Source organism: Parasteatoda tepidariorum, chromosome 1 (genome assembly GCF_982258835.1).
Source record: "Parasteatoda tepidariorum strain Cologne lab strain chromosome 1, Ptep-v5.0, whole genome shotgun sequence".
NCBI classification, from domain to species: Eukaryota; Metazoa; Arthropoda; class Arachnida; order Araneae; family Theridiidae; genus Parasteatoda; species Parasteatoda tepidariorum.
In genome coordinates, this window is record NC_141755.1 from 53,376,655 (window position 1) to 53,503,404 (window position 126,750).

The 126,750-nt window shown below is 28.9% G+C and overlaps 1 protein-coding gene across 1 annotated transcript; it reads left to right on the top strand.

Annotated features, from left to right (window-relative positions):
- The first annotated feature begins 15,671 nt into the window (after positions 1-15,671).
- On the top strand, positions 15,672-91,156 carry LOC107446198 (uncharacterized). The gene is made up of 2 exons (XM_016060784.4): positions 15,672-16,544; positions 89,482-91,156. Exons 1-2 carry the CDS (start codon positions 16,157-16,159, stop codon positions 91,011-91,013), a joined length of 1,920 nt encoding a protein of 639 aa, XP_015916270.3. The 5' UTR covers positions 15,672-16,156; the 3' UTR covers positions 91,014-91,156.
- The last annotated feature ends 35,594 nt before the right edge of the window (positions 91,157-126,750 follow it).

Below are 126,750 nucleotides of genomic sequence, written 5' to 3' on the forward strand. Positions count from 1 at the left end.
TTTTGTCACTTATAATCGATTTAGTGTCTGTATAATTGTTTTTGGTTTCGTTTAAATAAATAACTAATTTTAAGTTTTTAAAACTTTTTTTAAATAATTGCCATAAAAGTGAGATATTTTACAATATTTTTAATGTATGAAATAAAATATTTGTTTCACAAAATTATTTTTCTAAAAAATAAAACATCTCGCTCTTACGTCTATGTTTTTGGATTTTGGTGTCAAGTTATGTAAAAAACCTTTGAAAATTTATGGATATATGAATCGAAACATCTTTTTAAACACATAGTACAGGGGTGGCGAACCTTCATGCACCAACGTGCCATTTTTTCTAAAATATATTGTAATGAGGTCATAGACGTGCCGACAAATAGTTTTTACTTCGTGATTATTGGGTAAATAATAATACTAAATACTATCAACTCAAAACTCTTTATTTACTACGAAAAAATGCAATTCTCAACTTTTGCAATGTCTCAGTTATACGCGTAATTCAACTTAAAGTAACATCAGTGTGACTTTTGTTGTTGCAGATTAGATGACAAATAACTTATATTAGGGTTACAAGATGTTAGTTTAAGCAGAACTGTAAATTTTTTTTTTTTTTTTGCTAGCTATTTATTGTTCGCTTGTTTTTTTATGGTTATTAATTGCTTTTTTGGCATTAATTGTTCTTTTTTTGTGAATTGTTAATATGCTTCATAGATAAACTTAGTGATCGGTGGCGCATCCAAAATATTGTGTCGCGTGCCATAAGTGGCACGCGTGCCACTGGTTCGCCATCCCTGACATAGTAAGTAAAATATTCTTCTTACGCTATATTTTTTTAAATAAATATTTTAAATAGAGAATAAAATATGCTTCTTACGCTCTACTTTATTTTAATATGTATTTTAAATGAAGAGTAAAATATGCTTTTAACGCTATATTTAAATAAATATTTCAAACGAAGAATAAAATATGTTTCTTACGCTTTACTTTATTTAAATATATATTTTAAATGGGGAGTAAAATATGCTTCTAACGCTATATTTAAATAAATATCTTAAATAGAGAGTAAAATGTGCTTCTTACGATGCATTTTTTTAAATAAATATTTTAACTGTGGAGTAAAATATGCTTCGTACAATAAATTTTTTTGAAAATAAATATTTAATTTTTTTTTAAAATTGCGCTTACAAATATAATTAAGAATAAAGTTTACATTTAAAAAAATGTTTTAGAAATATACTGTATCGGAGAAAAATATTCATAAAATTAAAATAAAATAAAAGGAAATTGACAAGGTTTATACAACTACAAGTATACCGATTTTTTTGCTGGTACTGTATTCGTGACGATATATTTATTGAACAAAATATACATTGTAAAAAGTCAGTTTTTGAGAACTGTTGCATGTTATGATAATGAAATCGAAATAATACAGGTATTAGCGAAATAAATTATTTTTATACATTTCAAATTTTCCATACATCTCTTATCATGCGTAATAAATCTGTACAATCATCCATTTCGAGAAGAAAAAATAACCTTTTTAACTTATAACCCCTTTTATTTAATAATGTGACGAAAAATATTTTAAAATAATTCTTTATAATTCAAGAATAACTATTGTAACGAAGGTGGTCGTGATCGCTTTAACTTAGAGTAAAAAGATTACGTACAACATTGAATAAAAAATATGATTTATCAACATAGTTCTAAAAATAACACAATATCTGTCATTAATAGATAAAAGTTTATAAAATTGGTTTTTAAAATTTTAGATGACATATTTTAAATTTATTGTATTGTTTTACTTGCAGGAAGAAAGAGATGTAAAAGTGGCTATGTTAATGAGATGTAAAAGTAAGTAAAAGAGATGTAAAAGTAAGTAAAAGAGATGTAAAAGTAGTACAATTTTAATTGAATTCGCTTTTTTTACAATGCATAAAAGTATTACAGAAATGTATAAATATACAAAAAAAAAATACAAAAAATGTAAAAATGGCATTAAGGATAAAAGTTCATTTCTTACTATCTGGTAAAAGAAAGCTATGATATCCTTTGGTTTTATTTTATAGCAGTCGTCAAACAGCTGATCAAAGTTTTGGGTTTGCGACTGCTAGTAGTAAACTCCAAAGCCTTCAAATTCTGAACACAATCCTGAATCAAGTTTTGGTCTTCGTGGAGGAATTTTTGCGAGAAATAACCCACATTTTCAGTACATGGAGAGGAAAACCATGCAAAACTCCCATGGCTAGACTGACGACAAAGGGACTCTAACCAATGATCCGTTTACCACTGAGGGTATTTTAAATTAGCACTGTAGTCGGTGCGAGTCGGGTGCGGTATTCGTAGAGACCAGCCATCACAGGGATTCGAAATCGGTTCACCTCCTTGGAAGGCGAACGCTCTATCTCTTGAGCCATCACTGCTCATGTCCTTTGATCTATATTTTTTTTTATATCCGTCGTTGAACAGCCGACCCAATTTTTGGTTTATGGCTACTAATGTTCAACTCCGTAACCTTGTAATTTTGAACCAATCCAGAAGACAAGGAAACTCCTGGATCAGTACCCGCAAAGGTATTGATTTGTTATGGGAACATGGAGGACTTTGCCATCGACAGATTTAACGCACATCAGTCACCATTTACTACATCTACCGCGGTGGGGATCGATCCACGTACTCTTGGACATGGGTCCAGTGCCCTACCAACCAGGCTATCCCGGCCTTAATGTCATTTGATTTGTAAGATTCCAGAATCTTGGAAAAACGAACAAGAAATGAAGGCAGTCATTCTGGGTCATTCTCTTAGGTGTTATAAAAAACAAGGCATAAAACCCAAAACAAATTTTTATCTCAAGAACTAAAATTAAATTAATAATATTAATATATCTTGGTAAGTTACGATATAGGAGAGATGATGGTGTAACACTGTATATAATGATGAAATCATCATAAATGTTGTTTGTGACCTTAAAATATCATACGTTTCTGAATGTAAAAATCACACATTTTTCAAAAGATTTTTTTTACATTACTTCTAAATGGTTGGGGTAAAGGTTTGACAACAACAATATAACATTACGGTAACTCAAAATTCTACACTCTTAATCTTAAATGGGCAAGTTTGGAGTTTCATTAAGTTTTTTGAAGTGGTTAAGGAACAAATCCCTTTTCTTTCTTTCTTTCAAACATTCAAAAGTTCAAATTTATTTGTGTACCAGGTATGATGTAAAATCAATTTAGCAGAAATATTCAAATTTAAAAGAATTTTAATATTTCTAAATACAAAAATGAAAATATTATTATAGGTATCATTATATGTACGTTAAACATATTATTTTATTTTATTTTAAATATCATAAATATTATAAAAACTATAATAAAATTTTAAATTAAATATTTGAGTTTTATCTCATTTACTCACTTGTTGTAAAATTCATAATTTAAAAGTGTTTAATTTATCGCATATAAATGTCAAACACCATAAAATTAGAATACAATTTACTTAAAACTTCATTTGTAAAATCGTCTGGCTCGAAAACTGTTTTTTTCTTTTTTACTTTAAAGTGCGGTTTCTTAAAAATAAAAGAAATTAGACATATTTGAAAAGTAAGAAATCATATTTTAAATATAATAAACTAGATTTAAAATTTCAAGAGTCTTCAACCTGCAAACTATTTCAGCAGAATATTTTGTTATCTGGAAAGTGTCTTGATTTGTCTTTGATTAAGCAACAGGGGGAAAAAAATAAACGTTACCGAAAATAAGTTCTGGATAAAATCGTTTGCTCATGAAAAGTGTATTTTTTTTCCCAATAGAATTTTATTCTTCTTTCAGAAATTAAAACTGTAACATTTTGATATCTTAAAAATTTTTAATAACACTTGTTAAATTTATAGTTATCTTATGTAAGTACTATAAAAAAAAAGTAAGGTAATCAATTTTTACTATCTATTTACAAACTATTGTTGTAAAGTAGATTAAAACCTAGGTGCGCATTGTCGCATTTTATATAAAAGAATCAAAGTCCGAAAGAACTTTATTTTTTATCGGCAGACGATTTTTTTAAATTACCAATCTTTAGTTCGTAAAATATTCTACACTGATATAGTTTGTAATCCGAGATTAAAAATCTAATTTCCTACTAATAAATGAACGTACAATTTTTTGATAAGCCAAGTTACTTTTTTCTATTAACGATGGAATATAATTCTGTCTTTCGCACACACATTTTATCTTTATTTGATTTGAGAAAGTGGCGTGGGAAAAAACTAAGAAGCATGCAGTCCGATACATTACATCGACTACTGAAAGTGAAATTCTCCACGAACCGAGGAAAGTTTCTTATCTCGCGAATTTTGCTATTGAAACATCACTTACAAACGCCAGTGTCGCGGAAAAAATAAACAAAACGAGAAATTGAAATTATTTGCTGGGATGTTAAGAAATAAATGATAAAAAAAAAAAAAAAAAAAAAAAAAAATTACCTGAAGCGTTACCGCAAGAAGTCTGTAAATGTATTTTACAATTCCATTTCTTTTTTCCCCTCTTTTTTTTCTTCCTTTCAACCATTTTGTTCTTCTATCTTTTTCACGCATTAACGCGTTTTTCGCCTTTGAAGCTCTTAGTACTATTTTTTTATTAAAATTTTCTACTCGATGGAAAAGAAGTTATTAATTGTTTTCATAATTATTATTATTTTTATTATTAGATGAATGCCCGTTCATGGTTGGGGGTAAGAAAAAGTGATAAATAATGTATAAACACTGTATAATCATGCAAAAAACTCAAATACATATTATCACAATTAAAAAATTTAAAATGAATTTTTTTTAATTACTATACATCAATAAATAAATAAAAACAGATAAATATTTAATTAACACAAAACTCGATTTTAGAAAATCATCTCATTAGAGAAATTCATAAAATAAAAAAATAAATTCGAAAGATGTACTAATTCGGCGTTAAAATGATGCCATTGATCGCTTCCGATATTTGATAAGTAGTATTTGTTACAATCAAACAATTTTGCCAACGCATTGACATTTTAGTAAGTTAGATAATTATAAATTTTCTTTAAAATTTCAATTACCGTTTATTTTACATTAAGAAACATGTAATAAAAACGTAACTTCAAACAAAACAAACCACATGGTTTCAGATAGTTTTCAAATAGCTCATAAAAGTTGATCCTAAATTCCATTCACGTTGATTTTACTTGTGCTTACACGACATGAAAAATCAAAGATAAATAATTTTTAAAGAACATACTATAAACTAATTCGAGAAACTCGTTTTTGTTTAAATTGTCAATTAGCAAAACATTATCTATGTTATGCTTTAAATAATTGAAAGAAAGAACACTGCAGCTTAAAAAAACAACAAACCTTTATGTTAATTCCATTTTGTCTCCTGAATATTAAAAAAATTTAACTTTATAATTATATTAATTAGTTCACTTATATTCAGAACGACTGATAAATATTTAAAAGTGAAACAAATGAACCTACTAATTAAGAAAATGATTTATTTTATTTAAACAGAGATATCAGTTAGCAAACATCTTTAAAAAAAATTGAGAAAAGGAAATCGACTGCAGTTTAAAATTCAACAATTCTACATGTGAATTCCATGAAAAAAATTTGCCTTTCAGATTTTAGTTTTCTGTATATTAAAAACTAAAATATAACTTTATATTTATATGAATTAGATGACTTATTTAGAACGACAGATAAATATTTAGTTGCGAAACTAATGAGCCTACTAAACACTAAAAGTGTTATAGTTTTATTTAAACAGAGCTGTCAGTAAGGGAACATCATCTTAAAATAATTGAAAAAAATGAGAATCGTTTGCAGTTTAAAATTAAAGAAATCTATATGTGAATTCCATGCGAAAAATTTGCCATTTAGATTTTAGTTTTCAGTATATTAAAAACTAAAATATAACTTTATATTTATATGAATTAGATGACTTATTTAGAACGACAGATGTATATTTAGTTGCGAAACTAATGAGCCTACTAAACACTAAACGTGTTTAGTTTTATTTAAACAGAGCTGTCAGTTCGCAAACATGATCTTAAAATACTAATTGAAAAAAAATGAGAATCGTTTGCAGTTTAAAATTAAAGAAATCTATTTGTGAACTCCATGCGAAAAATTTGCCATTTAGATTTTAGTTTTCAGTATATTAAAAACTAAAATATAACTTTATATTTATATGAATTATATGAATTAGATTTAGAACGACAGATATATATTTAGTTGCGAAACTAATGAGCCTACTAAACACTAAACGTGTTTAGTTTTATTTAAACAGAGCTGTCAGTTTGCAAACATGATCTTAAAATAATTGAAAAAAATGAGAATCGTTTGCAGTTTAAAATTAAAGAAATCTATATGTGAATTCCACGCGAAAAATTTGTCTTTTAGATTTTAGTTTTCCGTATATTAAAAACTAAAGTATAACTTTATATGATTTAAGTATTTCTGTGACGTAAGTGACATATTCAGAACGATTGATAAATATTTGGCAGGAAAACTAATGAACCTACCAGACAGTTTAATTAAAAGTATATTTAGTAAAAGCAATTTCAATAATGCAGTTAATATGAATCTACCAATTAAGGATGCTTTTCGAAGGTTTTGTCATCACATGAAATTTCGCTTTTTTGAAAATAATGAAGACTAGAATTGCATAAATTTTTTGCCAATGTCATTCCAGAATTTGATAGCATTTAAATGAAGCCCACTACTCTTTTTGGAGCAATTATTCATGACTATTGGCTCAAGTTTAGCCTATCTTTAGTCACTGCCCTTAATAGTTAATTTGAAAATAGCCCAAATCGTCAATATACTTCAAAGCCACAGTTTTGTTAAAATTAAAAACGTTTGCGATCCAATTTTTTAATATTTAAAAAGTTACTCGAACACTGTATTATCTGGACTTATTAAGCAGTTTCAAAAAGTAAGAATTATTTATTTATTTCGATCATTTTCAAATTGAAAAATTGGCGATTTTTAAAAAAAATATCTTTATTTTTTTAACTATTTAAGTTTTTTGTCAGTTGTAAAGCACAGATGATATGAATAGTTAGGATGATGCATACATTTTAAAATTATAGCACAAGTGTAAGGCCCTTAAACTGTGTTTTTTTTAAAAACTTTCTTGGTTAAAGAGTTTCAAAAAGCTCTTAATATAGCGGTACTTTTCGGTTAGCCGGGGGAAGAGTCGTCAAAAAATGTAAACCTCTGCCAACTATTATTATCATTATTGTATTCTTTTATTTATTACTGATTATTATTTTATTTATTTTATAAATATTATTGAATAAAAAAAAAGAAAAATTGAATTAAAAAAAAAAGAAATAGTTGAATTTCCTTGAGCGCGGCTGAACCGAAAAGTGCCAAAAATACTTGTCCACAAACTCTTAAAAAATTTTAAACAATCAATAATTTTTTCATACTTATCAAACATGGAAATGAAAAAGTTAACTAAGGCTATAATCAATATAAATCGTTAAAACGCATATTATTAAGGTATTTTATTCACACAAAAAATCAAAATCAGTGGGTATAAATAGTTAAAAAAATATTAATGATGCATATGTCTGCTTAAAATCGAACAAATTTTTAAAGATTAACAACTTTTAACTATTCCACAGCAGTAAAGAAACATAGAATTTAAAGCAAACTAAAACTACAATCAACGGATCCCGTGAAAACCTCTAGCATTTAGTATAAACATATATTTTTTTTCAAACAAACAAATACAACTTTATTGAGAACAAAAACACATAAATACAAAAAATATATATTCGTCGTCAAGAGGAAAATCCTGTCCAGGCGACAAAGAAAAGTAATACAATAAATTTAAAATAGAAATTTAAAAAAAAAAAAAAAAAAAAAAAAAAAAAGAAAAAGAAAGAAAAAAAAAGGGGGTATTACAATCATAAATTATTTTGCTCATCATAAGACGTCATATATTGTTGAACACTGTAATAATAGAAAACAAAAAAAAAATGCATGAAACTATATATATAAAAAAAAAAATAAATAAATAAATAAAAAAAAATAACAAAGGTAACATAAGAAATTCATTTGGATTGGCACAAGACTGGTATAAAAAATCAAATGCTTCCTTTAAAGTGAAAAATAGAGATCTAAATCAAATCAATGTTCATCACAAATTGAAATAAAGCACGCTTAAAAGAAGAATATATTTTGATGTTTTGCAACTGAAATGGTAATTTATTATATAATTTAGGTGCTAAGTAAAAAAACTGTTTTCGTGAAATTTCTTTTGTAAAGAGGGGAATCTCATACATTTCAGTTGGTCTCCTTTCAGACACATTAGTTTTTAATTTGCATATTAATTTATTGTTGTGTAAATAGAGTAAAATACGAAAAAATACATTATGGCGAAATGGTAATAGGTTAATTCTTGTATATATATTGGTAGTAGTTACACTTGAATTATTTATATTTAGAGAATTATTAATCTTGAAGCATTTATTCTGAACTGAGATTAAGGGAAGTAAATTAGTTTTATATTCACCGCCATATATTATGGCACCATAATTAATTAAAGAATAAAACCAGGAGTAATAGAGTGCTTTCACAAAATTAAAATGAATTTTATTCTTAAGGTGATAAAATTTAACTAAAACGAAACGCAATTTTTTAACTAAATTGTTAATATGTGTTTTCCATTTTAAATTAGAATCGATATATAGTCCTAAATATTTGATATTATTTACAGATTGTAGAATATAGCATTGACAATTTTCATTAGTACTTTTGCAGGAGAGAGAGTGAAATTTTAAATTTAAGTTAAATTCTGATTTTCTTAAACTGAAATAAATATATTTAGTTTTATTTAGATTTAAATTTAAGTCATTTATTGTAAACCATTTTGAAAAATTATGCGTAAATCAGATTCAATTTGAAAAATTAGTTGATTTAAATCAGTGCAAGAATACAAAATTACGGAATCATCAGCATACGTTATTAACTTACCAAAAAGTTTGAGTTGACAAAAGTCATTGATGAATATAATAAACAATAAGGGTCCTAGAATAGATCCTTGAGGAACACCACGGTTTGAAAAAATATAATTACTAAAATTACTTCGGATTTTAACTCTATGTTCTCTGTTTGAAAGATATGAAACAAACCAATTTAACATAATTCCTCTGAAACGAGCAAATTCTAATTTTTTAATTAAAAGATTGTGATTGACATTATCGAAAGCTTTTGATATATCAAGAAATATAGCTACTGTTATCTTATTTTCAGCAATACTATTATGAATAAATTTTGAAAATTCAAAAAGAGCTTTTTCTGTACTTTTGCCTTTAATAAATCCATGTTGATTAACAGAGAAAAAATTTGTATGTTTTAAATAATTGTACATTTTATCAGCTAGAGCTTTTTCAATGATTTTGGAAAAAACAGGTAATATTGAAATTGGTCTATAGTTTGATAGGCAATTTTTATCGCCGGTTTTAAAAATAGGAGTTATGGTTGCTCTTTTTAAAGAAGTTGGAAATATGGATGACTTGATTGAGGTATTGATGAAATTAGTTATAAAATTTATATTATTGAGAGCAAATAGTTTAATTAATTTTACATTAATACCGGTTATGTGGTATTTAACTTAAATCAAAAATTTAATTCTTAATATTTTTAAAAAAATGAATTTTTACGGCATACGTTTATTACGATTTCACACATTTTAAATTAAACCGGGGAACAATTTTATTTCTATTGCAAGAGATTTTTTAAACAGATCTTATATATTTTCCGCATCGCTGATTTCAATTCTGCAATCAGTATTTCCCTTCAAGTTACAACTTTTCTTTTAAATGACATTTTAAACATTTGCAAGTTTAAAAACTTGATCTATAACTGGGGGTCACGTAAATGTCGCGGCAAACTTTTGGGAGAATTACGTCATCAGGATTAAAATTGCATTGGAACCGATGCAAGGAAGCGATTTTCCAATCCAGCGGCCTTTAACAACCCGCTCTCCTGTTTTTCGAACATTTTGTTAAATTTTTTAAAAAAAAATTACTGTTTTTTTTAGTTCAAGTAGCAAATTTTGAAAGAAATAAAAACTTGTATTATAATTGGAACCAACTGCAGCCGAGAGAAAAATTTTCAAGAAAGAGAGGTTAGCGTTAAAAGCAGTTGGATTGTAAAATAGCTGCCTGGAAATTATGTCATACGCCACTAGGGGCATTACCCTAGCATTAACTTTTTCTTGTATATTTTTGGACAGATTGAAATAGGGAAGCTCCCCTTAGCCGCGTATGATGATACTTCCGATCATAGGTTCCTATGCTATTTTAATCCTGCTGATTTGTCCTAACTCCCCTATAAGTTAGTCGCAACGTTTACGTGATCATCTGTTATGCATAACGTCTTTAAACTTGTTCATTTTGTCAAAAAAAGACTAAAAATGCCGTTAAAAAATCTATTTAGAAGCAAAACTAATTTCAGATTTAAAATCCCCCTATCCGTATTAGGCAAGATCAAGTATTCCAATAAATGCAACAACAAAAAATTTGTTCCCCAGTTCTATTGCGAATTTTTTACTTATTTTACAACATTAAACAAACATAGAATTCAAAATAAATTAACACTACCATCAACATAAATACATCATGAATGAACAAACAATTGCAGAAACTATTCCTAATTGGTCTTGAAAGGCGTAGTTTATTGAATATTTGTATTCCCATAAAACATACTAGTTGCTTCGATTATTATTCATTTCACGTAAATAAAAATCATTTAACGCCAACACCTTTCTTGATTCTCCTCAGCTAAGCTACCTTAAGCAGAATATTCGCAGCTAAGGTCCTCTTAAATGGTTGCTCCTGTTAAGACAGTAATTGATGGTTCTTCAGTGTAATAGTTCCTCTGTTATAAGAAGAAGAAAAAAAATGAAAAGATTAACGACCCTCGAGACAGCGGGAGAAATGTGAAGTTCTTACCTAAAGAAGTCTTAGTAACGCTTATAATGTGTGTTAAGATATTTGGAACACCTTTTATTAATGTAGATTTTATTTATTTAGTTAGATCTAAAATTTATATACCAGCTTAAAAAACATCTTGGAATTTAAGAATACGAAGATTTGTTCTAACCACCTTGTACAGAGTAATTAAAAATTAGAAACTATCATAAAATTACTTTCAGTTTCTTTTATCCATTTTGTGGGTAATCACTGTTTCAAAATAAGAACTTTAATCATTTTTGTTGACGAAATAATATATCTGCAACGACCAAAACATAATAAAGTAGAAAAAAAATTATTTGGGCCCAAATCCCTTTGATCTGTTTTAAAAAACAAAAGGGCTGCTAATGAATGAAACATTTAATTTTAAAAAACGCAAATTTTTTTCTCTCGGCTATCTCTAGGCTCGCACCGACCACAGTGCTAACTTAAAGTATCCTCAGGGGTAAACGGATCATGGGTTAGAGTGTGCTTGCCGTCAGGCTAACCGTGAGAGGTTTTTGTGATTTTCCTCTCCATGTAGGGCAAATAAGGGTTAGTTCCATCAAAAAATTCTCCGCGAAGGTGAATTTCTCCAGATATTTCATCCAGATAAAACCTTGTCTTCTGAATTTGGAACAAAATACAAGGCTAACGGAGTTGAGCATAGGTAATCCTAAACTCGTAAATTGGGTCAGCTGTTCAACAACGGTTATAAAATAAAATAAAAACAGTAAGTCGGATGGTCAATATACCAAAAAAAAAAATTTTTTTTTAATGCATCAAAGAAAATAGGGGTCATTTCAATTAATACAGTAGTATCCTTCATGGGATGAGATTTCATTGATTTAAGGAGGTAGCGTCTGCTCGTTCTTGATTTTTACTAGAGATCCCTTTGACCCTTCAGAAAATGAACTTAGGGTAGGCTTTCTCGAACTTTTTGAGAAGTTAAATTTAGTTAGTTGAAAAATTGACGCTTTGACTAAAAAATTTAGAAATTAAACTTACACTAAAAATGATTCCAATAAAGATGTTTGAAGTCCAATAAAGATGTTAGAAGAAGCGCAGAAACATCATTCACAGGACTTTGGACTTAACTGTGCATTAGCGGCAGAAAAAAACTTCGTAAAAAAAGAAAGCACTTTCGGCTATTCTTTCCATTTGTTTCGACTTTTTTTGACTTCTCAATCAGGTACATATGAAAAGAACTCAAAGAAGTAAAAAATGAAGTTGAAAGTGACCTGCATTTCGCCAATGATAACACTTTTCAAAAAGCGCGCTAAGAATTAGGAAAAGAAAAACAATGTAGGTATCTTTTAAAAAAAAGTGATTCACTGGTTCTTTGTGCGACACTTTTTTATAAAAAAATAATCAAGCAGTTATTTCTTTCGCTTAAATAGTTTGTGCTTATAAAAATAGCTAGTATGTATATTAGGTTTATCATCATTTTATTTTAATATCTAAATTCAAATCGGCGGCTCTAGACTAACTTTTATCATGTTTTAAATTCTAAAGTGAAAGCTAATATTTAAAAAAATTGAACTCATTGAACATTTTTCCGATCAATAGTAGACCAGATGGACGGCGGCAGAGATCTACAATACACCAGAATACACGGTTAACAATCAAATTACTTAAATAACTCAAGATGCCGGTACTTTTTACTGTAAAATCCTTTTTTCCATAACATGTAATGGAGCAAAAAAATCTGCTTGATTTATACATTAATATTTATCGTAAAATCACTGAATCACTCGAATTAAATAAATATTACTGAAAAAATTACGGTATAATATTATACGATGAAAATAGATTTTACGGATGATGCACCCAAAGTGTCGGTACTTCATACAGTAATTAAATTTTTTAGAGTGTAGTGCAACGGAAATGATGATCATAAGAACAAATGAGTGTAAGAACAGAACTAGACACCCATATTAGGCAAGCATATCATATAATAATAATTAAATGAAACACATACGAATAATTAGGAAAAATATTTATACTATTATATGACGTAGCTTATTATGTTAACAAACAACTTTGTTTGATTTTTATTCTTCATAATACTTGTTTTTTTAATCAATATCTATAAATTTAACTCATTATTTATGCACTGTAAGAAATTCCGGCTCAAATTACGATATAAAGTACCGCCACTTTTGGGTACATCATCCGTAAAATCCATTTTATCGTAAAATTCACTTTTACCATAAAATATTATACCGTAGTTTTTACAGTAATATTTATTTAATTAGAGTAATTCAATGATTTTACGTTTATTATTACTGTAAAAATTACTGTATCGGAGATTTTTTGTTTCGTAACATGTTTCGGTAAAAATGGATTTAACGGTAAAATGCACGGGCACCATGAGATCCGGTACTTTTTACCGTAATTTGATCTAAAATTTTTTACAGAGTACGTAATTTTTACATGTACCTCTTCTGAGAATTTTCTACTCTTTTACGCACTTTTTTAAGCATTTATAATTTTTAAGCAAAGGAAATTGTAAGGAACTGCAGAAAAACTTTTATCGAGATATATAAAATCTGCCATAAGAAAGTTACTTTGCTTTAAAAACTTCAGTTTTTGAATTAACATGATTAAAAATTTATCTATATTACTGTAATTATTATTGTAAAAAATACGAGAATAATTACAGTAATATTACATTAACATAGATAAAGTGTATAGTATTTACAGAATATAGTATTTATATAAGATTTATTGTTCTGTAACAGGTTTTGACAAAAATGGATTTTATGGTAAAAAATACCGACACCCTGAGAGCTGGTACTTTTTTATCGGAATTTTTTACAGTGACATTTTTGACTATATGACATTTTTCAAGTTAGTTGTTATTTTCAAGTAAATTTCCCCGAGGAATATCCTCTAGTAAAATATTTATAAAATTCGCTTTAAAATGAAAATATTAGTGTTTTAAAATAAAAATTTGAGTGTATTATTCTGCTTTTTTTTTAAAGTAATATTTGTATTTTAAAACTTCATCTCGGCTGTTAATAATCGTTTCAAAATTGTTATAATTAATTTTAAGTCTGCTTATTAGTTTGGCAGTCGATAAGTGTGAAATTTTCTCTTTATTAAGCATAGCTTCACTCCACGTCAAGCTATACAAATATAATTCTACATATTTTCCATTTAAATTAGATTTATATTTTTTAACTTGAATATTTTACTGAAAGAGCTTAATTAAACACTCTTTTCTCCGTGTACAATTTTTCTACTCAGATTAAAAGTTTTATTTCAACAATAAAACATGTTATGAAAACATTAAGTTATGAAAAAATAGTACTTATTGTCTTGAAAGAAGATTTGATTTTGTTTCTTTTGAAACAAATTGGCTTTAAAAATAATATCATGCTGACTTATTTACATTAAAGGGCTTCGAGTAGTAAAAATATGAAGTAATAAAATCGTATGAATATCGTTCTTTTATAATCTGAAATTTACATAGTTTGTATACGCTTGCTAAAAACAACAATAGATGTTGAAAGACCTAATAATTATCAAAATTGAAATTTGTCTATGTTAGTACGAATTAATTAGATTGAGTATTAAGAATTTATATTTAATTATTAGAATTGTTAAATTTAATTATTTTCTCAAATTCTTTTTTAATTTTATTTAAATTAGTAAAGCACCACAATGTCATTTTAATTTAAATTGCAAACATAATTTTCTTTTATTGAAAAGAAATAAAATAATACAATGCCATTTTATTTCATCTTTGTTTTTTTTTCTTTCTTTTTTTAGCTCTTTGTTTTTAAAATGCTGTAATACAATTGGAAAGACCACTTCTTAATCTTAACTAAATTTTCAACAATGAAAAAGGAAGAAAAAAAAAACAAATACAAAATGAGATATATAAATATATCAAATAATAATAAACAAAATATAAATAAACTTGGAAACTTTTATTTCATTTGTGGGAATTAGTTGAATTAGATTTATAAAAACTAGATCGGTAATAAAAATTCTTTTTTAATTATTACATTAGGAATAATTAATTTTTTTGGAATAATTAAATTAAATTAAATCAAATAAGCCTCAAAATTTAGTATTAGTGTTCTTAATTTTTGATTTTTTTTTTACTTAAATCACATGACTAGTCTTAAATTTACTTTTTGCAAATTGAATTGTATGTAGTTTTAAATAACTAAATATAAAAGTATCAATCATTGATAAAAATTCATTATTTTACATTAAAATTTTCTTTTATTAAATAAAACGAAAACTATCTGTGGAAAACTATCTACAAACTTGGTTGGCTGTAAATATTAAAGTCACCACTAAGTTTGTAATAAAAAAACTTAGTAGGCAGTAAATCAACATATAAGTATCAATCAGAATTCATTATTTTACATTAAAATTTATTTATATTATTAAAAAAAAATCGAAAACTAACTGTAATATACAAACTTGGTTAACAGTAAATATATTTTTAATAAATATAATTATTGAGCCAAATAACAAAAACAAATCCTTTTTAAAAAAAATCATAAACATTAAATAAAGAATAATAAACTCGTTTATAAATTCAGTTGCTTTATTTGGCGCAGTTTCACATGCTTGGTTGGCAGTTTTATCGCTCTTGGCCTTGATGTTGGCACGATAAGGAAAAGCAACCCTTTCCGCGCACTCATTCAAGCACGAAAAGTTCTCTATCCATCATTCAATCTGTGATGGTGCGCGTCCACAGGTGTATTCATGGGAAAATAAACACCTTATCACCTCTTCTTCACATGTGATTCTTTGATTTTGAATTTAAAATAGGAATCGAAAGTTATTTGGTGCTTTTTTTTGTTCAACAAATATCAACTTTTTTATCCGAATCTAAAACATTGTGGATTTTTTTTAATGGATAATCAAATCAACATTGTGATTTTTTCTTACAATCAAATGGATATTTTGTGATAAGTGAAAGAAGAGAGTTGAATGCATATTTTATTATAAAGTTTTACGAAATAATATATATTTATTGTACAGTATTAATATACAAAAATTTTCACTTTTGGAAACGTTAGGAATTAACTGTTACGAATTATTAAATATATATATTTATAGAAAAGGAACCTATTTCTGTGATTATTTCCAAACCATGGCTCTTTCAATCGGTTTGTGAAGGAAACTTTAGTAATGTACAACGGCGTGAGTTACCATAACAACGACGAAGGCTGGGGTATGGTGTATCCCCATTATTATAAGTATGATTCGTATACGGATGAAAATCCCATGAAATCTGCATGGGCTCCATCTGAGGGTGGTGGAGGAGGCGGAGGAACTAGTGATGATAGTCTACCGCCGGCTATGGATGCTGACGAAGATCCAGAATCACCCATGCCGGTCCAGGCCTCGAAAAGTGGCGGTCGGGCATCGGGCGGTGGGAAGGCGGCTACGAATGCAGCGTTGGAACAGAGGATTCGTCGGCCCATGAATGCCTTTATGGTATGGGCGAAGAGCGAACGAAAACGACTCGCTGATGAAAACCCCGATATGCACAACGCTGATCTCAGTAAACTTCTTGGTAAGTATTTAAATTTTTATAAAATTAATTTAGATGTTTATTATTTTTCTTTTTTAAAATCGTTTTAACTAGTGGCAATGATAAGGATAATGCTATGTTTAAAACAAGATCGGTGAATTCGGTAGTTGAAATCAGCCCTCTTTAACACTAGAAAGACTAAAATACCCATATTGCCCAAAAGCAGTCAAAATGACTGCATTGTGAAGGAATAACTAATGTATAAAGAAATTTGTTTAAAATTAATTTTTAATATTTTTTTTAATATTATTTTCAATTATATAACAAGTTATTAGTAAATATCGACAATTATAAAAATTATAAAAGCCACGAAATTCTAAGAAATTGTGTCATAATATACATCATTGTTTTTCTAATTGAAATTAAAAAGCAGTCAAAATGACTTCCATGGGCAATCTAGTGTTAAGAGTTTGACTTTACTCTTAAAATTTTCGCCGATTCTTAGGAAAGTAGTTATGTTATTACTTTGTAAATGTTGATTTATAAAATGCACATTTCTGTTTTTTTATTATATTTGTACGACGATAATTAAAGATATTTTCGTAATTAATGGCAGCCAGCAGAAAAAAACTAAAAGATAAAACTCAACTTTTTTAAGTAACGGGTACTTTTTACATCATTTCAATGAACTGTATTTACCTCCTTATTAACATTTAATGCTAAACAATTTATAAGCTCTTATTAAGCGTTATTTACTTGATCGTCCAATTTATTTCTTCTTTGTTTTCATTCAATGAAAAAAAAAATTATCGCTTAAATTGAAAGGAGGCATACATTTTGAGCTTTTAATTTGCTGAATTTTTGGAGATATCTTAAAATATAAGCTTAAATTCGATACACAACGGTAATTGATATTGATTTTTTAATTATTTACTTATTGATAGATGTCGGAAAATGAGATATTTTATTATATGTATGAGGCAGTAGTAATAAGTCGCTTGTTTTCCTCAGATGATGTTTTTCTAGGACTAATCGTTCGGGAGGGTGACTTCAAATATGCTAATTCTTAGGTGCGGACGATATTTTATGTTACGAAATCAGACACGAAAACGCACTTTCTCTGAATAAGCGCACCTTTTTATTGACTGTTTCTTATTTCTGACACCCAAAATATAGGGGTAGCCGCAATCTGTGAAATATGGTCCTAATATTTTAGTTAGAGAAGAGGTCACACAGGGGCCCCCATCAGGGGGGAAGGTGGGCGCACGATTTGCCCACTTAAAACTTGGGGGGGGGGGAATTTTTACACTAAATAAAACGAATAGTTTGGGGGGGGATTAAGAGGGGCCACTGGGTCACAAGTTTTGACCCCTTAATGTTAATTTTACCTTTTTACGTATTTCACCTTCCTATATCGAAAATTTTTAAACGAATTGAAAAAATTTTGTACGCAATTATAAAATTCGTTTATCCAATGATAATTCCATGCAAAAATTAAATTTTAGTAAACATTTATTATTTTTTATTTTATTTAATAATAGTCGAAAAAAATTTGAATTGAACGGTATACAAATTTTTACATTCTTGTAAAGGATCTACATGGCAAAATACAAAATTTGAGTGAAATCGATTGAAAGTTCCTGGAACTATTCAAACAGTTTCGCTCAAATTTGTATTTTGCCTTGTGAAATCGGATATTTTAAAATGATACAAAAAATTGTATACCTTACAATTCAAAATTTTTTCTACTATTGTTAATTAAAGTAATAAAAAATAATGAAGTCTTACTAAAATTACTGTTGAACAATCTCATAAAATCACTGACGCATTTTTGTTCATTATATCGGCTAATTTATAGACATTGTAAGATTTTGATTAGAAATCAATATTAATGATTTTTTCCCAAAAAAAGCGCTGAATTAAATCATAAGTGGAAACGAATTTTTTGAAATCCCATAATTGAATTGCAATATTTATTTGGTCATTACACGCCGTTGAAAACTATTTAATTAGTTAACTATTATTATTTAATTTACTTTTAATCCAAGGGTAATATTCGCAGATTTTGCTCTTATTCTCTAGATGTAAACTTGATAACTATTTACTATGCGTATATACCTAGAATTTAGGTAAAAGATAAAATTAGCAGTTGTCATTTTGAACTTTGATGAATAAAATAAATATTAATAAAAAAAAAAAAATATTCAGATTTTTAGTAAAAAGTTCCATTTTCGTTAAATTATCAAAAATCTTCTTATAATTTTATGAATTTAGAAGACCCGTTTTTGTAATTTTGTTTTAAAAAAAAGAGAGAGAGAGAGAGAGGAAGAAAAGTAGTCTGTCCAAACATTTTGTAAAAAATTCTGTTCTAATTAATTTGTGAAAATAATTTCATTATTATGAAAAAACGCGAAAAACATGTTTATCAAGAAGTTTTGATTTAAAAATTATGAATTAAAGACGTCATTGACTCCGTAATTCATAAAAATATTTTTGTGAACGGTTCATTTTCATAATAAAAAATGCTGGAAACTTTATTGGAAAATGAAAATAAATCAAAGACTGAAGATCTTTTAAAAATACACTTTTATTGGGTATTCTCCAAAATATCTTGATTTTTCAAGCCCTTATATACACGGTGAGAAAAAAAATATATGGTGAAGCTACCAGATTATGATCAAATTCATTGTGTTTCTGGTTCTATGGGATCATAAAAAATCTTTGGTAATGATTTTAGGAAAACTATTAATAAAATATGGCTTATAATGTTTGATAAAATTTGGTAAATGTGGTAAAATTTAGTAATTTTAACATGGTACCTTAGAACATGGCGTAAAAACTATATGAACTAAAAAAACTGAATAAAAATTGAATAGTTTAAATACCGTATATTTTGGTCCTATTAATCAGAATTATATTTTTTTCCTACTAGAAATGACAAATAGACAAATTAGTTTCCCTTTTTTCATTTTACATAGTTACGAAGTGATACTCATTATATATTAAAAAAGAATTATTATCTTTCTAAAATTATTTGTCACATAATGTTAAAGTATAAGAAATTTTTCTACATAATGATGTCATTTCGTAATTTTTCCGTTCGGGGAAACGGTTTACCAGAAATTCTGACTTCCAAATGAAAAATAAATTTAACGGAATAAATGATTTTTAAACCATGCTCAAAGGTATCATGATAAAATTACTAAATTTTATCAACTATTTTGAACGAGATTGATTATTTTACCAAAATCTTTACCAAAGCTTTTCGGTAAAAATTACCGAGATTTTTAGTGTTCGTAGTTGGAGACCTAAAAATACGGTAAATTTTACCATATTCTGGTAGTTTTTGCCAAACTTTTTTTTCTCAGTGTAGGCATGTAGGGTGTGATTTCTGTATGATTGTAGAATTGGACTACTATACGATAAAGATATTATTTATTAATTAATTTATTTATTAATTATAATTTTAATTAATTTTAATTAATTTTTAATTAATTTTTGGACTGTATTTTTTTTGACTTGCTGTCAGTTTAGCTCTAGTGAATATTTATCCCTTGTAAGAGTTTGACATGCGTACTTAAAAACGGGAAAAGATGACATCATTAATTTGAACGAAGGAGTTTATGTATGATATTTATAGGTAACATCATACACAAACTTCTTCATTTGTTTTCTTTTAACCCGAATCGTCATTATATCCTAAGTTTCAAAAATTTTATCAAACGATTCAATAAAGGACAATTTTTTTTGGTACCGTTTTATACAATTAAACTTTTCTCTTTTAAAAACGATCGATAAACTCTCGTTTTTGTAACAAATAATTCTACATGCATAGTTTGTAAATGGTTTAAAAATAAAAGGCTTAACTTATTTCTTACATAAATTAGAGAAACCTAATTCTCCTATATTAGGTGACAGCAGCCATATTCTATTATTTAAAACTTAATAAAGAAACTTGCATTCATTTATAAAAACATTAAAAAACCGTGAATGAAAAAATATGTTCCAAATTCAATTTCCAGTTCTGAAATCAAAAATCTAAAGTCCGTTAAATTTCTTTTTTCCACTTATTTTGTCAAAGCCTGTTAATTGAATGAATTATGCTATGTTACCTTTATTTACATGGTCACATCGCGCTATCATGCTTGCCTAAAGGAAATATTAAATTTTTTTTAAACAAAGATTTAGAATCAGAACTATGGTTCTTTTAACCCGAATCGTCACTATTAGAGCCCGGATTTTGATGACCTAAAAAATCTCAACTAATGCCCTTAAAAAGTGCTAAAAATGCCCTTAAAAAGGACAAAAAAATGCCCTTAAAAATCCAAAAATTGCGCAAAAAATGCCCTAAATAAAGTAAAAATATTGAATTAAAAAATGTTTTGCTCTTTAAAACTATTATGAGTCATTTAAAAAATATAAAGCAATGCAATACTTGTTCTGCGTTCATTGAAGTTTGAAAAATTTGTTTTATATCCTAAAATAACAAAAAAAAAGGAAAATATATTGACACCAAAATATTTTTATTTTGTACAGAAACTTTAATGGATATAACAACTTCCATCTCATAATATTACTAAATATCAGAATTACATTGGATTATTAAGTGTTTTTTGATAATTTGAAATGTAAACGAGAGTCTCTTGTCTGAAAGTAAATTTTCATTCCTGCAGAAGCTTCTTTCAAAGTCTACTGATGTTATAGGTGCGTACTTAAAAAGGACGGTCTCACTTACTGACAATTCTTCTTCAATTTGAAAAGATTTTGCTTCACCTGTTAATATTCTATAGATTTTCTTCATTGTTTGGAAGCCAGTGTAATAATGAAAATTGATAAAAAAATAATAAAAACTGGAAAAAATTAACAAAAAACTTTAAAAAATGCATTAAAATGCAAAATATGCCCCAAAATTTAAAGAAAGATGCCCTATAAATTTTAAAAAATGCTCCAAAAGACAAAAAATGCAAAAAAATGCAAATGTCATCAAAATCCGGGCCTTAGTCATTATCATACAGTACGGTCATTTTATTAGAAGATTTTTCTACGTACTTTAGAATAAAAAACATTTAAATTAATTAACTTTTTATATTATTTTTCCAAACCACATTAAATCTATTGCTTTTAAAGAATATGTCTTGATTTAAATTCAATTAAAATGGTCTTCATAACTAAAACATTCGTTTTGAGATGTTTATGATTTAATTTTTTTCTCACAAGCTTACATCTTAAATCAAATCTTCATCACAATTTAAATCAACTTCCCGATTCATATCTTCCTCCAGATTTAAACTCTCATAATAAATTCTGTTTTTATCATAATTTAAATGTTCACAATGATGCACAATTTCTTTCATTATGATTTAAATCTTCATCATAATTTCAATTTTTATCACGACGAAAACTATTTTAACTCGATTGAAATAATTAGTAAAAAAAATATCTGGTATTATCAAGTTGCCCTCATTTCCTCTCTCGTATCTAGAGTTATTATTTGGGTTTCCGAACACGAGGCAAAGATTTCAACTTCTGAATTAAAAGCAGCGCGTTAAATTGACCTGAAAATCCACGAGGGCTTACCAGCTTTGAAAAGAAAACTGTCTTAACCATCGTTTTGTTAGCTCACATTTTCTCTCTCTCTCTCTTTGCTACAAGTTGCACTTGACCCGTGAAATATCTACTCATCCGAATTAATAGAGAACCTTTTTTTTCTTCTTTTTACTTTTAATTTTTCCAATTTACAACGGTATTGGAAGTTGTTTTTATTGGGTTAGGTAACACCCAGTTGGACTCAGCCTCAGGACAGATAGTTTCAAGCAGTTTTCAGGATCGGGATTCTGATATAGTTTTAATATCAGCTTTTTTTCAAGCTTCATATACATTCAGCTTATTTATTATGTGCATTAAATGTATACTTTGATAAGTACTACACAGAAAAAATAATTCCGGTAAATTTACCGATAATTATATATACGTTGATAAGTACTACACAGAGAAAAATTTCCGGTAAATTTACCGATAATTAAATGTATACGTTGATAAGTACTACACAGAGAAAAAATTCCGGTAAATTTACCGATAATTATATATACGTTGATAAGTACTACAAAGAAAAAAATTCCGGAAATTTACTGATAATTAAATGTATACGTTGATAAGTACTACACAGAAAAAAATTCCGGTAAATTTACCGATAATTAAATGTATACGTTGATAAGTACTACACACTGAAAAAATTCCGGTAAATTTACCAATAATTATATATACGTTGATAAGTACTACACAGAAAAAAAATTCCGGTAAATTAAATTGTATGGTAATGGATTGTGTGGACGAATTTCTTATACTTTAACATTATGTGACTAATAATTTTAAAAAGATAATAATTATTTATAATATTTTCTGAGAGTTTGTACTTTATGGAATGTTTTCTTATACTTTAATACTAGGTAACTTAAAATAGTAAAAAGATAATAATTCTTTTCGATATTCGAAAGTAGATAATGTTGAACTAACGATAAATTGAAATATTGATAGTTTGTCAAATTCGATTTTATTTTAAAGGGTTATTATTTTTATCAACAACCTTGAACAAAGGTGTGTTTTGACGTTGCATCGTTATCACTTTACCCAATTGCTAAGATAATTGAACCACTTTAGCAGTTAATAAAAGCAATAAATATTGTTATCAAGTAGCACTTCAATGGACTTCAATCTGTAAATGTAACTTTGCAAAATGAAATAAAGAAGCTAATTTGTCATTTTCTATTCGATGAACTTGATTAAAATTCTAGTCGCCGAATATTGAAATTAATCTCTCTATGAAACCAACTGTCTAATTTTTTTTTCATCGAGTTCTCATACATCTATAACATAATTTCGTTTCTCTAGCAATTTATGTAAGCAACGAACAATAATTAAAAATTCGTATTGCTGTGTTTTTTTTCGTAAAATTCATTAAAAATTTAAAAATTTTATTTTTTTATTCTTTCAAAGTAAAATACATTAAACTTATGACAGATTCTTTTTACGTATGACGTTTTTAAGATTTATAAAATTATTTTTTTATAAAATAAAACCTCATTTCACTTATAATTTTTATAAATAGTGAGCAACATTAAAAAAAATTGTGATTTCAAATAAATAAAATAAATGATTTAATACATTCAGATATAAGATATTCATTCTACTTTTCATATTTTCGAATTCACTTTTAAAATAATGTATAGAAACGTTTTTTACATAACATAATACGTCTAGATAAGTTAAAATCCGCTCAGCGAAAATCGAAAATTTCTCAGAATAATTTAATCAAAATTTTGTCATGATATTGGTACTTTGGTACGGTTTCAAATTCGCTGTATCCATAATACGCTGGGGAAAAAAAGGTTTCTTAAAATTGAGCAAAAATGTGTCGAACAAATAATAGTCGAATTTGAAAAACCCCTGGATTCAAAATTGTAACAGCATATATTAATTTTTGATTTTTGAACAAAATTCATAATTTTAAAAGTGACGTAGAGTGGAAAATGTGTGACAGATTTTCGTTGGCTGCCAGCAGGATTCGAACCAAGGAACTCTTGGTTCATAGTAGGATGCTCTATACGAAGAAACGAACGAAGGATGCTATAGGATGCTATAACGAAGAATTACGAAACTTTTAATAGCGGCTATGGCACATAATGACATATTCCATTCATTTAAAAGATTATAAGATATAGTGAAATAAGCAAAAAGTGAAATTAAAATTACCGATCTTCTGACTAAGCTATTGAGACTATATGTCCAAAATTGTAACTCTTTCTACATGGAAATTGGTAATTATTATTTCATTATGTTTCATTACGGCGGCTACTAATATAAAGCTTCCGAACTCTCCCTGAACTGGTATGTTATTCCTCTGTACTGGTGTAATGCCGTTAGAGCATCCTACGATGAACTTGAGTCCTTGATTCGAATCCTGCCATCATCCAAAGAACGTTTCCACTTCTCAAAATTCATAGTTTCTATGCCTTTTACAAATAAATTATTTTATGTTGTTTCAATTTTGAATACATGAGTTTTTTAATTTCAACTATTATTTGTTGCTAGCTGTTTTGACACTTTTTTGCGCAACTTTGAGAAACGCTTTTTTACACTGGGAGGTGTTGAACTGTACCATAGTATCATGCAATCAAATTTATGAAGAAAGATGACATGGTTCTACTTAGCACTTTATGAAGGTTCTGCCAATCTGTATCAGTTTGCTTAAAAATTTGTAACTATGTGCAAAGCGTCACTATCAAAAACTATAAATAATTTTAATTCGTAATACTAATTTTTTATTTATTTTCACGTTTTGAAAGTCAAATATTTTCCCGATCCGGGATATATTTTAGTAAATTTAATATTATTTAATTATAAAAAATGGTGAATTAAATATTCATTATAAAAATAGTGGATTGTATATTAATTATAAAAAAATAGTGAATAAAACGTTATCAAAAATAGTGAATTAAATACTATTAAAAATGATGAAATTAGCGAAATAAATAATAATAAATTTTTGTACTTAAATATTTTTTATGTTTGAAAATTTTTTACTGACTTCTAAGCTTCATATACATATAACAACTATTTTGAAAAATTGGCTATAATATCTTAAAAGAAGTAGCTGATTTATTTACTTATTTGTTTTTTTTTGAGAAAAAGCATTCAGCAAACAATTTTAAAAATCAGTTTTAAAAAATAAAATAATTTTTGCAAAAGTATGAAAAATTGTAGTTGTTTTTTTTTTTTTAAATGGAAAACGACATTCATTGTTCTTTTTTTAATTCAAGTAGTTAAAAAAAAAAAAAAAAAAAAAACTCGGTTTGCTAGGAGAAAGTCAATTAATTTAACGATATAACTCTGGGTATTGGTAGCAAAATATCTGTAGTATGCTGAGAAACCCATAATACCACTGCTTCTCAGGCAACGTATTGTAAAAAATAACACTTTTTTATATTCTATTTTCTTTATATGTACTCTAAAATGACCTTTTTCCCATAATGCCAAGAACTACTACTTTAAATATGCAAAAAGTAAAGTATGCAATAAAAAAACATGTCTCTAGATGTGAAAATATCATTCAACCGTTCTAAATTTTTATTAAACATGAAAAAGAAGAAACTGGGAATATTTTAGCAAATTCCATAAGTTTAACCAACACCTATACTTAAATATAAAATTTCACAGCAAGTTTAATTTTATTTTGATACGAAATTTTTTTCCCCCGAAACAGCTAAGCAAAAAAAAAAAAAAAAAAGAAAAACCTAGCACATCTTTAACGGGCTTTTTATTTCAAGCATTAATGTATAATTATAGCAACACTATCTCACACAAAAATGTTCCAGACAAAAAATAATAATAAAGAACTTCCGCACCTGTTGCCACCCGGAGAAATACAAATGTCGACGCCGAATAGATATTTCAGTAATTTCCTAACACTTGTACTACCTGGCATTCCAAAAAAATAAAATCTTCTCACCCCACCCACTATTAGAGCAAATTTCCCTTTGTATTGTCATCTCTAAATAGGAAATACAAAAGAAAAAATGCAGAGGGTGGTTTCAACCTCGATACTTGCCAGATTTTTTTTTCTGTCCACCCTCTAACCACGATGTTTTGAGTACCGGACCGTCTATCCAGCTGTAGCTATGAATGAATTCGTAGTTTTGTCAACTGGAGCACACTTTCCTGTTAGATCCGTCATATGCTAACAAAAAATTGTGCGTTATTCTTTCTACCTGCAGGATGTGAAAATGCTGTTAAATCAGCTGTTGCGTCATCTATATATTCATTTTATTTTCGTTTTACAGTTTTACGTTATACTTAGTTTATACCAAGTAACGTTACACCAAGTTTTTTTTTTAATCGAAATTTCACAATATTTCAATATTTGTTTTTGCGCTTGTTTTTTGTCAAGTTGATTTTTTCCAATAATCATATAACCTACTCCAGTTTTGGAAACTATAGAACTATATTATATCCTGCGTAATAATTGATAAAATAAAAATATAAACATTTGAATTTATGTATGTATTATATCAAATATGTATTATATCAGGGTCATTTTAGAAGAAGTATGGGTTCGTTGTTGGATCCTTTACAAAATTTTATATGGTAGAAATAAACCCTTCACAAAATGTTTTAACAAAATACCATTTTAAGAAACCACGTTAAACCATTTTAAGATTTTAACAACAACAACAAAATATCCTTTATACATTGAGAAAAACGTATGGTCAAAACTATCAGAATATGGTTAAATTTACCGTGATTCTGGCTCTAGAGAAACACCAAAAAACTCCGTAATTTTTACCCAAGCACTTCGGTAATGATTTTGATTAAATTAACTATAAAATGTAGGTTAAAATTTAGTAAATGTTGCAAATTTGGTAATTTCATCATGATTTCTTTAAGCATACTTTTTGGTTTTGTATTTTTTACTAAATATTTGGTAAGAAGAACTAAAGTTTTGAAAATCAGAATTTCCGATAAACCGTTACCATATAAACGGAAACATTTCCAAATGAATTGGTTTATGAATATCATATATTTTGATTTTTATAATCAGAATTATATTTAAAAAAAAATTTTTTTTTATCTGAAATATTATCATACAATACGGCGATTGTTCTAAAAAAATTTTTTTCGTGCTTTACCAAGCATTAAAGCAAATTTTGAAATTAGGAGTGCATCTTGGTTGTATAAATAAGTTATTTTTTAATATTTTCTACATAGATTGAATTATTTTTCTTCTATATCATGCATTATTTTTTTTCTATTGCCCTTTCTGTTGCTCTGAGTTTATTTTTGTACTATGATTGTCAGTCAATCATACGCATAACTAATTGATTTGAATCATAATTCTGGCAATTATTCGAATAACTATGGCACTGATTGGAATTTGATGATTTAAATTCAGTTGAATTCGTTATATTGATCAGTCAATTCAAATGAATTGATTTGTATAACCTATTTTAATAAATTACGTGAAAAAATAGGGGTCTTCTCCCCCTGATCGCAATCACTAGTCATGTACGAATTAATGCTTTTTTTAAATTAAATCAAAGAATTGAGTAATAAATAAATAAAAAGCAACGGTAAGTAATCCTTAATCATGTAATTAAAATTGAGTATAAACAACCATTAAAATCACACAATATAAATTTTACCATTTGTGATTTTAAACGTTTTTATTTAATTTCAATAAATAATTAATTAGTTTAAAATTGCGAATACGTCTATCAGCTTATTAAAAATTACACAACTCTTTTATAAATACTACATTCCCAAGGCTGAAAAAAATCAAACTGAAAAAAATCAAACTGAAATTAATTCGCTTTTTAAGCAAATATTTCCGTTGCCACTCATTTAAACTTCGGTGCTCTGAACTATATTCCCATATGCCTCATTTCTATGTGGTTAAAATTCAGCGGCAGACGGAATTTTATTTTGTCTCTGTGTATGAAATCGTCACAACATAATGCGTCTCGTCTCCCCGCGATTCAGGCTTATCTGTTTAGTTAGTTTCAAATACAAAGATGTAAAAAGTTGCTGATGAGAGAACTTTCGTTTACATTGCTTATTTAACAAGTTCGTGGTTTTTCGAGCTCAGCAAGTTTCAATTATTATCGATCAGTTTTCTTGCTTTTATGAATATATGCTACTTCATTTGTGAGATTAAAATTACAATGAAAGTTTAAACATGTAAATCAAGAAATTCAATTTAGATTAAATGCTAAGCAAAAGAATATTGAATTTAAGAGTTCATAAATTTATTTCTATTATTTTTTGTTACTTGACTTCTGCAAAATAAGTACTTATTTTATAATTGTGCTGTGCACACTGTGGAAAATAATTTTTTATTCTTTTACTCATTTAAATTGTTAAAGGAATTTTTAAGTCGTTTTTGTTACAACGGGATTTTATGTTAGTTTTCTTAACTTAAAATATTGTTTTCGTTAATTAATCACAATATTCAAATTTGCATATGTAATAGTGAAATCCGATCATTAGATCATAAGTTATTAAGGGTACATTGTTTCTTTATTTTCAATCCAGAGCGTAGATTTCCACCGTAGGAGTGCCCTCGGGCACTCGAGGCGCTACACTGTTCCGAATCAAATGTACAGGAATTCCGGATCAAAAAGTACCGGTACTCCGGGTGCCAGTACTTTTTACTGCAAAATCCATTTTTATCAGAACATATGTTACGGAATAAAAAATCTGACATGGCGTAGTTTTTACAGTGATAATGGCAGTAAAATACCAGAATCTATCTAATTAAATAAATATTACTGTAAAAATTATGGTAAAAATGGATTTTACGGTAAAATGGATTTAATGGATGATACACCTTAAGTGACGATACTCCATATCGTAATTTGATCCGGAATATTTTACGGTGTGCAGCTTTCTAGAAGAGACAATTAGAATTTGTAAAAACTTTAAAAATTGAGTACTCTTTGAAATTAATACTTTTTTTTAAAAAAATTTCTATCGAAAAATAAATTACAATTTCCAACTCTCATTTGTGACATTGTATTAAAGTAGAAATTGATATAGCAATTTAATAAGTAAAAGGTAATTAACACATTTAACTTTGAAAAAAAGACACTCTTGCTTTGCTTGATATCCCACATAAAACCATTTTAACACGCAGAAAACTGAGGTGATCTTTTTTTGTTTCAAAAAATATAAACTGGCATTTTTTAATTTACAACAAATTAATTGAATTTTTTGCTGATGTCTTGTGAAGCTTTTAAATTATAAGGTTTAATAAGCCTTGACATCGTTAAAAATCAATATTGGACAACTTTTTTTGAAATTGTTTACCTTAAAATTGGAAGGAAAACTCAGAGCTCCGAAAATAGTATAATCAAAGCTAGCAAAATATGGTAAAATTTTCCTTGTTTCTGGCTATAAGGAAACAGCAAAAAACTTGGTAATTTTTACCGAAGTGCTTTGGCAATGATTTTTGTAAAATTAACTATAAAATATAGTTTCATAATATGTGATAAAATTTGGTAAATGGTGTGAAATTTGAAAATTTTATCGTGATACCTTAGAGAATTGCATAAAAATAACTTATGTGGTCGAATTTACTTTTCAGTTTTGTATTTTTTACTAAATGTGTAGTAAGAAGAATTATTATTTTGTACTCCAATAACAATGTTTTAATCGGCTATATTAGTTCAGTTCAAATTCTTGATAAATTGTATTGAATTTATCTATTCGGTTTATGATTACTTTTGAACTTAAAATGTTTATTTTTAGGTACATTATAAATTTTATAAATAAATTGATAGACATAATGCTTATTATACGGAGCTTTAATTTCTCTAGATCCATTTCTATTAAACAAAGAATACTTTTTATTTTACAAATTTTACAAAAAGCATTTGACAATGGCGACTACAAATCGCGTTAGAACACGTTTGACTAATAAAAATTTATTAGAATATATGTCATAAAAAGTTAAAAATTTTTCACTTTAAAAACCAAAAACACCATAACACTTATTGTCTCAAGAGTTTTTCAAAATTTCCTTTTAAATTCTGAAGGCCAAACTTCTTATATTGATTTGATTTTTGAAGTTCATACACAGTATATGAGAATCGAAATAATGTAATTCAGGTTACTATGCCATAATTTTTTATGTACTCTCAATAATTTTTTATATTCAGTGTTGAAAATCCATTGTTAAAATGTCGAAATATATATTTTTAAATATTGGGTATTTAAATATCCGCATATAACAATTGTATTAATAATTACCTTTAATAAAAAAGAGTAAAATCTTAATGCAAAATTATTTCTATTGTCTTATTGTTCTTCATAATAAATTACGCATTTTTATCTATAACTTAAATACAAAAATCTCAAATATTTAACAAACAAATGATATACTAATCCTTAAAATTACATTTTGGTCATAGCGGTTCATGACTTTAATACCAAAAAAAAAAAAATATATCATTCTAATGCTAGAAATGTATAAAGCTCGTGACTATTGTATAGCAGTTCATGACTTAATTACGAAAAAATATTATGTTGCTAAAAATATTCATTATCAAAACGAACGCAATTTGAATTCATTATGAAACGTAACTGAATTCTAGCTAAAACTTGCAAAATTCGTTGAATAAATATATAAATTATTGTTTTTTTTTTTTATCCGAAAGATGGTAGTGTAATGTTGAAAAAAAGATTACAGTACAATTCTAGATCATTAGGTGCTTTTTTCGAATTATTTTTCCTAAAATTCCCAGAAAAAGTATTATTCGGAAAAAATGAGATTATTGTTAAATACGAACTATTTCGGTTGAAATTTTATTACGACTAATAAAAATCACTGTAAACAAAGTTCTGTGACGTATAAATGAAATTAACTTATTTTTAATAATGCCAGGCTTGAACTATGAGCATAAATCTAAAAAGAAATGTAGAAATGTCAATTACAAACATGGTACGGTATTTCGAATTGAAATTCATGAAATCAACCTCTTGATTAAATTAAAATAAATGACACTTCACCTGCTTTATGACACTTCACCTGCTTTAAAGTGATAAAACTAACTCCTACAGCATAAACCACAGTGACCTAACCGATGTGTGACTTTGTGACTGATTGATCTAAATCAGTGTTTCCCAAACTTATGACTTCAGAGTACCCTTTCTAAATTTTTCGTAATGCTATGTACCACTAGTAAAAAAATGAATGTATTTTTCCAATTTTTTTAAATTTTTTCGTTCAAAGTTTTGTTAATAAGTTTATTTGCATCAGTGAGAAAGATGATATTGTTTTTGCTGTGATAACAGTTCATCATAATTCGGTTCTCTTGTGGTCAATTTTAATCTGAGATGTGATTCCATGTTCAATAATCTATTTCTTTTTTTTCAACTTAATGTCCAGGAATGCTGAAAAAGCGACTTCACATAAATATGAAGTTGGAAAAGGCAAAATATATTTCACAACTTTTTCTGTTATGACTGGATACATGTTTTGCATTTGCAGCCAAAATGATGTTAAAGTACACTCCTCATGTTTATTTTTCAAAAATCCCTCTGAAGTCAATTCCAATCATTGCTCTTCTTCTATTAATTCCAATAATTGCTCTCCCGCATGCGACAATCCTTCTGGCATGGATGTTGTATTAATATTAAACTGATATCTTATCCATTCAATTTTTTTTTTTAAATCGGGGAATTGCACAGAAGTTAAAAATCACAACTGGCTGTTGACACCACTAATTATTAACTGTTAACTCTGTCAAAAATAACCAATAGAAAAATAGGCAATCGTAAATTTTCATGGTTAGCTTTGTTTTTAAATAAAATTTTTTGAAATTTTCGTTTGTTGCAAGACATTTCGCATAAGAACGCGTACCCCTGCTAAACTGTTCCCGTACCCCTGGGGGTACGCGTACCACATTTTGGGAAACACTGATCTAAATGTTTGAGATCAGAGCCAAGCTTAAGCTACACCGCCTCGCTTATTTACAACCCAGCAACCTTTAACGACTCTCACTTTTTTTTCTTTTTTTTTTTGAAATTTTCTTTTAGTTGCTGCAGTTTATTGCAAATTTTTATTTCTTTTAAAATTTGTTTGTAAGCTAAAAAAAATCAGAAGTTTTTTTTTACTTTTTTTATTTTATTTGAGAAAATGCCAAACAGAAGAGCGTGTAGCACTTAAACATCACTGGATTGGAAAATCGCTACTGGCCCTAAATAGTTTAAATACTATGTTACTCAGTTAGTTATTGGCTTTAAAAAAGAATTATATCGATATTTACTGACGATATATCACTTTTTTGAAAATACAACACAACCCAGTACTAGTTATTGCAATGTTTATTCGTATTAGAAATACCATATGGCACCATTACCAACTTAAAAACCCTGAGATAAAAGTTCCCCTTAGTTAAATTGCTATTATAGAATTATAAATGGTTAAGTTTTTGTTAGTCTAGTTCTACAAGAACTTTCAAAATTTTTATTCTTCATCTTTAAGCTTTACTCCTACATATTATCCGTTGCATCAAATCAAAATTTTAAATACCCTAGAATGTCTTCCAAGTTGCGTATTAAGCCATTCATAAATTCGAAGGCCGTACCTAAAAAGCGGCATGCAAAAAAACATTTTTCCCATCCAAATCTGAGAGAAGACAGAGACCTTCACGAGTGAGTGGACAAGTCCCCATTTCTCGCTGCCATCGCCAAATGAAATGTGTGGTCTTATGTTGGCCGCCAAGGTTCTACCTGTTGTCTATGCTATATACTAGGCCCCATCTGCATTTTTTTGTTGGTCCTGTCGCTAAATGACTTTCACTGTTTTAGTAAAGACCGTGGCCTCATTCTCACACTGGACACAGTTTTCCGCTTAGAATCTATTCAAATAAAAAGTTCCTCTACGCTCTTGAGTGGTCATCGAAAAAACACAAAGAATAAATAAATGAATAAATTAAAAATTAATTTGCTTTATTAACTATTTTTTGTAAATGTGTTTAATAATAATGTTAAAATACGTAAAAGTGGCACTGATTAGTTTTTTTTTTAAATCGATCTCTTGCACGATGTCTTGTTTAATCGGTCAAATAATTGGGTATAATTAATATTAGTTATAGCAGTATTTTGAATTTTTTCAGAATTTTTTTTTAAACGTTGCTGAATTTGAGAATTTTAATTTCTGCATTAAAATTTTACCCCTTAATTTCCTAGATTTATTTACGTAGATTACCTAGATTAGTTATTTTATTTCCATAAATCAATATTCTCTTAGGTAAATTAAAAAAGGAAAATTTTATTTCAAAGAACTGCTACACTATAAAAACTTCTCGATAAAATTGCTGGATAAAGTACCGGCACATTGGAAGCATCATCCGTAAAACCTAATTACCGTAAAATCCATTTTAACAGTAAATTTTATACCGTATTTTTTTGTTCCTTAACACATTCCGATAAAAATGGATTTTACCGTAATTTGACCCGAAATTTTTTACAGTGAGTTTGTGTCACGGACATACATATAAATTTTATTCCAGATTGTTTATTTTAAATTATAAAGCAAGGCTATATTAAATTGAAAAATGATCTATTACTGTTAATTAATGTAATCCATTATCTAAAAAAAGAATGAAAACTATGGAAAAATCTAATGAAATATAAATATACTGGTTTTAAAGCATTTCTTTTAAATATAAATATTTCAAGTATTTTTTATTGATTATGTCATTTTTCTTGTGAAATAAATTTATGTAATTTCAATATTCTTTATTTATTTATGTGAATTCATATTATTTTTAAGTTAAGAAAGATTAATTTGAATATTTTAAATTAACAATAACACTATTTCTTTGAATAAAATAATTTAAATCTTATAAACTAGTCGAAAAAGGATTTCACTATGGCGAATTATACGAAAGCAATTTTTTTAATTAATTCTTAATTCTACTACGGATAATTATCTAAACCTACGGAGAATTCTACAAACTTCCAGAGAATCACCTGTTAATCTGCAGACAATTACATAAACGCATTATACTACGGAAAATTATAGGTAAAAAATATTCTTAATTATCCTATTATAGGGAATTATATGATCCTACGGAGAATTCTACAAACTTCCAGAGAATTACCTGTTACTCTGCGCATTATTAATACCTGAACGCAATTACCTCATTCTACAACGGCAAATTATTAAAATGCAATTTTCATAATAATTTTATTACAAAGAATTGTATGATCCTACGGAGAATTCTACGAACTTATGGAGAATCACCTATTAAGCTGCGAAGAATTATCTGAACGCAATTGACTTATTCTACTGCGAAGAATTACAGGAACACAATTAAATTTTTTTAGTAACAACTTAACCTTTCGGAATATTTTTGTTTTATTTTATTCAGTGAAATATGTTGTATTAAACCTAATTATCAAATTTTATATTTTAAGCTTGTAAGTATTTTTAAATCTTTATCAAAATTCATAATTTAAGTTGTAGGAATACTTTATAGCCTAAATATTTCGAATTTTGTAACTAAGTTCAATGGAGAACATTCTTCAAAGAATAAAATGCAACAAAACTACACAATAATAATAATAATTCCTTACACAATAAATAAAGAAATTGCAGTTATACGTAAGTTAACATTTAGAAAATAAAGTACCTTGTCTGTCTGAAATGGACCTATAACTGCAAATAAACACTAAATTTTTTTAAAAATTTTAAACGGTAATTAATTTGACTTTAAAAAAATATTGTTTCTTTCGCGTATTACTTAAGTTTAATTCAAAAATCAATTTTTTTCCCCGAAATTTTTTAGACTGAAAAACAATTTACCAGACATTAAATTCTATATTTTTCGAAGAAGTCTGGAGTTAAACGAAATTTAAAAGTTTACCTTGATCGGAGGAGAAATGTCAGAGAGAATAGATTTTATGTCTCTATTGTTTTCGTATCATTACTCATACTGTTCGCTAACTTATGCATCGGCGAACTTTCACCTTAAGAAAAACGATGCGACCAAGTGTTATTTATACACTTACATTTACTGTGAGTCAAAATATCAATTTTAAAATATGGTCTGCCATTGCTTATCTGTACTTTTCATCTATCTGAAGAATTAATTATTTTTCTGACACCTTTAACAAACAGATTTCAATTTATGCAATTAAATTTTGAAACTGTATTAAGCAAGAAATAACACACATGTTGTATTCGAGGTGAGCCCCTTTTAACTGAAGAAGTAAAAAACAGATTTGTTAGGGATGATGTTACATTTTTTGAAGAGTTTGGTGAAAAAGGGCATGCTAAATTAATACTATATAAAATTGTTCTTTTTATAATGCTGATGCTGTATTATTTGTCGAGTTTGGCGAAGGAAACATTAAATCGTACGTGCTAAAAAAATCACCGATTTGATTAGTGGGAGTGCTATATTATTTTAAGATCTTGGCAAAGTAAACATGCCAAATGACGTGCTGTAAAAAAATCACCGATTCGATTGTGGAGGTGCTATATTATTTGAAAGTTAGGTGAAGGCAACGTTAATTGCGTGCTCAAAAAACCGCTAATTTGAAAGTGTGGGTGTTATATTTGTTAAAGAGTTTGGTGAACATGTTGAAACATGTTGAAAAACATGCTCAAAAGCAACAAAAACCATTTTCCAAGTTTTTCAAGGTGTTATGGCTGCGTGCAAGTATATAACTAATTTATTCTGACGTCTGCCTAAGAAGGAAATATTTTCTTTTATTAATGAATTTCTACACACTCTAAAGCTGAATTTTTAAAATCTAATAATACGTTTTAAACATATTTTTCCTCTGGGTTCTTTATTTATAAAAAAAAAGCTCTTGTGGCTTATTTTTAAAATCCAAGATAAATATCCAAAGTAATTCTTAAAATTAAAATTATTGCCCGAATTCCAAATTTTTGTTATATTTTTATTATATCAGGAAATTAATGAAAGCAGTTGGTTCTTTGGTAATTGATGAATTAAATTTTTTAAAAAAACAGACTTTCCGTGAAATTAAAAATGAAGCATAAAAAGAAATAAATCACTATGTAAAGTTAGAAAGTATTTAAGTGAAAACTTCATCTTGAATCTGATCCGGTCTATTCTGTTGATTTGACAGAAAACTCTTAACTTACTTAAAGAAAACTCTGTATAATCTACATGCATTACTATGTATTACGCATATTTAGTTTTATTATACCATGCATTTCATTTTTAAAAAATATTTTAGATCCTTGTACGTATTTTGTTCCAAGAACTATTATAAAACCATGTACTTGTTGCAAGAACTATTTAAGAACAGCCAAAATGTATACCGGAACCAGGTATTTTTATTTCAAGAATTATTCCAGAACTAAATAGTATATTCTAAATTATATTTTAGAACCGAGTTCAATATTCCAAGAATTGTTTTAGAACTGCATACTATACTACAATACTTATTTTGCAACTATGTACTTATACTTATATAACTATTATATATCAAGTTAATGAAATCTGCAAGAACAAAAACTAGTAAAACGTTGTATCTATTTTGGTTTTGTGCATATTCTAATAAACTATGCTTATTAAAATATGTAATAATTCATGTATGATTTTTGATATTAATACTTGATTTTAATTTAGATACTTAAGGATTAAATATTTGTTTAATATTTTCATTTTCATCAAGAAGGAAAGGAAACTGAACTTGTTAAAAATGTTTTCATAATCAGTTGTTCACAATTGTCAGCTATCAATATTTTAATCTGTACTTGACATTATTTTTTTTTCTTATCGCTCAACACAGAGAGTGTGCAAGCAATATACACCTAGGTTCATCAAGGTTAGAACTCTATCACACAATCAAAACAAAAGCGGAAAATCAGGTAACTTTATCAGTTGTATACATTGAGAGTAATTATGACTACAAATAAGAAAAACTACCGATTGTCGCTCGGTTAATTAAAAATTATCTCTTTTTATACATCTGGCATTCATAATTGAGGTATTACGGTTAAGAAATTTTCAGTTTTATTTTAATCGATTTAAATATAACACTGCTCTAGTGCGACGTAAATTAGCAAAATATAACACTGAAAAATGTAACTAAAGCAACTTATTTTCATAATTTTTTTTTCTGTTGGTACTAAACATTTATAGATGTTCATTTTAAAGCCTCTCTAGTATACAACTAAATTTTAAATTATGTAATTCATACGGCATTTGAAAATGAAGAAAACTGGTAATAATAGTGTTTAGAGTATATTGCTATAATGTGTTAATTAGTTGGTCAAGTTAGTCTTTTTTATCAACTTTTTTTAGACTTTGACATACCGAACAGATTGTAAAACTAGTCTGAAACAAATTTAATAGGCTGTTTCTTAGCAAATGGCACTGTAAAGCTTGCTCTTTGTTGTGAAATCAAACAAGCATACATAAAAATTACGATAAAAAATTAATTTATACACGTAAAATATTTGATTGCGACATTTCAATGTGGCTTGTTTCTATGAATTTAAAACTAATAAAGAGATTTATGCTGGTGAATTAAAATTATTGTTGCTTGATTTGCTTAAAAACTCAACAGGTTTAAATCCACCTTAGGATTCAAAGTATTCCCAGCTGATTTCTGTGAAGTTGTGAGGTCAAAAATAATTTCGCTTTAAATTGGAGTCGAAAAGATTTATCCCAAATGCGACTTAGATTATTTGAAAATTGGAGTCCTATGGATTAAAGGAAGAAAATAAGTCTTAATTATTTAAACAATTATTTATAATTTTATGAACAAAAATATTACCACATAAATGTTATGACTATTATTTAAAGCTATAATATATCATAGCTCAAAATTAATTTATTACATTTTTAATTAATTTATCTACAAAATTAATTAACCTAAATCAAAATTGACTAGCTCAGTACAGAATTAATTATGATATTACATAAAATGTAAATCGAATAGTTTAAGTTCTAATCGTACCCAAAACGGAAATATTATTTAAAATCTTTATTTACTTGTAAGTGTAAGTATACTAACAATAAAACTTCAATGAATTGAAACTAGATTTCATGGTGTTTTTCGAAGTAGTTGGAGTCAAAAATTTCAATTAATAACTCCACAGCTCTGTTTTACGACTGACAAAATTAAAAATTAATAGCGTTTAATTATAAGTTTAATAAAAGTGCTATTATTACTGGAAATTAATCATGAAATGCACCAAAATGAAACTGGCAACGTTCGCCAATAATCTAGATATTAAACTGCAAGCAACGAAATAACTAAAATATCGTATAAATAACTAAAATATAGTTCTAAATATCAACGAATAAGTTTGGGTTATTACTTATATTATACTAATTTTCTGTATTGTTTCGAATATTTTTTTTCTGAAATATTAAATTATCAATGTTTTGTTTGTAGTGTTGAGAAATACTGTTGTCTCAACTTTTTTGTAAAATAAAAAACAAATAAAAAATTCTATTCAACAGTTAATGATATGTTTAATGTAAAACTGGCAATTTCCAAAATTGTGCTTAAAAAAAGTGGGCTAAGCATTTTGCAGATTGACAACAAATGAGGGGGAAAATTTTTTGAAGTTAAAGGTTAAAACGAAAGTGTGTCGCGCCTCCGTACCGAAAATTTAGTATCTTTTCTAATTTCTTTCTCTCATTTTATTCAAAGAAAGTCTTTGGCACAAAACTCGCACGCTTTTACCTTCAACCGTGAAATATACGGAATTTTGAAACAGCGCATTATTACAGACTGCCATGTACAGAGAGAAGAAAAAAGGAAGGAAAAAAAAAACGCACTCTATCATTTTCAGACTTTTCATTTTCTTTTGACTTAAACGAAATAGAAAAAGAAAGGAAATCAGGGAGTTTAGTACCGCCCACTTTGGTCATTTCTGGTAATTGGCGAGAAAAATTGGACTTTTAAAGTGGTTTTAGAAGTCATTCTAAATCGTTTGCATTGAGTAGTTTCGTCTAAATTACTTGGTCGTATATTTGTTGCTCGTTTTCGTTTAGAATTTTATTTATTTGTTATGAAATTAGGCTGCAACCCCTGAAAAGCTGATTTTCAATGAGAATTTACATATAAATTGAGATTTATAATTTCCTAAATAGAGGGAAAGATTTCATTTCATTTACGTTTATTTTTTTGAACATAGCAAACTCTGAAATTGTGGAATAAATACTATTTTTAAAATGTAGATTATTTTTTGGGTCTACAATACACTAGATAATTTTGATCAATCAAAGATGGCTATATTAATTGAATAAAACATTTAAAACTGAAAAAAATCTTCTTTTTTTTACGCATTTTGTTAATAATTTTATTTTGAATTTTCCGTCTAAAGTTAATTTCTCTTTTTTCTCCTTTATTATAGTATAGATATTATTTAGTACAACTAGATGCAACGATTCTTTGATTTTCTTACTTGCAAAATGAAGAAAGTAGTGCTTATATTGTTACTTTTTAAGAATCACATTTCAATAAAAAATATTTCAAAAATGCTCGTTTTTTCATACAAAATTAACGAATGTCACATAATTTGTTTAAAAGTCAGCTCAATTTAAAATAATTTTTTTTAGTTTTGAAATCAGCTCAATCTGAAAAAAAATTATTTGTCTGTTTAAAATCAGTGCATTCTAAGATTTAGTTACATAAAAATATTGTAATTTTCAAACAAAAAGATGTGATAGAGAATATGTTATTTTTTGGTTTATGTGTCAGTTCACTCTAAAATAATTAATTTCTTTTCAAAATCATAGTCTAATATTATTTAATTAAATAAAAATTATTTAATTTTCAAACAAAAAGATGTGATAGCAAAGATCTCATTTTTATTATGTCAGCAATATGTCAGTTATGCAATTAATTTATTTATTTTTAAAAGTCAGCTCAATCTAAAATAATTTATTTCGTTTTAAATTCAGCTTAATATAAGATTATTTAATTACATAAAGATACTGTAATTCTCAAACAAAAATTCATTATTTTTTTAATCATTTATTATATTAGAGATTCTGGTAGATTTTGAAAAATTTTCCTCTCATTCAAATAAGTATCTTCCCTGTTAAGTGTAAATTTATAAATACATTTATTTATTTTAAATTCTGAATTAAAATTTTTTTCTAAAGAAAACTTTCAATACATTTTTTACAATTTATTAAGAGTTTTTTTTAAACGATTTTTCGTAATAATTTTTTTTTAAATCTGAAGTTATAGTTATCTAAACTGAAGTAATTTTATATCAAATCAGTCTATATTAAAATAATTTCCTATGCATATTAGATAAGTCTTCCTCTGTCTATGAGTCGATTGAAATATAAGAAAATTAAGAAAGATATAAATTAAGTAATCAAGGTTGTGGCGGTCTGACATCAAAAGATTTCATTCTTTTTCTTTTTTTTCCCAATCCGATCAAATATTATGCCGCTGATGTCGGCCCTTTTCTGCTAGATAATAAAAAAAAAAGTTTTTCTTGGAGCCCTCTGCAGGAATCGGCGGTTACTTTGTACTATAAAAGGTACGAAAGGGGCGAAAATAGGGTGCACCGACGCTTAAATAACCATTTCTTACATAAGTATAATATTATATAACATTTAGTATTACATATTTTTTAACTGATCAAATTAATAAGTCTAGCAAAGATAAGGAACCCTTCAGATTGAAATCGCCGCTCAGTGCCGGCTTTTAAAATATATTTACTTATGCAAGTGACGCTATTGGTTTCTATTGTCAAAATATGAGCAAATGTTGCTTTTGAGTTTTAAGCAAATTTGTCCAATTCCAAATGGTTATCGCCGGTCAAGTCTCCGGTCAAGTTAGTTATATTAGTTAGTTATATCGTTCAAGTTAGTTATATCGCCGGTCAAGTTAGTTATATTAATATGAACAATAATAATAATAATTATGTTCTAATCTAAATTTTAAACTCATGCTAGAATCTTTTTCCTTATACAATTGGGTACTCGCAACTCGAAAAGAGGTGAAGCGATTATGCCTAACCATGCGATTTAAATCAGATTTAATTGAATGCCTGTAAGTGACGTCACGCGTGTGACTCGAACCTGATTGGCTTCTGAATCGACAAATGCTATGATTTACCTACTATGGCGTCCCTTATTATAATCCAATTATAAATTTCAGTACTTAGGGATGCACAACTGTTATAAGTCCTCTATGCTAACATAATCTCGTAAAATGCATAAAAATTTGAAAAAAGATAAGAAAATGAAAACAAAGCATATAGTAACAAAACAGGCAAAAATACTGGTAATATACCAAAGATTTAAAAGAAAAAAAATGAATAAATAAGCAGCGTATTTCTAGTCGAACACCATTAAAACAACGCATCTCTTTTTTGCGTTAATTATTAAACATATTTTAAAAAATATACATTTGAACTATTTTGTTAACTTGTAAATTAATAAGCATAAATAAAACAAAAATATCGAACAATTTTTTTTAATGAACTTTTCTCTTTCAACTTTGATTTTGTGCATAACTTATTGATCAATTAGTTTCAGTTTTTCTATTGCCTACGTGAGAAAAGAAATTTCATCGGGTTTGTGACAATATACATATTAGTGCTTTATATAATGTAAATTCAAAAGAAAATGGATTTAGTGAAAATCGGAAGTAAATAAGCAGAAATTTTTTTTCCTTCCTAAATTTATTAAAACACATATGCTCAAAGGTTTTTTTTAAAATTGTTTTTTATATATATATAGAGCATCTGGGATCGGTTTAGTAAATTTTATCCATTTAGCCGATATATATATCCGCACCTTTTTGTGATGGAGCTGGTTACAAACTGGATTTTGGCTGTTTACTGAGGAACTATCACACTGATTATAGGATTGTTTGCTAACCACCACCTAATCGCTAGTTTTTTCGTCAAAAAGTTCCCCTTTGTGACTTTTATTCTTATTACTTTTAATAAATATGGAATTACAATGAGTGTTTCATAGTATTCTGAAAATTATTTTATTTCATACTTGTTTCTTAAAATATTTCTTCATTTAAAAATGAACCTTGAAATGTTTACCATATTTTGAGAAATGTTTTAAAAGAAAAGCCTGATTTCACTGTATCAATAATTTTTTCAATCGTTTAAAATTTTCAATTTTTGGAAAAGTGGCCACTTGTTTAAAGAGAGACCATTATTTAAAATGCTATGGTTAGCCACCATCAAAATTTCCTAATTTTGCTCTATAACAGTCTTGTACAAAGACATTGGAAAACAAGGCATGTTAATTTAATTTATACACTATGTCCGCGATCAACGCGAAAGGTAAATTCGAGATCATAAAAAAAATCTATCAGAATAAAATCTTTTTACCCTTAAATCTGTCTTATCTTGCAACAGGAAATGGAAACTGGTCAGCTAAAGCTGGATCCAACGCTCTGGATTAAAAAAAAAAAAAACGGTAATAATAATAAAGAAATGGAAAAAGGGGTTACTGAGAGGCGGGAGTTGGTGAAGTAAAAGCGAATTACAGGTTTCTTCTGAAGGAATAAGGTTTTAGAACGAAATAGCATTTTCGATCGACAGAGGGACCCTCTAAAAACCTAAGAAGTGGGGGGGGGATATAAAATTTTGGGGGATGTCTATTACGCGGTCAGGCGGAAAATGACCGTTATTATAGGAATGGCCTACTTCTAACTCCTATGGCCTGCCCACTTGTTGGTAACATTTTTCCCGCCATCGATGTAGGTGCAAAGCTCTGGCCAAAGGAGGGCGTCCATTTGCCTCTGCTCTAATCGTTTTGGGCCTAAAACTCAGGATTTTAACCTTACGATAAAAAATTTTATTCATTATAATTCTTCAAAATTTTGATGTTATGGAATTTGTGTTAATAATGTGTTTGGATTATAATTGTAGTTAAATGAATTTCTTATTGCTTTCAACTATTAGACGTGTACCTATTGCATAATCAATTTTAGCTTGTAAAAATATTCAACTAACGACGATTTTAATAATTTATGTTTGTGGTGTTATTTTTATGATCTAACAATTGAGGGACGCTTAGGGCAATTAGATAAAACACGCTTTTTTATAAAAGAAAATGTTTGTATCAAACTGTTCCTCAGTATTTTTTCCAGGTAGATATGTTGCAAACTTTTAAAATTTCGATTACATAACAGCAATACACGGAAACCTCTTATTTCCATCATAAAAATCGTGTCTTTTTATGGCTCTGCTGCACAATTTAAAAGCTAAGCTTATCATTATACAGCCTCAAGTTCCTTATATGGAGTGCAAGTTTTAAATATCCCTCAAGTCTGCTAAAAATATAAATCTATCAAAGCATCCATACCTCCCAAAGAAGTTGAATCTAGTTTATGGTTCGTAAGAAGTTTGTATTCAAATATTTATAAAGAAGAAATTTATGAAGCAATCGCATTTACCTTCGGCACTAGGAAAAATCTAAAAATATTGATCTCTAATAGCGGTAATATTTAATAGAACATCCTTTTAATATAACAGAAGCTTAATTAAGATAAAAATGCATATTGAAAAAAAAGTTGCAATCTCTCTATAAAAGTACTTTCTCTAAACAAATAAACACTATTCATTTATAATAGTATTTATTGCTGCAATCTCTATATTAAAGTGCTTTTATCTGAATAAATAAGCACCATTCATTTATAATAGTATTTATTGTTGCTATCTATCTATAAAAGTGCTTTCTCTGAACAAATAAAAACTATTTATTCATAATAGTATTTATTGTTGCTATCTATCTATAGAAGTACTTTCTCTGAACAAATAAACACTATTCATTTATAATAGTATTTATGAGTCAATCTATCTATTAAAGGGCTTTCTCTGAACAAATAAACACTATTCATTTATAATAGTATTTAAACGAATATATATATTTCATTTTACGGGATCATTTATTTTGCAGAAACAATGAGAAAACAAAAATTATATCATGATCAGTACAAAAACGATTGCAACGGTTTTCATTGCAAGTCTAAGGCATCAGTATTTTGCCTTTTCTCACTATATTTGGTAAATTTCGATCACGAATTTTAACTTAATAATAACGTTTCGTTCAACTAAAGTGCAACAAAACGTTAATGACTTGGAAAAAAAAAATTCTCTCCTGATTTCAGCATTTTCTGCAACGCATGGCAGACTTGCTGATTTACAACGGCAATAAATCCACTTTCAACCACCCGTAGGATTGCTGAATTGTCTTATTTGCAAAATTTGAATACACTATAGGGTTTACTCACAGAAAAACATCATATAATTGCGTAATAAGAGTTAATATTATTGGGCAAATACAAATGACGAGATAAAAAAAAATTTCATGTCAATTTCATCGTACTTTATGTATAAAAAATATGTATGCGTGAACGGTTTTTTTTTAAATGCTTTTTTTCTTTAGAAAACAACGCAATAAATATGTAATGTCACTTAACTATAAGCTGAAAGTATACTGATTCTCAATTTACTAGTTGTTATTACACATTTAGACTAATAAAATTTTAACGGAAATTTAAATTTGGAATAGCTTTAATAATTTAAGAGTGCAATAGTTAAGAAAAAATCGTAGTGTTTGGAGTGTCTTAAAAGTGCAAAAAGTTAATTTATTCTGCAGATTTAAAGATAAAATGTTTCCAGAAGAAATTTTGTTATTTATAAATAAAAAAGTACATATCTCTGGTAACTTATACTAATGTGCGCCCAGTTTTAATATTAATAAATAAAACAGGTTTTCATGATTTTGGTCATGAATTTTTTCAGCCAGACAATATTTTACACAGTTGGAATTTTCATTCTGAAATTACGGTTGGATAAACGGCAAAAGTCTGTTCATCCGATTAACCATAAAGTTTATAGTTAAGAACATTTTTTTTTACTTTTACGGTTTTGAAACCGTTTAAAACTGGCACAGTTACAAAACCGTAAATACAAAATTGTATGATTTTGTGACCATTTTCAACTAGCTCTATTTCTAAACCATAAAAATGAAATGGACGTAAGATTTTTGTGGGTGCTGCACCAGTTTTGCGTGAATGATAGTTTCGTATTCTAATAATCCAGGATCACCGGTTTTAATCACTGTATTTTTTATTACACTCACCGGTTTAGGACACTAGAAACTCTTTGAAGGAATTAGAGATATATTGTTGTATCAATTCTGGCATTCGAGCCTCTGTTCAACAGGTCATGAGATAGACCAATTAGTCCTCTCAGCTATAGTATGTACACAGCTACATGGAGCAAAATGGCTTTATAAGGTGGGCCTAGTTGAATTCTGGTTGTTAAACCGCATTAAGGAAAAAACAATCAATAAACATTTTTTCTCACGCTTAACAGTCTGAATATTATTATTTTTATGGTTATTTGACTGTTTTGATTGAATATGGTAAAATAACAATTAAATAAATAGCTGTTTAACAATTTTTGCAGAGAAATTTTTAACAGTGTAGTGTTAAATATTTATATTCAATATTGAAGTAATGTTCAAAACTATGTCAAGAAGAAAAAATAGAAATTAAAAGGAATTATTATTTATAAAAATATAATTTAAGAAGAAGAAATATAATTCAAGAAGAAGAGATATAAATTAAAAATGAATATTATTTATAGAAATATAATTAAGAGAATATAGTTTAAGAAGTTATAATTTAAGAACTTATTATTAAGAACCATATTATTGTTAAAATTTGTTACAGCATATGCGGAATTTTAAAATTATAATCCTGCTGTGCCGTGTAATTTTGAGTTATTAGTTTACATAAACTAATACTTAATAAAATTATAGTTGTAGAAATGGCGGTGGATATATGGAATTTTAATCCTATGATGGCGTGTAAATATTAAGTTATTAGTTAACCATAAATTAATTATTGCTGTAATTATAATTCTAGAAGTAGCGGAAGATTTATTGAATTATAATCCTATCATGGCATAAATACTGAACTATTACTAAGCCAGTAAATAATAAGGTCAATTATGATCCTAGAAATAATAGTAAATTTTAAATCTAATGAGAGCTCAAATTTTGAGTTATTATTAGCCATAAGTTAATAGTAAGTAGAATTATAAATTGACCTATGAATCGTAGTAGAATTATCGTTCCTTAATGGCGTCGATTTGAATTAATAAGTTAGTTTTTGTAGCTATAAGAAACGGCCTTGACCACTGTTTTAACATATAAATCTAATATTTAAATATAATATTGCACTACTCCAAAAATCTATGCATTATACTTGGTTCCATTATCGAGACAGTAAACAATCTTTAGATTTTTATTAATTATTAAAAACATCATTTTTATTAATCATAAACATTATTAACGCTTCCTTTTTTAAACACGGAAATCAATGTAGCGTCTTACGGAGAAAAAGCATGATGTCACCGGTCAGCTTCCCAGTTGGGAACACGTCCAGTTTTTCGTATCTCAGGTTCAAAAACTCTTACAAGTTGAATTATTATTATTTTATTTTCATTTCTTAAAAAACATTCAAGCTTGCCAATTATTTCGGCAAAAAGATTTTTCTCGTTTTTTTTTCGCCATCGTCATATACGTGTAATAAGGCCATCATGCCTTCCCAAACCAGCTTCTCAGCCTTTTTAACAGGCCATGGGAAGCGGGCGAGCTCTCCGCTCACTTTTTTCATTTTCTTTTTTTTTTATTACTAATGACTGTTTACGACTTTCCTTTAATAACAGTCGTCTGCGAAAAAGACCTCTCAGTCACGTGATTCTACGATATTCCTAATGAAATGAAACGAAATAAATTGACGCACCCGTTGCGTAAAGGTTTACTTCACATCTACCAATGGAATTAAACAAACGATAATTCTTTTGATTAGCAGTAATACCCATGTATATAAATATTAACTATATTAAAACATGTGCACATGCAAGATATTTTGAAATTTTATTAATATACTGTTCACGTTTTTCATATTTTTTCACGTTTGAACAGATTTTCTAACCATGGATATCCAGTGTATCATTGCAGCAAATTTGACTTCGTTGAGATTAATAAGATTAAAATATACATGAATTTAACCCTAAACGGATTGACTTAAGTCAATTTTCAAACTTAAATATACATTGACTTTATTTTCATACGGGAGCTTTTCTCATTGCTGCAGTTTATTGATTTAGAAATTAATGCTCTATTTTCAAATATAACTTTTTCGTAATATTTCATAAAAATATTAATTCTATTTTATTTTTAAATTTGTAATCCTTAATGTAATCTCTTATATTACATATTGATGCGTTTTTTATGATAAGATACATACAAGATATAAGTTTTACATGACAGATAATTATTTTTGCATAGATTGGCAGGTTTTCTGTAATTGATGTGTTCTTTAAAGGTAAAAAAACATCAAACAATTTTATTATGTAATTTCAAACTTACTTTTAATTATTCTTGTAATCATTAACTCCATTTAATTCTAAAATGAATACAAGTATTTATAATTTCATTTTTTTTCCATCAATGATATAAACCAATCATTTTTTAAAATTCCTATAATTTCAAGTTTTGTTTAATAACTGTTGAAAGTATTGACTCAATTTCTTGCTGAAAACAGCAATTATTATTCAAAAATTGTTTTTTATATGCATGTGTGTTTTTATATGAAGAGCTTTTTTGAAAATGTTTATAATGTGTAATTTCAGACTTTCTATTAATGCGTTTTGAAAGTATTAAATTTAATTTTGTTCTTAAAATAACAATTATCATTCTTGTTTTCATCAAAAGTTAAATAATTATTTTTAAATAATTAGGACCCCCAAAACACTCGAAAATAAAATTTTGAAAGAAGAGGAAGAGTTTTAATGGATTCAGCAAAAGATTTACTAAACAGAAAATTTTTATAATCACTTTGTTAATTTAAAACTTACAGTTATGTAACAATATTGGTCAAAACTTATATTAGGTCACTAATTATTTAAAAATAAAAGTTTATAGTTTGCGAAATATTTACGATTAATAATAACTTAATTTTTACACTGTTAAGAATTTTGGTGTTGAACCATATCGTTCAAATTATGCAACCTTAGTACGGTAACTAGCTAAACATATTATCATGCTTTTTTTATCCTGTTAACATGTTGATACGACTGTTCAACTTACACAGAAACGGGCAGGGTTCCATTTAAAATCTTATTAAGTTTACTGCAAACTTGCACGATGTTATGGTTCAACTTGAACAGAAACATGCTTTCCTATTAAGTTTGCTGTGGACTTGCACGTTATTATGGTTCAATTTGGAAAGAGACATGGTTCACTTTAACATCTTATTAAGTCTGCTGCAAACTTGCTTGACAATATGGTTAAACTTGAAAAGAAACGTGGTTCAATTTAACATCTTAAGTTTGCTGCAAAATTGAACATCATGATTCATTCATTGAACCATAATAGTGGTACATTGGTGCTAAATGAAATAATACTTTTGTTCAAGTCAAAATTATAATATCATATGATTAAGTTAAAAATGTACAGTATTATGCTACATTTTAACTAATTATAACATAGCATCATATTAGTTTTCAGAAAATTTGAAAGATATAATGGTTCAACTAAGCACTGTATGAATATGAACGATATTAAGGTTTTAAAATAATGAGAAAGCAGTATTAAATATTGTATCACTTCAAACAAAACTTACGATAAACAACCCATTCGCTTTGCATTTATCAATTTTTGTTCAGCGCAAAGCAGTCTGTAATATTTGTAACCACAGCATTGTTGGTGTACCAAATATTCCGCAACAACATTAATAAAGCAATATGAAAACTCTAACAATACTAATAAAACCTATCAAGAATATTCGATGATGAAAATATTTAAATTTTCATACACAGAAAGAAAATAAAAATCGAAATTGTGCCAGGCGCGGCATTAAAACTTTTAATGAGAACATCACAACTTCACTTTATTTCACGCTTGACTTGTAATGACCAAATGTTTCATTCATTTTTATTTATATTCGCATACACCCTTGCACTTAAAATCTCTTTACATTTGTTTCCATTATAAAGTTAAAGTAAAAACTGAATGCACTAAGGGGATTTGAGTGAACCATTAGAATATCGATTACTTTAAATGTCATAAAATAATCGTAATCTTAATCTACCATCTTTATTTCGTGTCTTCGGTCTTCCGGAATTGATTGCTTAAGGTGTGTCCCGGAAGTTGAGCTTAATCGTCAGATTGGCGAAAGCCAATCATAATTTTCAATATGCATAAGGTTTTAACACCTCTTTATTCTTGTTTTCATTGTGATTTTAAAATGATTGAAAAAATGCTCAAAAATATTGAAAACATAAAAAGGAAGAATTAAGATATTAACTTTTTGACGCAGAATTTTTATTAAGCATATTTTTCATACTTTTTTCATTATTTTATATTAATTTAGGTAAAAATAAATGGAAAATATTATATTTAGCATTTTTATAATTTATGGTTATGGAATGCAGCATGAAACACCAGTGTCTTTTTCTGCGTTAAAGGTCACTTCGAAACACGGCCACTTCCAAATAATAATTTTTCAAATTTGCGCTTATTTGCAGTTATTTAGATCTAAGAGAAGCGTCATTGTTCATCAATGAAATTTCCTTAATTTACAAAGTCAGTTAAGGAAATTTTTTTAAAATATGAATTAAAAAAATTTTTCAAACTACTTTTTTATTAGATTTTATATTTTAGTACAAATATAATTTTGATAATTTAGCTGATTTTTTTAGTAACTATTAGATTGTTTTTTTTATAATTAAAAAATCCATATATATTTTTGCTTGTAATTAATTAGAGCGTCAGAAAAAAAAATCAAAAAAGGACTCAGATTTGAAATCAAGCTGAAAGTGTTAATTAGTAAAAAGAAACAGTTTAATAATAATTTTAGCAATTCTTGTTTGATTTTAATTTACTTTGAATGCAATTAAATAATAATAAATAAACTGAAGATTTAAGGCAAAGAAGAGTGTGTAACAAGAAATTTTGAAACTTTGATTTTGGAATGCGGGGGACGCCTTCAAGTTCTCGATTCAAAATGTCATGGAAATGCCTAAAATGTTTTGCTTATACTCTAAAGTTTAAAATGCACTGGATGAAGATTTATTTGCTGTTAAATACAAAACGTACAAAATCATGTGTATTATAAGAACATATTATTCAATTTCTAAAACAATATTATGAAAAACAAATAATAAAAAAAGAATCGGTGGACGTAATTTTAAACAGTAGTGATATAATTTAAATTTAGGTGAAAGTATGTTACACTGGGGATGGGACAGAACCCCCAAATTTCTGTTCCACACATCTATGGGTTATGTTTATCGACTAAAGACTCTTGGTTAACTAATATTTTTTATGAAACGTTTCCACAACATATTTCTATATTTTATTTTATAACCATCGTATTACGGCTACTCATGTTCAACGCCATAGCCTTGTAAATATGAACCCGATGCAGAAGACGAGGGAACTCCAGGATCAAGTATTGGGAGAAATATTGCCTTCGTGGAGGACTTTTGATGGAACTAACCAGCGTTATTTCACCGTTTCAGAATGAAAATTCTAGCTGCGTACTAGGAATGATCGTGTATTGAATTCAAATTCCTTTATAAGAAATTATTTATAAGATTTAACAATTTCTTAGCATTAAAATAATAAAGTTTAACATTAAATTTAGTGTTCAAAGAAAGAATTCGTCAATTTTAATACTTTGAAGTACTAAACAGTTGTAATCTTAAAGTAAATGTAAAATTAGTATGCGACTTTCATATGTCCATTTTTGCAACTCGAAATTTCCTGAATTGAAACTCCTGCTATTTTTTTAGACGGCAGACAACAATCAAATGCTAGATACCATCGTTTCGAATTTCAGCGTTATGCGGTTATTTAATAGATCTGTTACATAACCAAAATGGACGGAAAATATTTTTTCAGGGTAAGCAATAGTTGAATTTATCAAGATATATTCGTAAATAAAAAAATTTTAAGTTTATTTATTTATTTTCATTTTAATATTTATGAGATAAACTTCGATTTTCTGAAAAGAAGTGAAAAAAGTAATAACGAAACAACTCATCAAAAAAATTAGTAAGTGAGTACCCTTAAAGTGTTCTTTTTTTCCACACTGAGGTAAAACAGTATGATCAAAACTACCAGCATATGGTAAGATTTACAGTGTTCCTGCCTCTATTGGAACACTAAAAAAAAAGTAATTTCTCTTTGTTCTTTGGCATTGATTTTGGTGAAATTAACAATAAAATTTGGTTTTATGAGATGTGATAAAATTTTGTAATTGCGGTAAGATTTGGTAATTTTATCACGATACTTAACAACATGACATAATCATTTATTCGGTTAAATTTACCTTTCAGTTTTGTATTTTTTACTAAATGTGTGGTAATAACAATCCTCCTGCTTTGAAAATTGTTTTTTTTATATATATATAAATTAATTATAAAACATCGACATGTGTAGTTATCACTGAAAAAAACTATGATCAAAACTACCAGAATATCGTAACATTAACCGTGTCTCTATGGAAATGCCAATAAGCACGATAATTTTCACCGAAGTGTTATGGTAATGTAGTTAAATAACAATAACTAAACTAACTAAATTAACAATAGAATATTATTTTATATTATGTGATCAAATTAGGTAAATGTGATAAAATTTGGTAATTTTATTATGCTACTTTAGAGCATGGTATAAAAACCATTTATTTGGTTTAATTTGTTTTTCAGCTTTATATTTTTTACTAATGTGTGGCAATAAGAATTATAATTTTTACAGCTAGAATTTCAGGTAAACCTTTACCATACCAACGGAAAAGTTTCCAAATGAATGAACCGTATACTTTGTTATGGTAACTAGAATTATGCTGTTTTTTTTCTTTGTTTGTTTACCAAAAATGTCATTACCCTGCAGTACGGTAATTTTACCACATTTTTTTTTCTCCGTAAAAAACATTTAAAATTAACAAGAAGTTAAAAATTATTTTTTAGCAATCCGAATTAAGAATTTCTTACATTAAATTGATAAAAACAATGCTTTTTTATAAAAAAAAGAAAAGAAATAAATTAAATGAAAGAAGGTTGTCCTGATTTTATTTATTCAAAAAATTATGAGAATTTTATCTTGCTTTTGAACGTAAGTGAAAACTTGTCAATTTTTAAAAACTTCTTATGGATCAACTCGTTCAATGGGACTGATGACTTAAGTATTTGGGATTTCGATTCGATTTTAAAAATAGTTTTACACGAACAAATAGAAGGGATTAAAAAAAAAGTAATTGGATCGGTTTATTGCGTTTTTTTTTATTTATCATGTTAATTATTTATCAGCTTTATCTGCTCACAGTAGTAATTGCTCGAACAAACATAAGAAGAACAATTTTTTTTTATGCGAGCTCCTGTGAAAACAGAGCGTGAGAATAAGTTCTGAATGATCGATGATAGTAATATTTTTTTCTTCTTTTTTAAAACATGCTTTTGTTTGTTTGGTTTGATGTAATTAATGAACCTTCTATTTTTAATGTTAAGAATATTACATAATGAGCTATTCTTTTTCGTAATTGTTTTTATGTCAATTTTATAAATGGGAAAATATAAAAATAGGGAAATTATACCCATTCCTATTAAAAGAGTTTCCTTAGTTATTATAGATATTTCGAATTTTTTTAATCTTTTTCCGAAAAATTTTGATTACGTAGCATAATTTTTCTATGTGATTTTGAAAGCATTGATTTTCGTGTTTTCTATTTAAATTATTGAGAGTTATTTCAGGCGTTTTGTGAAATGTCCTGTTTTTTTGCAGAAATGTGAAGAAATCTACTCATTATTTTAAGAAGATAAAGACCCGTGTTTTTAAATTTTGTGAAAAATCGCAAAATCCAATAATGTTTTTCTAAAAGTCCTGTTTTTGTAAAATTTGTGAAAACTCGTAATTTTCTGTATCCAAAATTACAGGATAATTATGTTCTTTCTTCCAAGGTTCCTGTATTTTGTGAATGTGTGAAAATAAGATTCTGTTTTTGTGAGAGAAAAAAAAACATGTTTTTCAAGAAATAGTGTTTTTAAAATTTTTAATTAATGAAATTAAAATTATCGAATCAACTCCGTTTTTCACAAGAAGAATTTCGCGAAAGCTACATTTTTAAAGTGCAAAACATTGTGAAGGGTTCATTTTTATGATAAGTAATGTATGAAGTTCTATGATGAATGTCTTAATGATATGAAATCTTATTATTAAGTTTTAGGATGAATGTCTTTATGATATAAAGTCTTATTATAAAGTTTTATGATGAATATCTTTACGATAAAATAATTTGTGAAGGGTCCGTTTTCGCGATAAAATAATTTGTGAAGGTTCCATCTTTACGATAAAATAATTTATGAAGGCACCGTCTCAACAATAAAACAATTTGCAAAGAATCCATTAAGGAATTCCGACCTAAATTGCACCAAAAGTAATTTAATATTATTTATAGAGAATTATTTCTTTTATAATTTGAGTTATATTTTCTTACTTTTCGTGTAAATAGCATTATTAATTCAATAAAGAATTTTAAAAAAAGGAATCAAATCATTTTAAATAAAATAAATTAATATAACTTTTCTTCCTAACGTTCATAATAATTTCTTAATAAATTTCAAGCAAAAGCTAGCTGCGACAAGCATCGGGGTGATATACAATTTCAAAGCTAATTAACTTGATTCAATAGTGTTTCTAGAGTGAAACAATTTTTACAGTGAGAAAAGTAGCTAGCTGCCGATTCCACCGCAGAAAGGTGGTTGGCCGACAGCCTAGCAATTCTACAAATTGCCCTCTCTTTTTATACCCTCCCTCTCAGAGTTCTAATTCCATTCTCAGACTATTAAAGAAGAGAATTTATTTTCTTATCTCGTATTATTTTTTTCTATTGTTATTATAATTTTCGGGAATAAGAGAGTTAACTTCAATCTATGCTTAGATTCATTTTGGAATATGAGGTACCCTTTTTTTTCCCCCCGAAGTCGTCACATCGTCTTCATTATTTCTTATCACGGGTTCAATAAAAAAATAAATAAATAAATAAAATAAATAAAAAAAATCTCGTTTTATCACGCAAAACATTTACTTGCAGTACTCGAGTTATGTTGTTATACGGATGACTTCACTTAAAAACGTTTTCCTCGGAAACTTTCTGTATCTTCTTTTTTGTTTTGTTTTTATTAGAGTTCTTTAGTTTTAACTCTCTCTCTTTTTCTTCTTTTTTATTCAATATTAGGGGACCCTCAATGTAGAATGATTAATTTAAAGATGCGAGAAGGGACAAAAGTCGTAACGCTAGGGTAGCTTCGTTTTTCTGGTTATTTCAACCGTTTTCCATATAATTATTTATAAAAAGAAAAGGAAAATACAAATATTTATATCGGGCGTGGCCTATTTTTCACTTAAAAAGTTAAGGTTTTTTATTTATTCATTTATTTTGCTTGTTTTTTTTTATTTTTCAATAATCTTAATGGGGCCAGACTAGAGTTGCGATGGTTCAGGTGATAGAGTGTTCACCTCCCAATGATGTGAACCAGGGTCGAATCCAGGCAGTGACTGGTTGATAAAAATATAAAAATTCTGTTTATGCCTATTGTCATTGTTCGGCCATCGCTTCTCCATCTCATCTTTTGGATTGCATTGGTGCCTCTGTGAGGCAACTGATGAGTGATGGAGAGACTGTCTATGACTTGCTGATGCGACATGATCTTCTGGACTTGGTCTAGGGCTCTAGACCAAGGGGATAAGCAACAACAACATAAAAATTCTGCTCTCAGCTCACTCACTTAATATATATTCAGTTGTAGACGGATCATGGGTTAGAATCCCTTCGCCGTCGTGCTGACAGTGGGAAGTATACGTAGTCTTCCTCTAAATGCGGTTTAGTTCCATCAAAAAGTCCTACACGAAAGCTAGACTACCCCGATACTTGATCCAGGAGTTATCTTGTCTTCTTGACTGGGTTCAAAATTACAAGACTACGGAGTTGAACATTGATAGTCATGAACACAGAATTGGGCCGTCTGTTCAACGCCGTAACCCAATTTACATATCTGCATTATGCGCCGTATTTACCAGTTTAAAGAAATATTATGCTAGGATACTTATCTAGGAGAGGCATTTAATACATCAAAAACAGAAATTGAGAAAATTTCTCCATGATTTATTTAAATTTTTTAAAATACATTAATATTTTTGTACAATTTTTTTTATTATCATTTTATTTTAATCTACAGCATGTTCGTAAAGTCATGGTATACTTTTGACGGGTTACAGATTAAAAGTGCATCTTAACTATGGACTGACATACTGTATTTAACTGTAGCAGTTGTACTTGTGACCCCCTGTTTTAAAGTAAAATGTGTTTATTTCTTCGTGTTTTTTTCATGTTATGCTTAAGTTGAACCATGTTTCAGTTTAAATTGAACTATAGTATGCTATAAAGTTTTAGAGGTACGATATTATGCCCCAACTTGCCCCATATCAAGGTATTAGCAAATTTGATCTATGTTATTGTACCAGAAGCTCAAAATTTCTCCTAGTATGGCGAGCACTGATCGTTGTTAACTCAGAATTGTGTCGATTGTTCAACGCTGGTTATGTAATAAAATAGGGTTAGACTGGGATTAAAAAAAACCTAGGACTAATGAAAATATCAGCCTGTATTAAGGAAGATAAAAGAAACACCATACTATGAGAAATTGTTAGCTTCTGAAACCATAACATTGATCAGATTTGCTAATAACTCGATATGGGGTAAAGTTGGACCATATTATCATGTTTCTTAAACTTTATACCACCATATTATGGTTCAACTTAGACTGAAACATGGTTCAATTTAAACATAGTATGAAACATGAAAAAAACTTGAAGAAACAAACACATTTTACTTTATAACATGGAGTTTGCAAGTGTAAATGACAACTGCTACAGCAAAATACAGTATGTTTGTGTGAAGTTACGATGCACTGATAATCTTTGACTGATAAAAAGGGCACCATGACTTTACGGACATGCTGTAGATTGAAATGAAATAATTACAAAAATTGTGCAAAAACATTAATTCATTTTAAAAAGTTGAAATAAATCATAGAAAATTTTTTTAATTTCTGTTTTTGTACTGAGTTTTTTGGATGTTCTAAATGGCTTGCCCGGATAAGTATCATATCATAATGTTACTTTCAAGCTTTTAAAGTCGTAAATATTTTAAAATTTTAATTAGATAAATTCCGTTATATAATAATTTACTATCTAAAGATTTTATTCCATGTATTGTTATATCTTTAACTTTACTGAATGTTATATTGTTATGGGAATCAATTCCATTAAAAGTGTTTTTATCTAAAAAATTTCATATTCTTATTGTTTTTAATTATAATCCCTATTTTATAACAGTTCTAAGTTCAGGAACTACCAATATACGATGATGCATTTTTTTAAAAAAAGGATTCAATAGGATTAATTTGTTTTTCTGCTTATATCCATCGTTTCTCAAACAATTATTAAAAATAATTATTTATATTATGAGAAATCGGGCTCCAGTTCGAAAAGTTAAAAATTATGTATTCACTGGCTTTCTTATTGTTTATGGTAGTCAATTTGTTTGTTTATCTTAACGTTATTTATAATACGTAACTCGTATCTTAACTGCCGGTAAAAGTCGAGCTTTACAAAAGTTCCTATATAATTATTGTTTATTATAAACTTCCATATAAAACTAAATTTAATGCATGAATTTTAAGATCATATTTATTTCCTTCCTTTGAGTTTATTTGTTCAGGATAGCTTCGCTGTTTTTTTTTCGTTTCCAACCTTAAATTTTAATGTTTACGATTGTATTTGAACTTCAAAACAAATAATATATTCACAAAACTATAATTAAGAATGCTTTGATGAATCTACAAAGGTTTAATTTTATTTTTTGTTTTATATTTAATGTCTACTTCTGTGGAAAATTGTACATTACTAATTAATATTATGTTAATTTAGAAATACAAAGAAAAATTTCTTTAGTAATAATTTTTCAAAAAAGGGATACATCTTAAAGTTTAAAAAATTTTTAGCATAAAAGACGCATCTTTCAGTTATAATTTTGAAATTTTAGATAAAGTAGTTTAATTATTATATTGCAACATCATTGAAGCTATATTTAGTTATAAGTGAGCTACTGACTTGTGTATGTTTGTAAGTTTCAAATTTTGTGGGAAACATGAGGTCAAAATCGTTCAGTTTTTAAACATAAGGTAGGGCTTCTTTTCTTTATAATATTGTTATAAAATAAGATAAATCTCCAGTTATGAAGTTAGCAACATCAGGGAATCATTTTTAGTTATAATTTTAAATATAATGGATGCATCTTTCAGTTCTATGTTGGTAACAAAATTAATGCGTCTTTTAGTTATAGTTTAGCAACTCAAGGAAATTGCATATTTTAATTATTAGCTAGCAACTTTTGAGAATACGCCTTTCAGTTGCAAATTTGCAACATAAGGGAATTGCATTTTTAATTAAGAGTTATCAACATAAGGGACGCATGTTTTCTTTATAATTTAACAGCACGAGGAAATCTCATTTTTTAATTATATTTATAGCTGTATAGTTATAAGTTTGCAACATAAGAGACGCATCTTTTAATTATAACTTAGCAACGTAAGAAAATTGCATCTTTCACTTATTAGTTTGCAAGGCGAGGGAATGTGTCTTACAGTTACAAACTTGCAACATAAGGGAATTGCATTTTTAATTAAGAGTTATCAACATAAGGGACGCATCTTTTAGTTCTGAGGGAATTCGTCTTTCAATTACAAATTTACAACATAAGAGAATTGCATTTTTAATTTAGAGTTAGCAACATAAAGGACACATATTTTAGTTATAATTTTGCAACATAAGGAAGTGCATTTATTAGTTACAAATTAACAACATGTGGAAATGTGTTCACAGTCATTAACCCTTTTACGCTGAATTTTTATTAGGCATATTTTTCATACTTTTTTCATTTTTGTTTGTTTGTTTTAATTTTGGTTAAAATAAGTGAAAAATATTATATTTTGCATCTTTATCATTTATGCTTATAAAATAAAGCATGGAACACCGGTGTCTTTTTATACGTTAAAGGTAAAATCTTCCAAACAAGGCTCACTTCTGAACAGCAATTTTTCAAATTTTCAGTTGTTAGCAGTTATTTAGATCTGAGAGAAACAGTTCGCTCATGGGCTGCATCTCAAAAAACACGCGTTTTGGACTGAGAACAGGTGTAAATATGAAAATACATATTCTTTCAGCTGCAATACTACCACAACTCATAATTCAACTTGAACTAAAGCATTTCTGATCCATTTTGCTCAGCAATGAAAACTTTAAACTCACTTATCTCAAAACTTGATTTTTTAAGTTGTGCCGCTATTGCAGCCCATGAGCGAGTTATTCGTCATTGAAATTTCTTTAATTTACAAAACCAAGTATTGATAAATTTTAGAATATTAATTGGGAAAAAAATATTTTTTTGAAATTTATAATATTTTACTACAAATATAATTTCGATAATTTAAAAGATTTTTCTTAGTAAAACTATTCGACAGTGTTTTATAATTAAAAATTACCAAAACATATTTTGCTTAAAATTAGAGAGTCAGAAAAAAAAATATGAAAGGGATACCGGTGTCCCATCTGCGTCAAAAGGTCAAGCATAACAACAATAACATAAGATATAAATGAGTTATAGTTTTTGTTTGACCAAAACTTCCTTTGTTGAACTGCTTTTAAACATGAATATATTGTCGTATTTTAAAAAAAAAAAGAATTTAAAAACTTATTTACTCTTTTATCGCAAACAAGCACATTTATTAGATCGGATAAATACCGCAACACGATAAGTCCTGAAAATCTCATAGCCACTAACTACGTTTTACTTTTTACATAAACCAAGAAATACGAAAAGAGAAGGAAAAAAAAAAGTGCTTAAGTAGCTTCTTTTTTCACCAAAATACTTTACCGGATTACAAAACTACGTGACCGATCATTTTACCAACCTTTCCCGATCGGAACGGCGATTTCCGACAATCCATCAAATTTCAGTTTTTAGAAAAAGAAACCCAAAATAAGAAGACACGAATACGGGTTTTCTTATCTCGGTTAGGGTATTAAAGAGAGACAAAAAAGTTACACTTTCATAGTAACGGGAATACTTGGGGTTGGCCTATAGGAATAGGTTCGTTTCCGGAGGGTATCGTATATCCAGGTAATGTTTCCTCTTCGATTTTCTGTTGGAAATTCTAGTCTCAGGAAGTGTGCGTAATTCAATATAAGAAAGGTTTAGAATGACGAGGTTGGTTGGTTACCCCCGAAACACCCCCGATAGAACTTCCTCTCAAATCTTAAGATTACTGGAAATATTCTCTTTGTTATGAAAACAATCGCATTTTGTATTAAATTCATTTAAATTAATTTCGTTTCGATATATTTGAGATAGCTATGGCACTTACTTTAAATTTTAATTTTATCGTTAACTATTCAGAAATAATGCAATAGTATTCATAGCTATTAAATATTTATTTTTATTAAAAAAATATTTGCTTAAATATGTTTATGATCGTAAATTAAATAATATAATCGTATAACTATTTTTATAAGTATTTATTATTAACAGAATTGAAAATTTTATTTGGGAAAGTCTCAAGCATAATAAAAAAATATGAGATTTTTCTGAAAATTAGTTTAAAAAGTTGCCGTTCGTCCTTTATTTCGTTTGTTATTTTACAATGAAATGCATGATGATTATGAAGAACATTCACACCATTTCTACAACAATCCCCTGAAGATTGGAGGTCAGGGGGTCATGGAGGTTAAGGCTCCATATTTTCGGAATTAACTACATAATTATACATAATAGAAATATATAATAAAAATATTTTACTATTGAAACAATAAAATTTTTAACATTTGTTTCTCCTTAATAAATAAAGAATAGAAATAATTACTAAATAGACACTTATAGTGAATGTATAATTTTTTGTATTATAATATTTAAATTTTCGTAAAAAAATAGAACAATATGAAGAAAACTAAAGTTTATTTATGAGTTATAAAAAACTAAAAAAAACTATAAAATGTAATAAATCATCAATCTCTATGCATAGCCTTATGATTTTATAATATTTTTGCTTTATAATATATTTGTTTTATAGTTATTTTTGTTATTATCTTATATTCTTAAACCAGCTTAGATTAAATTATTTTAACATTTTCAATTGTCTTTTAAACTTTCAAACAAATTGAACATTTTTTAAACTATCAAGTTTTCCAAGTACCAAAGTGACTAAGTTTTTAAAATTTATTTTTTAACATTTGAAATTATAATTGAATTAGCTTTTTTAATATTGAAGTACTGATACAATTAAAGTAGCATTAGCACACAACATAACTAGCTCAGTTGTATCCTAATAAACATAACTTAGCTAGTTTTTGCTCAGAATACATTTTTTATAATTGCCTTACAATCATTTTACTTTTTAACATTTCTTTTAATGTAGTTTGTGTTTGAATCCAATTAATTTAGAACGATATCTATAATCAAAATCAAGCTATCTAACAAAATATACGAAAATTTCAGACTAAAAAACGGATGAAAGACAAAATAGTTTATCCCTAAAAAACCTTTAAATTTATTGTCTTTTTAAGTACGAAAATTTTATTTTTATATTTAATATGAGGAATACGGTAAAATTAGTTTTCAAATTAAATTAAAATAAATTAAGAAAAAGTACAAAAAATTTTGTGGACACTGATTACTTTACAATAAAATAATACTTTAAAATAAAGAGAACGCAATTTTTTTACAAACGATTCTTTACAATAAAATGATACTTTAAAGTGAGAAAAATCACAAACTTTTTGTGCAAGCGATTCCCTACTTCACAAAAAAAATGTTATTTCGTTAAAGTAAGAAAAAGAACACATTTGTGTATGTAGACTATTCCGTATACTTTATTACGATGAAGTTTTGATTTAATGTGAAAATAAAACACATAATTCTTTGTATTTTTCCCTTGATTTAATAAAATGATCCAAATTGCGATTACTTTAATTACTTACTTTACCTTAAAAATAGTTATTCCTTATATATTTTTATGTTTCATTATTATACATGTAAAGTGTAGAGGGTTCAAACAAAAACCCATAAATGCAGTGCTGAATTTCTTAATACTTGTTATTCATAAGTTAAAATCTATCATTTGTTTGATTAATTTCAGAAAACGATTTTCTAATAATTTTTTGGCTTCTAAAATTTTTCATTAAAATCCTAACCGCGCAAGTGCGTTCCACTATTACAGCACTAAGATTGGGTGATTTAAGTAGCCAATTAGATCAAAGCGGTAAGTGAGTTAATTACTCTTTCTTTTCGGTAATTGGCTCTCTATTAGAATACGTGACAAAATTGCGTGAATGAAAGATAACGTAAAAATATGCGCCGAATTTAGTCAACTGACCTCGTTTAGATGGATAGACGATGAAATATGTATGGCACTACAAACAATAAGTAGATAAGAAATGCATTGCATGTTTTGGTAGGCCTTCTTTTTTTTGCCTCATAATAATCTTTAATTTATTATTTTTTTTTTACAGTAACGTGAGGCAAATAATTAAATATCAATTCGTTACACTAAAAATGAAGAAAAAGAAATGCTTAAAGAAAAACTTAAGTTATTTTTCAAGCAATTAAACTAATTAGGAGTTATTTAAATATTATTGCTTTAAAATATGGTTAGAAAAAACAAGAGCGTTTTTTATTTGAATTTTCTGCATTTTTATTAAGTACCATTCAATGAACAAGCTTGTTTTCTGTTTCATAAGTTAAATATTACTATTACTACACTCAATTAATGAAGATTCAAGGTTTTGAATAATGAAGAGATTGAAAGTAAATATTGTTCTTTTTTCGAATAAATAATATTTCAAAACTTTCTCCTATTTTACACTTAATAAATTGAAATTATTACTAGCTTTATTATAAAACAAGTTTTAAAATATTGAAGATACTTTTCAAATACTTAAAATATCAATATCTTGTTTGAAGAGAAGGGATTAAGGGACTTTTTGAAAATACTTCGGTTTTTTAATAAGTTACGATCATCTGAAAGATAGACCATTAATTTAATATAAAAGAGTGTTTAAGTAAATGTAGTTTAGTTTAAAAATGTTCCGTGAACAGCTTTTTGACGTTTCTAAAACTAACTTCCTCAAATTCACCTAATTATGAAACATGCTTAATCACGAAAATCGTCATTCATTTTAAATTAAACATTCAAAAGATTTCCTTACCACTGCATTTTTCATTAAAGAATAAAAATTAATGATTCTATTTCTTATTCTAATTAAAATGTATTACTTTTTATAACGATTAATCTTTAATTAATTAGGTTAAACTTTTTTAAATGAGCTACTATTACAAAAACAAATCTATAAGGCAAAGATTCTACTGCCCGGTAATGTTAAGTTACCTATTTCATTTTGATAACTGCTTCAGTACCAAATATAGTTTGTCTACGGTAAGAACTTTCTCCGCCACAAAGTCTGAGGCCTGCTGCTATGGAAACAAGAATAGCAAATTTCAGGGAGGGTAGTTTCTCTTCACTCTAGGGCTAACACAATAGACCGAAGAAAAAGATTACCTTTATCTCGCCGACCCGAGTCAAAACCTATCCTAAACAGTGAACCCCACACCCCTACTTGAAATAGTTATACCTCGTTACCATAGTCACCGCCACGGGTCCAGACGAATGGCTTGGGGAGTTCTCACTTGAGGCAAACTATATATTTATGTTTTATGATGTTGAAACTTATTGAAATTGAATTATGCAAAAGCAATTATTAAATCGTTAAATAACAAGGAAGATGCTCACTATTCTAGCTGAATATTATTTTACAGATTAATTTTCGGTTCTGAAATCATATAATTGGTGTTTTCTACAAAAGGGTGCACTGCAAGCTCTTTAATGCCTGAATTTCCGGGTTTCCGTACCCGTTGTATTTTGAAGCCATTTTGCTCACCACCTGATCATTGTCTTTTGAGACTTGAGTAGCATTTCCTGTATACGTGTATTTGTTAAATGATTTATTATTTGTGTTTAAAAAAGAATCGCTATAAGAATCGTCATTTCAAGACGTAAGAATTGTCATTTGAAAAAAAGAATCGTTATAAAACACTTCCTAACTTGGCAACAATATACCAACTTCGAAATTTAAACAAAAATTATAATTTGTAAAATGAACATTCTTAATCTCGCTGCCCTAACAGTATGCTAACACTAACGGATGATTGTGCCCACGGTCGCAATAAGAACAAATAGCAATAAACAAGTGAAAAGAAATCGAATCTGAACTGCCAAAAAAGCGAGTTTTTTCTAAATCTAGCTACCAAATCACATTTTTTTTATCAATACATCTGTAAATAACCAAGAGAAATTTTCACTTCTAACTCACCAGAATTACTTAATATCTTATGAAATACAGCATATTTCAGCTCAGAAAATATATAAGGTATTTCTTTTTTAAAAAACAAAATTATCTGTTTGATAATATCGCCTCTCAGAATAAGCTGTAGTAAGCAGTTGTATACTTTCTAACCGGAAGTAGAGCAGGTCAAGAGCTCGGGATTGTTGTTGTTTACATTTATATTTAAAACACCATTCATTTAAAATTTATTTTGAAATGATTATCAAGTTATGAAGCATCGAAAACTAGAATTTTTACTTTAAATACGTCGCCAAGTTTAATTCATTCCTCAGACGCAGAAATTTTTGGCTCTAAAAGGTTTTCTTAAGAATTTTATGTTTAAATCGGAAACTTTAATGCTTATATTTTAAAAGGCTAAATTTCGAAAATTAAATTAGAAGGTTAGAATGAAAACTCTATTTTACATACTCAAAAGTTTCTGCCTGATTAAGCATTTTACAAGTATTTTTTTTCTTTTCTGATAACAATTTATTAACTGAACTAGAACTCAAAAAGAAAAATCGTTTGAAATTAATTGTTTGAAATTCGTTTGAAATTTAATTATATCTCTGCAACCGATTTTTATGGGTTGGATATTATTTTCTGTCAAAAAATGACTTAATGTATTAAAAAAATTTAGTTTGTTTACGAGTGACATTCCGAGTACCTTCCAAGTAAGTCATTAAGTTATTTATTTTTCACCTTTCAAAAATTTTGTTAAATTTGATAAAATTAAATAAAAAGAACACAAAAAAATCTGAACATATACAAGTTAATTTAATACGTTTTTTCTACCTTCTCTATAATTTACAATTTGCTATTTACTAGTGTGTAAAACTGTTTCGTCCTTTTTATTATTACATTATTATGCCTCTAAATATTAAACATATTTTTGGACGAACCATATTTATTGAATTAAATCTAAAGAAACTGTAATAATATGAAGAATTTTTTTAATGTAACTATTCATAACCATTACATTACATTAAAATTTACGTAAACGAAATTATCCAATTAAGGCTATTTTAATTACGTGTAGCGAGCATAAGGGAATTACTATTTCAGGTTTAACTGCTTATTTCTTTCGATTACTTGAACTGTAGTTTTGTCTCTAAATATTAAACGTAATTTGAATAGTATCTGAAAAGAATGGTTACGAATGCTTTACTTTATAAATATTCTTCTTGAATATAAAGAATTTTAATATTAATATTTACTTGATGCTATAAGCAGTTAAGTTGTCCGCTTCTTTTAATTGCCCGTTTCTTCTTTTCGCCTTTTAATGATAAATGGTGCTTTAAACATACCATTTTGGAACACAATTGAATCACTGTAAAATAACATGTATGCGAATACAATTTAACTAAGAATATTCTTAGGAATTTTCTAAATTACTTTTACTCTGCTGTTGTAAAGAAAACCATCATTTCTTTTAATTTTTTAAGTCTCAATTCCGTTCCTTACATTTGTTAAAAATACTTAAAAAAAATTTAAAACTAATTATTTTCCGGATGCTACAAAACAAAACTAAATCGCCATTTCTTTCAGTTGGGGAATATTTCCTCATCTGCTGCATTGCCGAAAAGTCTTGCCATTAAACTAAGAAAAGAACTAAAGAAAAAAAAAATTACAGGGACCCACTTGGAGAGAATAAATCGTAGCAACTCCTGGTCAAACTTTTGCGTGTTTATTTATTTTCTTAATTGCAAGTTTAAAATCCATTTGGCGCTTCGGCGATTGCAGTTGGCGCGACAGACCAAGATATGGAAATATCTACTATTGTTCTCTATACCGTCATTTTGCTTCAGAAATATGAACTCAATAGCGAAGTGCGCAACAGCCTCAGGCAAATAGTCAAAGGGAACATCCAATTGATGACTATGTGCACTAAAATTTTATATATGGTCCTATATTGCTTATATTATTTTCATCAAGGAATTTAATTTTTGTATTACATAAATATTTGACTAAAACAAAATATTTTATAAAGAATGCAATTTAGTTTTTAAACTCTTAGGTTATTAATTTTTTAAAACAAATTAGGAACAATTTAATGCTAATAATAAATTTTTATAAAATAATTATTTCATGGATTTAAATTTATTGGAATAAATATCGTAACGATGTTTTTTTTTCTTCTCATCGTAACTTAATAAGTTTTCCCTTTTTCTGCACGACACTGCATAAATGTGATTTCAAAACATAATTAAATTTAATTGTACGAAGAATTTTGAAGTGTGTACCATTGCTTTGCTGTTGTAATCAAAACTTTACTTTTTTAAATTGCTTAAACCCAAGTTTTTTCTCAAAATATTAAACATTATTTTATCCAAGCAATTTTCTAGACGTAAATCAATCTTTATTTGAAATGAATCATGAAGGTTAAATTATATAAACTAGATTCTCAGACAAGAAAAAAGGGTAGATAATCAAACTTTCTGATAACGAACTATATCTCACACATTTTTTGCTGTCTTAAAAATTCTCAAGAACGTGCGAACGCATTTTAAATGCAGCAAAAATCATTCTAAATTTATGGGAAGATTCGTCCAGGGAAAGTGTTATGAGAAGTTCTTTTTATCAGCAACTATTCACCTGTTCTCATCTCCGTTATTGCCAACTAGATAATAATATTCAGCTCATGAGAAATATTTTGCGTGCTGGTTTCTCTGTAATGAACTTTCTCACAGATGGCTCTCGACGGTTGAAGTGATGGCGCTTGAGAACGTAACTGTTAACTGTGTTGAATTTAAAGTGTTCCATCCGATGTTTAAAAAAACAAATCACGTTCGATTTTCTTCTTTAAAAATATTGCTGCTTCTTGCATTATCGGATTTTTACATTCACATTCATCGAAAAACTAAGTTTTCTTAATCGAGCCAGATAAAATTCGATTGCATTTATAACTTTTTTTCTGAGATTATCTGGAAAAATCTTTGATTTTTTTTCAAGGAACATTTATAAGATTATGATAAAGATTCTTTAAATTGCAAATAAGGAACCGTTTTAAAAAAGTGCAACCTGTCGATTTTGGTGACATGCTTTGGAAGTTGACTTATTGAAGTCGATCTCTATTATCAAGTCTCAATATATTATTTGTAATCAAAGAGAGTAAAACCTTTATTACCTGGAACCCTGTCCATCTTGTATGTTGACTGCAGAAAAAATTCAATTTTGTGTTAGAGTGAGAGAATTCTATTCTAAGCCCCCCAAAAAGAATTTTTTGGGGAGGAAATTTTCTAGCCTGATATATTATGTAATGGAATTTCATTGATTCGGCAAAATAATAGTAAATTCTAACTTTAACCCTTTTGTGAGTTGACCGTATGAAAAAAACTATAAATGGCTTTGTAACTATAAATGATTTTTGTAACTAATAAGATTTGTTAGTTCGTGCAAAAAAAAAATACATTTTATATGTTGAAATGATTATAATTTTAAATTTCATAATTGCATATTTTACTTGTCTTTACTTTAAGAAATTATTTATACTAAAAACATAAACTACGTCACTAAAAAAATTCGCATGTTTGTTAATCAGTATAATATATATGTAACGAACTGTAACTTATTTCTGTAATTACTCACATTTCGGGAAGATTTCTGTATTATGATCTGTGGCAGAATAATATCCAAATCTTGACACCTTAAAAACAAACAAGGGAACCAATTTACATATAACTTATAGATATTTGCCTGAGTTGCTACCTGCTATATTTTTTTAGAAAAATTCGAAGTTTAAAACCCATTTAACACCTTGGCGATTGATGTTGGTGTGGCAGATCACGACAGTGAAATATCTCAAAATAATGTTCTATTATACTTTTTAATATAACAAATTTAAAGAAACTGTGTTTGTTTCACTTAAGATAACCATTAACTTTATTTTGATTCCAATTTTCGGGATTCTATTTTCACTTAATTAAAATTGGCAAATTTTGTTAACCACTAAAGCAATGCACCATAAGTGGTTACCTTACGCTCTTTCCACTGCATTACGTAAGCACAATGTTAGATTCCTTCTCCCTCTCCCCCTCAGTCAGAAAATTAAACAAATCTCAATTTACCCTTTTGATTACGTAATATTTTTTTAAATTTATAAGTTTCTTCTTATTTAATTATTTCTGAAATTTACGGATAAATGTAAAGAGAATTTAAAAGTTTTACTTAAGCATTACTTATATTTATCCCCCCTCTTTTTTCTGCAAAAATAATCAAACCGAAACTCCTTTGTGAGAAGAATAAGGAAATGGCAAATTTTCAACCCTTTTACCAGCAGAAATAAGAAAGTATCAAATTCTTTGCCCTTTTCACAAAAAATAAGCAAATAGCAAACCCGTATGCTCCATATCAGAAAAAATATGCATAACTCAAACTTTGTCTCTCCTTCGATGTTTACGTAATATTTGAGCAGCCCCTAAATAAATTGCTTATTTAATTACAGTTACGTTGCTTTGTCTTAATTAAATGAGTGCAAGACTTTTATATACCCAATTTTTTACTGAAGTTGATGCATCCGTTATTTATATATTTTACATAAGTTTCGAGCTAATGTCTATGCTATAATCTTACTCTAATTTCTCTATTGAGATTTCTTTTCTAAAAAACTAAATGTTTTGAAACAACTTGTAAATTTATATTAAAAAAAGCAGCAATTCATTCCATCTTTATATTCTAAATCAGGAATTTTTGAAAAATAGTTTTGTATACCGTACAATCTACTTTTTTAAAAACTTAATATATTTAAAATTTTTGTTCCATTACCAGATTCTAAATAAATATCTGTAAGAATGTTTTAATATATATATATATATCTCAATCGTGTTAATTAATAAACTGAATAATTAAAAAAAATTCGTTTATCAAATTCTAAATATTGAATCCCGAAGAGAATATGTATATATTTTTACTGTTTTGTGCATTATAAAAATGAATATTTAATAATAAAAATACCCTTTTCATCGGATTCTAAATTTAGAACCTCAAGAAAAATTGAATTTTTAATCGAACTAATTCAAAAACTGTATATTTTGAAAACTATTTTTATAGGATATCTCAATAAAAGTTTTTATACATCTTACAGTTTTCTTATATAAAAATTATAAATATTTAAAAAAATGTGTAAAAGAGTAGAAAATACGGAAAAAAATATTTCACAAATATGTACACTGTAAAAAAATTCTGGATCAAATTCCGGAGCAAAAATGTGTTACATCGTAATTTTTATAGTAATAATTACCTTAAAATCATGAAATCTTTCCAATTAAATAAATATTACTTTAAAAATTACAGTATAATATTTTATGGTAAAATGGATTTTACGGATGATGCACCCAAAATGTCGATACATTATACCGTAATTTAATCCGGAATTTTTTACCATGTAGAGAAACTGTTTTTGTACGAACAAAATAAATTTTCTACTAATTTTTTTTTTATATATTTTTTTAAGCTTAGGTGGAAGTTATGTTTAAAACATTTCTCAGTAACCTTGTCAAAACAGTTAAAATTAAAAATCTTTATTAAAATTACAATTAAAAGTTGCATGAAAAAAAGATAAGATTTTTAATAGGCTTAAGAATTTAACAGCATTGAAAGAATTTTTTAATTTTTAAATTTTTGACAGATCAATTAACTTCTCGAGCACTAAATATCCGAAACATTTTGTAAGTATTGCGAAATATAAAAAACTTTTATAAAAATAAATATTTTTATTTAAAAAAAATTATAAAAGTTTTTATAAAAATTTATATTGACTGAAAAGACGAGCAAAAAAATTTAACAAGTAGATAGTTTAAACATAATTAATTATAATTAAAATTCCATAATCCGATAAATAACATTTGTGTACTAAAAATTACTATAATTAAATAATTTTCTGTTTAACTTTCATTTTTTTTAATTTTTTTTATTCTAAAATATGACAAATAATTTTAAATCTTTCATGAAAAACATAGCAAAAGGTGAAACAAACGATTCTTGGTGAATGGTTTTTAAGATGGATGACTATACCTTGAATAAACTTCAAAAAGTCATTTGCTTAGCCAGAACAGTCTAAATAATTTTGTTTTGCCCTGCTTCCAAATTATAATTATTAAAATCGTTATATTCCATCAAAATCCTACAATTATAGCAAATGGAGCAATTCCGTTTGGACTCTAACTGTAATCGTGACCAGTGTGTCCTTCCATCGAACTTTATCGTACCGTAAGTAGAAGTTGTAGTTAACCTTGGTGTGAGATAATCGTTTGTCTAATTTAAGAAACCCTTAATTAACTGCCAAAGGATTTAGTCATGCGATTAAAAGCGAAGTAAAAAAGAACTCTTATTCCCATCAAAATTTTTCATCTAATGATTACATCGGTGTATGCAAATAAAATATAGTTATTTTGTGAAGAAAATCAGGTCATGTGCTGACTCATTCGCAGATTTTAATGTGTTTCCCACAAGGCGAGATGATTAATGGAGTTAGGAACATGTGAGAAAAAATATTTCGTTGATGTAAATAGCATTTTAAAATTACTATATCCAAAATTTATTTCCGATTGCCAAAATTTATATATTATTATTATCTTTTATTTTCTATCATAATTTCAAAGTTAGTAATATTTTTTTTCTTTCTATAAATATCATTAATTATTTTATAATTTCTTCTTACTAATATTAAGCAAGTTATTACTATATTTAATTATTCCAACCCTGAAATTCGCTCATGCTTACTTTAACTTTAATAAAATAAAACTCCTCAAATGATATTATAAAACAATTAATCCTTGATTATGTGATGGAGGAACCTAAAATTAGATTAAATGTTTTTCACATAAGACAGGGATAGAAATTTAATTCATTTGCTATCGTGGAATATTATGTACAGTTTTGTTGCGTTTAATGACTTTTTTTCGACCGAACATGCTATCCTTGTTGTCAGTTTAAACCCCCTGTATATTTTAAACTGTAAGCACTGGGTTTCTTCATTTATTGTGAGACACAAAACTATGACTTTTCCTTTTGCAATTAGGTGAACATACAAAATTGAATTGGCAATTGCACGTGCAAGCAGAAACTAAGCAGTTTCCAAGCAGAGCTTATAGAACCGCTGAAACTTTCTTGGTTAGAATTCGCTATCTCTTTGAAATTTCACACGCGAAGAACATAATAACTAAAGAAATTTTATTTGCTGTTGACACTTATACACAAGCAACTGAACTTATGAACAAATGATATTTTCGAATGAATAATATTTTTGAAAGAATGATATTTTTGAACAAATGATAGCTTTATGAACGAATGATATTTTCGTTTTGGAATAATAATTTTATTATGACAGCATTCCTTGTCTTCTATTGATTGTAACCACTTTTTGTACTTTTAATGAAAATAATGCTTTTACATATTAGAAAAGTCAGTATCAAAATTTCAAAAATTTAAACTTCTTATCGTAGTCCTTTTTTTTTTGATGCATAGGAGTTTAAACAGTAAACTTTTACAATTTTGTAAGTGAATTCTTAAAACCTAAGGATTATTTTTATCGGTTAATTTAATATTGTACAAAAAATTTCAAAAAAATATATAAGTAATTTTTCAATATCTTAAACGAAATCTTTTAAATATCTCTTACATTAGATAAAAATAAAATATGTTTTTCAAAGCATTTTTTATATGCTATATACTAAAACTTTGTGCATATTTTAGTTAGCATGTACAAAATTTTAATTAACTGTGAAAAATGGAAAATTGTGCGATTTTTGTCAATTTTATTGGTCTATACTCATATATATGCAGATTCGATTTCCATGAAGAAGGAAAATTTAAAAATAACTATATATCATATTGATTTGAGACTTTCATTTAAATCTAAAACTTTTTTTCAGTGTTTTTTGTTTAAATAAACTTAAAGCGGTGGTTAATAAAAAAACGTATATTTTTTAAAGACATCTCTTTTCTCATCTTCACAATATGCAATCTTAAAAAGTGCTTCAATTGTAACCCTAAAAATAATTTCAATAAACAATTTAAAAAAATAAACGTATAAACACTATACCTTATGCATTGAACAGAATGCTAAATAGAAATTAAAAACGTGAGAAAATAAGAATGTGGTTAAAAAATACTATTGTATTATAAAACGCTTATTTGATCAGCTAGCCATAATTTTCTTTAAAAAAAATTCTTTCTCAACTAATTAATTTAAATTTTACTACAAAATAAAACGAAATGAGTTGGGAACGAGCGAAAACGTTCTTTCACTTGTGAAAACGATAAATAACAAGACTGAAGACAAAATATCAATGAAGGGAGAATATCAAAAACAGCAACCTCAAATCAAATAAACTGAAGTCAACCTCACACTTCCTATTCTAGACCAGGCGCCATCGTTATATAAAAAATAAATAAAAATGAGGAGCCTGTATAGCCTTTCAGACGATTTCCCACGTCCCAAACTGTCAGCACCAAGCTCACTTTATCCAGAGGCTATTCATCCATCTCAGATCTACTCTTTTGAAAACCCTCCCTCAACCAGGGGCCATCACCCCTAGGGTTTATTGTTTTTATATACCTTACCTCTTCCAGATTTATTATTCGATTCTTGTAGATTTGAAAGTAACTAAATGACTGCTTTGTTTTCTACTCTTTATAATTTTACATTTCCCACCCTTTCTCTAAAGAAGATTTTCCTGTTTGTTTTTATTCGATTTTAAACCAAACCATATTAATAAATAACTAGAAATGACTATTTCAGATGGATAAAGTGGTCATTAAATTCAATATTTTTTTGAAATTGCGGAGATAAAGTATTGTAGTTAAATGTAACGATTTCGAAGAAATAGATAGTTATTTACTTTCTTGTGGTCGTTTTTTTTATAGTTTCGTCCATAAGAAAACAATTGGTAATTTTTATAATGCATATTAACTTTAAACATAGGTTTTTCTTAGAATAAATATTTCAAATTTAATGAATATTGCCTTGAATTTTGATTTTCCTGAGTTGAAATTATGTATAATAAAAAATATCACCAGCCAGCATTGTTTATATTTTAATTTATTTCTTTAAACATTTTTTGGTTATCTTTAGAAATTTAATACATTAAAGAGACTTTTTGTAAAAAATTTCATCTGGTACGAATGAAAAATATTTTGATTTCAACTAAACTTATGCTTCTTTTTGTAGACTGTTGTGAATTGTTTTATAAAGTGTTGACTATATATACTTATACTTTGAAGATGTAATTTAGCAGGGAATAGACAATTAATCAATTTATGTATACTTTTTTAATATGTAAAATTAACGTTTTATTTAAATAAAAATGGATAAAAGCCTTATGTGAATAACCCATTAACACCAAACAAGAATGCATTGTATTTAAAATGGATTTAAATAGGTTTTTTGAAAATTTTATTTGAGAATGACAGTTAATGTAAGCCAACTCAATAGATATATATATTATAAAATACTCAATATATATATGTATATTTGATAATAGGAAAAGGAAATTGGATTTAATAACCCAATTAATTACAGCAAAGCGACACAAAAACAATAGATTTATTTTTTTTAATCCTATTACTCATAAATTTAGTGATGTAAAAATCTTAATAATAATAAAACTAGTTTTTCTTTTACTGTAATCATTATCACACCTTTTAAATGCATTAATTTTATTTCTATGTAGAAGTTCACAATATTTAATTAGGGATAATTTAAATGAAAAAAATTTCAAAAAAATCGAGACGAAGAAGAATTTGCAAAATTCAAGGTAAACAAAGGTATTGAAATTGTATTACTGAAAAGCCTTTGAATAAAGAAAAATATTAAATTTTTAAACTTCAAAAGTATAGAATTTTTTCTCCAAACTGCTCCGAAATTGTTGATTAAAATTACTGTGAAAGCGTAGGAAAATACCGCTCCCAGATCTCTTAACTCCAAAACAGGGTTTTCATTTTTTCTCAAAGTTGCACTTGCTTCAAAAAAAAAAAAAAAAACAAAAAAAAAATTTTGAAGTAGGGCAAATGATGATGCTGGCTCATTTTGTATCCGTGAAAAGTTATTTATGTATTTTGAGAAGAACTTCGATTTTTAACTCCAATTTAAAATAAAGTAAAATTATTACTCCTAAAGTATTAAAAAGAATAATAAAAAACCATCCCACCCAAAACACTCAAACAGCACGGACTCCATTTTTTCCCCCGTACAATAATTGTTTCAAGTACAATAATACGTAATCACATCACTGTGTATAATAGATCATTCCCCCTCTTTTGAGATTCTATAGATTCTGAGAAAAACTTAAAAGGTTATTAACTGAATTTGAAAATAGCAACGTATCGTTTAGAATTCTAATAAAATTACGACAGATTTAAGATCCAAAATAAACACTTTTTCGTGACATTTGCTCTCGGGGATTGTCATTCCAATGTTCGCGTGGGACCCTTTTATTTCTCCATCCAATTTTGCTCATCATCTGATTCCCGAGAAGGGTACAAAGGTTTACCATCCAAGTGGAAACCAGGGTTGTCAACCCATGGGGGTTGAAGAAGGATTGGTCATTTCTAGTTACACCCTTACGCTGATGGGAACGCAGAAAAGACCTTTGACCAGTTCCGGTCGTCGCTCGCGACCAAATCGTAGCAATTTGCTCGTCCTTAGGTCACCTCGGATCACGAAATCGCGGCTTGTGATTTCAAATCTGTCCCTCCGTGTTCAGTCATTCATTAAACGATATTTATTAGACTAGGAAGCTCAGAATTTCCGATGTTCGTTTCAGTCATTAGCCGACGTTTCTTTTGTTCTTGAAAGGGCTGAAGAGGAATTTCTTGCCATCCCCCCCATCCACCTTAAAAAGTTCTTTAAATCTGTTTTTTTCAGCTGATTACAGAGATTCCGGGTCGTATCCGAGGTTGCTAGTTTCATTCTTTTGGAGGGACATCATTGGAGGGCGAGGTGCACAAAGTTCGATACTGATTATTTTGCAGAAGACACGAACCTTTACGGTGGCGTGTCCTGAACTGAAATTATTCCATAATTCGTCTTTTTTTATCTTTTTCTGCGGGAAAAATTATGTTTCTTATTTAACTGGTTGTAATTTTTGGTGACAACCGACCGGAACTGGATGGTAATTTTTATTGAGGTGGTGAACATGATTGGAAACATTCTGCTGATTTAGTTAAAGATAAATGTGATGTTCTATTGTTGAATGAAATGAGCAGCTGGAAGTATCTTTGATATTCAATTTTGTTAAGAATAATTAGATTTGGGCATTGAAAGATTTTAATAGTTTTTTTAGAATTTCTGAAAATTGTAAGATAAGATTTAGATATCGGCATGTTATGGGTCAAAGACTCGAAGGTTTTCCACAATTACTGAATAACATTTTAAGTGAATAGAATTTTTACTTTAAAAATGTGACATGGGATGTCATGAACTATATTCATGCCGTATGACCTCTTATGTTTTAGAAGAACGTTTATTTTCGCAATTCTTTTCAGTTTAATCAAACGAACAGTTTCTTTGTTCTTAAGACTATCGAACTTTTCACTGATTTTTACTTAATAAATATACCTAATTCTCTCTATTGTTAAAATTACAATTTTGGGATGAAATTTTCTAAATTTCTGGAAAGGTAATCGACAATTGGAAAAATCAAAAGAAAATTTTATTGTTAAGTAAATATTTATCGATGAAATCTGACAACTGAATAGGGCTAAAACGTATAATTTTTTGGAAAAATTTATTTTAATAGTGATGTTTACTCTTTTCTGTGAGGGCATTGCCTTGAATAATCATTGCAATTTAGTTACTTGCAGTATTTCATAAATAATATCCAACTTTCTTTGAAATATTTTAAAATACTAATAATGATATTTGAATTCTTCATGTTATAGTTTCTTATAAGGGAAATTACGTGACACATAAATAGTGACTGTTAATTTAAATAATATTTTAACATTTAACAATTAAATTTATATGAAATTAGTCCCACTTAGCCAATATTCGGACTATTTATGTTTCGTAATTCTTAAGTTGCTATAGTTCCTAATAGTAGAAATTAGTGATAGTTTCTAATATGGAATTGTCTCTATTGTTTTAGTTGATGCTATTGATTTTATCATTGGTATCCTAATGTTTGATACTATACATATTATATACATCGTAGTACAATTGGAAAGCAGGCTTTTTGAAAACTGACGATCACTTTTGTAAGGCTTTTTGCAGTGAGACTTGTAGGGGGATTGCTAAGAGACATCAGTATTTAAAAAAGAACCGGATTTTCCAATTACCCTACGACCTATATAAATTAAAGAGACACAAAAACAGCCAGAATGTAAGAAAGAATCCTCAATTTGTCATAATTTTTTATTCATAAAAACTAAAATTTTTGCTTAAAATTTAACCTGATTTCACTTCCTCTATTTCAAAAAAAAAAAAAATCAACTAAGTGAATTACAAATTGCTTAAAGAATTTATTTTCTGTCAGTGCTCTGTATTATTATTGCGACTAAACAAATGAAATGTTTCCACTTTAGATTTTTTTTTAAATAAATGCATTTTAGTTCAGAAAATTAGAATCAGAACTTTCTCTATTAAAATTGTTTTTTTTCACAGAAAATTATTATTAAAGGTTAGTGGCATTTTTTATTTGAATCGCATAAAAAAAATCTATATTTCAGAAAAAGTTTAGCAAACTAATTTTATAATTTATTTGTATAGCATTTGTATTTTACTCACCATTATTATAAATAAAATATCTTGTTTTTCATTGACTTAAAATAAAATTGTGACCACCTATAGCACTAAGAAAGGCTTTTATTTCTTTGGAAAAAGCCTATTTTATTCCATTTAAGGCTTAACTCTATTCAAATTAACAAACTTGTATTCGAATGAACAAATTCCTTTTTCTTATCCCGATTTAAGTTAACTCCAAATTAAAGAATATTTTCTAGTTAAAATATGTCGCTAATGTTGCTTTAACACAAAAACCACAATTTTATTCCGTTTTTACGTCTCTTTCAATGTTTTTTTTTAAATTTATTTATTTCATTCTTTTTTTCAAGCAATCATGCAAGCAATTTTACCGTATTTTATTCCATTTAAGGCTTAACTCACTTCAAATTAACGAACTTGCATTCAAATGAAAAAATTCCCGTATTTTATTCCATTTAAGGCTTAACTCACTTCAAATTAACGAACTTGCATTCAAATGAAAAAAATTCCCGTATTTTATTCCATTTAAGGCTTAACTCACTTCAAATTAACGAACTTGCATTCAAATGAAAAAATTCCCGTATTTTATTCCATTTAAGGCTTAACTCACTTCAAATTAACGAACTTGCATTCAAATGAAAAAATTCCCGTATTTTATTCCATTTAAGGCTTAACTCACTTCAAATTAACGAACTTGCATTCAAATGAAAAAATTCCCGTATTTTATTCCATTTAAGGCTTAACTCACTTCAAATTAACGAACTTGCATTCAAATGAAAAAATTCCCTTTTCTTATCCCGTTTTAAGTTAACTCCAAATTAAAAAACATTTTCTAATTAAAACATGTCGCTAAAGACTACATGGCATATGTTGCTCTAACACAAAAACCACAAAATTAATCCCGTTTTTACGTCTCTTTAAATGTTTTATTTCATTCTTTTTTTCAAGCAATCTGAATAACGCACTCCATTTTACGACTTACAGATAAGAGAGAGAACTAAATGATCGAGTATAAAATCTGAACTTGTGCTAAAAAGAAAATTGTTCTCAATGTTATAGGTCAGAATCCCACGAAGTTATCATACGATTCTCGACTATGGGTCTGCCAATATTTACTTTTGCTGCTCCACGAATACGTGAGGATTTAAGATATGTGGGTCGTGATTTATTTTCTGGTTTTCAAATACAAACAGACCACTTGAAATGCCTTTTTATTAATTAATTTCTTCAACCACGCAAAAACTAATTCTTATAAACAATAACGTGTTTCGAATTTTGATACTGGTGATAAATTTTGAAAGCGTTTTTTTTTTTTTCAACTATACTTTTCTTTAAAATTACCTTTTTTAAAATTTTGTTTTAATGTCAACTTATTAACTGGACATTATATGCCAACAAGACTTTTTTCCTCTGTACTGGTAGATAGCTTATATTTGGTAATAGAAGCTTTCTATCTTCAACTTCCATTTTTATTTTAAAAGATTTGGCACATAAATATTTCTGTTAATAAGTAGAGTAGTTACAGATATTTAATTTTTATTTTATAACCATCGTTGAAGAACCGACCCAATTTTATGGGTTTACGACTACTAATGTTCAACTTCGTAGCCTTGTAATTTTTAACCCAATCCAGAAGACAAGAGAACTCCTGGATCGAGTATTGGGAGAAATATGCCTTCGTGGAGGAATTTTTTATGGGGCTAACCCGCATTTGCGTTACATGGAGTGGAAGACCACGAGAACCTCCCGCGGTTAGCCTGACGGCAAGGGGACTCTAACCCATGATCCTTCTACCACTGAGGATATTTCACGTCAGTACTGTGGTCGGTGCAAGCCGGATGCGGAATTCGTATCCACTGGGATTCGAACCCGGTTCGCCTCATTGGAAGGCGAACGCTCTATACCCTGAACAATCGCGGCTCAGGACATTATGGATATTATACTTCTGCCAAGAAGATAAAAATTAAATGGTTTTACTACCTGTTTTTTTTTCCTTTTCAGGTAATTTATGTTCTGTTATCAACGTCCGAATTTTTCTATTGTAGTAATGCTAAGAACATTTCTATTAAAAATGCATGCAAAAAAATGACAAAATCTTCTAATTTTTCTTCCTTGAAACTAAATTTTCCCTTACATTTGCTAAGCAACGAGCTTGACCTCTAAGAAACTTTCCCTAAACACCGTAAAGTGTTCCCTCGTAAGTGGAGAACCTTGTTGATATTTTTACTTTCTCATTAAACCGACTTTAAAAATGATTTAGATATAAGAGAAATATATTATATAATATTTCCAAGTTATAAAAAGATATAGGTGTCTGTTAAGGTTATGGGTAACTTGCTATATTTTAGACAATTTATAATTTTCCAGCCATGTTATTAGACTTCAGGCATCGTCTTATTAGATTTTAGGCGCATCTTACTAAGTTATAGACATGTTATCAAGTTAGAAGTCGTGCATCTGCTCAGATTGTATTTATCTAATTTGGTTAAAGGCAAAGCACGCTATTAAGCTCTAGGCATTACAAAATAATAATAAAACTTGTGTAAAAAAACGATTTTCATTTTGACTGCGTCTTCTCCGAATTTTTAAAATTAGAGAAAATTTTTACGCTGCTGCACCCTTTTAAAACGATCAAAATACATACAATATAGATTCGAAGGATAAAATGATATTAAATTAAAGTAAAAAATGATATGTTGTGCGACACTGTTATCAAATAAAAACCTTTATTCATAATGAAATGAAAAAAAGAGTTTTCTTCTTGCTAATATTATTCAGTTCAGTGTTGTTTTTCTTTAAAGTCACTTTCCAACCGAAACGAAAGATAGAACGGAACTGTTTGGCCTTTTCAGCCCTACACTCCCACCTACCCCTAATATTTCATGAAAGGTGTGAGAATAAAAAATAAAAAGGATACATAAAATATAAGTAAAAAAATTGGGCCATGTAACGCTCCAGCGATTGGTTGAGTGACTAATCCACACCCTTCATCCACGGGAGAGAGCAAACACGGGGATTGCGAGATGCATATGCAGCAGGTGACGGAATATATTCACCTACGTTCGACTTCTATCTATCTAGCACTTACCTTTATCACCTTTTACCTTTTTTTATTTTATTTTCTCTCATTACATTTGAAAGATACAATTGATTTTGTTATCACAGAAATGTTCTATCTTCCACATAACATTTCAACATAGTTATGAAATTTTAATATCCATAAAGGAAAAACTTTGAACTTAAATTTGAATGGTTAGGAACTTTGTAGGAAGTAGTTTTAACTTTAAAATATGTGAATCTTTGTTTAAAAGAATGTTAGTTTGATCATGATCATTAAAAACTAATTCATACTTCTAGTATTGCGTTACAAGATTAATGCAAAAAAATGATTATTAGTTTGGCTTTATTTTATTTCATATACGGCGTTGAACAGAAGACTCAATTCTGAATTGACGACTTTCAATGTTCAACTCCGTAGGCTTGTAATTTTGAACCTAAACTCAGAAGACAACAGAACTCCTAGATCAAGTATTGGGACAAACTTGGTGGAGGACTTATTGAGGGAACTAACCTGCTTTTGCGTAACATGGAAGGGAAAACCATGAAAATCACTCGGTTAACCCGATAGCAAGGGGATAACCCATTATCCGTCTACCACTGAGGATATTTTAATTCAGCACTGAGGTCTGTGCGAGACGGAAGCAGTATTCATATTGACCAGCCCTCGCAGGGTTTCGAACCTGGGTTTCTCATTGGGAAGCGAACGCTTTATCCCCTGAGCCACCATGGCTCTATTATAGTTTGATTAAGGAAAAAAAAACAAAATTAAATTTAAATTTGATTATTTGTTAATTATTTCAATTAATAAAAGAGCAATCATTAGATGAGTAAGGAAATTAGGTTAAATAATGAATTGTTGTCACATATAGATGAATTGTGACACACATATAAAACTATTTCACAAAATTTTTGCATTATTTGCAATCCCGAAACACTAGAGAGCAAAAAAAGGCAATTTTGTTTCTGACTGGTGGCTAGTTGTAGCATTTTTAACAGTGGCACCTTTTTAAAACATGTGACCACTTCGTCAGAAATTTAAGTTTTAAACGAGCAAAAAAACTGTTGTTAATATTCATGCAAGGCATTTCTTTTGACAAAAATTAAGGAAAATAAAAATAAAAAAATTGAAGAAAAAAAAATTTAAGAAACAAACGTGAAAGAAATATTCAGAATATAATAAAATATTCATAGTAACTTCCTATTTATTAAAAAATATAATAATAAAATGCAGATGGAAGGCATTTTCAACGAGAAAGTTGGCTGTCGCGTGGTGACTACCGGACAATTTTTTAATCGTCATTGCTCATATTTAGTCGCCTTATGGCGGGTGTTGATTTTGCCCTATACAAAACACGCCAAACTAGGGCATATTCTATCCTACGCTGTACGGCAATTTAAAGTGAAAGTCTTTTATATTCCTTTCTAAGCAATTTCTGCAAATAATATTTTATTTATCGATATGCAGCACTTATTTATTTTGCATTTATGTTCTTTTCAAAATTCAATGCAATTCAGTTTTAATTAATTATGTTTTTTTATAAGCTTCAGACGAATTACATGCTTATATATCATCTGTTAAACGAGCCAGAGTTTATTGTTATTTTCTTTTGCATTTGAATAATTATTTATTTTATATTTATTATTAATTGATTAAGCTTTAGAAGTGACTTTTGCATTTTTATTGTATTACTAAATTTTTTATAAAAAAATAATACAATAATAAAATTAATTATAACAAATATTGGATAATAGAATGAAACTTATGTTATAAGACATTACTTTACAAATTAACTCATATTGTGTTACTCACATTGCTATTAACCTAGTCTCCTCCATTTATATTAGATTTTCTGTTTATACTGCAAAATGTTTCGATTTGAATTTTATATTTTCTTTAACTCATATATTGAAACACCAAATATATTTCTCCAAATCTCAGCATTATAATCAGTTTTACATCTATGTCTCTTAAATCAAAAACATAATTTGAATAAAAATGGTTTAAAAACATTGTAAATCGTTTATAATGTGTTCATAAAATGTACCATTAATTTACGAACAGCATTAAGTGTAACTGGAATATTATTTAATTTTTCCAAAAACGCTAACATAAAAAAATTAAACTCAGCTTGAACGGCTATAAATTGAGACATTTATGATATTAATCTGATAAATATGCCCCGATAAAAATATAACACTGCTTCATTTTGTTTCGATCGCTATTAAGACAATATTACAAGATCAAAAAGATAAAAAAAATATAGCACATGTAATCCATGAAAGAAAAAAAAAATAAAGCATAATCCATGAAACTCTTTAATACCATTAGAAGCTGACTCATTGAAGCTCCCATGGTGTGAAAAAAATATCACGCCTCTCAAGGAGGGAAAAAACTCGCGTGTTAAAAGAGAGAAGAAAAAAAATCGAAACCAATCAACGTCTTTTTTTTTTATTTATTTATTAATTTATTTTACCGACTGCTGCGGCTGGGAAGATGACCTTCTTAGAGCCTAAGTCATTAATGAATCTACTAATCCAAAATTGTCTTCCCATGCACCTGTTCCTCCTGCCGTATTGGCTACTTGGTGGCCCTCGGGCCATCAAAACAACAAATAATAATGACGACTGCTGTTATTAATCTTCAGGGCTGTGGGACAAAGTAAGCCTCACGCTTAAATCTGGCGTCTACGGTGTAGTTTGTTGGATGAATTTGGATTACAGTACTTTACTTTTAGAAGAGGTCAAACGGTATTTATATCCTCAAGCACTGAGCTTCCGTTTTAATTCGATGAGGTCAGGAACCTATGGGCGAATTATAGATTAAGTTTGTCGTTTGTTAGGTGAAATTACTTTTTATGTGTTACACTGTATTAATTTTTGTTTTACAATTTATTAAGTTCGTCACAAAATATTCTACTGCTATTATTCTACTCTAATTTCAAACAATAAAGCAACAAAAAATTTTAAAAAAAATTCTTTTTTTTAAATGGATTAAATTTGATAAGGTCAGTATGGGTGAATTATAGATTAATTTCGACGTTTGCTAGGAGAAATTACTTTTTATGTGTTACACTGTATTAATTTTTGTTTTACAATTTATTAAGTTCCTCACAAAATATTCTACTGCTATTATTCTATTTTAATTTCAAACAATAAAACCACAAAAATGAAAAAAATTTTGATTTTAAAATTGATTAAATTCGATGAGGTCAGAAACGTATGGGCGAATTATAGATTAAGTTTGTCGTTTGTTAGGAGAAATTACTTTTTATGTGTTACACTGTATTAATTTTTGTTTTACAATTTATTAAGTTCGTCACAAAATATTCTTCTGCTATTATTCTATTCTAATTTCAAACAATAAAACCACAAAAATGAAAAAAAATTTTGATTTTAAAATTGATTAAATTCGGCGAGGTCAGAAACGTATGGGCGAATTATAGATTAAGTTTGTCGTTTGTTAGGAGAAATTACTTTTTATGTGTTACACTGTATTAATTTTTGTTTTACAATTACAATTTATTAAGTTCGTCACAAAATATTCTACTGCTATTATTCTATTCTAATTTCAAACAATAAAACCACAAAAATGAAAAAAAAATTTGATTTTTAAGTGGATTAAATTCGATGAGGTCAGAAACGTATGGGTGAATTATAGATTAAGTTTGTCGTTTTTTAGGAGAAATTACTTTTTATGTGTTACACTGTATTAATTATTGTTTTACAATTACAATTTATTAAGTTCGTCACAAAATATTCTATTGCTATTATTCTATTCTAATTTCTAACAATAAAACAACAAAAATTTAACAAAATTTTTTTATTTTTTTTATTTTTTAAGTGGAATAAATTCGATGAGGTCAGAAACTTATGGGCGAATTATAGACTACGATTGTCGTTAGGAGAAATTACATTGTACATGTTACACCGAATTAAATTTTGTTTGACAAATACGATTTATTACGTTTGTCCCAAAGTATTCTACATTACTTGTTATTTACAAATATTCTACATTACTTGTTACAACAAAAATTTAAAAATTTCATATTTTTATTGAATTAAATTTGATGAGGTCAGAAATGTATGGGTGAATAATAGATTAAGATTGCCCTTTGTTAGGAGAAATTACTTTGTGTGTTACACTGAATTAATTTTTGTTCTACATATACGATTTATTAAGTTTTTCACAAAATATTCTATCACTATTATTCTATTCTGATTTCAAATAATAAAACAACAAAAATTAAGAAATTAATCTTTAATGGATTAAATTAGATGAGGTTAAAATTTTTAGGGGGAACTATAGATTCAAATGGTCGTTTACTAGGAGAAATTACTTTTTATACGTTATCGTATTAGTATTTATTTTTCAACTACGATTAATTAATTTTTATACGTACTACTCCATAAAATTACTTGCTAATTTAATTTCAAATAATTCAACAAAAAAATTTTGGAAAATTCTTTTTGTATTTTATTTATTGGAATAAAACGAAAATTTATTTTGTCACCTAATACGAAAAACGAGTTATACATAAATTTCCTAATACGTATGTAATAATTTAAGGGGCACAGACGCTGGTTGCAAAAAAGATGCGCCCCACAATTTTGGTTAATGGTGTGACAAAAACAAACTTAGTTTAATTAAAACTAACACTAATAACACTTGATAAAAAAAATTGTAAACTGTTTTATTTTATTGTTCACTTCATTATAGTTTTAGTTGTGAAAGTTTATGTTGGAAAATGGCCATAAGTTTGATTATCATCAGTCATGCATAATGTTTGGGAAACGATGGAAATTTCTGTGATGTTGCACGGGCCTCCAATAAAAATTTGAACACTCGTAACTAGTTGGTAAATGATTGAAATTTTGTTTGGGGATTCATTCTATTTTACTATTAAATAGAAATTAATTCTGCGAGTAGTAGTTAGGGGACGCTTTAAAATTGTATTGCGATCAGACAAATACAGTAGTTACTAGTTCATATTCGAGCACTCTATTGAAATTCGAGCACTTAAGCATATACAGTAGTAGTACTAGTTAAAATTCGAGCACTTAAGCATATACAGTAGTAGTACTAGTTAAAATTCGAGCACTCTAGTTGATAAGAAAAAGGTCAAAATTTAATGGCACATTCTTCTGTCTTAGACACTCAAACCAGTTAAAGAAAACGTCGTAAAAGTAAAAATTACATTAACAGGATATCACATCTAAATTGCTAATCAGAGAAATTCTAACCTAGTATTTACGAATTTCATGCAATATTTTATTAAAACTTGTTAACATGCATTCATAAAACTTGTAAAATGTAATAAATTAAGAATTGGGGGAATTTTGATAATTTTACATATTTTAGAATAAATTGTTAGTGCTATCGTTAATGATAAAAAAAATTGAAAACTTTATATTTTTTCCGCTTAAAAACAGTGTTACACGAGCTCCCATTTTTTTCAATGTTGTTAAAAGTCCATGAAAGATAAAAATTATAGTTTGTAAGGGAAAATGATTTCTCAGGAACTATTCGACCGATTTTGCTCACATTTCGTATTTTGCCATATAAATTACATTCTTTAAAATGATGTAAAATTTTTGCACTTTATTTTTCAAAATTTTTCAACTATTATTAAATAAAATAATAAAAAAGCAGTATATAATTTTTTAAAATTATTTTCGGTGTGGAATTATTTTGGGGTAAACGAATTTTATAATTATATGCAAGAAAATTTAAATTCCCTCAAAATTTTTTTCGAGATATGATGAAATACGCAAAAAGTAAAATTACGGGGTTAAACTTTCGACAGCTCCCCTGACCAAACTATTGGTTAAGACTAACTAATAAGTAACTATATTTAGAGGGTGAGGAATCTTGATCCGTCAAAAAAAAGGGGTTTTTTTAGAGAAAGTACGTTTTTGTGTCTAATATCGTAACTTACTCTGCACTAATTAGCATATTTGAGGACAACCCCCTCGAACCATTAGATTGAGTGCTAGTACATGAAAGTCCGATTATTAGATCAAATGTTATTTAGAGTAATTCAAATTTTATTTTATTTTATTTATTTATTTATTTTGCGCCCGCGCTGTATGTGGCATTAAAAAAATACCTAGGTGACGGATGTCAACTTTAACATGCTTGATAATATTAAAAGCAACATTTCATGTTAAAAATAATTATTTGAGTCGTTTAAATAACGGCAAGTTGTAACGATATCCAACCTATCAGTTTTTTATTTATTCCTAATTAAATGCTTCGATTTTTTTTATTTTATTTCAATCGGATGCGATTCTGTGAATCATTAATTTACTATAATTATTAACGGTGATTCTGGTAAGTTGAATGAAATACCTCAGTTATTCCATCTGGGAGAAATTTCCTCATTAAAACGTGGGAAGTAACAAAAAGAATAAATCGTGATTGGCGGGAAGCAAAACACGTGGGTTGTACTTGGCGCGTGTCACCACTACATCACTTCAAATTGGCGATTTACTCATCATTAATCAACACGCTGATTTTTTTTCTTCCTTCTCTTGCTTATGTAAAGAAATTACAACGAGAAAACGATTTAGTTTTTTGTCAAAATAAAATCAGTTTCTGCCAAAATCGAAAAAGAATAAGAAAAGTAGAGAAAAATATTAAATATTTAGAACATTACTGTAAATTTAAACTAGAAAAAAAAATGCATGCAATCAAAGGTAATAACATTCTACGTAACTATATATATATATATATTTATTAAGAAATACAACTATGGCTTTATACATTTAATGCTAATATGACCTCCTATTACAACGACCTTTCCATTATAACGACCAATGCATAAGTCCCGTTTGCTATTCCAAAGGAGCAGTGTTATTTTTATGTCCGTTAGTTGTACGTCCTCATTGAACTATTCATTCTAATATACCGACCGAAATTCAGTTATCCGGTCTGAAAAAAGCTTCATAGAAATTATTTAAACCATTATTTCCTTTGATGACACCCTGCAATAAAATATATATTTAAAAAAATCTGTTGTTGTCACGTCTAAAACGTAAAGCGCGTCACCATCGAAAATTTCTACCACTCCTTTTAAGAGTGATGTTTCGTACATTTTTCACTTTAGGTCTGAAAAAAAAAATAATTATTTCAGTTCACTTCAAAACTGTTGTTTTTAAAATTTTTATTTGAATTCATCATTAGCTTTCGTTTAGGAAAATTATTTTAAATATTTGTCATAACAACAGAAGGAGCACGCCAAGATCTTTTAAACTCACATTCGAAGAATAGTAAGAAATTACAAATGAAAAAAATTAGTTAATTATTTATTAAAAGAATAAACACTGAATTCAGTGATTCGAAATTTTAGACTGTTTTTGTACCTTTTTGTATACGACTAAGTCTACTATGATAGTCTAAAAGTTAACCATCATAAAAATTTTACTATAAAAGACTACTATATATATATTTTGTTATGGAGAAGAAAAACATAAAATCTAAGTTACTTTATTGTTAATTTTTCTAAAGAAATAAAAATGGACTTCAAATGCTATGTAATGTCTGATGCTTAAAGTGCCCACGGAATTTTTCAAGTAGATTAGACCAGGGATTGAATTTTTTGTTGCATTTATTCAAATACTCGATCTTGCCTAATTCGGATTTTAAATCTAAAAATTAGTTTTATTCTTAAATCTACAAAGTTTTTTCAAATGAAAAACGTTTCATAGAAATTATTCATACAAATTTCGTCTATTTTTGTCGAAATGTACGAGATTAAAGACATTATACATAACAAAGGGTAAATGTTGCAAACTTCTGTAGAGTTTTAGGCAAATCATCTTTATTAAAATTACCTAGGAATCTATGCTCCGAAATGTCGTAATACGCCGCTAAGAACGCTTCCTTATTATGACCCGTTCAGAAGTACACGAAGAAACAGTTCATAATAGGGAAGTGTTCCTAGCGGCTTATGACTGACTTTTCGGGCATGGTTTCCTAAACAATTTTAATCGAGATGATGAGTTCCAACTCCCCGAGAAGTTTATCGCAACATTTATGCAACTCCTTGTTTTATGTAACGTTTTCATAACAAAAATAGACTACAAATGACATTTTAAAAAAATCTATTACTCGAAGAGTGAAACTGATTACAGATTTGAAATCAGCGATACGAAAGTATCTAAGACCGGTTACAAAATCTCATGCAACAGAAAACGAAAAAAAAAAAAAAATTCCCCCATTATTATCAAGCAAATTAAGAGCTTTATTTTCGTAAAAAGGGAATGTTTCAAATTACATCAAAAAATAATATAATACACTTAATATATTACTGAGATAGACAACAACAATTCTTCGTGTATTCATTCTAATACTATTACTACTTAAAAGCCATAAAAATAGGGCTCTACAAATTCAAGGGTGCATAGTCACCTTCAATATTTTATTAAAATTTTAATTTCTTCTTCGCTGGCACTTCAACTTCGAGTTACTAACTTCCTAAAATTGTTTCCACCCCTTGAAAATTTTAAATTGCTTTCAAATGTATCTTTTTAGATGGAAAGGACAGATGCCTCTTGAAAATTTTAAATTGCTTTAAAATGTATCTTTTTCGATGGAAAGGACAGATGCCTCTTGAAAATTTCAAATTGCTTTCAAATGTATCTTTTTCGAAGGAAAGGACAGATACCTCTTGAAAATTTTAAATTGCTTTAAAATGTATCTTTTTCGATGGAAAGGACAGATGCCTCTTGAAAATTGTAAATTGCTTTAAAATGTATCTTTTTCGACGGAAAGGACAGATGCCTCTTGAAAATTTTAAATTGCTTTCAAATGTATCTTTTTCGACGGAAAGGACAGATGCCTCTTGAAAATTTCAAATTGCTTTAAAATGTATCTTTTTCGATGAAAAGGAGAGATGCCAGTGAATATTGAAATGGTCCCTATAGTAGTAAAAATAATTTCGGGTGATGAAAGGGCTTAATCAACGAAGTGGTCACAGAAAACGAGTGAGGTGGGTGAGAATGGGGCGCGCCCCACCCTAGTCGTGACTTGTGCTCTTGAGAAGGCAAAGGTTGAAGTCGACCCTCACTAAACATTAAGATTTTTTTCAAATAAAAAATTAGGTCTTCGTAGATAGAATCGAGGTTTAGTTCGGAAAAGAGAACGATTTAGCGCTTCCTGAAAGATTGGATCGCCAAGGAGGAGTGTAAGCATTGCACTAGATGAGAGTACTTGATAACGTAATACTCTCGGCTTGTTAGAGTGCTAAACTCGTTCAACAATGAATTTAAATTTCATTTCTAGGTTTGGACGTTTGAAAAAAAAAAAGAGCTGAAATTTATGGCGTCAGTGTAGCTGTCATTAGATAAAAAAATTTATTCAAAAATTTTATTATTATTTTTGACATGAATATCTCAGATGCTATTTATATAAATATTGGTTCGTGAAAATTACATTCGGTATTTTCCTTGACGATATTATTTCGTAGATTATTTTTTTTTATTATTATTTGTAAATAAAAGTGTGTTTGGTATAAAGGGTATAAATAATGAGTGTAGTTTTTTAGTAGCGTCTTGTGTATCACATCGGTTTTGTTCAGTTACGATTGATAAGTTACTATTCAGTTACGATTGATTTAGAGATAATTAAAAGTTTCACAATCGCGTGCCTTCATCAACTGTTTATATTCATTTAGAAAGTTTTATTCTTTACTAGAAGATATAATTTTTTATTTAATAGTTTTATTTTTTTATATTTTTAATAGTTTTTTAAATGATAGTAAGATAGTTTAGATAATAATAGTGTTTATAGATAATTTTATTTTTTAATAGTTTCAGAAGAATTTAAAAAAGTTCAAAAATTGAAAAGCTTAGTGTAAGAAGTGTTTTAGTAGTATTTTGAAAAAATAATATATTTTCTAGATTTAAGAGTGTATTATAGTCGACCGCAAAAGCAGAAAATTAATTTGTTAAATAAGTTCTTCAAAGCGATTGCAATTTTCCGCAAACTCTTATACTTCCAAAAGCTGATTTTCACAAGTTCACTAAATTAGCGTACACCAGGTCCTTTGTTCTCCCACTAGTCTCCTCAGTTATGAAATCAAAAATTAAAATATCTCCCTTGACTGTAAAATTTTTCCTTAATTTTCTTCATTTTTAAATTTTTTACTTTCTTTTCCAGGTAAAAGATGGCGAAGTTTAACTCCAGCTGAAAGACAACCCTATGTTCAAGAAGCAGAGCGTCTCCGACAGCAACACCAAAAAGATTATCCTCACTACAAATATCGACCTCGCAGAAGAAAGAGTACTAAACGAGCAACAACAGCGCCACCTACTAAGGGAGCACAAAACTCATCAGCTTCACAAGCAGCTGGAAGTACGGGTACACCATCACCCAGGTCCATGTATCCCAATGGCTACAATTCTTCTTACGAATCTCCAATGGTGTACACTCCTCAGCAGACTACTAATATAAACCTCAACACTATGGGTAGAATCGGATTTCAAAATCAGTCACCCAACTGCGACTTTTTTGGTGTTCAAACACCAGAATGTTCTCCAAACGGCAGTCCCGACAATGATGGAACTCTAGGAGGAAAATTCATAAAACGAGAAGCTTCTTTTGGTTTTGAGTACCCCCAAGAGAAAAATCCCAACTCCCGATTAGAAACTGTAAGAAGTTTACCAACACCGGATATGTCACCACCTCAAAATGAACAAGATTTGTGCAATCGTTTGGCCATGCAAAGAAAGGAAGTGAGTCAAGGGCGAGCCTCAAATGACACCTTGATCCAACTCATGTCTCAGTTCGGTGGAACATCAAACTACTTGAAAGACATTCGACCCCCTTATAGACTTCCTATGAGACTAGCTACCTCTACACTCCAGGCTCTCTCTGCTGCTTCAAACAATTCAGTTTACACCTTTTCTGAATCTGGACAGCCCACCCTTGTGCAATCAGTTTCTGGCGCTGATAACCAGCGTCGTGATTTTTATCACTCCTCGTCTTCCATGTCACCCACCCATAGTCCATCAACCTCGACATCCGATCGAAATAGTCCTTTTCCAACTACTAGCCATCTCTATAGTGCCCTGAGCAGATCACCAGGCTATAAGCACTTAGGCTCATACTCTTCCAATGCTATAGATTCTAGAACATTCTCATCAGTTCCACAAATTAAAGTTGAAGCTGAAGAATATAACTCCGATCCTGAACATCAGCTTCAGTTTATGCCAACCTACGGATCATCTTCATCATACCCAAACAACCCACCAAATTCCAGCTTTGGGTGCAACTACCCAACTCAGAACTCGACTGATTCCTCCTTGATCATGAACAAAAATACTCAACTTAGTGATGGAACCAGTTACAACCAAATAAATTCATCAGATGCTTCATTTACGGCCGATATCTTCGGAGATATCGATGGGAGAGAATTAGATCGATATCTGACAGGAGTTACAACTTCCTTCCCTTCATCCACCGAGTCAAACAGTGTTATGTCGGGCGCTCCGATTTCATTACGTTCTCGTTTGCAACAAGGACTTAGAAATGCGGACTATGGTGGCCAATTCCAGGATTATTCGAGACCTATGTATGGAAGTACCCTGACGGATGCTCCTTCTAGACAAAATAGCCTGCATCTTGGAACTGAAGAAGAGGGTGATACCATGACTGAAGCTTTTGCCGCCCTACGATCCATTATCAGTTAGCAAAAACCAAAGATACATAAAGAAACAGCAATAAGTATTTTTATTATTCTTGAAACTGTGATTAAATAGTTGTTGTCGAATGTTGATCAGTGCAAAGAGAACTTTATATGAACCTTATCATGATTTTTTCTTCCAGAACTGTTATATTTAAAAAGCAAGGATATTGTTTTAAGTTCAACCAAATACTTCCTAAGACAATTTGATTGATATTGTTGTAGAAATGATGATTATCATTGATTAATTTCTTCATTGACAAAGGAAAAATTGGAATTCTAGCTTATTGTTGATGTGTTTAACATTGTTGTAAATATGCAACGTAAACCTGGTGAATTCATTGCAATTGTACATATTATATCCATTCCGTGATATTCATTGTAAGTGCCTTGATTCGTTATAATTTTAGTTTATTTCTAAAATGTTCATCAATGTGCTATAGAACACTATATCACTTTTTGTTAAAATGTAATGATCTTTAAAACATATAATGTGCCTCATATATACAATTATTCTGAATGTTAATAATTTTCCAGTTGCCTTATAAATGAATGATTTTTTACCACTACAAATAACTTATATGCAAAAAGAGTTCCTATTATTCCAAATATTTTATCAAAAATCCTCTTTACCCAGATGACACAATTATAAAATATGTAGGAATTGAAATAAGTTCTCTAATTTTTTTTCAATTTTTTAAACTTAAAAGTGCAGTTAAATAATATTAACTATTGAATAAATTAAAGAAATAATATAAATATAACATTTTTATTTTATAAATTTTGTTTGATTTATAATAACAAATCGATACAAGTAAAAAGTAGGTAATCACTATGAATCAAATATTTTAGTTACTACGATTTTTAAACTTCAAAGAACTGTGATAGTTTTATAAAATACTTATTACGTAAAATGATTATAAAACATGGATTCAAGCAAAAGTTGTAAAAGTATCTGTCATTATAATTGAGTAGATTTAGTTTTTTCCAGTTCTTAACTCTCAAAAAACAGTTCAGGTTATTTTAATTTTGAAGAAAAAGAATCCGTAACTTTCGAGCAAGTTTATTTCATGTAAATGATTTTAATGAAAACAGTCATAGTTAACTAATAATTAACTTTTTATATACTGGTAAATATACTAGTAAACTTAAAATTCGGATTTTGTGTTCTTTTCGCTAAGACTGATTAGACATATCGATAAAAAGAATTATCTATACTATACACCAATATATATATATATTTAGAAGAGTAAACTCTTTTTTTAAAAGTACACAATTTTTATGTATTACTAAAAGAGTTATTTTTTATACAAATTTTATTTGAAAAATACATGACTGTATAAGTATTATTTTTTTGAAAATGGTTTATTTTATGAAATGTATTTGAACTATAAATTTTTATAGCACTTCTGAATGTCAAATGCAAATTCCAAACTATTCCCGGTGACTACATTCCATACACGTTGTTAAGTGAGACATTTATGTCAGATATTATTCCTTTACAAACTACAGAACCTCGATTATCCGAACCTCTTTAATCCGAATACCTCTGTTAACCATAATCGATTGCGAAATATTAACACTTTTCTCTGACGTTCTTATTTTTTTCTCAATTTCAGTAACATACTCTGACATAATAAGATTTAAAAAAATCCTTTGATCTGTACATGAATTGATCATTCTGTATGCCTTACAAATTAACGCTTTTTATTGGTGGGTTGCTTTAGCTTTTCCAAAGAAATCAAACTTGCAATTTCCGTTATTTCACTTTTTTTGTAATTATTAGAGTAGTTTAGTCTGGTTATAATAGCTTCTTTTTATGCTAAATGGAACCATGTTATGTTATCTGTGCTTGTAAAATTTGTAAACATAGCCTTACATAATTTTAAACAAATTAAGGAAATAAATTTCAAAAATGAATGAAATCAACTAACGATTCAGAATTAGATGCTGCTTAGTTCGAGTAGTTTATTCAAGCAGAGCTAGAAAGAGAACTGTTACTTGAGGCACTAGTACAAATGTATTTGAAAATAAAATATATTTATGCCTATTTTACAAAAAGAAAATTAATACATGACACATTAAAACTAAATTTGGGTACCATATAGTATTATTACATATTCCATATAGTATTATTACATAGTATTATAACATTTATATACAGAGCGTATTGATGTAAAAAGATTTAAAAAATTGTTACTTCTATAAAACGAATATTTCGAAATGGGTAATTCTTTCGGATAATCGAGGTCCTATTTTATATGGAAAAATAATTATGATTTCAATTTTTTGAAACCATATAGATTCCTATTGAACTTATAAAATGTTCAGAGAAAATTCTTTTATTTAAATATAGTGTATATTTTTAATATTCGAGAAAGTTTTTGTGCCTTCTTTCAGTTGTTGTTACATATTATATTGTCTGTGTAAATATATTTTCATGTAAAAGAACAGGGTTAAAGTAGAGAAAAAAAACCTTTGGTTATGTTTCAGTTACGTAAATGGTCATATAAAAATTTATTTTTGTAGCATATACATCATACGAACCTTTGTAAGATATTGTTGCAAAGTTATATTAAAGTATTGTTTCAATGACAAGCGTGTGGTTATTTTCGTATCCTTTAATTTTAAGTAATTAATATCATAATCTTCAACATTACTTGTAAGAAACAGGAATGGATTAATTGTGGTCTTTTCAGCTCTGGTATTACGGCAAGCCGTTGTTCATATTTAGAACTATGTTTTAACTTTATACTATTTCTCCCTTTTCTAAATAATTGCTTAACCAAAATTTTATAGATCCACCACTTAAACTAATATCTCAGCAAATTTTTAAAAAATGGTTTAAAAATCTGACAAATCCAGACTTAAGAAGGCGAGTAAGCAAAGCATCCGAACCAATTTTAAAAAAAATTGAAGTAGAAATACATTCATGAAGTTAATTATCACAAAATAACTGTTTGAGATAATGTTTATAAATGCTAATAGAGAGTTCAACTTAAAAATAGGAATTTGATGATAAAAGTTATGTAACGTATAAATTTATGGTGAAATTATCTTATATTTAATTAAACATTTGAAAATTTACTCTTAAATGCAAACAGTAATTTAATATGTAATTCAAAACTTCACTGAAACAGCAACTAATGACAGGAAAATTATAACATTCAAATTCAAAACATAGTTTGTAAAATCAATGTCCAATATCAACCCAGTAATTGGCATTAGTTTACCCTATATGACGGTAACATTTTTATTTTTTTAACCATTTCTTTTTTACAATTTTCGCTCATTATAGAAATAGAAGAAAAAACTTTTTTACGCTTTCCCCAAGTATATAGTTTCTCGCAACATTTACTTCAATAAATGTAAAAGGATTAAAAGAAATCAATATTAATAAAAAAAATAAAAATTCTGTTAGTTAGAATGAGGTATTGTATTGCTAATAATACTTACAACAGACAGGCGAACCTGTTTTTGCGCTGTCATTTTTTGTGCGAATTCTTATTCATGCTATTTTTTTATGCGATATGTGAAGATTTCAAGCAAACTGGAACATAATTGACGAAGTTATTTAAAAAAATTGAAAGTTTTATCAGCCATATAGTTTTTTCGATTTTTGATATGTATTTCATCACTTTACATAAGTATTGTGTCAGCCAACTACATTACATATGTATTGAATTCTGTAATAGCATAATTTGATTATTGGACGTACAAGAATTTACGTGTAAATAAATAAAATGTGCAATTAGCATTGCGATTTAATTATTTCGTAGCAAAGGAAAAATTCATTTATCGCAAATAAACATTGAAAGGCATCTGCATCATGTTAGTTCGGGCTTTTTATTTAGATATAAATTTTAAGGATTTTTATTTCATTTTTAGACATGATCCCTGAAAATGAATAAGAGCAAAAACGAAAAGGAAGGTAGTTTCCTTAAAAATCTAAGACTATACGATTTTAAAACAAATATCAGAGGGTGAATGATCCACAGCTCTTGGTGACCTACGTGAGAATTGTTTTCATGCGGTCCCTATCTATCGCATAAAAAAATACATTTTAATTGCGTTGCGAAAACTATTTTTTATAGCTACATGTGAAGTTTAGCGCAAATTTTTTATACGGTCCCTATTCATTACACAAAAAAAGGTTTGAGTGTACAAATCAAATTGAGTGTACATGCAAAAACTCAAATATAAACTTAAGTTTTCATGCATAAATCAAAGAAGAGTAGGCTCTACAAAATACGAAAAGAAAAATTACCTGTTACTTAGTAACGGCAATTCTAGTTTTGAGCTTCACATACCAAAATTTTACACTAGCAGAGTGATCCATAAAGTCAAAAAAATTAGATTGTGCGTGTGTTTTTCTCATTGGTTACTAAATATATAAATTTTGAAGCATGCAGCATAGTATATTCTATTACTTCACATAACAAAAAGTCAAAATAAAATATGCAACGAAACTTAGTTTTTTCATTTTGCATCACAATACTCAGTGCAGAAGAATGTAGCATAGGATTCAAGTAAATAATCAAGACTAAGTTTAAAGATGTTACGGTTCTAAATAAAAAGACGAGCTAAATATATTTTAATAAACTACTCCTTAAAGTTGACTAGAGGTAGTAACTGGTAAACATTATAATATTTAGGCATTTACAAGCGACAAGTATACAAGCTCTTCGTTAAAGTAGAACAAACTACTATCTTGCAGAGGATTGTTAAAAATGAGAAATTATTTTCACTGAAAATGATGCGGATTAAAAGAGAGAGAAAGAAACATTGCTTACCTCTAAAAAGTGCACCAAATGTGCGTAAGCTATCAGTGACAGGACACAATTGGCGTTTCTGATTGAGCGTAGGAGATTGTGGGTTCGGGCCGGATTTCAGTTGAAGATCTGGTGTTTATAGGCATGTTTAAATTCGCGTGATTTGAACTTATCTCACCATACTTTTCTTTCAATCGTTCTCCAATTGATCATTTCGTTGAAGGAAGAAACAAGAACGCATTGTTGCCATTTGTAACTAGAAAAGGCAAACTATTGATGAGTTGCTGTAGGGCAATTGATCTAGTTTAGCCTGACACATTAAACGTCGAAACAAGAAGCTAGATCAGTGGTTCCCAACCTGGGGGCGATAGAGCTTCTCAAGGGGGCGATAATCCTTAGGGGGGCGATCAGGGGGCGACGAGTACTTAAAATATAAAAATTGCTAATAATATTAATAGTAAAAGCTATTTGAGATTGAAATTGAAAATATATATGAAACCTATGGTTCTGGTGTAGACAAAGAATTATGAGAGTTAAAAATTAAAAAAAATTCAAGAGTCAAAAATTCGTCATACGTTTTGATATCGCAAGCGGAAATCTGATGAGTCACTGTTCCTCTGAGCAATAATACTGTTTCCAGGCGTATTGATGAGATGGCCGCCGACGTTGAATCAAAACTCATCAAATTTCTGATAGAAGGTAAATTTGCGTTGCAGATTGATGAATCAACTGTGATAGATAACAAAGCTGTTTTATCTTACGTAAGATTCATAAATGAGAGTAAGGAGATTAAGAAGGAAATGTTGTTTACAAGAACTTTGAACACAGATACAAAAGGATCATCGATTTTTAAATTGGTCAAAGATTATTTTGAGGTAAAAGAAATTCCCCTCACAAATGTAAGTGCTTGTGCAACAGATGGTGGTCCAACCATGTCTGGTTGTCATACTGGGTTTCTGGGTCACCTTAAAAAAGAAGTACCGGAAATTATCTCACCATTCATTATGTCATTCATCGTCAACTTTTGGCTGCGAAAAATTGGTTATTTCTGGCATCAATAAAATAAAAGCTATTCTCTTAATAACCGTTTGCTCCGAGAACTTCGCCATGAAAATGAAGATTTCGAATTCCTGCTCCTACAAACAGCTGTGAGATGACTTTCAAAAGGAAACTGAGCCGTTTCTTCGAATTGCTGGATTCGGTTACTGAGTTTCTCGATACTACTGATCCTGTTTTAAGTGAGAGTTTGAAGCAACGCAAGTAAAACTTCAACGTAAAACTTCAAGGAAATAAAATGAACATTATCAAGGCTAAGGGAATCATATCTTCATTCATCGCCAAGTTTGATATCTACAAGTCAAACATTGGTCGCAAAGAGCTAATGCAATTTCCAGCTCTTAAAAAGTGTTCAATGGCAGATATCGAGATTCTCGAGAAAAAAAATTTAATTTTTACTGATCACCTTGATCAGTTATGGAATCAAGATTTAAAGATTTGATGAAATTAGAAAGTCCAGGTTGGATTTTCGATCCTTTCTCTTTAGAAGTTGTGGATAAGCTCACTTCCTCTTTGTAGACTGAGTTTTTAGATTTGAAGTATGACTGTGAGGCTAAAGTCGTCTTTAAAAAATGCGGTTACGAGTAAGCTTGGGTAAAGCTTATGGACACTTATCCACAATTGTGGAAACAAACTGAGCCGCTTCTCATCTCGTTCCCGTCAACATATTTAGTGGAGAGAGGATTTAGTTCTGTCTTCCAGCTGCTCACAAAGCAAGGAGATATGTTGGACATTTGCTTCAAAGGCATTTAAATCTGAACAGCATAAAACCTGACATTCAAGCTTTAACTTGAAATACACCAAGCGCAGAGCAGTCATTGAAGTGGTAAAAATGTACTTTCTCCCTCTTCATTTTTTTTTCTTCTCAAATTTTAGTTGTTAACGTTTTAACTTTTTCTTGATTACATTAAAATATGAATTTAAAAAAATGTACTTTTGTTTTGATTATTCCGTTTTAAATATAATTTCTTTTTGAAAAAAAAAGATGCACATTTTTTTTAATTAATAAAAATGACAGTATAAATGTGCCTCCTTATTTGCATTACAATTTAAATTAAAATCAAATAACATAGCATATTTTCAGTGTTTGGTTGCTCACAAGCAACAATGAATGGTTTTTTGAGCAAAAAGAGAAAGGGGCGATGTGTGTCAGCCAACCCCAAGAGGGGGGCGATGGTCCACAAAAGGTTGGGAACCACTGAGCTAGATGGTTCTTTAAATCAGCTGTGGCTAGAAGCTCTCACACTGCATATTGTAAGAAATTTTGAACTGTGTTGAACCATAATATCGTTTAAATGCATTGTAACCTGATTAAGACACTAGTCTGATAAGACTTTCGACGTTATAAATTAATCTTTATTCTAGTTTTTTTTTAAAGCTTGGTAACACTACTTCGATGGCTTTATTTAACACCTTATTAAAACTGCAGCAAATTTGCATCACACTGTGGTTTAAGGTATCGATATTATGGTTCAACCTACTTTTCTGAGATATAGTAAGATTAAAAGGTAGCAAAAATACTGGCTGGAAAAAAAAACAGGCTGACAATATGGAATACTGGCTGTAGCGTGAACCGCAATATCTGTTCCTCAGCAGTAGACTGTGTATGCTTTGGAAAAGTAGGCTTTCTCCAAGTTAAAAAAGAAAAAAAAAAACCTCCGCAATTCCAAATTAGGACCCAAAAATGCAAACTTTTTAAACTTTTACTACTCAACATCTTCAAAGATAAAATATTTAGCAAATTGATATCTTTTTGTAAATGATGAAACATACATTTAGTTTTTTCTCACCTTTAGTAAGCTTCAACAAAAATATTTACAGATTGATAGTAAAATTTTTTTAAACACAAGCGACATATAATTCCCGATATCAAAATTGGGATAAATTTTTTTTTTACAAAGTACATATTATACAAAACAGTGGACACTTTATACATCCTTATCAAGCGTACATTTACATGTCCTCACTACTATAACAGCAAATGAAGGCCTTATTTGAATAATGGGCAGACTGGGGCACTTTTCATTTAGTCTACTCACTAACTTGTCTAATTTGTTGCACTCTCAGTATGGCAGCAGAAATAATCTGGGTGAAAACCATCCTTAATAATTTATCACCAATAAGATTGAAATTACTTCTATCAAATTAGTGATGGAATGAACATGAAAGTAAGGCTAATTCTATTTTAATAATAACTCCAATATATACACCGAAGAGCTATTACATTATGACCACCCTGCTAATAGCATGTAAGACCACCTTTAGCCCTCAAAACTGCTAGCACCCGCCGTGGCATTGATTCCACAAGGTGCTGATAGGTAGTCAGAGGCATCAGGTACCAAGTGCTCACCAACTGGTCCTGCAATTCCCTCACATTGCGAGGGGGTAGCGTGGCAGCACGAATTTGGTTTTCCAAGTAGGACCACAAATGCTCTATTGGATTAAGGTCAGGTGAATTTGGGGGGTAAGACATGACTTGAAAGTCACTGGAATGTTCCTCGAACCAATCCATGACGATTTGACCCTTATGACCTGATGCATTATCCTGTTGGTAAACACCATCCCCCGCAGGAAAAACTGTTGCCATGAATGGGTGAACCTGGTCTTCAACTATGTTCAAGTAGCTTACAGATGTCAGGGATTTTTCTATGCGGATTATGGGTCCTAATGTGCCCCATGAAAACATTGTTCCTGGGCGAGAAACCATGAAAACCTGGCCGAGCCCATTGTTATAGATGGAAGGTGGCCATAATGTAATGGCTCTTCGGTGTATTTAATTTCTAATATTTTTAAGCATATTGAGTGGACCACACTCTCTCTATTTAGAAACAAAGCCCTCAAAGGGAGATAATCTTGGTTACTATGGGCATTAAAATGATTTATTGCAGAAATGACATTTGATGCTGTTGAGGAAGTAAAATGATTTACATTGTTCTTACGTAAAATCAAAACATAATCTAATTGTCTCAAAATAAATGCATAAAATCAGTAAAACTAATTAGTGAAACATTCCCTCAACAGCCAGTCGTGGGCTAAGAGGGGAGTTAAAGGTTCACAATTTTGTGACCTTCAGCATTATGAGTAATTTGGTCAGAATTGCGCACCAACCACCTTTACTTCACTCCCAAGCTTGTACCCATCTATCTAAAGCTGGGTGGGCAGTGAATAGTTTAACGTTATAACAACTACAACACTTTTTTAAATTTTTTAAATTTCCTGTCAGGAAAATTCTTAATTTTATATATTTCTCCATTAAAGGAAATTTTTTTCGATAGTCAAAGTACTGCAACTAAACTCCTACCAGGTAACTAACTAAAAATGAAGAAATTTCGCCCTCACTTTATAAAGTTGAGGCGAAAAGGCTTCTATATAAAGCTGCGACGCAATCTTATTTCAGAAGGAAAAGTTGCGCAGGCGAATACAATAAATAATTGTTTGTTTTTTTTAATCACGAAGCAATTTTTTTTAAAATTCAAAATTGAATATTCTTTACGTATCACCTTGAGTTTTTCACGTACCGTTGATCAGGATCGGGGAGGAAAATACTAAAAATGATAAATCAGAAACAACGGAATTATAATGAGAATATACTCTTACTTCTTCATTCGGAGGAATTGATTGATAGAAGGTTCAAATTAATGTTGGTAGCATCGAACGAGGTTATACCAAAGAATATATTCTTTGGTTATACTACACCAAACTTAAACGTCACTTTTTTTTTGACAAAGCACTTGAAGACGATATGGTTATTTTTTCAAATTTTGTAATAAAAATTCGGTTGGCGCAGTTAAAATTCCACAGTGTTACGCGTCGCGTGGCTCGCTCATCCATGTTATTATCGAAGTCTAAAGTCAGATTAAAAAGTAAAGAGTCGTGAAACTCACGTTTACTAAAGAAAGATTTACTCCCATAGGAACTGTATTTAGAGAATATTTATGGTAGATAGTAGCATAATATTATTAGATTATTTATAATATTAATCATTTATAGTAGGTTTAAAACAATATATTAGGCTTTAATATGGAATTTTTGACAGATTTTCTTGGGACAAACAAATTATGGACAGAAAAAATTATTTTAAGCGAAGTTTTTGTAAATAATACCCTCTGCGTATATTCTAGAAATGCTTACACCGGTAGAGATAAAAAAAATTAGATATTGAAAAATTTATGGGAAGTTTTGAAGCTAGTTATTATTGGAAACATTGTTTGGGACATGCAGGAAAATGACATTTTGAAGTTCAATTAAATTTTTTAACTGTACAAAACAGTCAATACTAGTGCAAAGTCATTTTAAAATGCTAACAGCAATGCAATTTATTAATTTTTTTTAAGAAAAAAGCTCTTTTAGTATAGTATTAGATCTTGGGGCAAGGGACAGTGAATTTTCATATTTCATGACAGTCACCCATATACAAATAATATAAACGGATCCTGACTGAAAATTGTTGTAAATATCCTAAATAAAACTTTAACAACGAATTTTTTCTTATCCTTTTAGTAATAAGTTTCAAAGTAAACTCAAGTAGGTCTCTAAGCTTCTCAGTGGTAAAGTAGTATATGTAGCTTTTTTTTTTGTTCTAGTCCTTATAGCGGAACGCGAAATTACGGATACCCTAGTCACTTCGCATTTTTGCAGGAAACTACACAGGAAAAAGGATTTCAACTATTTACTGTTACATACGAAACCAAACTTACTAAATCGAAGACTAAATAAATATGACCCGTGTAACTCGGTTTGATTTGAGGGGATATAGACTTGCCCTATCACCCATTGCAATTATGAAAGTTAGTATTTATACTAGTACTAGTTATCCTACTTTTCTGAACTAGTGCAAGTCTTCTGAAAAAATCTTTAAAAAAAATCGCCACAGGAAAATAAAAAAAGAGAATTTCTTAATCTAAGAATTTTTAATAATATTATAAGTAACATCTTTTACGCTCTCTCATAAATTTTTTCTTGTGGTGGTGAAATAGACATAGCTCAAATATCACGAAGAAAGTTTTGCAATTTTTTTTTAAATATACTAAAAAGAATTTTCTAAAAATCAGTACGAATTCGCAGCAATGATATACTGTATTACTAATTTCTCGGAATAAAAGCTAGTTCAAAGTCAAAACATAAACAGTTTTTTGGTTTAAATTGTTTGCGTTTTGTTCAATAACCTTTATTGATTAACAGTTAAAATGGCATATTTAAATTTCGAAGGTCATATTTTATTTTATAACCGACGTTGAACAGCCGACCCAATTTTGAGTTTACGACTGCTAATGTAAGTCCGTAGCTTTGTAATTTTGAACCTAATTCAGAAGTCAAAGGAACTCCTGGATCAAGTATTGGGAGAAATTTGACTTCGTACTGGAAATTTTGATGGAACTAACCCGCATTTGTGTTACACGGAAATGAAAACCACGAAAACCTCCAACGGTTAGCCTGACGACAAGGGGACTCTGACCCATTACCCATATATAAACTGTAGGATATTTTACGTCAGCATTGTGGTCGGTGCGAGCCGGGTGCGGAACACGTTTCGAACAGCCACTGCTAGGATTCGAACCCGAGTTACATTGAAGCTCATATTAGTTATAACAGCCTAAAATATTTTACGATTTCTAAGAAAAAGATTAGCTTACTTCAACGATTTTATTTAACGCTCGTAAAAACATAAATTCTAGAGTACATTATAACTTCGAAAAAAAAACATATTGCTACCGATTTGACTGTTGGGCGTTGAGGATGTAATCATAGTATTAAAAATATTTTTTTTAAAAACATTTTTTTTACGTTTAACATTACAACGCAGGTGTCAGATCTAGTGAAATCTTGTAAGAAAGGTGTCGATTATCAACAATTTAACAACTTTTTATAACATACGTAGCTTGTTCCGTAATTATCGCTTTAACATCATGATCACACCAATTTGTTAAGAATTACATCACTCACATCATTACAGCACACTTTGTTGAAAATAAAGCCGCGAAATATAGAGAAAAAAAATGATGGCATAAACTCAATGAATCATTAGCGGGGAAGGTGAGGTCAAATACATCAAAACCTATTTGGTTGACAGAAGAATTGTAAGGCTAGTATTAACAGGTTTAAGCTTCAATTCGCTCTTTATTTAATGTTTTTATTCCCTACTCCATCAATAGTAATGCGTTATAGTTCGATATTATATTTTTTTCCTTCCATTAAGTAGTAATTTTTGTCCGCTTAAGCACATATTTTTATTTTCCACAAAAATTCACAAAATAATTATTAAGGGTGGTAACTACGGAACATCTTGTATAATTAAATCTGTTATTAAATAGTCGCTGTTATTTAAATAATTAAGTAAAATCTAAAACAATTCAACGTTCACTGTGTTTTAACCAGAGGGCAGTTAATACGAGTGCATATCAATGTTTAAAAAAAATATATATAAATATTTAAATGACTAAGTTAAGACTGTTTTCATAAAAGCACTTAACTGATTAAAATGTTTACTTTAGTAAGTTAAAAAAAAAAAAATTCGCACACATTCCAAATGCTAATAATACGCAAAAACGTGACAGCTCATCTTCTTTCGATTTTTTATTTAGTTAAAAATAAAAATCATTCTGATATGGTTAAGTTATAAATCGAAAGTAATCAAGTACATTTTTATATTGTACCATTACCAAAGTTGTCAATGACCTGAAATGAAGATGAAAACGATAAAATGGATAAGAAGAAGCTTTGGTGTGTGTAATACGGTAGCAAAAGATTACTTGGAAGGAAAAATTTATAAAAAAGAGAGACATAAGGATTAAAAAAAATAATATAAAAAAGAAGTTCAATTTGAAATGATGATGATAACAAGGGTTATACACATGAATTTCTGGAGTCGAATTTCACGGAACTCTTGACTACTTGCAGTTCGTGAGGAAACCATTTTAAGCAGCGCCACCTGCGATGGAACATAACACAAGTATATTTAAAAATACGGGAAATCGTTTGCTTATTATGGCTCTGGGCAAAATTAAAAGTATATCAGGAAAAAATGTTTATTATTCAACTTTATTTTATTCTTTTAGATTTGAAAAAGGGGACTGTTTACAAATTTAACAGGAAGGAAATTTAGTATTTTTGATTAAATAGTATGCATAGCTCTCTACTCTACTTTTAATTTCTTGGATAATTTCTGTAATTAATTTTCCTTCTTGATTTATTAAACAGGAAAGCACTATAAATGAGTCTGCTATACCCGCATACTTTGTTTCTAAGAATTCTTTAATAAGTGTTAGGAAATTGAATTGTTGGTTGAGGAAATTTAATTTTCAGCGTGAGAATTTATAACTATTCTCATTTCAGTTATATCGATACTACAGGCCTTCGGTAAACAAGTGCCGGACACTGCCAGGGCCAAACAGCCTTAAATAATTTATAACATAAGTAAATTTTAAGATTATATTTATCTAAATTTTTCTTAACTCTTACTAAACAATTTTTAAGGAAAAAATTAAAAAATTATTTGTAACATTTAGGTGGAATCCATAGCCCGAGCCTCTAAAGCCTAATGATAAATCAGGCCTTACCTAAAAACCTATCTCTATCGTTTGATACATGGTCTTCTATAATCTGTAAGCCAAATTAAACATAGGGTGAATTATGTATTCCAGAGCAGTGGAGCGCATTCCGACTGGTTAAACAGTTAAAGCCATTACATTACCGTACTTAAGAGTTGAAAAAGTTCAATCGTTTTAAACTTGAGAAAGAACAGTATAAAACAATTAAACGAGTTTAAAACAAAGAGTGTGCTCCACTGGCTACGATTCACAGAACTTGTCTGCACATTTAAAATGATTGTCGCAAGAACAGGGTTATTCATAATTCTCTCCGGGGTTTCGAAGCGTTATAGTAAAAGAACGAAGATGAATATGGCAAAAAAGAACATATAAAATTATTCCCAAAGTATTCAAGTTTTAATTTAAGCAGTTGCCGGTAGATGGCAGTAACATATACCAATGAAGCCAGTTGTAGTAAAGAAAAATGGCGTTTACAGACGGAGGGAATTATGAATAACCCTGTATATAATGTTGTACAGGGATGGCGAACCAATGGCACGCGTGCCATTTATGACAAGCGACACAATATTTTGGGCACTCCATCGATCACAATTGCTGTTACACTATGAATTGTTATTACACAAATGTTATTACGCTATGAAGCATATGTAACAATTAAATTAAAATTCACAAAAAACAAACAAAATAATAAACAATTATTAATAAAAAAAATTAAAAATTAATACTAAAAAACAATTAATAACAGTAAAAAACAAGCTAACAATAAATAACTAGCAAAAAAAATCAACAGTCCTGCTTAAACAAACATCTTACAACCTAATATAAGTTATTGGTCATCTAATCTGCAACAACGGAAGTCACACTGATGTTACTTTAAGTGGAATTACTTGTATAACTGAGATATTGCAAAATGTATTTTTTTTCAATGTAAATAAAGAGTTTTGAGTTGATAGTATTTAGTATTATTATTTTACGGCACGTCTATGACCTCATTAAGCAATTTTTTAGAGAAAATGACACGTTGGTGTATAAAGGTTCGCCACCCCTGTTGTAGGAAGTCTTGATGCAGATTTTTTGAGATTGTGAAAAATCATGATTCTTTTAATTCTATTTTACTACTTTGCTTTATTTATTTATTTTATTTTACTTTATTTTAATTTACTTCATTGTTTTAATTTCAAACGCTTATAGGGGTCGTAGCTGTTCTGATAAATTAGGACTACTAAAAAAGATGACAAAGGAGTTTCACGATGAGTCTACTGAAGTTAAGAAAAACTAACAGAATACATATTTAGGAGAAAAAGTTCAAAATACCTATTTTAAGAGAAAAAATGAGTTGGGTTGAAAAAAATTTGAAGCATTTTCTTTAAATTCGATAACAACCACCTCGTATGCTTGCTGATTTAAAAAGTTGCGATAACCTAAAGGTGACGCCAATATAAGCAAAGATAGCCAAGAATATCATGTCTACTAAGAACGGGCTTTCAGCAAAACTGAACGAAAATTATTGCTAAACCAAGCGGTTAAATTCTACATCTTTTATAACCGTCGTTGAACAGCCGACCCAGTTTTGAGTTTACGACTACTAATATTCAACTCCGTTGTAATTCTTAATCCAATACAGAAGACAAGGGAACCCCGGAATCAAGTATTGGGAGAAATTTTGCCTTCGTGGAGGATTTTTAGATAGAACTAACTCACATTTGCATTACATGAAGAGAAAACCTCCTACGGTTAGTCTGACGGCAAGGAGACTTTAACCCATGATCCATATACCACTGCGGTCGGTGTGAGCAGGGTGCTAAATTCGTATCGACCAATCATTGCTGGGATTCGAACCCCGAACAATCTCATTGGGAGGCGAACGTTATTTTCCCTGAACCACAATGGTTACCGATTCTACATCCTGACCTTAAAACCCAATGACTACTTAAATAAATAAAAAAAGTACTGTTTTAATTTATTAAAATAAAACTACGACTCCTGTCAACTTATATAACCGTTCGGTTTTGCAATTGCTAAAAATAACGGAATTTTCCTGCCACTATCATCCTGTTTAATAAGTTAGTGGGTCGGTTAAAAACGAAACGACCATCTCCTCTCCAGTGGAGCACAAAACTGCTTCCGAAGTTCCTAATGGAACATGAATTTTCAAATAAAATCTGAAAGCAAAACATAAACACTATCGCTCAAAATACGGTCATTATAACTGTTTAAGATAATCTAAACTGTCATGCTTTTGTGAACACTAAAAGACCATTTTGGTGGAAAAAGTGAATTTTGGCGTTTCGAATCGTTGTTTTACGGCTAGTTAGGTTTTCTGTTACATAAATATTACCTTTTAAGTGGAAGATCTTTTTCTCTTCTGTTATCTTAAAAAGGGCGTTCTTTGAAGGTTTCTTGCAAAGGAACAAATCACAGTTTAAGCCCTTTAAAAATAGTTGTAATTTTAAACTATGCAGTGAAGAATTATCTGCGCTTCAGAGACAAATAGCTCAAATATTTTTTAAGAAAATTATTATCGCTCACTTGATGAGATTTTTCAACCTGGGGGTAAATTATTAAAATCATTTTTATAAACCCGAACAATGCAGCCGAGTAATTTTAGAAAAGTAAAAAAAAAAAAAAGCAAATATTTTTCATTCTCATAAAACTTTAGCCTTCTCTTTTTTCTTTTCTTTTGCATATTGACGCGCGTCTTTTTTCATAGGTAGCATAGTTCTTCATTACCTGAGCTTTGAAACGGACAAATCGCTTATATACATGCTTATATAATCGCTTATATTATTACATACAAAATCTATTAAAAATTTTAAAAATTGACAATTTTACGAAATTTTTCTAACTTTATGTAAATTATAAAAATCAACGAATAATTCTCACTTTCTGAGACATTTTTATTAAATATTGAAAAACTAGATCATAAGCGCTTTCTATTTTCAGAAAACTTTGGCTTTTTCATATAGTATACATATATATACAGTCTCTGGACAAATTATTGGACGCACTATAAGATTCTATGTAAAATCTTAATTATCATGTGATACTAATACTATACAGCTTTATTGTTTTTTACGCGACTGAAGCTGGTTTGCATTTGTTTGCGTTCTTGTATCAATTGGTTAAATTCGACGATACATAATAAAAATTCGACAATTGGATAAACTCGACGATATATTATATAAATATGGAATATTTATTATATCAAGTATTATATTAGTATATATTATAATAATAAGATCAAATTTTTAGAATTTTTCAATAATTACATGTTTTGCACGAGTTTACATGCACTACTTTTATATTTAGACATGCATGTAATAGGTTTTTATTCAGAAGATTTCTCATATACTTCCTATTTGTATTTATTTTGAACGTATTGCATTACAATGTTAACCAATTGATACACGAACGTAAACATGTTCAAACAGGCTTCAGCCGAGTAAAAACAATAAAGCTGTATAGTATGACCTGATAATTAAGATTTTACAAACAATCTTATAGTGCGTCGAATTTTTAGACTCTAATAATTTGGACAGGTATATATATATAATGGCATCTTGCTTTATATTCGTACTTAGGTATTTGCAACTCGTGAAGAAGTGAAATGATTACACCGAACCAGATTGGCTTCTGAATTCGAATGTGATTTAAATGAGATTTTATTGAGTACCCGAACCAGATTGGCTTCTGCATCGACAAATACCACGATTTAACTAAGATGACAACAGTTGCAGGTAACCAATTAAGCTGGTGTTGCACCAATATCCAGAAGCATGTGTATCTAAATCAGATTTATTTGAGTACCCGTAAGTGACGTCACGAAACCTGATTGGCTTATGAATCAACAAATGCCATGATTTACCTACGATGACGTCACCTCCAGGCATCCAATTAGCACAGGAGACATTGATTAGGAATAAGCAAATCTTAACTTAATAAAAGTCATGGATAAATCTTACAAACTTATTAAAATAGCATATTATTGCTTAAAAACATTATTTCATGTGACAACAGAGTCTTCTTAAAACAGACTCAAGATTTAGGCATGGTTAAGCTGAAGTTTAAAACACAAACAATCAAATGAGTCCTAAAATTACACTTTAAAAAATAGCTCTTCATTAAAATTTTAAAGATTAGAAATTGTTTTATGCTGCAATATCTCTTTCAACTTATAGATCAGTATTTTGAAATAATAATTAATAAAAATTTCATTCAGTGTTCTTTCATTGCTTTCATGCTATTTAAAAACACTAAATTCACAATGAATAAGCACAATGCTTTAACACTAGAACGACTGAAACTTAGTATATACCTATATTGCCCAAAAGCAGTCAAAGTAACTGGATTGTAAAAGAATAAATAATGCGTAAAGAAACTTGTTTAAAATTAATTTTTATTATTTTTTTATGTTATTTACAGTTATATAACAAGTTATTAGTAAATATTAACAACAACAAAATTATGTATCGATCAAAATTGTAAGAAATGGTGTCATACATCATTGTTTTTCGAATTGAAATTAAAAGCAGTCAAAATAACTTCCTTAGGCAATCTAGTGTTAAACAAGCACCTTAGACAATTCGAAATAACTTAACCAGAATATTAATACTGTATAGATATCGAAATCACGAAAATTTTTTATACTTCATTTTATGTTTGAAATTGTATGTTAAGCATTTTAAGATAACAAATTTATAATTTATTGAAAATTTGATAGAATAACAGCACATTGAAAAAAAACAATGGGTAAAACCAGACTAGATATTGACTAGCTATTTATACTGTATAATTTTAAAAAGCAAAACCTTTTTTTATATTTTATGTTAAGTGTTTTTAACTCGGTGTTTAAGAGGATATATTTATATTTTTAAAAAAAAATTTGATTAAATAATTTCATAGTTCCTACCATGCCACTTCATGCTATTTCAATAACGCTAAACTTTCAATGCGTGAGCAATGGTTTTCAAAGTTAAAAGAGCAATGAAAACAAAAAAAAATCGAATAAAATGAAATTTTTTTCGGCGCAGAAAACACGACAGATAGTCCGGTACTGAAATGCAGGTTGTTGAGCTCATCAATAGTCAGGCATAAGTTTTTAACATTAATATCCTAATTAAGTGCCATTCTTAAAAACACTTGGAGATGAACAGTAACTTTCTTAAAACGGCAGTTAAAATTTAAGTTTTTTGGTGAAAAGGAACCTAAATTTAAGAAGGATATCAAAAAGAAAACAATTAGCCTCACGGAACCTTGATATATTGAGCATCAAAAATACACTATACATAATATTGCCCTAAACCTTTATATTATTAGTTCTGAATTAAAGCAATATACAGGAAATACAACCAGTAAGTTTAACAAATGTGTATAGTTCTCAAATTCGAATTCGAAAGCAAGAAAATTCTAGCCATCCAATTCATCATAAAATTATTTTTTTCAAGGAATACTGTTCGCGTTTATTATTTGAATTAATAAAAAAAATTTATACACGTTCAAAAAAAAAAAAACTTTCATTATCTTGGCTTTGGTTTTTCTAAACTTTTTATGATTATATTCCTAGCTAATTTCATGTTTGCGTCATCAGACCTAATGTCTGCATATTTTGTTTGTAGAATGTTTATTTACTAAACACTAACAAATGTTCTGATTTCCCGTACCGGTTTTTATTGAAACGAAGCAAATATTTTTAAAAAGCGCTGATGCGCATAATATCGCATTTTTGTAACTTTAAATGCCAGGTTGCAATTCGACATCGGAAAAAGTCTAGTTTTTAAATTTCAGATCAACATCAAATGTAGACCTACTAAAAATGATAATCCAACTTTTATCAACATTTTTAACAGATCTTTAAATAATGTTTTTCATTACATTATCTAAAATTTCTTTTCTATTTTTACTCAGACTGTTTTAAGGAAAATGATTACTTTAATCCACATAAGGTGTAATATAATCACTACGCTTACTATTGTGTTAGAAACTAGACTTCCACCATTTTTTTGTCATTAAATGTTTAAGGATCATTAAAAAGAAGGTGCATTGTTCTACCAGAACTTCACATTTCCATTTTTTCGGTTTAATTTATGTCAATTTTTAGATCACTAATCTGATATCAAGTTGAGAAATATGGGCATTTTTGACATCACCTACTTCAAAAGTTGCTCCTGACATTTGTGCTGCGTAATGAAAGGGTACCAAAGTTGAAAGAACCGCTGGCCATTGGCACATCAAGTTTAAGCGTACTGATCAAAATTTTACAGGATTCACTTTGTACTGGCAGTTATGTTTGCAGGTTTTGTTCGATGTAGAGCGATTGAGCCTCGATGGCTCAGGGCATAGAGGGTTCGCCTTCCAATGAGGTGAACCGGATTCGAATCCCAGCGATGGCTGGTCTATGCGAATTCCGCGTCCGGCCTGCACCGACCACAGTTCTGGCGTAAAATATCCTCAGTGGTAGACGGATCATGGGCTAGAGCCCTTGCCGTCAGGCTAAGCGTGGGAGTTTCTCGTGGTCTTCCTCTCCATGTAACGCAAATGCGGGCTAGTTCCATCGAAAAGTCCTCCACGAAGGCAAATTTCTTCCAATACATGATTCAGGAGTTCCCTTGTCTTCTGGATTGGGTTCAAAATTACAAGACTACGTGGTTGAACATTAGTAGTCATAAACACAAACAATTGGGTCGACTGTTTAACGGCGGCTATAAAATAAAGTAGGATGTAGAGCGATAAACTATTTGCACGAAATAAAGTTTATCTTTTTTCGACCACCCCCTTAATATTTTTACTTTTTTTTTTCATTTTATTTTTTTTAAAGAAAATAACAGGTTACTCCGTAAAATCTTTCGAACCCTTATCAAAAATAAAATAAAAAAAGTCGACTAAAAGTCCAAATTAGCATTAGCAAATAGCGGAAGGGGGGACTAAAACGAAATCTGACAAATTACAGTAAAGGAAAGTGCATGCAATAAACATTAAAACAGGTTTAAATGCCGATGAAACTTGAAGGTACGCACTTCTGATAATCGTCTTTCAACTCCTCTCTGTTTTCTCTTATAGTCAAACATTTCTTGTTATTTATAACATCCACCATCTTGTAATGTAACTTAGTTAGATTTCCAAATAGTTTTATTGTTTTTTCTTCGTTTAAATAGTAGAAAGTAATCGTAATACAAAGGGAGTCTTTATGAAATACCCTATATAGTATATATAGATGGTGATTACTGAACAGCCTACATTTATAAAAATAATTGGAGATTATTTGTTAATTATTGAAATTTACCTATTTGTTAAATATTGAAATTTAATTGTCAAATATTGAAATTTAATTGTCAAATATTGAAAAAAAAAACTCTTGGTTCAATTACTTTTCCTTTAATATATTATGAAGAAAATCGCGAACTCGCGACTTTCTAGTACAGAGTAGAAGAAAAAAATGTCTTAAAAAAAGGGGGGAAGGAAGAAGAAGAATATGGCAGATTTGCGTTATGAGAATTCTTATTTTTATTACCTACCAATTATTATTATTTCAATTTTGGCTCATTTATAAATAATTATATTGATATAAATATTGCTATTCATTAATCTTTTTTTAAGAATTTTTTTTTTAATCATAATTGAATCGATTTGTTCCGAATTTCAAATTTTAAAAGAAAAAAAAATTATACAAAACACGATGATGCAAAGTTTCCTGACTAATATTTTATTTCATAACGAAAATAAATAAAACAAAGTAATATTATCTTAAAATAAATTTTATATTTATATAAAATTATCAGTTGCAAGTTTAGTTTTGTATCATATTACTGCCAGTTGCAAGTCGCCATCGATGTACAGTAAGTGCTATGAATAAGTTCTGAAAAACAAAGTACAATACATACGGAAGTTTAATAACAGCTTAATATGTAGCATTTTATTTTTGATGTAATTAATTAGTGCATGTTCGCACTCCCAAAGTTGTACTAAACCCTTATGTTTATTTATAATTAAAAAGGATGGCGCCACTATCAAAATGTACATAAAATTTAAGAAAACTTTATTTTAACAGAAAAATATTTAGGATATTCTTTATGTTTAGCGCCATCTATTATGACTTCTAAAAACTGATTTCCATCTTAAAAACTAGATTATTAGAAAAATCGTTTTATATTTCATAAAATATTTTTTACGAGAGAAAAAAAATTTTTATTAATAAAAATTATATTTTCAATTTACTAAAGGACTCGACTGGATACGGAGGGAAGCTGCCCCCTGATAGCCACTATACAGAATCTTGATCTAGAAATGATGCGTAAAACGATAGGCACTTGCAGCATACATTCGATTTAGGGCTATCAACTACCCAATTCAAATGTTCTAAGATTAAAAAATTCTATTCATAAACTTTTTTTAAATGTGTCAACCATAAATTCGAAATATGTAGGTAAAAAAAAATAATACTTATCCAGAATAGCTTTATCATTGCTTAACAGACTTATATGTCGCTCCCAGAGCCACTTAATTTTTGTTATAAAATTACGAAAAAATCAAGTTTAATTTGTTATTGCGTCTTCTAGATCAGAAGAAATAAAGTGAATGAAAATAAACTTTCAGAAATTCAACATTATTATTATTATTATTATTTTTTTAGATTGTTAACTAATTTAATTTGAAGTTTTCTACGAATTGCAGGAAGTCACAAAATAAATTAGCATTTAGTTTAACTGAAAAATAATGCAACATAAATATTGAAGCATAAGTCGATAAAATTTCTGTTTTAACATAGATTTATTTAATTGAAATAAATGGAATACGTTAACTTTAAAGAAATTGACATTTATCATTAGTAAATAAAAGGAACAATTGTTCCTTAAGAGAATATTTGGTTGCTTGCATGTTTACAAACTAATAACTAAATTATAGAAATGTTTCAAAATGAATTAACTTAGAATTTTTTTTATTATTATTTTTGTGGATAAGTTTTTTGAAGAAATACAATATTTTCTTTTAATTTCTCTCCTTTTTTTTTTTTTTTTTTTTTGTTTGTTTCAATGCATGTAATATGTACAGCGTACAATTGCACACGATTTGTTAAATTTTAGAATAAAACTGCCAAAAATATTATGAATATGTAATTTATATTCGTACTGCAGCGACTAAAAACCCTTTGAAATTAAAATAGTAAAATGCTTTCATTCACTAAATATTTGCTCAGTAAACAAATAATATATGTAAAGAGGTACCGTGAACAAAAAGTCTGGCAATAGCTGTTTTAACTTAACTTTAAAATGCAAAATCTTTGTTGTGATGTATTGAAAAAACACCATCTTTTAAGGAGTGCACTAAAAGAGTAGAGATGGACCATTGTGGTCCAACAAAGCATACAAAAACAGTAATCCATTAAAAAAATTAATTAATAAATAAATAAAAAAAAATTTCGTATTCGCAGTTGTAAATTTCTAATAGATGCGCCATATAACCGCATAATAATATTTTTTACACATAAATATATCTATAACGATATTATTTTCAAAATATATAAGAAAGTTTAGCGCATTTTACAATAATTTTGCCTAATTTAAAAGTAACATGGGAGATATTATTAAATTCTTTTAAGAAAATAATGATTTAAGGGACAAAAATTACTGGGAATAAAAATTCGATACTCATTTTTATTTATTTATTTTCAATCTGATCTTTCTCAATTTATTTAGTCGGTGCAAATAATCAGAGGTAGCACCATTAATTCCTTATGATGAAAATATAAATTAGCCTGTAAGAGATTTTAAAAAAAATTCTTTTAAAATTTACTTGTTGTTGTAGTTCATTTGCATCGCACTAGAGCAGCACAATGGGCTATTGGCGACGGTCTGGGAAACATCCCTAAGGATGATCCGAAGACATACCATCACAATTTTGATCCTCTGAAGAGGGGATGGCCCCCCGCTTTGAAAAATAGCTAACTTAAAGCTGAGAAAAATTGTCGCAAATAACAAAAATTTAAAAAAAAAATCTTATAAGTTAAGATAATAAATAAAACATTGTTGAATATAATAAGGGATCACATAAATGACTTTTTATAATGCAAATAAAGATTGGCCTATACATGAAATTCTGAGAGAAATAGGAATTTGAATACGAGGAAAAGTAAATATCCATAAAAGCTAGAAAGTTGAATAAAAATAAAATCGCTAAAAAGGCAGTCAACATCACTACATAAGCAGAAAGCAATCATACTATTGGAAATGGGTCAGTTTGAGCGCCTATGTAATATCGGACCACCAATTCATACTAAGTACTTTTCATATATATATAGTAACAATATAATTATATTTTAAAAAAGTGGTAGCTTTGCAAATTATTATTTTTAATTTTATTCATAATAATTTTACCTTTCTCATCTCAAAAACACAATTTTTTACTTAAATTATAACATAAATTAAAAATCAATTAACCTCCCAGATCAATAAATACGTGATACAAATAAACTTCAATTTGTATATGCATATACTGCAATGAGTATTAATAATTATTTTTAATCAAAAGTTACTTGACAGAACAGAAACGAGAGTAACAGAAACGAGAGTAATATAGGCGTTACTTTGGTATAAAGTATTTACTTTACAAGTAATATTAATGAAACATTTAAGCTAGAGTTTTCCAAAAATTTTTAAACTCCTCTAATTTCTGAATTCAATTTGAATAATTGGTTTTATATTAAAGTGACGAGTAGAAATTAATGAGAAAATTGAGAAATCATAGAAATTATATTATCAAAACATGATGAAGAACTAAATTTTAGTCACAAAGTAATTTTTATATAAATTGTTCTACATTATTTTAATTATTTGTACTTACTTATTATACAGATGTTCAAGTCAAAGGCTAAACTACATCATTGAGTGGAATAAATCAATCAATTGTCGTAATTTTGTGGTAGTGAATGGCTACTAAATGTTTGCACTATTCCTATGGGACGATAAGCATTCCCATCATAATAGAAATATTGATGGTTTTCCATTGGGCAGGTAAAGGAAATGACGTCAGCTTTGACATCTCCATTAAAATTCATTGCTGTCTTTGATGCTCCTACTTGTGGCGAAGAGATTTTAAGCCAGGTTTAGAATAATAATCTTTAATCTCCAGTCTCCGCCTTTTTTTAAAAAACCACCGTAATCTTTTTTTAAAAAATTAACCTAACAAATAAACTCGCGGTCACTAACTTATAACTTACTTTATTCAACAAAAGCTGGGCACCTGGGCCGCGCAAAAGACCCATATCCCATTCATCATGAAATTACAGAAAAATATATATATACTCGTATAAAAAGTTTGTATACAGATTCCCTTGGGTGACTGATATTGTAGAGCAAGCACCTTGCTCCTTGCTTGTTTAACTGAAAAGAAAAGTGAAAATAATTCTAAGCAATTTGCTGTAGTAAAGATGGCTGTGAATTTATTGTCAACGTAAGGTAGCCGGTTCAGATTTCAAGGCTGGTATTGTAGTTGAGGTTGTAATCTATTGATGTTTTGAACTATTGCTATGAACTATTGATGTAAGAGTTGGAGATTTTTATTTATGTTGGTAGTTTCGGTGTGAGGCGTCAGAAGTGTCAGCTATTGGTCTAAGCTTTTTGTCCTTTTTAAAGTTTTCAAATTTAAATATTTCGTTGAAGGTAGCTATATTGCAGTTGACTGCTTTGTCGTAAAAATCTGCATTAAGTTTGTAAATATACTGAGTCGGGATTTTAAGGTCTTTGTGGATGTTTGAGTTTCTAATGAAACATCTGGCACAGATAATAGTTTGAAAAAATGAATACAAATTAATGATATATTAAGTGTCAATTAAGTTACGAAGTATAACATATATTTATAATCATCGTCCCAATTTTTTGGGTTCACGACTACTAATGTTCAACTTCGTAACCTTGTCATTTTGAGCCCAATCCATAAAACAAGGAAACTCCTAGATCAAGTAATGGGAGAAATTTTGCCTTCTTGGAGGACTTTTTGATGGAACTAGTCCGCATTTGCATTACATGGAGAGGAAAGCCACGAAAACCACCTATGGTTAGCCTGACGGCAAGAGGACTTTAACCCATCATCCGTTTACCACTGAGGATATTTTACGTCAGCACCACTGTGGTCAGTGCAAGCCAGATGCGGAATTCGTATCGATGAACCATCGCTGGGATTCGAACCCGGTTCACCTGATTGGAAGGCGAACGCACCATCCCCTGAACCCTCACGGCGCAAGTAAAACATATAGAGTACTTCCTCGATATTAGGTGCTGGGATAGCCTGGTATTAGGGCGTTGGGTCCATGTCCAAAAAGTTGTGAGTTTGATCCCCGCAACTCGTCAGTAGCATGCTAAATCTGTCGTGGTAACAAAGTTCATCAAGTTTCCATTACGAATCATTACTTCTGGGGGTACTGGATTGGACATTGATCGTGCTCTGATTCAGGTCAAAAAACACAAACCAAAAAATCGGTCTCCAAGGCATCTGCATTATGATTATACCAGTGTAGTGAGCAACCCAGAAAACGAGTGGTTTACAACCAGGACGCACTGGATCACTACTGTAACAGAGCCTAACACGTTAATATTCCCCCTCAATTATCCCATTACTATGCTTATTCTAGCGATTCAATTATATTGAGACCTTTTATTACTGCGATCTTCACGTTTTTGTAAATATGTATTACATATTATTATTACCGATTCTCGTATCTTCATCCTATTTTACTTTTATGTCTTTACGTTTATATATTACTCTAGATTTTGTACTCACAATTTATTTTACTATTTTACTTTATTATTACGCGATTTATATTGCGTTCGTCGTGTTTTGTAAATATGTTTATAGTTCATTTAACCAAGTCTTTTTAATACTTTACGATTATCCATGTATCGTGTTTAATTACCATATTATCGTTCTACAATTACTTCAGTCCCCCTTTTGACATAGAACTGTCCATGTAATTGTATATGCACCCTCTCCTCCCATTTCCTTCCCTCCTAATCACCCCCACTATCTAACTTAACAATGTCGACGAATCGGTTAAAGCTGCTCCGCGGCTGTGTACCGAGATAGATGCTATTTCTACCGTTCTACAAATTATACGTTACAATACAGACGTTAATTTTAAATCATAGCTTTGTGGCCGATATTTTATTAGGCGGCTGGGCTGTTTTTGATAAATGTGAAGTTCGAGATAAGCTTTATACACATGTGTGCTAATCTTTGAGTAAAAGTGTAGGCGTTACTTGCAAAAGTGTAGGAGTTAGGGCAGGTAGGCAAAACTGCTATTCACTGTCACTGTTACTTCTGCTACTGTGATTCAAAAGTAACAGTGACAAATAGCATTGACTGTGATTATTTCGATTAAATTAATCGAAATTCGATTAATTATAAAATTAATCGATATTTCTTACCTATCAATTTGATTAATCGTTTTTATTCAAAATTTGGTATAAATTAATAGATTAGATATTTTTAATAAACAATCGATATAATTAGTTTTTAGTAAAATTAATAGATATCATGAATTTTTAATGTAATCAATTAAAATAATTAATCGTTATGCTTAGTAGTCATTTTTATGTTAAGTAATGATTTTAACAACCAATGTATATAGTAAAATGACTTTCAATAACCAACAGTGGACCTTTTTTAATCCTTGTAATATGTTAAAATAACGTAGGAAAAGATTTTATCTCAGATAAATATTGAATTACTCGCGATCGCAACGCTCGGATACGCCATCTGGAGAGAAGTCTGGGTTCCATGTCTTGAGCTTTTCCTCTCCTCTTCTTCTCAATTGTGTAGGAATGTACTACAATAATTCCCCTTTTTTTTAATATTTTTCGCATTTTATGGTCACAAATATTTGTTAAATTTTCCACAACGCTTTCTTTTATAATTATGTTTAATGTAGTTTTCAGTATCATATAGTTTCCTAGCTTGAATTTTTTTTTTTTTTTATCTACTTGAAAATCAAGAGAGAAACTGACGTACTTCCTTCCCCTATGACTCTCCATAAGCAAAGAGTAAAAGCGTGCAAAGGATTGCCATAGGTAGAGAGGAAACCGGCTTGCATGTAAATTCTCTTTTCATTTATGAATGGTGTTTTCAATATACAGGTAAATGCAAACAATAACAGTCTCGAGCTCAATACCTGCTGTAGTTCCAGTTAGAAAGTTTGCAACTGCTTACTACAGTTTATTACGTGAGGTGATATTTTCAAACGGATAATTTTGTTTTCAATAAAGGAAATGAATTAGATAATTTCTGAGCTGAAATATGCTGTATTTCATAAGATATTAATGTTATTAAGTAATTCTGGTGAGTTTGAAGTGAAAATTTGTTTTAGTTATTTATAGATATATTGTTAAAAAAGGTGACATGGTTGCTAGATTTTGAATAACTCGCTTTTTTGGCAGTCCTGATTTGGCCTCTTTCTATTTGTTTATTACTGTTTGTTCTTGTTGCAAGCTGTGCACCATCCTACGTTAGTGTTAGAATATTGTTTCAGGAACAAGATTAAGTTTATACATTATAATTCAGGTTTAAATTTGAAAGTTAGCATATATTATTGACAAGGTAAGAAGTGTTTTATAACGATTCTTTTTTCAAATGTTAGGTTTACATATTAATTATTGATCAAACCACATGTTACTACTACTTAACACTACTATTTCACAATTAATATTAAAATTATATACCCTTCGTATTGTTTTTTTTTCTTTCATTTTTTTCTTATTATATAGCGACACCTTTATTAGTTATTGCATGTGGTATTTTAAATCACTGCTTATGCATACGTTAGTTTTGAAGATTGTATATCCCTAACAAGGTAATATTTTGTCTTGACCACGCTGTGAACCAAATGGCTTTAAAATACACCGGAAACAGTAACACGGAAGTATAGGCAGTATAGAGCTTGCAGTGCTCCCTAGTGTAGAAAACACCATTCATAGTATCCCCCAGAGATGATTGGATTTCTCGGCAACGCCTTCTGTGACGAATGGCTATTTCATTCTGCCATGCTTGTTATTTTCAGCATTGGGCGAATTCTGTACTCCAGCTTTTGCTTTTCAAACTTAAAATGTCAGTTCTTCCGCCTGAGAAACAGCCTTCTACACTTAAAAATCACATAGAAACTATTTCATCAAATATTATTACCCTTAGAAGCAATTTTCCAAATTTAGAAGATTGCAATAAGTAGGAATTAGGGGAAATTACAAATACGAAATGGAATTCTAGAACTTCGAAACCTCCAGGAAAGATTTGTTTGTTAGTAAATAATTAGTTTAGTTTTTTTTAAGAAAGTTTTTTTATTTAAATTTTATGGGAAATGCTTTTTTCGATAATTGTATTATTATGATATGCATGAATTCTTATGAAGCTAATCTTCTTCTTGGGCACTGCAACCTATGACAGGCCAAGGCCGCCCCAATAAGTCTATTCTGTACTATGGTCCACCAGTTAGTTATTTCTATTATCTTTAGGTCCTTCTTAACTGCGTCCAGTCACCTAGTCGGTGGACGTAGAAGCTAATATCAGTCTAATTTATTGAATGACATTGAATTTAATTGCTTTGATCAATTTTTAAATCCACTATCAAGTGAAAGCTTAATAGTTTTAGCTTGATATTTATTGAATTAAATTAATGTTTATCAAATTAAATTAATATTTAATTTATTTCTTGTGGATTACTAAATTAAATTAATAAGTTTTAAGTTTAAAATCTTTATTACAAAAGTTCTTTTTGTAACTAATCATTTTAGTGCACTGCCCTGGTGTAGTGGTTAGCACACCCGCCTGCTCTTCTGATAACTAGTTGTGAATCCGATCCCCCTGATCCCAACTGTGAACTCACTTTTTCGAAATACCATCCTAATAATTCAGTGCATAATCTCAGTGAATCCTTAGTGAATCATCGATCAGTGTATCATTGTTCTTAGTGAATCATCGATCAGTGAACCATAGTTTAGAGCAGATGGAAACAGCATCAACAAAACTATAAAATCTGAACTTTCAATATGAACTCTAAAAACTCTTAATATTTATTTTATTAATTAAATAAACATTTTTGAATTGATTTGTCAATTTATTTAAAATGCTCTTATTGATTTGTAATTTCAACCTTCAACTTTTAATTTACTAAGCAAAGTGTTTGAATTCTTGTATAACTACCACAATGATGTTAACTCAATGTATTTTATATTTCAGGATGTATGGGATAGGGGTCGCTGCGCGGCCCATGTGCCCAGTTTTATTAAATAAAGAAAAGGAACTAATCATTTTATCCATCAGCATATAATATACATATGACCTGTCATGAATTGTCCAAATACTTTAATATCACAAACGATTTATCTCCTTCATCTTTTCTTTCAAAAGTTCACATGGACATGAAAACGCCAGTTTTAATGGTTGTGAGACATTGCCACAACAGCAAGAGATTAATTTAGTAATTAATTTTTTTCATTGCCTTATCAATACTTGTTTAAAAATTAGTTATGTGTCAGTTATTATATGGAAGTCGCAAGTTCAGAAGGTGTTCCAGTCTAGTTTTGAAATATTTTGTACGTGCGCTTAAGCTGAAAGCTGCATATGCAATATAAGCTGAAATATAGTTTTCGGAAAAAAGTTTAATACGCTTAGAGAAAAGTTAAACAGAGAAACATAGTTCTTTATTTTTGAATTTGATTATTTTATTTCAAAATTCATGTAAGCAAAATATTAAATTATTGATTGGATTTAAACATAATTACAGGTTTCAAAACTCAATACTGGTTTAACTCTGGGAGCCCTTATGACATTTCCATGAAATCTTAAGGTTCCGCGAATTGGGTTGGGAATCGATGGTATTGAGTATTAATTTCCTCAGTACACTTAGATTTTGAATTATTTATAATATCTAAACCCTAATACCAGTTTTGCTAAAACGGTGGATTGAGGATATTCCTCCTACTTTTCGGAAGAACCTCCTACATTTCCAACGATATTCCTCCTACTTTTCAAAAAGGAGTAGTAAAGAAGAGGCGTAACCGAATGGGTCAATCTGAAAAGTAACGCCTACTTTTTACTAAATCTTATACAAGTGGAATGAACCGAGGAAATTTTAAAAACATATATACACAGATTCAAGAGACTATTTAAATTCGAAAAGTTATATTTTTGCATGGGTGTCGCAGACAGGGGAGACGATAGGTCATTCCTCATTAAAAAGTCTCTGCCAATTCCCCTCAATAATTCAGACAAATAAAAAAATGGAAAACAAGAAAGAGAAGGAAAAAGGTAATTTATTTTTTTCTAGATAAGCAGATATTGGAAATTTTTTTATTACATACGAAATTTAGAGAACTGTTGTGACTATGTATTTTGAATTCGTCCCCCCGAAAAATACATTTCGACACTCATGCATTTTCACTTTAATATTAGGTTTTAAGACGGTTAATTTAAATAACTCAATATTTTTCATTTAATTTAAAAGCATATCCTGATAAATATACAATATATTTTTACGCCGTATTTTTTATATTGTGGGTACTTCCAATATTTTGAAAGCTTAATATATATTTTTTATAACCGTCGTTGTACAGCAGATCCAATTCTTGAAATTTTGAACCCAATTCAGATGACAAAGGAACTCCTGGATCAAGTATTGAGAGAAATTTGACTTCGTGGAGGACTTTTTGATGGAAATAATCCGCATTTGCATTGCATGGTGAGGAAAACCTCCCACGGTTAGCCTGACGGCAAAAGGGGCCCTAACCCATGATCCGTCTACCACTGCCGATATTTTACGTTAGCACTGGGGTCAGTGTCAGCTGTGTGGGAAATTAGAATCCCAGCCATAACTGGGATCGAGCCCGGGTCACCTCGTTGGGAGGCGAGAGCTCTTTCCCCTGAGCCAACAAAAATATACATATTTCTCAAAAATAATAATAATAACTAATATAAATAAAAATAATAAGTAAACAAAACCTTGTTTATTCCTAGAAAGTATGCTTTCACTCCTGATTTTGTAATTCATTAATAGTTTGCACTAATTAATTTGCATATTTAAAGTCAAATATCAAAATCGTTGAAATTGGCATTTCGTACCGGTAAATCCGATCATGAGGGAAAAGTTATTCAGGGTAATATCTTTTCAATGCTGTTTATCACCGATGTGAAAGATGTAACTAAATTAAAGCTATATCTACTTCCATTTTTGTTCCTTTTTTCAAAGTAAAATTATTCTGTACTTAAATATAACTGGGAATTGCGAACATGCTGCAGTAATTCTAATCCTAAGAATGCCTAGTTAGTAAAATTTGACTTTCCTTCATTTTAACAAAATCTACAAATTATATATATATTAATGTTTTAAAAACTAGAACAACTCGAAAAGAATTCGCTGACTTTTGACTTGAAAGATATTATCAAACATTGTCAGCCGACAATCATTCATAAACCGCCAATTGGTAAATGCATGTGTTTCTCTAAGAACCTGGTACTCACATTTGTCATTAAAAAAAACATTAAATTTATTACTAGTGAACTTCACTTCTACTCAATAACGCTCGCCAACTTATTACTTCATAATCTTATACGGTTCGCTTCCTTAGCTACTAAGTTTGTCTTGTTTGAAATATGTCATACTATTTATATGGTTGCATAAATAAAATAGAAGCTCCATTAAAACAGAAATAATTGATAGCTTATTTTGTGGTATTTAATATTAATTTTAAAAAATTGAAGAAGTGCGATTTAAACTTTACGAAACTAGAATCTTTTCAAAGCTTTTAAATCAGCGGGAAATTTTCGCAATTAAGGTTAGGTACATCAACATGAACTATAATACCTAAAGACGCTCCACTCTGACACCATAACGACGTCTGTCTTTTCTAGCCCAATTGTCTACAGCGCCCTCTAGCAACACTTAACGGAAAGGATCAATAGATGTGAATAGGTGACACTCTACGGCGGTATACTATACAGCTTGGCGAACAAAGAGCACGTATCTCAGAGTATCCTTTGGCCAAGCTATGCAGTGTTTTGTGATACTTTTTTTTATTTATTTACTACTGCACGAGTATATTTGTTGCATAAATAAATAATATTTTTTGTGATTTATTGTTTCAAGGTTGAGTTCTTATGTTTTAATTCAATCAAAATTATTGAATAACACTAGATTGCATAAGTTTATGTTAGTTTTTTTAAAATCTTTTCATAATGTGCATTTATGCAGAACCATAAAATTTTCTATTCAATTCCAAATTTTTCATTTTACATTTTAGTTCTAGAATATGTAATTTCTTAAAGTCAATATTTAAACTCATATAAAAATTTTTTTGTAACTTTGCGAAAGACTGCACTTTAACCTAATCGCATCACATGATGAGTAGACCTATCATGCATGCAGAGATACCAAATGCTCCGGACATGCGCCAAAATAATTTAAAGAACGGTAAATAACTACAAAGTAAAATTTGCAAATATTTGACTAATTTTGCTTACTTTTTAAAACGTTCAGCATGACTTAACGAGAACTAAGTGGCGAATTAAATAACCCTTTGAATTATTTAGAAATAGTGATGGATAAAACCACTCAAAAATACCACTCAAAAATATTTATTCGCTGTCCGGAATAAGTTGGTATATCTGTGCATACTTTTCAAATAAAATAAAAAAGTGTTGTCCAATATATTTTGCTATCAGTCTATTTCAGAAAGAAATAAAGTATTTTCCATTGCCACGTCATATAAATGGCCATGTGTAAGTACCAAGTTAGATTTAGCAAACTACTCAAGAAAAAAAAAAAAAGAAAAAAAAACTGATTTTTTATCAAAAAATTGCTACCAGTTTTAAATTCGGCAGTCTTCTCTTAGTTTGGTATTTAAATGAATAGTATCCAACGAGGGGAGGGGGGTAACCAAATCTATTAGAAGTATACCAATCCTTCCTTAAAGTATTTTTTTTTTTTTTTTTATCAATTCTGTTAAAGAATTAATCTGCTGGCATAATTTGGATATAATGCAAGATGGATGTTAAGAAAAAAAAGCATTGCGAATTATGACAAAATTCATATAAATAATATGTTAAGATTTCAACCAGCTCATCGAAATTTTTAGGAAAATTAAAATTTCAAATTTAATGAAAGCAAAAATAACGCACGAGAGAAAAATTGTTTCTTCTGCTTAAAAGTACAATTTCTACATTAATACATTTATTGTTACTACTAAGTTAATATTTATTAGTATTGACTAATAAATTTAATACACATTTATGTAGAAGGCCCTTCTCTAAGCCTTCGCCAATTCGTTTAAATCGTAAATTTGGAGAATGAAATTGTGTTTTGGGGAAATATTTTTCCACTGGAAAAAAATTAAAATGAATTTTTCTAAACAAATCTGTAGTTTTTATTTCATTACAGTAATTTTTGGTACATTCGCTACAAAACCAATTAGAACCAAATAATATAAGCCAGGAACTAACTACAGTAAAATAGCTTTCCATTGGAAAAAATTAATCATAAATTGCTAAACTTTGCATTTGGGGAAGACTTTTGTTACTTTTTAATTTGAAATCCTTAGCGAGGAGCCATGTATTAGTAATACCTAAATTTAAAATAGCTCTAAAAATACTAAAAAAATTTCACAAGTGGTATGATATCATTACTCACCTTAGGTTTTAGAGCTTCTGAAGACTAAAAACAGTTCATATTTGTCACACTTAACCCATTAATGCCAGGTAACAAAAACTAGTCTATATATGAATGATGACTATATAATAAAAGTGGTAGTACACATTTACTTATTTTTTCAAATGGCACATTTCTTCCTTTTACGTACCACTTTAACTTTAATTAAAACACTGTGAATTGAATTCAGATAATAAATAAGTATTTATAGCACACCGTAGTCATCTTCAGTTCAATAAGCATTTATATTATTCATACATTATGGTATGCCGAGCCATCTGCTTTATGAAAAATAAGTCTTCATAATGAAACACGTGTAAAACCAGATTTGAACGTTAGATAATAAAAAAATAAACAGTCATATTTTTGGGCGCTGGGCACAACTAGGTTAAAATTAGTCTATGATGCCAAAATCCCAATGCTGCTCTAAATTTACAAGAAAAAATGCTGTCAAAGTTGCTTATTTACCCATTGGCAAAATGGGTCGTGGTTTGTAATACCTAAATAATACCTAAGGGGCCGTTCAAAAAGTACGTACATCCCGAAGGGGGGGGAGGGTATTTGCTATTATGTACGGTTTTGTACGATGGGGAGGGGGGGAGGTATTATACAGAGTACGTACTTTATAAACAGACACCAAATTTAAATTTGACTTTATCCTACACACTCCTTAAGTAAATATTTAATTTTATTTAAAACATAATTATTTTAATTTTTATGAAAAAGGGGGGTAGACTAATAAAATGTACGTACTCTAAGGGGGGGAGTAAGACCTTATGTACGGTAATGTACGAAGGGGGGGGAGGGGTTTGAAATTTCTCCATTTTTGTGTACGTACTTTTTGAACGGCCCCTAAGTAATACCTGCGTCCGCTGCTGTTTGACGTTTCTTTTTTTTTCTCACTATTAATTTTATAATGCATTAAGTTTGTGAGTTTATTAAGTTAGTTACCATTTTTGTTGTTGTTGTTGTAGTAGTTCAGTTACGTCGCACTAGAGCTGCACAATGGGCTATTAGCGACGGTCTGGGAAACATCCCTGAGGATGATCCGAAGACATGCCATCACAATTTTGATCCTTTGCAGAGGGGATGGCACCCCCGCTTCGGTAGCCCGACGACCTGCACGCGAAGTCGAGCACTTTACGGTAGCACAGTTTAACGAGGATCAATACCGCACACCCTCGGTCCCTACGCAGACTGATCCAAGTGGTCACCCACCCGCACACTGACCGCAGCCAGTGATGCTTGACTTCGGTGATCTGCTGGGAACCGTGTCTTAACGATCAGTCCACTGCGGGACTACCATTTTTGAAATATGGGGCCAGAGAGATCCCATAAATACTCATTGAGTTGTGAATAAAAGAGAATTTCATCATTTGAACTATATTTTTTTTATTGTTTAAATTAAGAACCAGAAATTCTAACCTACAGTTCAAACTAGACGTTTTCAATACTAATTCAGGGGAATATCACAAATAAAAAGGGATTGACATGGTCCCAAAAGTTAGAGTTGAAGCAAGAAAAAAACGATGCCAAGGCCTTAACTTACCGATTCTGAAAAAGCCAAAGAACGTAGACGAGAATGCCTTAAGCGTTACACACAAACGGAAAAACGAAAAGATTCCGTTCGCAAACGCAAGCATGAAGCCCGTTCCTCACAAAAGTACCAAAGTTGTTGAGAGAATCGAACCCTAC

Bases quoted from the DNA above. Each gene is read 5' to 3' on its own strand.
- LOC107446198 (XM_016060784.4), top strand. From the start codon at position 16,157: ATGTACAACGGCGTGAGTTACCATAACAACGACGAAGGCTGGGGTATG. The intron at 16,545-89,481 runs GTAAGTATTTAA...TTTCTTTTCCAG, and splicing joins TGATCTCAGTAAACTTCTTG to GTAAAAGATGGCGAAGTTTA.